This window comes from Pyrus communis, chromosome 6, assembly GCF_963583255.1.
Source record: "Pyrus communis chromosome 6, drPyrComm1.1, whole genome shotgun sequence".
Classification (NCBI taxonomy): domain Eukaryota; kingdom Viridiplantae; phylum Streptophyta; class Magnoliopsida; order Rosales; family Rosaceae; genus Pyrus; species Pyrus communis.
The window spans coordinates 21708278-21842810 of NC_084808.1; the positions used below are offsets into that span (position 1 = coordinate 21708278).

Sequence of the window (134533 nt, forward strand, 5' to 3'; positions counted from 1 at the left end):
TTGAAACCGATCTTTAGTAAAAATGCTAGCTAATCTTGAAAAAGTACTTAAAGTGTTTCCTACAAGGAGCACATAATTCTTGCAGGAAATACTTCAAGTGCTTTTTGAAACCAATCTTTAGTAAAAATGCTAGTTAATTTTGGAAAAACACTTGAGGTGTTTCCTGCAAGGAGCACATAATTCTTACAGGAAACACTTCAAGTATTTTTGAACCCAAATAATATTTTCTTTAAAAATACTTTCAATTATTCAAAAATCTTTTCCACACCAGCCCTTAGTGAGTTACAATCCTCCAGCAAATACCTAAGGAACTAAATAATTACACAGTGGAATGGAAAGGTGGATATAACTTAGCGTTTGAAGCCTTAAAGATGCGCATGGTAAAAAGGACCAGGGTAAAGGGATCCTCCTTCCAAATAGCTGCAGAAAAGAAACAGAACCCAAATGTGAGAGAGAGAGAGAGAGAGAGAGAGAGAGAGAGAGAGAGAGAGAGAGAGAGAGAGTTTACTTTTTAGTATTTTAGCATGGCATCTTGCCTAGCTTATCCTTGTGCAATTTAATTTTGAAAAAAACACTTTAAGTGTTTTATGCAAGGAACACATAATTCTTACAGAAAACACTTCAAGTGCTTTTGGACCCAAATAATATTTTCTCTAAAAAACACTTTCAATTGTTTAAAAGCACTTCTCAAACGAACCCTAAATCCACAAAAGAATCACTTGAGTGAATTGTCTTTCGGATATTTAATTTGCACCCTTTTAATATAGTTAGTGACAGTTAATCTCTATCTGTTAAAAATTAACATTCACAATTATAACTTCAAGTAGTACGTGTGCCTATTTTTTAACTTTGCGTTAATTAACACGAGACAACGATATATAAATCACAAGTTTGCTATATTAAGTTATATATAATAATACTATATGAATGGTTATGACTCAAGACCAAACAAGGTTAACATGCATAGAAAAGTTTTTTATTTATTTTAAATATCTACATTAAGGAATGGAGGAGTGGATTAAGTCTTACAATGGACTAAACATAATAATGTGGTTCAAATTCGCTTTTGGAGAGAATTAAACTGAAGATCTTTCACTTACAAGTGAAAATGAATACTATTAGACCGTTATACCATATAACAAACCCATAAAAAAGTTTTAGAACATATTTTTAACCAGAATTGGATTCCATTAGAGAACCTTAAACGAAAAAACATACAAAAAAAATAAAAATGTGAAGTGGTTGGGAAACATTATCACGTAGAACTCTGGCCAATGCATGGCCCAACCTGAACTCCAACCCTTTGGCAATCCAAACCAAAATTTAACCCACCAATTCCCAAGTGGGTGATTCCCCAATAGTAAGGCTAATGCTGAGTACAATGCATTGGGCCAAGGTCAACACAGCCTATAATAGGGCGAAAACCCTATAATAACTAGCTAGATTGTTTGCTTAATCCAAGAATCGCTTCTCCAGGAAATGAGGAGACTCGTTGTGACCAGGGGCCAATGACCCCCTAAAATTCCTTTGTATCTCTCAATTGTTTTTTGTTTTATATTATATAAGGTGGAGAAGAAAATCATTATATCAGATATCGGTGTAGAAGAAAAAAAAAAAAAAGAAAAAAAAGAGGGCTGATGTCTATTTGTGCCTCTTTCTCTAACAGCATCTCTCTCAATTGTTGTTTGAAGACTTTTTAATTTGTTTTAGATTTTGAATTTGTATGGTTAACTTACTAAGAGAATAGATTAGTAATAATCATGCACAATTATGTAATTTGATCAGTACTGGTCAGTTACTATATGAGTTTTGCAAGACTAAATAATATGTTTATTAGATTGAATTAAAATATAAATTAAAATCCTTCTAGTTGTTAGGTTTACGCATGCTCTTGTATTAAAACTGTTCTCTATATATATGCTATCATATGGAATCCTAAACTATGTTTTATATCCATAGGCCACTAGTTTATTCAATGAAATATGAACAATTTAATCAAACTCTTATTGCATGCATGAAGACCAACAAATTGGGAAGTTATTTTGGTGATAACACCGTCATAATTAAAGTGTTACTTTTTTTTTTTTTGGGGTCAACTTAATAATGTGTTACTAATTTACATATTATTATACAAATAAACGACAATATTAATATTTTATAAACCTAAAGTATAATAATACTAAACAAATACACATGTTATGATAAGAGTAGACTAGTAACACACCTTATCTTTATGTGCTAGTTAAATAATTGATTAAGCTTAATTAAGAGTAATACGCATGATTGTGTGGAGTAGCTAAAAGTCTCACAATCTGATAGCCTAAAACTTGAGGCAAATGAAACCAACCAAGACTTGTGTACTAGTACTGTGTTTACACGAACTTGGGTCGGTTTAGGCCAGATTAATTTTGTTTGTTTGAGTAGTTAGGTTTCTGTCCGTATAATCCTGCACTTTGCAAAATCTAAATCCCCACTCGATCAGATGCATCCCCGATCTCATTCACTTACAAAAACTTAGACCTCATCTCCTTTCCTTTGCACATCGCCCCCACCACCACTAATTGTCGCCATAATCTTTGTGTCGTTGTCTGTTCCCACTCAATTATTATGTGGGTCGTCTTGTTCTTCTTTAGAGACAAATCAGAGAAAAGGGCCAAGCAAAAAAAAAAAAAAAGAACATGCATCTTTAAAGGAAATGGCAGAGAACCCAAGAAGAGAAAATGACATGCCCATAAATTAACATCGTTCGGCTCGTTACATGTAAAAATTAAAAGGTTATTCATTATTCCGTGCATAAGAAAAACTTATTCTTGATAACATTACAATAATAAAAATTGCGAGGACATATAAACTATGATGTATCTACAAAAAAAAATCTCTACGTGCAAATAAACATGCTCGTATATAAAGTAGCAAACCAAAACCGAAAACCACTATTGAAAAGTTCTCGAAAAAAAAAAAAAACCAACCATCAATTAGTGCAGAAACATGCAGTCTGTTTACATGTGAAAACTGCCCCCCAAGCATCCATGGCAGTTATTATTTAATCAAAAGATCCACTTATATATAAACCACAATCATAAGTATATATTTTATCAAGGGTAAACTGTCATTGAGAGCATGTGGGATGCAATAAACAAGCTAAACAAATCAATAGACAATTAAAAAATAAAAAAGAATCCGAAGCTAGGGATATGATATCAAAGGGGGATGACTTTCAGACTGCATGATTTTTTTTACACCAGAATTAGTGTTCAGACATAACAGAGCATTCTAAGTTTCTATATCGATTAACCATTAGACTATTGATTAGTTTAAACTCTGGGGTTGTCGAGAGTCCAAGAAAGGCAAAACCCTCCTTAATTAAAATTAAGAATCCCTTTTCTTACTTACAATGTTAGCAACATGACCGTCTTGGTTTACTACAAAAACACATTATGCAAAAAAGATCATATGCCCGCTAATATGGCAAATATTGCTGCTGCCTTGAGACTGCAATTAGTCAAATTTGATAATGCAAGTAATTAATATAAAACTAATTACATTATATGTTCCCATATAGGAATTAGGAAGTGTGTGAATGCTTTTGTCAACTCATGATTAGAATCAAGGCATCACTAATGAGGTTTTAATATTAATCGAAGTACGGTTTGATGCCAGGATGGATCGATTTGATTATGTAAACTGGATTTGTGCATACATTAATGGGTTTAATTAGTTATAAGTAAACAGCATAGTTTTTTCTTTTTGTTGGAGCACACAACATGGTTGGGTATGTGAGTGCATGAGAAATGTTATGGAGATTTTCAGAGTGGGACTCTCTATGGACTTTCTGCTACACTCTAGTTTAACGTTAATTTCCATACTAAAATTTATAAAATATTACATCAAATATATGATGTGGCAGAGAGTACTTCTCCTTAGCATTTCTCATGAACGCATATATGAATATATAAAGACTGCAAATGGATTTGGCTGTCTTGGTCAGTCTGTGTGCCTACCATTGCATGTGGGAGTCACAAAAGTGGAAGATAATAATGGATAACTAGGCCTGTCCCATAGTCATGTATATTCCACATTACTAGGCCAAGAATTTGCAGCATTGGAGTCATCAGTCAGTCGCTCACAAATTTTACAGATTGGTTATACAGATGAATTGAAGCAACAAACCAATGGGAGAGTAGTCCACAGACTGAATATGCATGTGACAGACTGACATGAAAAAAAAAACGATTGAGATAGGAACTTAGGAACTTCTCCACAATGAGGCACGATGAATGCTGAATGATTCTGCAATTAAACATAACATCTATATTATATACAATAAAAGTTTGTAACACATATTATGTTTTAACGGGATAAATAATGCATGTGAATTATCCATGCATGTGCATGACAATTTTATATAAAAATTATTTGAACGTGAGTTTTTATGTCATGTGGGAGATAAGTGACAAACACTGTCCAATTAATCCATAACATGTACTAAAGAATTTGAATTTCTTAACAAAAACTTGTAACACGTGTTATGGTTTAATTAGATGGTATTGCCAAGTGATAAGAAAGTGCCAGAAAGAAGTCCCAGCCCAAACTTTCTCAATTACCAGGTAAAGAAAGGAGCAAGCAAATTGGTTAAGTTGCATACATTGTGGGAATCATATAGGCCACTTTATCAAACAAAAAGATTGTAATGCAATAAAAACTTATCACACACGTTAAGTTTTAACTAAATAATGTATGTCACTCATCATGTCGCGTGACGAGAAGTCTCTACTTAAATTTTTTCGTATAGATGATTGTATACATATCTAGGGGGACATAGACTATAAGCATGCAAATGATCAACATAAAGATTGTAATGCTATGTAATGTAATAGTAAAGTGACCAAAAGTCAATTAGGGCCATGAAAAGGCAATTTCATAACCTATATGGCAAACGAAGAGAGAAAGAGAAGAAGAAGAGGAAGAGTAAGATGGGAAAAGCAAATCCTATAATATACGTCACATTCAGAAAAGTAAAGGGATTCACGTGTAGAGAGTCTAAGGGGAAGAGAGGGAGGTCTGTTTGGGAGCGTGCGCCATGTGCTTTGGTGCAGTCGGCGACCTTGTTGAGATAATGAGATAAGAAACTATAAAAACCAAAAAACAAAAATATAAAAATAAAAGAGTGATGATCCTCTAATCTCCAAAAAGCCCATCTCACGGATCTTGCCCCTCTCCTTCTCTCCACTCCTACATATATATATATATATATATATATTATCTTATATAATTATTGTGCCATCCTCCTCACACAGCTCTTGCATAAAAAGCTAGCTAGGCTTGAGAGAGATTTCAGTCGTCATCGTCGTTCAGATTACTGTATTCTAAACGTAACATTTTCATTGGAGAACACCAAGTTTTGAAGGATAAATGGCTTCGTGGAAGAAAACCATTACAACTCCATTCAGGAAAGCTTGCACTTTCTTTAACCAGCAGCCAGGAGGGAGAGACCAGAAGAAGTCTAAGCTTCAAGGTATATACAAACATATATTGTTTCTCTCCTATGTACTTCTCTTGTCAGGCTCTCTTGTCAGACTGAGAATTTACGAAGTTTGAATTCGCAGTCTGATAACGTAAGTCTAGCAAGAGAACACTACTACTCTCTCTCTCATGTGTTAAACGATGTGAATTATCATTTATGGAACAGACTGAGTGATGTTTTGTTCCATAATTTACTTTGAACAGGGAGTGAAAGTAGTGTGATGGCTCTGCATGGAGAAGTGATGGCATGCGCATATGAAGATGTTCAGGTGATGTGGTCTATCCTGGACAAGTCCAAGGCCTCAGCCTGCAGCATCACTTCTTAACATGTATAGATGGCTATGGCTATCAGTAATTGATGCCAATATCTATGTCAAAAAACAGCCATAAAAAAAGGGAGAGAGACCCACGTCAGCAATTAGCAGATATGTGCATACAATTTGGGTCAAAGCTCGCTTGCAACATTTTGGTTCTCATTCTTCTGGATCTGGTGTGCAAGATATAATTACTTGTAGATAGGGAGGTGCTGGGAGGGATGGTGCTTTTGTACTCAAACTCTATGGTGGCTAGAAAAAGTCCCAACTCAAAAAAAGAGGAGAAGGAGGGGGGATTTGTGAGGCTTTTAATTGTAGAATTGGCCCCCATTATACGAAAGTTTTTTGTTTAGTTTGTAATCTGTTAAATTAATGAATAGGCAATCCATGTGATAAAACATCACATTGAGATTATTAATATTAAACTTTAGCAAAATATTTTCATTTTCTGCTTATCTTCTTCTTCTTGTTTCTCTTGTAACTACTACCTTTATCTCTCCTTAGTGGTCCTCAAGTAAGAAAGCTTGCACATTCTCAATTTTAAGATGAATTACATGAAATGAAGACACTAAGGTGGCAATATGTCAAACTAATCACGAGAGATTATATAAAAATTAAAATAAAATAATATATGTGATAGGTTGGCGATACCACCACTTTAACATCCTATTTTAGTAAGTCGACTTCTGATTCATCGATTATAACCCAAAAACAAAATCCGAATTTTGCATTGTCAACTGACTTGTTTTGCTCTATCGTCCATTTTATTGGTTGGAAAATTAATATAATATCTTAATTTGAAGATATTATAGATCTATTTTTTTTGTACGGGTAACTGAATACTAAATATCCTTTACTCCGTTTCTATAAAACCGTATAAATTAGTAGGAGAAATCTAACAAGGTGCATGGAATTCTAATGAAAATATCAAAAAGCTTCCAACTACTTTTTTCAGCGGTTTAATAGAATCCAACACATTGCTTTTGTAATAAATATGTACATGTTGTGCTTCTTTAGAGATTTTTCACTGTGCCGGACACATGGGTGGTGCAATAAATGTTATTATAAAAGTGGTGAAATACTTAGGGTTAAAAAATTAACAGCTTAAAAGATAAAACTTCTCTCTATCTATTTAATGACATGTGGTGTATCATTCGTGTTCCGCGCACAATAATTTTTTTTTCTAGCTTCTTGTACTTGCTTAAAAACAAGTTTTTATTTTGTCATTTTCACAAACAAGAAAAAGGAAAGTTGAAAACTAAAACGAAAGGATGATTGCCTAATATTGGTTTTGAACTTTTAATGCAGGGAGAATTCAAAGCTGAGATTATTTTTTGGTATACCAAAAGAAACCGAACTCTTGACCAATCTAACCCAAGAGCTTGAAGAAGCTTTAAGTTCTCCATGATTTAATGACATTGACGTTTTGGACGAGTAGTTTGATGGAGATGTAAAAGAGAAGACGAGAGTCATGACATATTTTTTCTTTATTACTCACAGTAATATTTGAAAATTCATACAGCCAACCTCATATAATGAGAAAATGATTTGTTGTTGTTCTACTCATTTCTCAAGCAATCAAGACTAAAATCCAAAAACGTGACGCATGCATTTGTTATCACAGATTGAAAAATAAAATGGTGTAAACAGGCCAACAGCACACGATATTAAATAAGTCTATACAATCTGTCCAAAACAAATAATGGAGGAGCTAACAGTGAAGCACAATTTGTGGAGGAAACTGGTGGAACAAAGAAAATGTACCAGTTGGAATGATCTGTCGATCAAAAGGACACATCCGGTACAACAATGCCGTCCTCCAAACTGTTTGTGTCAGGCAGTTAACAGTATTTGATCTCTTTTAGTCGGTGGCATTACAAAAAGGCCACACAAATCCACCTAAATTTTGATTTGATTGATTTCAGGAGTCAAAGCAAGGAAATTTGAGATATGGGTAGGCTCCATAAGCCATGATTGGTGCTTTGGATCGTCACTACTTTCACACCGGTGAACGTGACCGACATTGCAGGTACAAATTATGCTAATTGATCAAAGTAGTGTGTTTACTTTTATTTGCACTCGAGTTAGTATCATCTTTTTCGTATAATAATTTTAGAATATCAAATTGTCGGAATAAAAAAGTACCACCAACCTTCTTTTTCAATCATCACTAAAACTTGGATGGATCTGAATAATTAGTGGATCTGTCTTTTTCTTCCTTTAAAGATCAAATGGTCCTATTGTGGCAAATGGAGAAAAGAGGATCATATCCTAAAGTTTGTAATGAAGACTATAAGCGAAGAAAACATGCATTTTTAAGCATTTGAATGCACAATGTGAGTTTGGGAATGCCTACAACTGTTGTATACAACCGACATCTCACATCCAACTCTTAACGTGCAGATCACGTGACAAACGGATTTGAGAGGTTGGTTCTATACAAGGGTGTTGTAAGGAAGAATTCCACATATATGGAGTACACTACGCAGGGTATGAACAATGAACTTATTATAGAACCAGAATTAGAGTCAAAACGACGAATTTCTTTACTATGTAGAGAATTTAGACAGACATCTAGCTAGTCAACTACAGGTACCCTACTTCATATTACATCAGTCACAGATTTCTGACTCCTTGCTAGTCGCCTATAGGTGCCGGGCGCCCTCTACAACAAAAATTGAAACCCTCACAGCTGTTTAATTCACCGAGCAATCCTTTCTTCTTTCGCTTGAAGGGCCTCCACTTCCTCGGTTGATAGAAGATCAACGATGGGTTCGTATACATCCCACTCCTTTCTTTTCCTGATACATTTGGGAGCAAAGTGGCAAACCACTATCAGTATTTCAAGTTTCACTTTTTTTAACTCTAAGAATAAAAAAAATGTTAAACACAAGGTACTGAATTAAATCATATCAACCAGAGGGCTGTCATTAGATAAAATGATGTTCCAAAGCTGGAGGGTGAATAAACCCTTGATATTGAACATATAATATAGGGGAAGCTATCAGTGGACAAACTCTTAAGACTGATTGAGCAATTTGGTACAACCTTGCACCGTCTTCTTCACTTAAAAGGGTGAATTTGGAGACGTGTGTAGGAATTAATATCCATATGTATCTCGAAAGGTTAACATTCACATGCTGAAACAATGTATACAACGAAGAGTTTGGTTGATAGCCATTTCATTTTTAGTTTAGTTTTTCTTGATAGGGATAGAAGAAATGCATATATGGAGGAATGAGGAATGAAAAAGGGTGGAGGGAAGAGAGAGAGATGAAGGAGAATGTAAGAAAAGAAAACCTCCAAAAAATTGTTTTCAGTTTTTAGTTTTTAGTTTTCATTTTGAGTACTCTTCTATGCACATTTCTTCCAGTTCCAACCACCCTTCATCCTTTTTTTCCTCCCATATATTTCCCTCTGTTCCTAACAAAAAGGTGAAAACTGAAATGGTTACCAAACAGGCTTTAGTTTCATCTCCTGTTTCTATGGAGGATTTCAATACGTTAAACTTACAGAGTTGTTGATAGCAGATTTTAGTAAATAGCCATATGCAGACGACTAAATCCTTCATTTATTGAAATAAGTATGACAGTACTAATTTATAGGTACAGAATAGAGGCCATAGTCTTTGTGGTCAAGCATTTTCCTCCTCAAAGTAGATCAAGACAGGAGTGAACTGGTGATTTTTAGGTTGACAAGTAAGAAAATTACAGTTCGATAGTGTAGCTATTCCGGGAGTATTAAGGCAAAAGAAGCTATAGAAAGTATATGGTCTTGGTCTTTGGGAGGCCAGTAAAAGGATGGTGTAAAAGGGTGGCTGTACCCTCGTGAAGAAACTAACTACCAGGTTGAATGCTAAAAGAATCATGCCCCTAGAAACTATTGCCAAAACAAGAACAACTTATTGGGCACTACCAAAAAAATGGCCACAATTCATGCATAAAATCCAATGAACAGCAATTGCAGCATTTTAGTTTATTTAACATACACCATGAAACTTTCCAATTGCAGCAAAAAAAAAAAAAACAATTTCAAAAAGTTAGTGTGGTAAGAGACATACCGAACAACACTAGATCTGTGACCAAATAGCTTCACCAGGTCCAATCCAGTACTACCTACTTTACTGAGAGAGAGAGAGAGAGAGATAGGAGAATTAATCACACACAAATTATATAATAGCATGTAGGCTTTACCATTTATTTTCTTCCTATCTTACTTAATTACGTAAATTGTGCACAACAGCCAGGAAAGGGGAAAAAACTTTTATTTTGAAAAAACCACAAACCTGACTGGAGTATACTCAGCTCCACGGCGTCCCTTCTTGTTAATTCTGGTTTCTCTTACTGAAGCTACACTTTGAACTACAATCTAGAAGATGAAATACAAAAGGACCATAGTAAATGAGTACAGATTAAAGTGTTCATTCACATAACTTGCGATATTTAGCTCATAAGGTAGCATAAATGAAAAGAAAAATCAAAGAAGCAACAAAATCTAACCTCATACAGTTGTTCTCTAATTGAAAAGGCAATTGCAGGCTGCAAAAAGAGAATATCTTATTTTAGCAAACTGAAAAGACACTAACGTTCCAACTTGACACAAACTAAAGCCTTGACCAAAATTAATTGAACTTAAGTGTCAACCAAATTTGCAATCATTCAAAAGTTCTTAAATTTTTTATAGAGTACGATGTCTTACCCCAACTTCAGGGTCTTGAATACCTAAGTCCGCGCAAAAAGTTTTAGCAAACTCTTCAGGATCACTTTCAAAGTTGTTCAAGTCCTGAAATCCATTGAACATGTACAAACCCACATTGTAAGAGCAGGGCATTGAAATGATAAGATAACAGAAGAACTCTTTGAAGCTTACCCATAAAAACTGGTCCCTAATGACAGTGCGGTTCACTCGAAGATCAAGCTGAGAATAGAACAACATCAATAATATTTAAAAAATGGAAAGGTTGTTACTTTCCATTGTAGATAACCATGTCATAATATGATAAAAGTTAACCTTAATCGGAACAATCCTCTCGACGGTGTACATGTCTTGCCCCTCAAATGATCGAAATTCAACAATTTGTGACTGATATCAGACAACAAGGTAATAACTAATCAGTCCCATTACGTATATAATACAAAATCTGCTGGGGGAAATTAGACATGGTTGAAATGCCAACCTGAATGGCAGAAGCAATGACTGTGATGAAACCCGGAGGAAGCTTCAAGTCTTTCGCTGTCCTTTTCGCAAACACCACAATCTCCGAGTCAGGGTCTGTCACCAAATTCATCAAACATCAAACCCCAAGTTTCAAAATTCGAAAAAAAAACACACACAAATAAATAAGAAAAATCCAAAGAACTACCAGATGGGTTCCAAGTGAAACAGTCTTTGAACCTTTGGCCGTCGATGTCGAGGTCCAAGCGAATTGGTACCAAATTCTGAGCTGTTGGCCTGCCCCATTGTGAAATTTGTCAACATAATCGAAAATTTCCCGGAAAAATCTCATCTTTTCCACGAAAAATAAAAATTCCAGGAATTTGAAAAGGACAATCAAAATCTTCAGAAAATTCGAAAAAAATAGAACAATAAGAAGTAAGAAACTCACATTCTGAACTTGACAGGGCCTCTGGAGGAAGCCGACAGCTGGCCTTTCATGGCTTTCTCTTCTCTTTCTCCCTCCTTGCACCAATTTTTTGATTTCTTCAGTTTACTGGATTTCGGAGCGGCTGACATGCCCGACCCGACTCTTCGCTTTCTTCTTTTTGGCTCGAGTCTCTGAGGTTCCTTCTGCTCGTCTTTATTTGCCGAAAATACCCTTCCAATTGCGTTCTTCCGTATTTTGTTGACGGGCTCGCAAGTTGCGGGTACGTTTGAACCCGACGTCTTCTGATCAATTAGCCCAGCAATTAATTGGATTGGGCCGATGCCCGTCACACCCGCCAGTTGTGTATTAATTAGTCTTTTGAGTTTTAACAAAAAAAATCATCCTATAATTTTATTTAATAATAAAGACAAAAGAAAAAAAACAAAAACCAAAAAAAACCTAATTAAAGGCGCGTGCAAGGAGCATCTGACCAATCATTAGTTGCATAAGCCCTTGACATAATCCAAGCATATTTTATTCTTCTAAAATTAAAATTTCAAAATGAAGTGGGTTCCGTTCGATTCAGAACCACATCTAGGGCGAATATGTTTGGGAGGGAGTCGGTCAGGTGTGGGTTTGGATGGTTGGGCGTAGGGGTGGGGCAACTTCATTTACAACATCATTGGACTCATCACCCATTTTTCTAGTAATGATATTGAGCTATTAGCCATGGATGACTTTAACGGTGTGGATTTTGATCTCTATCATGTTTTTTTTTTTTTTTTTTTAATAATCTTTTTATTGCATTCTAGTGAAATAACTTGAAAATCTAGGACGATCATCTATCATTAAGTTTCATAAACAGTGTAGAATGTTTCATAAACAGTATCGTACCATCAAGTTTCATAAACAATGTAGCACAATTAAGTTTCCTAAACAATGTAGTACTAATAAGTTTTATAAACAGTGTAGTAAGTTTCATAAACAGTTTGTGTGAGGGGCGCGGGTCCACACGTCAAATTTTTTTTTTAATATTAAAATTATGTCTTTTTCATTAAAATTTAAGTTTTTTTGTTCTTTTTATTAAAATTTAAAAGTTTTTCATTAAAATTTAAGTCTTTTTCATTAAATAAAGTTATAGCATGATTTTTTATTAAGAAAAACTTAGTCTAAGCCTTTTTCATGAAAGTTCCTTTTTTTATTATCTACAAGCCAAATGTTAAAAGAACAAGGTAACTTTCATGAAAAGGATTTGGACTAAGTTTATTTTAACAAAAAAATCATTCTAAAACTTTATTTAATTGAAAAAAAAAAAAGGAATTGTTATTGGCACTCCAAAATTCTCATTTTGCACTCCAAACTTTCTATATTTAGAAAGAAAAAAACATTTTGGAGAGTGTATAATGAGATTTTTAGAGTGCTAATAACAGTTTCCAAAAAAAAAAAATAAATATTAATGAAAAACCTTTAAATTTTAATAAAAATGACAAAATAACTTAAATTTTAATGAAAATGACACAATTTTAATTATAAAAAAATAAAAAATAAATAAAAAAAACATCACATGTAAGATTCATGTGTTCATTACAGACGTTGTTTATAAAATTGAACACTATTTATGAAACCGAACAGTACTACACTATTTATTGGTCCAATTTAATAAATAGTGTCTATTTCTTGGTCCACTTTCATAAATAGTGTCTAATTCTTGATCGTGTTTCATAAATAGTGCTTAGTTATTAGGTCCAGTTTCATAAATAATGTATAGTGATTGGTACAATTTTATAAATAGTATCTCTTTCTTGGTCTAGTTTCATAAATAGATGTCTAGTTATTGGTCCACGTTCATAAAAAGTGTCTAGTTCTTGATCATGTTTCATAAAATATTGTCTAGTTCTTAGTCCAGTTTCATAAATATTATATAGTTCAGTTTTATAAATACTTTCCACCTATTGATTTAGTTTTGGAAATAATGACTAATTCTTGTTTTTGTTTCATAAATAGTGTCTACTTATTAGTTCAGTTTTATAAATAGTGTTTACTTATTGGTTCAATTTCATAATGTTTGAAACTTAGACCATTTTTGGTCTTGTAAAAGCATCCATTGCGCCGAAAATAATGAACCCATAAATGATCATTTAAATCAAAATCTTGAGAATATTATGTTCTCAATAATTATATTTAAAAAGCTGTTTTCAATTACCAAATTAAAATTTCCTTACTTTTTTGACATACCTACAGTAATAAATGTAGCTCTCCATCCAATTTCTTGAGCTTGGGTGTCATCTTGGAGAAAATTTTCCTTATGCCAGGAACACAAGTGGTACACCATGTGTTATTATGTAAGTGGTGGGAAATTTTATTTTTTATGTTATTAATTTTTTAACACATGAATCTCACAACTTGTATAGAGACATGTGGTATACCACCCCATGTTCCAAGCATATTGAAATTTTTTTTGTCATCTTAACTACTGTTGGGAAACAACACAACAAAAATTAAATTGGAGAATGTAATTCAATTTGAAGTCTTTTTCTTATTCTAAGAAAAATAATAATAATAATAATAATCTATTAACGTAGCTTACAATGGGAGAAAAAAGTGGAGAGTGGAGGGGGGTTGGGAGGGGGGATGCGCCCGGCGCAAGTTGGGTTTTCATGTGTTTTTTTTTTTTTTTAATAATTTTTTTGTCCTTATCATTAAATAAAGTAAGTGGATGTTTTTTTATTAAAATGTAAAGATTTGAAGTCATTTTCATTAATTTTCCTAAAGAAGAAATCATGTATTTTTTGTTGGTATGTTTTTTTAGGGACCTTTAATAAAAACAACTCTTAAGATAAAATAATAATAATAATAATAATAATAAACACTTAATAAAAATTTGTAGTAATAAGAACAAATAAATATATCATACACGACATGATTGGGATTGATCAAAGAAAACATTCAGGTGAAGTTTAGTGACAACTAGCAACGATGCCCGCGCGTTGTTGCGGGATTAGATATGTATTCAAAGTTATGCAAATTCATTCACTTCATAAGCAATGTTTGAGTGAAGAACCGAGCATTACAAATAAAAAGTATAATGAAAATTTAACTTGACAAAGAGACCTCAATGATCTAGCTCAATTCATCATTCAAGACTTGGTCAAACTATGATTCGCTCACTCTATCCCTAAACAAAAGAAAACCAAACCAAGTTGAGCAAGAATTATGCACGATCTTTGTGAAACTATATAATGAATGATACAACATTGTTAAACAAACATGGACTGGAGCTGATCTTAAACTTCACTTAAAAGAGAAGTGGCAAATACAGTTCACTTCAGATGCTAACTTAATGTTTCATCATTCAAATGATATTGCTTTTGAACCAAAGTATGTGGAAAAAATAGTGGAAACCTGATTAGCAATTACCACTTCCAGCAGTACCGCGCTGCTAAGTTTTACTCTTCAAATCTCCAACAAATAAGCTCCTCTGTAATTTCTACCAGAGCACTAAACTAAAAAAAAATTGGTACATAGACGAAGAGTTAAGACTACCTACCATAAATCAATTAAGAACTACAATGATGTGACAATCCGCATGTATAACCTATGCGTCCATCGTTATAGGTTTAATAAAAATACCATTATTTTAAAATAATGGATGATTCAATTTTAACCTTAAAATCAAGACCATCTCCAGTTCTTGGCAAATCAAATTTCAATAAATAGCCACATATGTGAAATAAACAAAAAGAAACAGATATCAGAGAATAATAGCTTACCATCAACAAAGATCTTGCTACTGTCTTTGGAGGTTTGGAGGCTTTTTTTTTATGTTCGTATACTATTAAAAACAAAAAACATATGTTAGTAAAAAGCAAATAGCATTGACAACTGATTTGAAAAACAAACAGAAACATGAAAAGAAAGAAAAAAAAAAAAAAAAAAAGGAGTGACTTCTAAAGCTTTTATTTCTCCTGTCAAATGAAATTGATAGTGTATCAGATCTTAGTGTTTTTCCCTGATATAGGATGTACTGTTATTCACTAAGACAAAGATCCAACCTTGACAACCATTAAATGACTCTGCCTGACCATTTTGTTATCATTGGGGGTAATCTCTATCAGAAACATTCTATTCATCTTTTTATTTCAACATAATTTTAACACGTATTGGTCTATAATGTGATTTGTCTTCTTTTCAGTGGACATCTGATTAGAGTTATAGAGTGTTCCTTCTTTTTTTATTTCACATATAATACAGGGATTGATCATGACATCTAGCAACTGATAATACATGCATGCTCTAAAATTATAAAAAGAAAATTTAAACACAAAATCCATCTGTAAATCGAAAACAACCTATTTACAACAACACTTACTTGATTTGTTGCGTGAGCGCTCTTAGGAGCTTTATCAGAGTGCTCCAACCCAAGGTGCTGCTCCCATGCACCATCAACATCTCTTCTCTGAGGAAAACAAAGGCCATAACAACGGAATTAAAAAATTCAGACACACTAAGAAAGACGAAAAACTCACCAGGAGACTCTAGGTTATGTGGGTAAGAAATGGATTTCGATCAAATTAAGAAAAAAGGCAAAAAACTTCTAACAGCTCAACGATTTCCAAGGAAAAGTAAATTAATTTCTGAAAGAAAATAGAAAAAATAAAGTACATGCAGAAAATCAAACATATCAACTTCCACACTAATCCAAAGCACAATTAATTGCATGAATATTAAATTAAACATGCAAATAATGAGATTGAATGTGCGAACCTGAACAAAACAACGAAATTGATGACGGCGCGAGCATGGCTGAGATGGCTGAGATCACAGCGCGGTAATTACATAAAAGTACATGCTGACCTCGCCGGGTTCCATCGGTCTGCCGATCTGGAGAAACATGGCAACGCTAAACAGCAAGTAAGACGGCGATGCGGGAGAGAAAAAAACCTAGGTTCCAAAATACCCAAAAGGTGAGAACGGCGAGAGAAGCGAAATTGGGAAGAAGTCGAACTGGAAGGGCCGTCGATGATGGACGCGTGGGCTAGAAGGGAAACGTCGTCCATTCGCTATGACGGAATCAAACCACACAGACAAAGGATGATCAACGCGTGGCAATCAGGGGCATAACAGATATTTAACTGTGCAAAGCGGCAGCAAAACGGCTAAGCAAGCTAAAAAATCAAGGGCATTTCCGCCCTTTTACTATTGCTGAACAGTGCTGGAACCCAACTGGGTTTTAGTATATATAATATCGTAAATAAGTTAAAGTTAAAAAGGATGGTGACATATTCATAAGTAAGTTGAAGTTTGGGAGGTGGTGGCATTTTTGTAAAAACAGTTGACCTATGTTAGAAATAGTGACATAAATTATGTAGAAACATGAGTGCCACCAAAGTTCAACTTTTTTACGAATAAACAGTTGACCTATCTAGCTAGAAACAGTGTCACTTAGTGTAACGACCCATCCCCAATTATTATGATTTTTATAATTTTAAAAAGTGAATTTACGAAAATGCCCTTCGAGACAAAGTGTTGACTTTTGTTGACTATCGTGTCGTGTCACGTAATGTTCATTTTTCTTGGTGTATTCCCATAGTACTCATCACTACAGACACGTGGGCGTAAATGAATCGTGATTTGGAGTTATAACGAAAGAGATATTAACGTTTAAAGTCGGGAGGCATTTTAGTAAATAAGTTATTTTCTGGAATGCTCCAGATTTTTGGAGCAAAATCTGATGGAGCTCAACCACGTGTGTGGCCTAGATTAAAAGGAAGAAAAGATAGGCGGTGGAGATGAAAGATAAATGAGAGAAATGAGGGGTGGGATGCCCATTCAGAAGAAGAGAGGGAAGAGGGTGACCAATGGGTGAGGAGAGAAAGGAAAGAAGGGAAGAATGAGGGGAACCGAACCGGTTCCCTTTTGACTCTACAACCCTGCTCAACCCAGTGGTGATTCCGGCAATTTCACGACGAATTGACTGTTACCACCACCTAGGATCAACCCCCCCCCCCCCCCCCCCGCGACATCCCTTCTTCACATTCTACCCAAAAATTGAAGGAATTGGGCTATAAATTATGAAGTTCGAAGCTGTCAGCTCCGACGGCAACCCATGAGTCTCTAGGCGGCGATCTGCCATTCCTGAATGCAATCTCATCGATTCCCACCATCAAACAACTCTGCTTGAGCTCAGGAACAATGCCCAATCATTTGTTGGAGTGTTGGAGTCGATATGAGCACGAATTAAGAAGCACCCTTTATAGGATTTCCAGCGGGTTTGGATGAAATTGGGACACTTCCCCGCCAAATTGGCCTTGGTCGCAGGTGTAAAAGTTGATCTACTCACTGAGATATTCATTTCTGTGAAGTTTGAGAATTTTTAGAAATAGTTGAATTTTTCCAGCAAGTTGGGGCGGCAGACCGCCACCTGCGGCGATGCGTGGGCCAAAACGTCCATTGACCTTCCTAGGCTAAATTTGAATACCCTAATTCCATTGGTGAAGTCTGATTGGCGAATTTCCGTCGTTTGAACTTAGTTCCATTAAGGTCGGCCACTTGATTATTATAGCAATCAACGATCCGACCATTGGATCGTCACCAAACTTTGATACGTTATAATAAGTAATATTTAAGGATATTAGAAACTTACGGATTGAGAATCCGACTTACGGATCTTCTCGAATAGGATATGTAATTTATATGTTCTATTGATAAGAATTCTAAGACATGATTTGATAATTGTCCTAGACACCGATCGTTCGTGACGCCTTGATGTTTGTGCTAGGGAGTTGTAGCGCGGACTCCAGGTGAATGGGCTTTTGGTTTTCTATATATACGTATATATGTTTTCCATTTTCCCAAAAATGGTTTTAAATGGAATTATGTTTTTAAATGCCATGTCAATTGCATTACATTTTAGTATATGCATTAGTATAGATATGTATATTATTGCATGACGCTGCAGACGCCCAGGTAAGTTTCAGATGAGTATTGTATGATGTTAGTGGTTGCATTGGTTATGGTTATACGTAGAGGCATGTAGAGCTTATTATCCTGCACCTCGGTGTTAGTGCTCCTGTTAGTGGCCAGGGCACAGTCCTTCACGTGATGTTCACTCTCCCGCACCGTATGCTCACTTTGGATCCAAGTTTGGTGCACAGCCTTGTCGTACAAACCACGATAGGTGGTTCCGACTCGTGGGTGACCCACGATTATTCGCACAACCTTCACGTGATCGTAGCACTTGAGCGTACTTATTTACACCCAGCCCTGTCGTACATACCACATTACGTGATTCTGACTCGTGTGCAGGAATTGGTTAATGAGCTATAGGTTTAGCCGTACAGGTCACGTTAGGTGACTCCGGCTAGCATATCATTTTACATTGATTTATTTCACCTGGCTTACTTATTTTATTGCTAAGAGCAGCTCCAGCGGAAGCTCCTGCTCGAGGGATGGACTCTGAAACAGGGCTGGATTGCCTGAGAGAGGAAGTCCAGTGTTGGCTGGCGAGGGAGCCAGAGCAGGCTCGAGCGCTAGGTCCGTCGATTCGTGCCGGCCCGAGGGCCCGAAGGTAATCTGACGTGGGCTGACGTTAGGACGACGTCTCCACGCTTTTTGAGGGCCACGGAGACGTGGGTTCCGATGAAATTGACTGTGTTGGTGACGAGAACGGATCTCAGCCGTTTCCTCCTCCTGCGACCACCGTTTCTTGCAAACTCCTCTGCAAACTCGTCTCTGTCACTTCCTCCCCTGCAAACTCATCTCCACCGCTTCCTCCTCCCGCGACCACCGTCTCCTACTGCTACTACAACTTCAAATTCTGGGTTTTCAACCAACCCCTCTTCTATTTCGGCAAGACACATTGCCGAATTCGCAGGGCTTGGTTCTCCGTCGGCGTCGGATTCGATTTAACCTTACTCTTCTCTGTCTCCCTCCTCCTCATATGGGAGCTCAGCAGAGCTCTCAATCTTTTCCATGGAAGCTTCTTCGTCCACGGTGAAGACAAGTTTTGTGAAAATAATACTATTATTTTATTGCCTATTGTCAAGACTATTCAAGTGCAACGGTGGAGATGTAAAAGGCAGTTACTGTTCATTAAAGGAAGTTACTGTTCACCATGTGGATTGAATAGTGAATAGCCTAGGGGGAGGGCTCCCACGCTGGAGTTACTCTAAGATACTTGACATGGCATATACTCGGTTTTCACTACTCTCGAGCATGATTTCTATATACGTATGTATTATTATTTTCTGGAAAATTATATAGGTTTTACAGCAAGGGTTTATAATGTTTTCAAAAGGTTTTTATCAAAACTTTATTTTCAGGCCCATTCACCTTTGTTTTTGCACCCCTCCAGGTTTTAGTTGCTGAAAGTTCGTATGGACGAGGATTCTTGGCAAATCTCAATATAGGTGGCTACCTCTGAAGGTATGATCCTCACCCACACTATTGTACTTTACTTATGCTCTGACGTCGCGTGTGAAATGGGTTCATCCCCGCTCACAGCACACTCTTGTCTTTAGGTACTTTTAGGTTTAAATTTATTCACATTTTCCACATCACTATACTTTATACTTTATGGCTTCGTCATCCAGGTGTCAGCCAGCACAGCTTGATTTGGAATCCTAGTGGACATTCCGGGTCGGTGTGTGTCACTTAATACTATAATCTAGTGGTATTTCATTTTACTTGTAAGTGAAAAGTATTAGGTTCAATTGTTGCTAAAGGCAAATTCGAACCAAATTATTATGGCTAGTCCACTGTCAGGCTTAGATCATCCCCCACGAATGTAAATAATATTGTGTGTATTAAAAAAAAAAAAAGAAGAAGAAATTAAGTAGAAATAGTGGGTGCCACCAAAGTTAAACTTATTTATAAAAATGTCACCGCCTCCATTTTTTTTTTTTTTTGAAAATTTTTTTTTGAGGGTTTTTTCATTACAACGGTGTATAGGGGATGGGTGAATAAATTGGTTCTGAACTCTTGAGATTTGAACCTAAAACACCTCACTTACAAGTAAAAAGAAATACCACTACATGATAGAGCTAAGTTTTTTTTTTTTTTTTTTTTCTTTCTAAAAAAGCGATACTCTAAATGAGAACTAGTCAAATCGTGTTGATCTCTCTCTCTCACTCTCTCATAAGTAGTCACAAGATAAGAGAGTAGTGACAAACGTATATCAAAATGGTACCATAGAAAGGGGACACCCAAGGCCCGATCAAAGAAATGGATATGAAATAAGGGACATATAAGTTTGGAAGTGATGATTTTAGCTGGTATGGTTTGGTTCGTACATTGTTGATTGGGGCTGAACCGGTAAGGATTACAGTACATTTCCAACATAACATCACTGATGTGGATGACTTGGTAGTTAAACCTTTCTAAGCTTGGTGGTCATACAATTATAGTCAATAAGGCCATTTCTAGCCGAAAAAGTTAAACATAAATACGTCCCGAATTATAGCATATGAAAATTATTTTTAAATAAACAGTATTAGGCCATACTCATATATCATCTTCAACCGAAGGACTTAACATAGCTCCCTCAATAATTTATTAGTTTTAAATTTATTGGTTAATTTTTCTGATCTAGCTGTTAAATTTAAATCAATTATTGCAACTGAGGAGTTGGGAAACAAAAAAAGGGGCTAAGAGGGAGGCTCCATTTGACCAACCTATGCCCTTATGGCCAAATAATGGCATGATAGGCTCCATAGAACTATAGTCCAACTATTGATTGGAGATGAGTTTCTGAACAAATCAGTTCATTTTTTGGCTTTTGGACCTTTAACTCGCTTCATTGGAGATAGCCAAAGAGAGTAGTGCCCCATTCTCCATATGCCAGTTTTCCCCTGATTACCAATTTAGGTTCCCTGAGTACTACTCATGATGTAAATGTAACCTGGTGGCTTCTGGACTAATTAAGTTGGCCTGCCAAGAATATAACAAGCACAAATACAATGATTTTGTGGACAACAAACTTTAAATAAGTTGCCGGAGAGAATCCAACTATTCCTAGTTGCATATACGTCGCAAAAGAAATAGATATACAAGCAATTACAATGTAGATTCTTTCTAACTGTCGCGGTTACGAGGAATAGGGTTTAGCATCCTATTGCTTTTTGAGACACCACCACGACGTTTCAAGAAATTGGGTGGTCAATGTTTGCACGTCTTAACATTATTAGGATCAAAATTATGATGCTCATAACTTTATCATCCATCTTTGAATTGATCCGAGTTTCTGCAATCAAAAGGATAGGAGTCAGAAGCATGATGGTGTGCACGTCTAAGCTCACGAACAAGCACGAACACGTGTAGCAAGTCATTTCTTCGATGAGGAACATAGTTGCTAATTACCATTCATCATCACAAGAACTAAAAGGCAACAATCTTGTTGTGACAACAAGGGACTTTGAAACCACATTAATTCCCACCTAACAATGTGAAAAGCACAGAAGAGGAAACAAAGGAAGTGCACAAGAAAAAATGGAGACCAACCATGGTCCCATTTTAACAAATTTCCCCCCACCCTCTTATCAATAAATTGTTCAAAAGCCCCAATTTTTCACTTCACTTTTACTTCAGGAATAATTGGGTTTGATGTGGATTTTGAAGAGACAGCAAAAAGGAGTGAAATACTAGAAGTATAAACATATACAACTTAACTGTTATGCGGACACATACAAGTATAGCTAAGTTAGCTAGAATAATGAGATCTTCCCTCACATTGAGTTCCAATCTCCCTATATCGCTTGAATAAAAGAAAATACAACTGTTATATATTTGATAATTTACACAAGATTGGATGTAGCCCAAAATATGTATATTAGTTCTGAATTTCTTTGAGTACGAAGTTATAAACCACCACGACAACAAAACTGTATCCGAGTCTCTGAGGATGACCAAAATATAATTCAACATCTGTCTGCTCTAGTGATCTTCAATCTTTTCACCGTGGTCAAGAATATCCTGTGTATCAAAGCCAAGATATGAGAAACACAATGTTAGGACACAAGTATATATTAAGAAAATTAAAACGGAGGAGAGGCAAAAGTTGGTAACAAAAATAGAGTTATTAAGCGCCGTTTAATAACCATTCGTTACCAAACTGGCCTCCCTAGGGTTATGCGTGCTTACTCCCAAGGCACATCTCCAACCAGCATCCAGTCCCCATCTTGATCTTGATAAGTCAGTACATGATATTTGTCTGAATGAACATGATTTTCCTCAGGACCTGCTTCCAAAATTGCAGCCAAATAAAAAATATGAACCCAAGGAAATCCTAAAATGTGTGTTAATAACTTACATAGAATGGTGGTCTTGAACATGAGGCAAAGAGTTGAAATCAAAGCAGAATAACCATCATGGTCAAACAAATTCAATTTTCTACCAATTGGAATGCCCTCCAAATAGACTTTCACAAATAGGGAGGGATGGCGCCTGTTGTCTGCTGCTCTCCCTGCAAGTGTGCTCCTCAAGATAGAATTGATTGGTGGCCAGTTTATCCATGCTTGCTCCCTGTAAAATATGTCTATCAACTTTCAGTCATAACATCTATATATCCATGCATACATAGATATATACACACATGTTTACAGAAAGATCAAGGACGTTTACCTTTTCAAAGGGCAATGGGAGTCTAAAATGAGTTACTCGTCGATACGATAGGTTGATATATATATATATATATATATATATATATATATATATATATGTATGCATATGTATGTATGTATGTATATGTATGTATGTATATGATGTATGTATATTATATGATATTGTATCACAACAAAAATCAATCAAGATGAGAACTTTTTTGGCTGCGAAGAATGAAGAATTAATTTTGGAAAAAAACCCATGAATTATTTTCCTTTAATTTCTTCTTGTTCTTCAGCAGGAAAAAAAAAAAAAAAAAAAAAAAAACAATCATGCATTGGGGTGGTTTTTTCCTATATACCTTGGGGTTGAAGTGGAAGGCAAGTCACTGTGATAAGAGGGAGAGATGCTCAGGCCAAGTCTCAGATCAGTGCTCAAATCTGCTCTGGTGCTGCTGAGGCTATTACAGTAATTTCCATTGCTTTTCCGAGAAAGAGAGGAAGAAGATGATGAGGCAGTAGTGCTAGGACGATGATGATCAGGATAGTTGCTGCTATCTATTGAAGAAGATGATGAATGAGCTGCAGCAGCTCTTCCCATTTTCTATCAGATGTGTTGAGAAACTTCAGAGAGAAAATACATAAAAAGCCGCTATATCAGGCCACGAACATGTGTGTATATGATATATATACACACACACAAACTACAGCAGAAAAGGAGAGGGAGCCAAATCCCAAACAAACTGAACAAAGTCATAAATTGAGCAGAAGAGTCTGGTCCCTTTGACATATTTGGCTACCACTGTGGCCCACCACATCTCCATGCATCATATATATCCCACTTGGATTGTTGTCTAATTAGGACGACTCTCGCACGATCACAACATATGAAACTAATGTCAGGTCAATAAATCTATAATATAAGACATTTATGTTTTTGTGAAAGATTTTTGCAAATAACGTAGACAGACAACCCCACCTAAACTTTTCTCCTAATATTACTTGATACTTGAAGTAAAATTTTAATTCAAACTGAACAACCTATCGAGGCTCCTAAAGGTGGACAAAGTTATCAGTATTCAATTAACTTAAAGGAATCAACTTTAATATAATCTTCTTTTACCTAATATAGAAAACTTGTCTACTTCTGTTCTTGGGTAATTTATTGACCAATGACCATCTTCCCGCCAAGTGAAGTATTTTTCTCATTTTTCTCTTTAATTTCTGGTTTTATGTCTGTGTAATTAATCATACATGCTTGCCAATCAAATTGCATGCAGGCCCTCCTTGATTATAAAGTTGGAGATTAGATAAATGTTAATTTAATCACATTAGATGTCCCACGTCCAGATTGTACAATTTTTTGAAAGCCCCCAATCAACATGATTATATACTGAGGCTTTTAATTAGTTCATGTGTGATACTCAGTTTGCAGGGCTCTTCTACTGTAGCTGTACGGTTGTGAGTCCATAAGTGGATGACCATAAATTTGGGGGGTTAATTTTTTCTGCAAAGTAGTCGGGTCATTTCACTGAAGGTATGTACTTATGTTGACATGAAATTAAGTTAGAGAGAAGAGAAGGTATTGAGAAATTATTGTTTAGTACTAGAATAGTAGTATACCTAATTCAAGGTAATACAAATTATCGTATGAAATATTTAAAAAATTATTATATAAAATTGTTGTATATCACATATTAACTGATTATATTACGTGATGGTATTTTAGCATCATTCAAAATATTTTTTTTGGTACTTAAACGATGGCATCCATATATAGGGCCATAGACCACTTAGACATACTTTGGATTGGATAATATGTCTCCCTTCTCAATAATAATTATGTATTAGATATTATGTTAAACAAATTTAAGAGCTTATATATTAATCTAGAGCTCTATCCAGACACAATGGACCAACCAAACCAAAGAACTTCATGGGCAGACAACTGTTTCTTTATTCTTAAGAATCCTAGCCCTTTATAATTAAGAAATAAGAATAAAAGAACATCAAGGAAAGAAGAGGAAGCAAAGGCAGTTTGCCTAGTCCCTTGTTGGAAACAAACTTAAAGTAGCAATCCCTTCTTCGGAGACCAGATGATCTGCCTTCTTGCCCTTTTTCTCCTTTTTTCTAAATTTAAAATTTAAATTATCTTTTAGGATGTGTTCTTAACTATATTATATTTTGTGATTAATTACACCTAATAAAAATATTATTTTGTTAATATGGGATAAACAGGTCTTTTGGGACAGCCTTCAGCGGCCATGCACAATCTTATTCCCTTCACATTGCTCCTCTCACGCATAGACTCATGGTGACGAGCCACCCAAAAAATCCTCTTAGATATTAGTAATGAGAGCGCCTCCAATGCAAAGACTCAAATTTTAGACTTATACTTTCATATTTGGATTTCAAAAAGGTGGTGGACTTGTGTATTTTGATTTTCTTCGCCAATGCAAAGACTTAAACTTTAAGGCTCATTTTGAGTTTTAAGATTTGAGGCTTTGCATTAGAGAAGAAAACATTGGACTCAAAACTCATATTTGTGTTTGGGAGCATTGTTGCTCACCATCATAACTATGGTGTATGCTGACCATACATCTAATTATTTGTCACGTGTCTTTTCACTTAACTTTGGTTAAATTTCATAATAAATGTTCATTTTTCAATTTTGAAAAAAATTAACCAAAGTTAAGTGAAATAACACGTGGAAGATGATTAAGTGTATGGTGAGCATACACCATAATTCATGGTGGTGAACAAAAATGCTCCCCTTGAATTTTAACAATTTATTTATGTACATTGGAGATGATTGGACTCAAAACTTAAATCTCATTTTTCTTGGTTAAATAATTTTTTTTTAGTTAGCATGGGCTTCACCTTGGACTTAAATCTCATATGGAAACATAAATTTGGATCTCACTTTACCTCAAAACTCTAATATGAATTTTAAATCTCATGTGCATTGAAGATATTTTACCTTATATTTAGACTCAAATATAAAATTTGAATCCTTGCATCGGAGATACTAACAAACGATTAGTTAATTAATATATAAATAAATACACACACACACACGCATATGTATAATAAAGTGAAGTGATTGCTTTCCTTCCACCCATCAGACAAAACATAAAATCATCATCTACTACCTTCAATATTTCTTCTTGGCATTGGCAACACCCTCTCCCTTAATTATATTTCTCACTTTGACATACAAATTAAACGTAAAATTGAACCTATTTCTCACTTGACATACAAATTTAACGTAAAATTTAACTTCAAATTTTATTGGTTCGTTGAACATTTTGATGTATCAAGCTTCTTAGATCTGAAAGACTCGCGCGTATTAGTATTAAAGTCACATGTACGTATGGTAATACTTAGATGTTTGATGCGCACTATTGTAATTAGCATTCCGTTTAGTTAGAGCAACACGTGTGCTATTTGGTATTGGTTGTTGTAATAATGCAAGAGGTAAAAGCTAGGGGTAAAGGGAGGTTAAAGCAAAAAGAGTGAACTGGAGGGACGAGGGGAGACATAGATGGAACATGAAGGTTTGAAAGTTATAAAAAGTGCCAAAGTCGTAGGAGTTTCGATTGAGGTGTTTGATAAATTGCTTCAATTCAAAGACTTAGTTTTGCAAACCAGTGAGACGGAGAAAGAGAAAGAGAGATAGAGAGTAGAGAGAAAGTGGTGGGTTTATTGGGCGGAATTTAGTTGATTGCATGTTTGATAAAGTTGGGTTCATGTCTTGGCCTTTGAGAGACGTAGTCATGGTCTACATGAGCATCTAATACACGTGCAGAATAATATAGGATTAGCTATGTGAACTGAAATGAGTTTTAAAGATCACTACGTGCTTCCACAAATCATTAGTTGTTTCAATTCTAGCCCTCACACATGCTTGACCAGTTATTATGTTTTTGTAATCATCCCATTAGTTTGAGAGGTGCCGGCCGTGACCTGCTAGTTCATACTCATGAACTTTGTTTAAGGTCGTACAATCTCGAAATAAAGGGGATGCATGCAAGTATCAATCACATGTTACACTATCACTTGAAGGCTCCACAGTTGCTACATACATCAGAGGCTGATAATGTCATGTGCGACTAACATTAGCACAATTCCTTTCAAACCTATCATATATGCAAATGTACACCTATGCCCTAACGATGACCTCATATGCATCATCATTATTAACGAGATAACATATTTACAACAATCGTTAGTTGTTTTGTTCCAACATTCGAACATTGTGATCTTTTTTTTATACAAGTCATTGGTTATCTATTGATGTGACCAAGGAAATCTTTCGCAAGTCATACTTGATCTAAATGTATTAAATTGTTTGCATCATACATGTCACAGACGTGAAGTGCAAGTCTGGATTTCAAAGACGAGTGGAGTTAGATTCAAGCCCCAAAACCCTCACCATTCAAATGTTGGGATGATTTTGGCAAGTAATTTTAAGGGCGCCTAAATTAAATTTGTTTATTTATTTTGGGGTGGGTGGGGGACAGGTAGGCAAGCTTGGTCTTGAAGAAAGGTTTAGGGTTCGAAGGGAGAGCGAATGAGGGATAGGAGATTTGGGTTTGTAACAACCAAGCAAGAAGGGTATAAGAAAAGGTTGTTCCCCCTATATGTTGCTTCGGTCTGGCACAGCGTGCCTCTGCCATACATATATCTTTCTCTTACTTCAATGACATTGATCTTCATGTTAATTACTTTGTGTACATCTCAAGCATACATACGGGTATATATTGTATATAACAATATATTTATATTTATACATACACACATAGTTTTATATCAATATTGCTCACCTTTTACATTTCTTCTTAATTGCCAATTACAATTTGATACATATAGACTACTAACTCACTAAAAATCGTACAAAAGAAAACACATTTTTAATTGTGATTTGACTCATTTATATAGACAAGGAGTTAAGTGCCTCTATATAAAAAAATGCTTTTAAATTCCATATACCATAGAAACTCATCATATATTAACGAAAACCAAATTTTCTATAACGAAAACCATAGAAACTCACCATGTTTCAAACTGTGATTCGTCAGTAACGACAAATTAATGATTCTTTTATATGTAAGGGGGTAAGTATTTTCGAATGCTCCCATATATAGAGATAGCTACTCTCTCACTTTCAAATTGTTCCAAGCTGGCCTTGGCCATAGCTCCCAACATCTAATTACCACTGCCCCCATAGTCACCTACAAAATGTCATTTTCTATCTTATCCAATTCTTTTCTTCTTAAGGCTCCCACAATTTATGAACCCAATAAAGGTCATGCATGGGCAATTGGGGCACCGAAGAACCTCTCTTTTCTTTGCAACTTTATTCTCTCTTCCAATTCCAAGCTGTATCATACTATCATGTGTGTTTGATGCCATTGCTAATTTTAATCATTTAATCACTCCAATTCCTACTAATCAAGATATATATATATAGACACACATAGAGCTTAATCTCACTTTCTTTTCTAGTCCCTTTCCTTCTCAGTCAAATATAGCAAGGTATTATTTGCGTTGAGTAGCCCCACCGACGCATTGTCTTCTTCCCGTGGCTGATTTATTTACTGCCTCGCTGGAGTGAGGGCACAACGCGATCAGTGCCGAATCTAGAATTCAGAGATTGGAGAGTCTCAGTATTAAAGGCTTTTTTTTCTTTTTTTTTTTAATTAAAATATAGCGGGGATCATGTTGCACATATATCAACAGATATTGATATATAGTAGGCTTGTTGTCGTCAACCGAGCTTGATTGCACATATGTCAACAAATATTGGCATCTGCAGAAGCATTATGATGAATATTATCGAGAAAATTGTTGGGTACTCTCGACGCAACCTGTTGAGTGTTGTCGAGATATGACTAGCAAACATCAAACACTTGGTGGGCATAAAAAGGAGTCATACCTTACTTTCGAAATGTCCTCATAAGACCTTCATATGTATATTTTCTGAACACCAAATAATCTTGAAACAACTTTGGTCCCAATGTGCATCCGCCACTAAACATGATCCCTTTTCTAGCCTTGCTTTGTGGTGTTTTCTTCATGCATATTTCTTTGTCAGGAGACCTTTTCCTAATTTATTCTACAATCACGACTATCATCAAAACTATTCCTCTCAGTTTTGATATGACATTATTTATTCTAAATTATTTTAATTTATAAGTTCAGAATTTAGACTTGAGTGTAAAGTAGCAAAAACATTAGCCGCTGCATATGTAATCCTTTAACTTTGAATTTAGTTTTCTTTTTGTCCATCTCCAGATGGGGTGGCGGCCCCTTTCTTAATTTCTTGAAACTCCTTGATCAATTTGTGTACAAGTCAAATGGGAAATGTGACTCTAAAGTCAGCCCAAGTAGAACTCATTTTAGGCTTTCAACCCAATTCCGAAAGCTCAATGTATTTTTGGACACGCCTGTAAATCCGCATGAAACAATTCGAGCTTGCATTGGATTTGGCTCGCCTTTTGCTCATCAAAGTTCGGCTTATGAAAAAAAAAAAGAAATAAGCTAAGCTTAGTTTGACTCAATAAGAAAGAAATCAAGCTTAAACTTTTATGTACTTAGTTCGTAAAATTTGTGAACAGCTTATGTTAGTGAAATACAATTTAGCTCAACACATTTACAACCCTATTCTTAGGATTACCTTCAATGTGGCCTGGTTAAGTAGTCGTTCAATATACATGTGATTAAAGCGAAAGGTTGTATATGTTTTAATAATGAGAGAATTAAGCTGCAATTTCGCAGGTGTAAGCCTAGAATCAAGATCCAATCTTTTGTAAATTTGGGCCGTAAAGCTCTGATATGAGAAGACTTATATGGTATGAACTTCACGATAGCGGTGTAGTCTTGTCATGTAAGTCGATCTCCCAATATGAGTCTATAGTACGTTAATTCAAAGAGAATAACAAGAAGAGTCAAATATGTTACTTTTCATAATAAACAGTTTTAAAGGCCAAGTTATATTGTCTATTGGTTTAAAACATTGAGTTTTGAGGGTTGTCTTTAAATATTCTGTTATTTTTCGTGTTTCCCTTAATTAGTGTTTTTAACCACACTTAGATTTGACGTAGTTTGTAAAGCCACTTTAGCTTTTACAGTTAAATATATTATTATTCAACGACTTGAGGTTTTTCTCGATGGATTATAAATTTAAATGTTTTAAGATTATCATTTCATTTCCTTTTCAATACAACATTATGTCACAATTTGTTCTCCCTCGTCACAAAAAGACTATAAAAATGTAACTTAATGTAAGCTACAACATTACAACTTAAGAAATTTAATAAACAAATCAATATAATGTTCAATTACATTTCACACAAAAGACTCACCATAACAAACACAACTAATAGCAATTGTGCCTACAATCAGAAGAACTGAGAAAAAAGAAAAAAAAAATCTTTGCAAATCCCACACAAAACAAAACGCATGGTCTCTGCCCTCATGAGGAAACACCAAAACAATCAGCTACACGGTGAATAAAATCCATAAAAACTATCTTTCACCTGACCAAAAGAACTACTTGACACTGACTTGTTCATCTTCTTTGGCTTCTGGTGCTGGTGAAAGCACTTTTGAGCTAGGAGATTTCCCAATAATCGCTTTTTTCACCTTCACAATGGACTGCTTCACCTTCGAAATGATCCCACCTGGCTGCCTTTGTGCTTTTACTGCAACCTCTTGCTTGGCCTCCTCTTTGGAGGCCTCAAGACTCTCGGCAGCGGGCTCATTTTTTGCTTCTTCTGTTTTCTCCAACTTGCTTTCCGGTTCAACAATGGCAGCAGAAGGCTCAACTACAACTTCATTCTCTTTAATGTCCTTGTACTCTTCTTTCTCCAATACTACCTCTTTTGCCGCGACTAAATCTCTATCAGCAACTTGTGCAACATTTTCACCAGTCTTCTCAACATTCCTTTCAGTTTCTTGTTCTGTTTTTGCAATCTTCTTCTCCTCATCCTTGTCTGCAGCATTTTTTCCTGCTTCTTTTTCGGTCTTCTCAGCAACTGGCTTTTCTACATTAGTAACTGCAGCGTCTTTCTCAGCGTCTTTCTCAGCTTCTTTCTCAATTGTCTGTGCTTCCTCAACGGTTGGCACAGAGCTATCAGTGGCAGCATTTTCTTCAGGCTTGAGTTCCTTCTCAACATTTCTTTCCATCTCTAATAAATCTTTCAACTGTTCATGTTGCTTGCCCTCCACTACTTCATTTACAGTTTCTGAATCTTTGACAAGAGAAGTTTTGACAGGCTCCTCCGCTGGCTGATCAGCTGCTTCTTCAGTTGATGCGTTAACCTCGAAAGCTTCAACATTTGGCTTCCCATCATCTATCTGTTTCTCAACTACTTCAATATCTGGTTTCTTCTCATCATCTACTTTGATTGCTTCCATCTTTTCGGGTTCTTTCTCAACTGTTTCAATAGTTTGATTCTTCTCTGCTTCTTTCTCAACTTCTTCAGTTGCTACAATCTCCACCGGTTTTTTCTCATCTGCTTCTTTCCCAACTTCTTCAGTTGCTGCTACGTTCTCCACTGGTTTTTTCTCATCTGCTTCTTCAATTACTTCCGTCTTTTCGGCTTCTTTCTCAACTGCTTCAATAGCTTGATCCTTCTCTGCTTCTTTCTCAACTTCTTCAATAGCTTGATCCTTCTCTGCTTCTTTCTCAACTTCTTCAATTGCTACATTCTCCACTGCCTTTTTCTCATCTACCTCTTTCTCAACTATTTCAGTTTTTTCGCTAGATGGCTTCTCATCGGCTTCTTTCTCAACTGCTTCAGCTGTTTCACTAGCTGGCTTCTCATCGGCTTCAATAGCTTCTGCCTTCTCTTCTTTTTTCTCCACTGGTTTATCTTCAACTGACTCAACTGCCGGTTTCTTCACTGGTACACTGTCAACTACTTCAACAGCTTCACTGGCTGAGTCTTTTGTGGATGATTGCTCTGGCTCCTTATCAGACCTTTCAATCTCTTTCGAGGCAGCTTCGACCGGAACATCATCATCAATCTTCTCAGCCTCAACAACGACAAGAGTCTCTGTCTGGTTATCGTTATCCACTGGTGTTTCTTCAACCTTGGTTGCAGAAACCTCTGAACGAACAGAGCTCCCTGCTACAAGATCTTCCTTTTCATCCTTCTTCTCATCAGGTTTGGGTGGAGGAGGACTATCACTCCCATTAACTGCATCTGTTTCTTCATGAACTTTTTCCACAATTGGCTGCCATAACACAATATGATATCAACAACTAATTTCAAATCATAATAACAGATTGGTAAAACGACATCAAGCATGTCTAAGAAAAACTGTTTCTGCAGCCTTAGTTAATGATGATTTTGATGTCAAAGATTTCAGAGAGACAAATCACTGGTTCACTACTAGTCATGCCGATATTGTTCCTAACTTGCATATTAAGTGATTGGTTTTAACTTAAAGGGTATCAATATAATTAGTAGTGGAACTACACTTATATATTGTACATGGCATTTATTTTTGCACCCTTTTTCTCCCCATGCCCTTAGCACTTCTCTCTATTTTATTACTAGCCATCAGATTGAATAAATCAAAAGAGAATCAAGAGACAAAAAAATGGTGCTCAAGGAGAAAACAAACGTGTGAAGAAAAACCGGTGTATTTTACATCAGTTGAAGATAGAGAGCTACAGACCTGCTAAAAATGATAAACCAAAGAAACAAAATTCCCTAGATATAAACACATATATATTACCCTAAGCATCAAAATATCACTATACAACCATAGATGTTTGTGTGTTGTGGACGAGTGCTCTTCATACAACTTTAAAGCAAATATTCAAGATGTTTTCACCAATAATTAACTACTGAAACCACAGAGAATCGCAAACAAAACTATTCAAATTTGGAACTCGATTTTACGAGAATTTTCATTTGAGGGATCCGAAGGACGGGCTAGCGACTGGAGTGAAGCCGTTGCAAGGTGTCCATACTGGGAGGTGACAGCATCTGATTAAAGAAAGAACTAACAATATAAGTTGTGAAATTTAAGCAGGTTTACCTGATCATCAGCGGCCACAGGTACAACACCAGTCTCAGTAGACATGGCTATGGGATGAGAATCGACAAGAAAAAGAGGAGAAGTGCTTTTCCTTTGCAATAAGTGCTTTTGCTTTGCAGTTTGAGTCTGAAGAAAAAGAGGCAAAGAGAAATGACTGAAGGAAGGATAAAGAGCATGTATAATATATGTTTAGAAAAGCACTTGACAGATTGGCGGCCACATGAGCTAGTCATGGCATGTATGATGTATGCATATAAATTAATATATTATTACTATAGTATTAGGATTGTATTACCACACTAATCCCAAAAGACAACTCATTCCTCCCACCCTTAATCTATTAAAATAAGCATATAAGCTTTCATAATCGAGATATTTTAAATATTGAATATCCTTTCTTCTATGTATACACGGTGGCACGAACAAATCCCCTTTAGATTTGGTATTTCAGGTGTATCAATAAAAAAATATTTGTCTCGTTATATATAACGCGTTATTTCTCCTAACAGATGAAGAATCATAATTTATAAGTTACTTTTACAAATATGATGGACTATACTATGCATATAAAGAAAAAAGACTTATAAGAAACCAAATAGTGTTTGTATTAATATCTAAAATAGCGGTTGGTACGTGCATACATGATAAAAGTTTACTATAAATGATGCACGAAGATTATCAACTAAAAATTTGGTATTTAGTACCAAACAATCCTTGCCCTAATATCTATATATGGATAAATAGTGAAGAAGATGCACCATTTCAGATGGGTTGTACAAACCATGTCTACCTGGCAACCATTCTACTTGACAGCTTGTAGCCTTGTTGTTTTTAAGTAGTGATAGACCATAAATTATAGATTTCAAAGTTTTATAGGTAATAGTCTTTGGCATGTTATCACAAAATGCGATCATGGCCTTCTACTTAATAATTTTTTCTCCCTCAAAGTACTATTTTCCCAACGTCTAAACTTTAATTAGTTGCTATCCGAGAGAATGGTCGACATCAAGTGTTTCAGATCGGATATAATATACAATAAAGTGTTAATTAACAACCATCTTTTGAGTTGAAAGCAACCAAATATTCTTATGCAACAGAGAATGTGAAGTTGTTGATTGGCTTGCCAGCCTAGCTATGAACAGATAGACAAATCAACCGATTTATTATATATGAATCTGGTTGTGTTCATGGATGGATGGATCAAGACTCAAGTTTCTGTATTCTAATTAAATATGAGGAAGATGAGTGGGTCAAGACTCAAGTTTTAGCATTCTAAATAAATATGAGGATTTGTAGAATATGGATTTATTACCAACTATGTTCGTATCTTTTTTATTCTGAAACTAATCATGTAATGAGAGAGATAAAAACAAAATGAGGCCAAGTGAAAAGTTCGGAAGCAAAGTGTATGCCCCAAGTACTAGTACTATAGTTCCATGCGTAGAGAAATATTGAGTTTTGAGTATTAAATGTTACGTGACATAAAAATGAAAATTCCCAAAAGCCAAAAGCCCTATAGATGGCAATCTCATGGTATGATGCATGGACCACAACATCTTGTTTCATTTGTAAGTGATCAAATTCTATACGATTTGGGTAAAAAGAAAAGAAAAGAAAAAGAGATAGATACATGATTATATTTAGTCGATATTTTGAAATTTCGAGAGAATTCGGCGTTTTGATAAGTATTTTATTATTAGTCTCACATGCTTAAGACAGAAAATCAAGAAGATCTGGACTTAATTAAATTAGTCAGATCAGTGCACTTAACTAAATTGGCCCACAAACACATGTAGGTTTCATCTATATTAGAATGATAATACAAATGATGGTAGAATAATAGTAAAAATATCATTTTTTATTAAATCCCCCTCCCCGTAACATATATGAATTAGGAATATTGCTTTTATAGTATATGAATCAATGCGACATATGAAAAGGAAACATGCAAAACACTAGTGCACACATTATTATTTGGGAGTGATGAATGAGATGAGAGGATGGATATAAAAGCAAATTCCAAAAGCTTGTGTGAGTGCGGAAGGGGGATTGATAGAAAGTCGGGTAGGGCAAAGAACCCCACGTTGAACTGACCCAAGGCATGTGGAGAGACACTGACCCTCCATGCACCTTTTGTTTTCTCAACAAATATTTGAAGAAGGCATGGACCAATAACCCCTCCTGGCCCTTAATTGCTTTATAGCTATCTTATATTGTAACCACATTATACAATTACCCCAAAGAAATGCAAGTGATTCAGCATTCCTTAATTAATATTGACCTACTTGTACATTAGGGTTTAGACTTTTAGAGTTGCTCTTGTGGGCTGTAGGGCAACACGTTAATCCCCCTTGCGATTGGAATTTGGAAAGGCTCTCGTCCAGTTGTCCTCGCGATTGGCAAACATGTTGTGTAAATGTCACGAGAAAATCGGGTGTGTTACTGATAATATATTTTTGTGTCTGCAACATTTTTTATGTGATGAAATACATCTCTGATTGTATGGTAGATTCTTTTTAACATCACACATTTTGACGAGGAAAACTTAAAGAGGCAACGGTTTTCAATACCCTTTGTATCTAACTACTCTCTATCTCATATCTGATCACGTGATAGGTAAGTATTTCTCCATCTTTGCATAATTCCAAGTCTAGTATAATGGAGGCACCAAGGGATCCAAGTCTAGTATAATGGAGGCACCAAGGGACCATGGTGATTCTGGGCATATTCTGATCTTGAAAAAATATATTTATATCTATATCTATATACATATGTATATTATAACTATTTCTCTTCCTCTAAAATCCTATTATTGTTCAACGCTTAAAATAAATTCAATCATTATCTTGCCTAACACTTTAATCTGATTTTTTTTTTCCGGTAGAATCCAGAGATTCGAGAACTATTCCCCATCTCATTCTCAAAATTTCATATTTATTTGCCATTCCAAATTCCAAATCCATTCAACTTATTGGCAAAAAAAATTACAAATCCACTCAATAAGCAACAATAAGATTTGTACATCTCTATCATTGCCTATAATTTTTTATTCGTTTGTACTCTATTCTACCAGCTCTTGCTTGAATGTTAGGGTTTGTAAATTTTTTCATTGATTCTAAGAATTCTTTCAATAGTAAACATGTTGAAATTATCATGCAATGGTTTCAAAATATGAAAACTCGACAAGAATAAATATGATTACTATCCTTTTGTTCTTTTACATTGAAAAGGCCTTTCCTTATAAGAAATTTTGACTCTGCCACTGTATGACGTGGCATTTGTATGCTCATGAATCATGTTGCCCTAGGTCTCAATTCAGCTCTTAAAGTAACCACATGGTTAAAACATACCTTCTCTGGCTGTCCATACATGGCCCATTGCAAATTAATTTTCAGTTTTTCCAAATAACCCAATCCCATTAGAGCATGGTCCGTCCAATAGATAATATTATTCATTATGGATCTCAATATAAGATTGAGGCCCAGAACCAGATACATGAAAATCCTCATTAGACCAATCCTGAAGTTGGAAATGTTATTATAAGTTAGTGATTTTTACATTCTCAGTTTCTTCTTTTACTTTCGTCCCTTTGTTTCCCTCAACTGTTTTTCTTTTGATTTATATTCAGTTCAAAGGCTAAAAGAGTGAAAAAAAAAGAAAAGTGCAGGAGGAGAAAAATAGAGTGCGACATCGTCTGTATTTTTTCGTGTGAACCGATACAGTGTAGAAGTAGGAAGGAAATGCCAGATGCGAGATCAGTTTTGGGAGCTGGTTGAATTTGCCGTCTGTATTACAAGCCGGTCTGTAAAGCAAGAAAGCAAGCATTCCAACTTTTTGACCTAGATGGATAAATGGATAAGTACGAGAAGATTGGCCCAACATGGTTGGCTGAAGCTTGAAAGGGAAAGATGTGATTATGGAATCTTAATTAGTTGAGTCTTTCTCATCTAATTAAGGATGCCTTTATTATAAGAAGAAAAAAACATGGTACACTTTTTTTCTAATTGCAAGCAATATTTTTTACTAATCCACACTGAGGAAGGGGAGAAAAATCATAACCACTAAAACAATCCACCACTTGTAATATGTACATATTTTTTTACTTAGGTTTATCTCACAATGTATTTCAATGACAAAAACGGTCTATATTTCTTCAAAAGTCATCTTTGTAAAAAATTGGCTAGATTCAAAGTTGTATGATCATTTAAGGCAAGGGGGGAGGAGTAAAAACTAATACACAAGTTAGGGGAGGGAGAGTTTCAAATCCATAATGCATAGGTAGAAACTCAACACTTTATTCACTCAAATATTGAATTACACGTGTATGATCATTTAAAATATATGAAGGAAAACAGTTTGTTGGATGCAGTTGAAATGGAAATGAGGATAATCAAATTGCTAAAAGAAATACTCCCGACTAATTCAACTTTTTTGGCATGAATAATTCTTGTAAGGAAAACTAAACTGTATGTTTACGAAAATGAATGAGAGATGATTTTCACACATCTATTTTGACCTTCTTTCGTACATCTTTATTTATTTTTTACTACTAAATTAAACTAAAAATAAAAAAAAGTGTGAGAAATGAAACAAAATATGTTTCCCTAATGAATTACAGCTCATAATATGATGTTCTTATTTTTCTCAAAGGGCATACAAATTGCAATGACAACATAGAAAGTTCTATTTGGATTTCTTTTGTTTGTTTTTAGTTTCTATAATATAATACCTTAACTTCATCAGTCGCGTTTCATCTCAAAATAATAACATACCATATACTATTTTGTTTACCAATTTTTTTAAATTATATTATTGAAGTAGTACATTAAGAACAGAAAAAGATAAAAGGGAAGAAGAAAGAATATCAAAGTTTGAAGAATGTAATTAAGCTAGAAAAATAAATAGATTTTTGTTGTGTTTGCTTTTAGGGTTTACGGACGTTGTAGGGAGGGAGGTGTAGGACAAATGAAAATGGGCCTAGGAAGAAGAGTGTCGTGCGGCTACCTTTACATCAACGTGTTCGCTCCTCAACCAAACCCCTTCCTTTTACTCACAACCCTGGCAACTAATCTAAACGCGCACATACACAACTACTTAAGGCGCATATATAATCAATATATATTCCTTAATATTGTGTATCATTTCATATATAAGCTCATCGTCCAGAGAGAGCGAGAGCTCATAAGCCAGCCATGTCAGTCCCAATCAGAGCAGGAGATGGTGAAGCCAAAAACCCCATGTTATCCATATCCTCCTCCTCCTCCAGTTTGGAGCAACTACAGCAAGTACAGCAGCCATCTGGTTCTTCTTCCTTGGGGCCTCCTCATCCTTCTCTTCTTCTTCATAGTAACACCAAGAACAGTAACAAACTAGGTTTGCTTATACTTTGTCAAACTAAATGTTGCACATTCTTTTCCTCCATATTAAATTATTAATGTTACATTAATTAAATTCATATAAAATATTCCAATGTACTAATCCACATGAGAATATATATAAGTTTGTTTGGGATTGTTTTTAGAATAGCTAACAATGCTTTCTTACATTTGGAACGCTGATAAATAATTGCGTTTGACCAAAAAAAACAAAAAAAAAAAAAAAAACTTTTTCTAAGTCCTAGAGCAAGTTTCTGGGGAAGCAGAAGCACCTATGAAATTAATAACAATTTCAATGTATTTACAGTTGAGAAGATAGATTAATCCGAGGGTTGGGGCTTTTTTGCTTTGCTTTATTTACATTTCCAGGCCTAATTATTTTGTTTTTGTTTTTTTATATATTTAATTTTGAATATTAATTGTGTCTTAATTAATAGACGTTCCTTGGTTTTGGTCATTGGATGATGATGATGATGGTGGTGATGATGTTCCAGAAGAGAGCGATGAAGATATGTTCACGGTTCCGGACGTGGAGGCGTTGCCCCCTCCTAATAATAATATTAATAATGCGGCCTCTACAATCGCAAATGCCACCAGTAACAACAACAACCTCGATGCCCAGTCTGGCTTTCCGGCCAAGCGCCGCCGAGGCCGAAATCCGGTCGATAAGGAGTACAGGCGACTGAAGAGGTACTATAAATAGTAAATGTAGGGGTTCGGAATTCCTATATTATCAATCAATGGCTTCTATATACAAACTCATCTATAGTTTGTCCAAGTTTCTTGGTTCTCAAGTCTGTTTAAAAGGCTAAAAGAAACCATTTGTAGTGACTTATCAGGTTGCAGCTAACATTTCCAAAATATATATCAATTCCAATTAAAACTGATCGAAACATGTCCACTCAAACTTACAGATTGCTAAGGAACAGGGTGTCTGCTCAACAAGCCCGGGAGAGGAAAAAGGTTTACGTCAACGATCTGGAATCAAGAGCCAAAGAATTGGATGATAGGAATTCAAAGTTGGAAGAAAAGATCTCTACGCTTGTCAATGAAAACACCATGCTTCGAAAGGTGAGGCTTCTGTTACTGTTAGTTGAGTAGTACTGCATCCTCATTGTGGTTTATAAATCGTAAAACTCTTTCTAGTAGCTGAATACTATGTTGAAATCCTTCCGTCTTAATTTCAGGTTCTTATGAACACAAGGCCAAAAGTGGACGAAAGTATTGAGCAAAAGCAAGGATCAGTTAAGTAAGAGCAGATAGGCAGTTTTAGGTGAATATAATTAGAAATTTTATCATATGGAACTTGTGCAGCACTTTAGTTTGATATGAACACTCAACTAGCTAGTATGTAAGTTGTAATGAACTTCTATCTTCTCCCTTTTGTTTCATGTATTTCTCATGACAAATATTTTGTTTGGATGAATTTTGTTTTGAGAAATTGCTACTCATCGCGTTTTCTTCAACTGGATGTCAAATTATAACTGGAATTTAATCAAGAGGATTACATTTATATATTGGATCATAAAAACGATACATGAACATGTTGATCGCTCTTCGAGCTTCATAGCAATGACTCGGTCTAGAAGGTAAAATGTTACATTACACGCCGTTGGCAATATAAATTGGGGAGAGAAGACAAATAGAGATGATACACAGAAATTTTCCCTTAAACACCAGATTATGGCAAGACATGATATACAGTAATTTTCACTTAAACACCAGATTATGGCAGGTCTTGTCACAAGGGTACGGACAATCTATAGCTTTGATACTATACCGATCGAAATACCAGTTTCCGACTGATTTTGCGATCCCCTGCAGATAATTGATTGCATATGAGTTCAAGACAGAATCTTAAGTGTAACCAAAAAAATGTGAAAAAGAAATGACAGCAAATCCATAGATAGTCTTTTCTTTAACCTAGTTTAAAGTGCACAATAGGGCATACCTTATTTCCAATAAGAGGAGAATTTTGAGAAAACCAGGTATCTTGTCTCTCAGTCTGGCAATGAGAAAAGCAAGAATTTATGAACAAACCATTTTTACCAGCCCTCGAGAATCCACTTACAGCTTTGAGCATTTGAATCCGGAAACCTGATAATTTGTTGAAGAAAGAAAAGAGAACCGAATTCAGTTCCGAAACACCAAGCATTCAGCATGTAACTAAATCATCATCTGGAACACAAAGCATAATTAACGTAATGGAATCACCTTGCAAAAAGTTCATCTGCCATGCAGCACAACGTCCATTATTTTTTGTGCACGCATGCCAATGGCCGTTAGGGTCTGCTGTTCGTGGAGCTAAACTGGCCTGGATCTGAGTAAAGGAGAAAGATTCAGGATGGTCGTTCATTCATCAGCGTATCACGATTCTACTGTAAGATAGGTATCCATCCACCACATGAATCAGAAAGGAATGCGAGGATAAGAAATTAAGAACGCACCTGCCATGTATCATAAGCTGCATTGACCAGAAAAAGGGGAGTCTTGACACTTGCAATTAGGTGCTGGGGGAAAAAGCACTGAAATTTGAACAACGAAGTAAATGATCAAGACTAAAAAGAGAAGGGAAACCTCACTCTAAAATTGGGTTCTTTGTATAATCTATATAGAAAAGAAAGTTTGTCTTAAGGATTAAATGCGAGAAAAGAAACTACCAAAGTTGGGTGGAGGCGATTGGTACAACTCCATGGGAGATTCTTTTGCACCCCCTGCAAAATAATTGCATGTCTATTAGTCATAGAAGTTTCAATCCACGAAGCACATTTGAAGGTGGATAGATTTCATTTTAAATGGATAATACCTGCAGACTAACCACTCTTCTAAACATACTTCTCAAAGTGCGACTACCAGATACATCAACTCTGCAATTTTAGATAACAAGATTATTATCTGAGTAAGAACCAAAAGGTATCAGGCATGCCAAAATTTGTTGAAAAATGGATTCTTACACGTCAAGAAACAGTCCAGCATCACTGAGGCACTTCACTCTAGTTGTTGCAGGGAACATTCCACGAAATTCATCACAGTGGAGTACAGTTGCAACCCCACCAGCAGAACATCCAGAAAGAAGAGCCTAGAAATCCCAAAGTGAAATGTATAACACTAGCAGAAGAGTGAAACATATCCTCTCCGAAAAATTAATGACAATAACCTGATTAGCATAGCGCATTCCCCTTGACATCAAGTCTTCCATAGCAGCTTTCCAGATACGTTGTCCTCGAAAATGCAATTGGGCAGCCTGAGCAACAGTTAAACCAGTAATTTCAGTCATAACTCATAAGATCTATAAGAATACTGCTTTGTTTGCAACAGTTAGACAATAAAAATCTTAAGAATATGATGCAACATAACGACCAGTGTAAATACAGCAACTATTAAACTTGAGTTCCTTACCTCTGGTAGAAATTAAGCAAAATAAGTGCTGGTTTTCAACAAGAATTTAAAAATAAATAAGCATATGATCATTTACTCCCACTAACCGCATTGTGACTGTCGCCGGCGAAAGATGCACCATCACAATATCGAACCTTAACTCTGTTCCAATTGTAAAAGTCTGCAATTGTTTGTGTCCCATCAAGAATATCAGATTACTAATGACGAAGAATCATGTAGGACATGTAGTGCTGCATGTGTAGAGAAATAAGGATGCAGAAAGATAGATAACCAGGGTTTTCTCCTGCTTTGTTGCTTAGTATCCCTGCAAATGGTATATACTTCTCCATATATGCTGATGAACCACGATGAGTTTTTTTACGGTAAACACAGTTTCTGATTGTATCACACCATCCTCCTCCCTATCAATAAAAGAAGTTAACCAAAGATGTTCATTAGCTCCCAGCATATATTACAGGCAAGCCACTCAAAGAAGTTACTTCATAATATCTATTTCCTATATAGCCTTTAGAAGCATACAAAAGGCAAAGAAGCACAAATCATCTTCGCTGAACGAGAAACTTTAGATGGTAAACTAATTTGATCAGAGTACTGATGAAATATCCATATAGAAGTACCAACAGTTAGTACCAAACAGAAGTATAACTCAATCAGATTCATCACAACTATTAATGGTGATGTGTTAAGAACAGACCTGCCATAATTCACTCTGTCAAGTTTGTATGACAGATCTTAGTTTTCGTCGGATATTACTTACCTCCAACTGAATGAGCCAACTGTTTGCTCCTGACCCGTATCCATGGTGGATGTGGTAAGCAGGTAATGTTCCATCCAGGCAGACTGCACATTGAGAAAACAAAAGTCATGAAACCACAAAGGAATAGAGGCATCAGTTCCTTTCCTTTGCAATTTCTGAAATTGGCCACATGAGCATCTAACTAAGAAACAGATGGAGTTTCAACTACCTATGAATCCATCGAATCGTTCGACAAAGAAACAAACTTTAAAAACACACTAATCTGTAAAATTCAAGTATCTTTATTAGCAGAAAAGGAGAAATGTCTTTCATTTTTTTTGGTGAAAAAAGAGAACCTGCTCCTTTGGCAGCAGCTCCATTGATGAGTGTGAGACCCACCATTAAGGGTCTGCTGGAAAACCCATAACCATAAGCTGCATAGCCATACACATTACTCTCAGTATAATGCAGGTCTTGTTCCTGTGCGACATTCACATCCCCAATAAAAGTTCTATCTGTTCTGCAAAACACAAACCCCATAAACCCCAAAACCCAGAAAAGCTTCATGTTGGCTGACCCCAGAAATCTCATTGCACAAACAAATGGTAAGAACTAGAGCTTAAACCACAGCTATTTTTTATTTACTTATCAATGTAATTCAGCTGAAGAAAAAGAAGGGGGATACAGAGAGACAGAGAAACACAGAGAATGTGGCTGAAGAACAACTTTGGTAATATGAAGAGGAATATTGTCGTAATTGAGGAAGTGAGCAACCCAACCACCAGTTGGCATTGGCTAAAAAATCAAATCTCTTTCTTTAGGACTTAGCATAACAAATAACCCTGTTTGGAACTTCTTGAACATCACCACGTACCCAATATGCTTCTACTAGAAGTGCTTTTAGTGAAAGTGCTTTCCTAAAAGTGCTTTTCAAAAAAGCAGTTCCAAACTAAATAAAGAAAATGGCGGAGAAGAAGTGGGAGAGAAATGGGGTATTTTGGTTCTGGTTTCTTTCATGAACTCAATTCCATCACTATTTGGTATTGGTAGTGGTCACTGTCCTCTTGGTAAATATGCTACATTTGGCCTTTTAGTTCATGCTTACCGCTAATAAAGTGGGCAACAACCATAATCGATACGCAATAATTGTGATTGCCTAATTGGAGGGTTATCGGTGCTCGCTCCTGCCAATTTACACATGCTTCATTATTTCTTAACTTTTTCATGAACTATTAAAACTATTATTAAATTGTAGTAATGATCATTCAACGTTAACTCAATTGAAGTTATGGTTCCTCAATCAAAAGTCCATTACTATTGGTCCCTCAACTCATCAAAACGTATAGCTATAATCATTTTCGTTAACTCTGTTAGAATTTCCGTCAAAATAAGTCACGTGTCATACACGTGAGGCTAAATAAGGGGCAAATAAGAAAAATTGTATTAATGGTTCCTCAACTTTAATCCAACTAAAGAAATGGTCCCTCAACTTTAATTCAATTAGAGCAATAATCCCTCCAAAGCTCCAACATAACTCATTGTACTATAGTTACACGTTTTGATGAGTTAAGGGACCAATAATAATTGATTTTTAGTTAAATGATCATTGCTCTAATTTAAATAAAATTGAATAACCATTACTACAGGTTACTCAAAAACTATATAATGTCAATATGTAAATTGATAGAATTAGAGCATTTAGGGACATTTTAACTTTACCTAATTAACTTCTCTTTTTTTTTTTAAGTAAATAATGTATGCCTCTAAATTTAGTGGGGTTTAATGATATTTGAGGCCAGCTCTAACTTAATCCAGACTGACCAGTGAGAATGGCAGCCGACACTTCATTTGATTACCAATCACATCTGATAGGGAGCTGTACCACACTCTAACTATGACTCCCTCTTTTTGGTGGGGATTCTCTCCTCTATCTTTTTCCCTCCCCTTCCTCCCCTCCTATCTTCAGTTTTTTTTTCCTTCTCTCTTTTTTACTTCTTATTAGTCTCTACAACAATGGAATCTTGAGCTTTCAAAGAGGAGGAGAGAGAAGGGGAGATAAAAATAAAAAATAAAATAAAAAGGGAAGAAAATCCTTGTCCATCTTTGCATAGCCATGATGTCCCCATACTTATCAAATATTGATCAAATATTGAGTAAATTGTCGTTTGACCCTCTAAATTATTATTTTAGTTGAAATTGACATTTTAAACTATTTTTTGGTAAAATTACCCCTTAAGCTTTTTGAAATTAGCCAATTAATCGCTGACCATCATATTCATGAAAATTCCATCCACTTTGCCATCAGCAAATACTGGCACACAATCAGCATATGAATCACTCTTGGTTATAAAGTCATGCCAGTATTTGATAACAAAGCAAATGAAATTTTATCAAATTTTACGGTAAGGAATTAATTGGCTAATTTCAAATAGTTTAAAAGAGTTAGTTTAACAAAAAGATAGTTCAGGAGGTTGATTGCAAATGAGTAACTATCTAGAGGGTCAAGCGTTTACCCTCAAATGTTCAACATTATCATCCTATTAATTCACATTTCAATGTCATGCAGACCATCATGAGTTCTAACCTAAAAGCCATACTAATGCTTATGCATGTCCCATGTTCTAAAATAATTTTTCACACTCTTTGGAATGCCATTGTGATGTTATCTTATGTCAATCATGCATTGATAAAAACGCATAATAGTGTGTAATTGGTTTCACAAACGATTGGCAAATCAAGCACATAATCTAAAATGCATAATAAATTGTTGATTATAATAACTTAAATTACAATCTCCTAGCTACTACTCATATGCAATTGGTCTTAAAGTATTGAGTCAATTGAGCACTGCAAGTTACAAGTTACAAATATTACAAGATGTTGTGGTCCATGCATCCACCTATATTTATACTTCTACTCTTATATAAAAAATAGACTTCCATGACATTTCCATCTAGAGGGCTTTTGGCTTTTGGCTTTTGGCTTTTGGGAATTTTCATTTTTATGTCATGTTGCATTTGGCACTCAAAACTCAAAATTTAATCTATGAATGGAACTTCTTGTACTAGTACTTGGGGCGTAGACTTTGCTTCCTATTTTTTTCACTTGGCCTCGTTTTGTTTTTCTTCCTTCTCACCTACCTTGGACACAAAGCTTACACTACTTGCAGAGAAAGACTGAGGTCCGCTGGCTTTGAGCAACATTTCCTCGTAGACCGTAACATCATTCTTATACTTATACCATTGGGCACACCATACATAAATTCCGAAATTAACCACGCTAAGGATCGCGAGGAACCAATAGAAATAGTCCGCGCGGCTTTTGTTCATATCGCGCCCTTCCAGCCACCCCATTTTGTTCTTAGTGAACTTGCTAGTGATGGTGTTAATGAGCTCGACGAAAACCGTGCTCAAGTAGTAGCCAATGGACAGAGAGAGCCAAGAGAAGGAAGTGGAAAGAGAGCGCATGCCGGCGGGTGCCTCCTTGTAGAAGAATTCCATCAGCCCTACGAGTGTAAACATGTCCGCGATTCCAAAGATCGCGTAATGGAAAGAGAGCCAGAAGAGGCTGATTTTGTGGTTGTGGTGAACCATCTCGTGTTTTCGTTTAACTTCTACGATTCCTGCTATGGCCATTGAGATGGCTGAGAGGACAAGCCCCACCCCAACTCTCTGGAGGTGGGTTATGCCATTGGGGTGACCCGTGATTTTGCGCAAGAGGGGAACGAAGGCAAATTCGTAGACTGGAATAAGGAGGGTCATGAATACTAGAGGAATCACTGGGATTGTGGTGGATGGGACATCAAAATCGCCAATGCGTGTGTTCATGAGGGTGCCTTGTTGGATTGAAAGGGTTTGCAATTGGGCTAAGCATGTGCTCATGAGGATTGTGCTTAGAAGAATAGGCATCATCCTTGCCAAAACCTTCACTTCTTCCACCTGTGTTACTGTGCAAACTTTCCATTTTCTTGCTGCGTTCGCGCCATTCGGGAGAACGGCTGCCTTGTCTAGTAATCTGCCCAAAGAAAAGTTGATAGTCTTGTTAATTGGTATTTTTTTTGCTTATTTTGCACGTTTTCTTGAACAGCAAGTAACTATCAAAGAGACTCCTAATACTAAGTTCCTAATGACCAAAAAAGTTCGTGTATTAGAAGTTACAACCGATGTCAGTCACGTGATCAATTATTATCAGAAACGTGTTATATTCAAGTTTTAAGCAAGAATTTCTTCTTAGACTGTCCAAAGTTATGTAAGCGAAAAGGTGGTGATAACAAATGAAGGCTTTGAGGAACCTGCCTGAATTGATTGCTGTGAGGGATGAGCTCTGCTTTAGAAGCAGAATCGCGGGCACGTATTTCATACAGTTTATCAGAATTCTGGGGTACCTCCACCTTCCAGTTCTTTACAGACACCACCAGTACCTGCACAAAAGGGTCATCTCAAATTAATCAGTCCACTGTTAGTGGCATTACTAATCACCCTATATTTTCCAAGTTAAACAACGGGAGAGGAAGGAAGAGAGACCTCTAAAACCCTAATCAAAGGGCTCTCTCCTGGAACTCGGACGCGATAATATGGCTTTCCCAATGCAACAAAGATAAGACCAACTGCAGCGCAGGACAAGGAGATGATAAATCCGATATCCCATCCAACATTTGAGCTCACATACACCACAAATGTGACACCAATCACAGCTCCAACTGTTATGCTAAGCAAAAACCAATTGAAGAAGCTGGCTATGTGCTTGTGCTCATTGGGATCTTTGGAGTCGAATTGATCAGCTCCTAAAGCTGGGATTGCTCCTCTGATTCCGCCTCCTCCAAGTGCCACAAGGGAAATCGAAGCGTAAAACAGTAGGGCTTTTGTGCCATGCACACAGGTTGATTCCAGACAAGGTAGAGGTTGCAGGTTTTTGTCACGGGCTTGAATAATCAGCAACATATATCCCTGCAAGTCAAAACACAACATATATATATATATATATATATATATATATATATATATATATATATGTATTGATTAGTGTAGTCCAGGTGTGAAACAGACAATCTGTTCTGTACTGAAGAACGAATTGTGATAAGTCATCAATAATGTGTCGATGTCCCTGTTACCAACAAACACGATGACGTTATCTATATTTGTTTTGCAATATCGATGCAAGTATGTTTTTAAACAGACTTCCTACACAGAGAATTTTTGTTGATTAAAGTAAGTTCTTTTTGTTTTTCCGTTTAAGATGAATCGGATTAAGTACGTTGGGAGGATGGAAAGAAACAAGATTTACCAGCAACTCGATGACGCCAAAGAGTAGAGTCGTGTTGAGGCGGTTCATGTAGGCATCAGAGATGAATCCTCCAACAATGGTGAGCAAGAATGTGGTGCCCAAGTAATTTGTTGTGGTTGTTGCAGAGCCAGAGAGGTCGAAGTGGATGACGAACATGAAGTATAAAACCAGGCTGGCCATGTTAGCCACAAAGCCTATGTTATCCAGGAACATCATTGCTGCACACAAAACACATTCAGCATGAGCTCAAATTAACGTGATTTCTCGTAAGAGTAACGCTATTTAGACACATAAATGACACTCCTTCTGATATAGGTGGTTCTCAAATATAATTGTACATACCACTAAAGAGTGTGTCAGTCTTAAGTGTCTAAATAACATTATAGTGTTCGTTAAGTTATCCGAAAGTTGTCACTTACCAAAGATAAAATAGTTGGCCTTGAATCCACCTTGTTTCCTCTTCGAGGGTTCATAGTCTAAGTCTTTAGCACCAACTTCATTGTCCTACAAATCAAAGCCAACTAATATTAGAAAATGACATACAACATGTTGTAGTTCTAACTTCTAACTAACAACCATGTATGTTCATATTTTTTTGGGTGTGGGCATGTGTAAAATGCTAAAGTTGAAGAAGCAAGGTAGGACACTTTAAATTTAGAGTCTATGTGCTTTTAGAATGGCTAAAGGAGCTACTAATAGCATTTGGAGAAAAAAGTTAAAATACAATTGGATTCAAAAGCACTTTTTAGTAGTTTGTTCACGAAATATTTTCACAAAATACTTGAAGTTTCTATAAAAACAATTTAATAAATTTCTACTAAAAGTGTTTGTGAGCAAAAGTGCTTCCGTCCTAGTAATTACCATGACGAAGGATGTTAGCGAGTTCCTTTGTCAAAGAGAAAGGATGGTAGAGACTTTGGAAGACGAAGAGTGAGTGCGGAGAGAGGAGAGAGGAACTCGTATATGTGTAAATGGTGAGGGAGGTTCCAAGTATGTGTGCGTGTGTGTGTGTGTGTGTATTATACTTAGGAGGAAGGGAATGTGTTTTTGTTTAGACTTTAAAGAGCAGAAAAATGTTACGCCATCATCTCCAATGCCGGTGGCATCCCAATTGTGGATGCATACAAAAACAGTGGCATTCCAACTCCCAAAATCCCGACGCCAAACAACACCATAAGCCGGCGGACCGGCCGTGAGAAATCCAACACTTACTTATCTCAATCATCGTTGCTTTTGACAGGGATCTAATCTAACCGATCTACCCCTAATCACTCTCCTAATATAAAATTTAGAAACACAAATATATAATTTAATTACAAATGTTGTTTTCTAACATATGATGTGCAAGCTATAAGGGCAGCATTAGATGACAAATTCCCAAACAACGTCAAAGGTAGAACGAAAGATACTTAGGCCATCTCCAATCAAAGGAGGGTTAAAGGGCTATGTTTAGCCCTATAGCGAAATTATATTTAAATGAACAGTGTCATGCCATATTTTATATCATCTTCAACCGAGGTGACCAAAGGGCCTAGGCCAAACATAGTCTTTTGACAAAAAATCATGTCCAACCGAGGGGGCATAGGCCAAACATAATTTATTATTTTAATTGAATTAATATAGTTAATTAAATTAAACTACCATATTAAAATAAAATTTTCAGACATATTGGAAGATTATTAAAAGAGGTGGCCATTTGAAATTAAAGGAAGAATTATTGGAAGAAAATAGAATGTGAAGAATTGAAATAAAATGAGATAATATAATATGGAATGGTAAAATGTATGTGAGAAATTGTGTAGGAAAAAAAATTCGTCCAAAAAAAAAAAAAAGAAGTGGGCTAGACTCATTAGGCTGGCTGGCTGAAAATGGCCAGCCTACTAGCCTAATTTGGTGGTTTTGGCCCAGTGAGACCCACAAGCCCTTTGGCCTAACCCTTGGTTGAGTTATTTTTAGTCCTATGACCCTTTGGTCAGGTTGATTGGAGATGGCCTTAGTTGGAGAGAAGTCCCCAAAGGTGACCAATGAGGGCCATTTGGAAATACATTTTCACTGAGTACTTCTCATAAGCACTTTTGTTGGATGCACTTTTTATTATGAGTCCAAAAAATATATTTTGGATTGCTTTCGAAATGGCTAAAAGCACGTTCTAACAATGTGTTTGGTAGAAAACTTAGAAGCGCATATGGCTCATAAAAGTGCTTTTTGGAGAAGCACTTTCCGATGTTTCTTCAAAAAACACTATCAAGTGCTATTTCAAGAAGCGCTCAAAATTTGATATAATTAATAATGAATCTGTAACGAACGCACTTTTGACATAAGTACTTTCTAAAAAAGCATCTCAGCGAGACCTGGAGGCGCTTTTGGTAACATGAAATTGTTTTGTCTTACTAGAGGCACTTCCAAAAAGAACCCGAGTCGGCTTTTCCCGGGGTGTGAGATTCTGGCTGCTAAGTTACGGCCAGAAGGGGCATTAGATGCTTTTGGCGACTTTTTACAATTGAAGACCAGAACCATCCAACAAAAACGTCGAAATCTAGTTCTCCTAGCACTCCACATGTCTGAGTTTACAAGCAGATCTTCCAATCTCTTGCCTCCAAACTTCTTACAAGCTCATTGCATCATTGATTTCACACCCAGTCATCACCTTTGTATTTTCCATCAATTTGTAGTGTACTGCACGGCAGCCATTGCGCACAGTCAAGGCCGGTCGTGTTTGAGCACAAAGAGCAGCAAATACAGCTCAACGAGCGGGTTAGAACATCACATTCATTAGCTTTTTCTGCAAGTATTCCTGTTTAAATCAACAGATACGACTAGGCATTTGGTATCGATGCAGGTTTCATCTTTATCTCGAATCAATTGCTACAACAATCAATCAATAAATAAATGTGGACAAAAATTTTCAGTTGATTACATGTATTGTTTCTATTTTTTGGTGAACAGATCTTGTAGGGCATTGTCTTTGGTGAACGGATCTTGTAGGGCATCGTCTTCTACTTGACTGAAGTAGTAATGTGAGGCCAAACAAACGAGTATGTCTGTAAGGATAAGACCCGCCACATCGAAAACAAACTTCGGGGCAAATAAACCCCATACCTGCAAGCAAAACATATGGTTATGGGTGTCCAATAATCGTTGAAAAATTAATATTTGTTGACTTACCATTAGATGCCGCCTGTGCATTGTAACACATATTATAGTTGCTGTGACCGAAGTAGCCATGATGAGCCCATAAATCATGTACACCTAAGACATCGATCACGACCAATTAACTGTCAAACTGGCTAGACAATCCACGAGCCCTATGATCTTACTGAGAGAATCCCTTTTACGAGGATAAAACTTATAAAGATAGCAAACACATGACCTATATGCAACACAATAAACTTACTAGAGATAGTCGTGTGAGCACAAATTTCTTCCCTTTCTCAGTCTGACCCAGGCGTGCAACAAGAAATGGAAGTCCAAATATTGGAAGGATGAGAGAAAAACCAAATGTATCCATTGTAAGGAGGATTGCTTGGGGAACTAGGATGAAATCATCGAACCTGAAAATAACACAGGGTTTTAATAATCTATCCACAGGGCACTATGAACACTCACAAGGGCAAAAGCAGAAGCCAATCACTACTGGATTCTTTCGTTTTCAAAAGATAAGTAGTCAAAAGTGACTACTTATCCAATACCTGTGACTCACCCAATAAATGCAGCACCATATCGGAGGCCGTCAAAAGCACACCTGAAGAAAAGTTTATCTTGGGTTATGAAACATAAGAGGGCGAAAAATGTTGAAAACAATGCAAATATAATATAGAAAAATCAACTCTTAATTAAATCATAAAAGTTATTTTTGTAGGGACCAAACCAAAATGATTCCAAAACTAACGCAAAGTGTGCTGATAAGAGAAATCAGAAAACAAGAAAGTCACAAAGTAGGAAGCAAGCAACAAACCAATGACCGGTGCAGAAAAACAGGCACACAGCAAAAAGGCTCCACTGCGTTACAGGAATAGGATCAAGCATCGTATTCCAACTGCCTCCATCTTTGGCATCCAGCTCTATGTTATCCAGCCTCATTATGCAATAACCTGTCAAAAGTAAAAAGAAAAATTATTACAGGTACCAAAACTTTAAGAAAAAGAGCAACAAACTGTTCCATAACAACATGCTTTATCCAATTAAACAACATCTACGACTGAACAAATATTGAAATAAAAAAGTGAAATATAACAAAGGCCAAAAGGTGGATGCAAAAGTACCAAGGGAACTTTTATTGGCCAAAACAAACCATTCAAGAGAAAATAAAGCACCGACACTATAAATAACTAAAGCACGCACCTCCAATAACGAATGCTAAAGCAATCCAAGGACCCTGCTTTCCCAACAGAAGAATGAGTGTTGAGCTCCAGGCAGAAAACATGGCCACTGTTTTAATATATAAGACTTTGCTGCAATCTGAGGATGTCCCTTTATTGAAAAGCTGATTAAATGCCAGTAATAACAATTGTCCAAATCCAATGGCATATATCAGACGAGGAATGTAATTTCTTCCTATGCCTTTAAGCACCTCGGCCAGATTGAATATGTTACTTTCTGAAGCCCAATGCACTGCTATTAGTATATAACTTATATTAGTTCCCATGATAATATACTTCCAAATCCCCTCGGAAGAGCTTCCAGTAATGGCCTTGCGCAGCAAAAATGCCAATAAAATCAGGGAAACTGCCGGTATAACTTCAGCAACAATATTCCAAACTGGAAACCCTGCGGTGATCCTGAGCATCCATGAAGGATATGCATTAATAATTTCAGAACTAGGAGCCTGCTTTGACAATCCAACTTCAATAGTAAATCTGCAAATGGTGATCAGAAGAAGGAAAACAAGTGCCTGCAATTACATCAGCGAAAAATGATCATTACAAGAAACTATATTTGAAATACTTCTATCAGAAATGAACAATAACAAATTTGTAACAGTACTTCCGCAATATCTGATTAAAAAGAATTGGGGCCTTGATGAGGGCACGGTAATAGAAACCTGAGGTAAACAACTACTCACTTCTAATATCATCTTCTTCTTCATGATTGAATATCGCATCTTAATTAGTCCAGTAGTGGCCAAAAGAAAGCATGCCACTTTTCCTTCTTCCACTGCTCACAAGGTTTTCATAAAGAAAAAAACAATGAGTAAAAGTTAGTTTGCCAACATGAGCATTAGCCATGGATTTTGTGCTGCCATCCATACATAAATAAACAGTATCTAATACTTACAGATAAAACTATTCGAGAGGAAGCTGCACGCACGCATCACCACCATAAAACAAGAAAAAATTAAACTGAAGGAAATCCCAGAATCTCCAGATGAAGAAAAAGAAAAACCATATTCCTCCTTCACCTTCTTAATTGCAAGGAAATGGACAAGAAGTGATATCAGCATAATGCCAAGTCCAGCACCCATCATCTTTAAATTAAACTCAGTCCATTTAGAGCGTGCAAGTTCAGCAACACTTGCTAGGAAATCAGAATACAAATTAATTTGCCTCTTAAGAGCAGGCAATAATTCATTGTGGCTTTCCTTTTCGTGTGACAGCACCTTCTTTGTAGTAAGTGACCATCTCTCCTCTGCTTTAGCATACATGTCTGCTATGTGCAACAAATCTTCATGGGAAAATCCAATAACTGATGAAGCAGAATATATATCTATATATCTTTTTACCTAAACAACAAGAATCCAACAATTATTTAATATAATGATGGACGGTTAAAGCTTTCATCTAAGAATTTATGAAGTCCATTGACATAAGATAAATTGCTAAAGTAATACCTGCCAAGAATTGGTGCAGAGTACATTGGCATAATTCAGCATCCATTGTTCCAACTTTGACTGATTTTGGGAATTGCCCACACTATCTTCAAAATTCCATGTTCCAACTCCTAAAGCATAAAGCTGAGGATTAACACGCCCAATACTGAAAAGAAAACCAATATATGTGAAACAGCTAGCATATAAATTCCTCAACAACAAAAAGCTAAAGTATGACACAGTGGTATAGAGGTGAACTTTCCAATGTACATTGATTATTGTGAGATCTACATAAATTAAATTGGAAATGCAGGAAGCTGTTCCACAATACGGGAAATGGGACTGAAACAGATATAAGACGACGTAGATATAAGAAATCAAGTTTTCAAGCAAGTTAAGCTTTGAGAAGGATCACCAGGCATTGTCAACTGCACACAAAGTGAATGCATTTTCAGTGTGCAATGCTGTTACAAACTGAGTACCAACTACCATGATAACAATGTATAACAAACCCAGATAATCCAACCACGTGATCATTTGACCTCACACAAAGATAAAAACAAAAAGCCCATTTTGCATGGCATTTTGCGCTACAGTGGCAGCTTCATCCAATAGATTACCTTAGGGTCTTTTATTTTTTATTTTTTGGTCTAGAAATGACCAAACTGGTCAAATGTTGTCCATATAAGAACTCACTCAAATAAAGGAAACAAATGTTGACTTCATGATCGCTGAATGTTTCATTTTATTTTCATCAAATACTGGCTTGCGGCTTGCCCATGGTATTATTGATTGTAGAAGAGAATAAGGAGCTGAGGTAGTCATGTCATGATCAATATAATCAATAAGCAATGGCATGCATAATGGCGTAAATTAAATTGACAGGATGCTTACACTACACCTTCCAAAAGGAAAGGGGATACCAAGCAGCGCTGATATTGTCACTGCAAAGTCAAGCTGCAGAGAGTGACTTGACTAAGGATGGGTGATTGGCAAGTAAGACAAAATCAAATATATTAACCCATTCTAACCTGCTGCATGGAACTTGTGCAAATATTCCTCCCATCCTGGAGCCAAACAATTAATAATTTATTCAGAACAAAAAATTAACTTATGAGTTATGACCCATAAAAACCTAATTAAAAATGCCATTAACAAAGAGATCTTCTTTAAAATTCTCTTAAGGCTTATAGGACTCCTCCATATGGAGAGTCTGAAAGACAAATTAGTTTTATGACTATCTAATCAAGTTTCATCAATCCCTGCAAGTAATAGGAAAAATTAGATTTTGCAAATTTAAACTTTTTTAATTGTCCAACCATTTTGAATGTTTCTCTTTTCATTTTCAAGGAATAACTTAAGCCTCCATAAAATATAAGAGAAGAGTGGCAAGGGAATCAACTCATTTGTAGGTGGAAGATTTCTACGTAATTTATAAGCCACAAGCATATATATGTGCTTAGGGAGAGAGGGGGTACCAAATCAAGTTCACAAGATGAAGTATCAAACTCTGATGGTATGGGAGATGGAGGATTCTTAAAGCTCACAGCAAATAATGATGTCTCAACCTGCGTTGTGTCTTATTAATTTAGCATGAGTAAAACAAAAAGACAAACAAAAACTAAAACAAAAACGTTTAAGAAAAACACATTTAATTTGTACCTCTTCAGAACTCCCCCCACCATGATCTCCATTCACAGTCTGTCCATGATCGCCCATCACAAGTAAAAGAGTATTCTCATGTAAGCCCCCTGGCGCAGACTGCCTCTCCAGTGCTTCAACTACTTTCTAAAGCAAACTGATCAGTTTGTGAGGAAATTAGGGAAGGATAGATAAAAGGCTAGACCTATTGCATTAGGTGAACAAGATGAAGGGCACCAAGCAAATGTATGTTCCTAAAAGGCTAAAACTATTCAAAAATTTGAAACAATGACCCAAAGGTTTCAGAAAGTTGAGGAAAGAAAATATTTTCAAAATATTTCCCACGTGTTCGGGGTTCAAAATTATACTTGTATTGCTTATCTTGGAAGAAAAGGGAAAAAACACGTAAAAAATATTAAAAACTGGGTAATTTATCACAGGGAGCCAAGTAACAGCCAACTAGTAAGTAACTAATAATTAAATATCCATAGAAGCAAAGCATCCAATGAAGAATACTTAGAGCAATTTCCATTTTTGAGTTTGAAGACTTACCAGCAAGACGTTGTTGTATTGCTCCAACTTTTCTATCATTTGCATAGAATCAACCCCAAATATGTGCCCAGCGTGATCCTGACAATTGAGATAGTTTTAAATAAATAAATAAATTATCTAGAGCCTGCACAGCTTTCAGTGGAAGATCATAATCTGCTTCTCATACGGAACCCTTGGTTACTTGAGTAGTTCTTCAGAGAGGAACAATAGACACAATATCCAAATCTATTTATCACTCAAAAAAATCAAGCAATCAAACCATACCACACCAAGAAAGTGTGCGATAAGAACATCCCAATCTTCTTGGTACAAGAATGGAAGAAGGTGCTCAATGCAGCCATTGTCCACCTGGAACAGAAAGACAAATTACTTCAATCCATGATCAAATTCAAAATATGACTGAATTCAAGAAAAAGGTTAAAAAGTGAAATGTTTTTGTTAGGCATACCGTATCAAGATCTCTAACATTGAAAGAGGGGTAAGGAAAAGATTTTTCAAAATGACGAGGAAACAACTGCGTCCATGTATCGTCCCCCATCATTACAACTCGCTTTCCATTTTTAGCCAACTGCAGGTTGGTCCACACTTCAGACATACGACAATAAGTTCTACAACTTGAAGGAAGGAATAACGATGCCAAGTAAATCATAGTGAGGAGAGAGAAAGAGAGAAGAGAGGGAGAGGGAGAGGGAGAGGGAGAGGGAGAGCAACCTGATGTATCAAGTTATCTTCCACTATTGCTGGAGCACCAAAGCTGTTCCCAACATCAATAAAAGTCGGCAATCCACCGGTTGTCAAGCCCTAAAAAATTTTGGAAGGGAAGCAACTGACACAGTTAAAATTCATCCTTGGCATGAGGCCAGCAAGCAGGCTCTAAATTCACCAAATTCCGAATATGGAAGCATGCATTGCTGCTAGACTAGAAAAGCAAACTCAAAAGCATGGAGCATCAAATCATAATCCATGAAAGACTAAACTTAAAAGGTGCATGAAGCATTGTGCAAAGCAACCCTCTTGAAGTTCTTGCAATTTCAAACAAGTGAAAAGGCTAACCTTCAAACGCTGCAAACTCGTTGTTGGCGGATCAGCAATGGCTTTAAAAATCCGAGCGGTCGACGCATTTCTGGCTGCCATGTCTTGAACAAGTTTTAATTTGTCCATCCATGGTTTTGATTCTGCAACAACATTTATCAAGCACTCGACTTTACAATCGCAATCGCATTGCAGGCAACAACTAATGAAGTGAGAATTGAAAATGCTAACCCTGAAAGAAAGTACTGGGAGCCACAAAATCAAACCTGAAAAAAGCAAAGAGATTAACAAAACTGAGATTGCCTACATTATTTTCTTGGATAAATTTGATAAATTTGAAATGGGGTTTACCTGAGGGCGTCGAAAACGATGATTACAAGGCGCCCAACAGCAGGCTTGCTCCAGCAACGCTGCTGATTCGGGTCAACGGTGTCGTTTCGGTTCTGGGTTTCTGGAACGGAGTAGGAGCAAGGCGACTGCGAACCGTCGGAGCAGTTGCTGTAAAATGGAAGTTCCGTCCGGGTGAGAAGAAAGCCTCTGGTGAATAAGAGAATGGCGACGACGTGGAGCGCCATGATCGCCCAGGGAATCCATATTCGTTTTCCCATCTTGCACGTAATTGCAGGAAAAAAGAAGAAGAAGAAGAAGAAAAGGGATGCTGGTTTCTGGGTTTCTTGTGGGATCTTGAATTTTAAGGGCAGTGATTGCCGCGCGTTGATGGCGTTTGATTCAGTGCATGACTTCCATCTTGCAACAGCACTGGCGTTTGCATTTTTTCTTGCTCCGGCTGCTTCTCGCACTCCCTTCTTTTGGCAATTTTTTTTTTTAAATTTATTTCCAAAAACGGACTCGTGGATAGTTCTATTAATTATGTCAATTATTTTGCCAAATTGAGATTTTTTTTTTCTTTTTAAAAAGTAGAACAACAGAAGTCACGGTTGTTTATCTCTTTTAGGAGTTGAGAACACTCACAGAGCATTTCAACCTTTCTCTCACTACAAGTCAGGCTGAGATTTATTTTTATTTAGTTTGTAATATATAAAGCCTCTGCATTTGGTGCAAATGGGTAAGGTTTTAATTCCGCTTAATATATTTCTCATACTCAAATTTACTTAATTCAAGTATTTACTAACTTTTATTGTGAATTCAAGTAGTCACTCTCCCTTGTGTTGTTTTGATAAAGTTTTCAACTTCATTACGGTAATCACCTTGTTTTGACTTATAATCATGTGTTAAAATATAAATCTCAATTTAATTTAATTATATAGTTTCAAAAGACATTGGTGCTATACACAGTTTTGTAGCATTACAGAATCAAAGCCAAAGCAGCTTCCTTTGGCAAATTTGATTTCATTCTTCCGGCAAGGCTTTTCTTGTCAGTTAGTCAGTTAGGCAGCTGAAAATCAACCGATTTTCGCGTCGGCATGCAACTTTACCGCGTTCAAAATGAAGATTCTTCTTCCATGGATGCACACCCTATCACCGTGCCACGAGCTGACCCAGTCATCGGTCTAGTTTCCCTCCATTTTAATGGCTTAACCGAGGGGTTGCAAACCCTCACCACACCCAACTTCACAATGTCAAACCTCCCGGCACCAGATTGTTCCCACTTGAGAGCCTTCCCTCCCAGAACATAAAGTTCGCGTCTTAAGGCAGCAAAACCGTAGCCAAAAGCCTCCAGCTGCCGAGGGTGATCACGAAAAATCACCGATGGAACTGAGCCTATGTTGTACCACTCTCCCCTTTCAGTATCCCTTGTTTTAATCAAGCTCTCGCCCCAGTCTACAACAGTATATATTTGATTATCTCCTATCACCTGAACTGCAAATTGCATTGCCCTAGAAAAAGGCCAGATGTCTTCCACGGTGCACCATGTTCCCTCGGATGGAGTAAAAACCTCGGAGGTATTTTGGTCCGGCAGGCCTACTTGGTCACTGAGAACATGAAATCTGCCTTTGTATGATAAACCTAAGCAGTCCATCTGAGGATTAAGCATTGGCGGCAGCTCCTCCCATCTGAAAATTTCATACAGTTATAACTCGAGTAAAGAATTACCAGATTAAGAAAGACAACAGAAGAAAGAAACACAATTGAATCAGTTCGCTATAATATTATCACAAACACGCATCCACACATAACACATTATGTTATCTGCTATTAATACCGTCGGGCCTCACTTCTAACAAGGGAGGTAGAGATAAATACAAGGAAAGTCAGTAATTTACCAAACCTCAAGGAAGACTGAAGTAGAATGAAAAACTTTTCCATATGTAAATATGAAAGAGGCAGTGATAGTAACATCAGTTCTCAGACATATTTGAAGTGCCAAATATAGGAACATACTTATTAGCCACTGGAACATAAACCTCGGCAAGAGCAAGCCCTCTGGTGCAAGATAAGTTGCGGCCCCCAGCAACGTAAATTTTACCAGAAACAACACTACATGCAAAATGAGTACGCGGTGTGATCATGTTTGCCACACTGGTCCATTGTTTCTTAAACGGATCAAACAGCATAACCTCATTTGTTACCAAAGGCTTTTTGTGGGGAACCGGTGGATCATTATGCTCATAGGACCCTCCAATAACGAAAAATCGGTTGCAGACACTAATACTCGAAAATCCAGTGTGTTTCCGGTCACCATGAACCGTGGGAATCTTTGGCAAAGGATGCCACCTATCAGCTTCAGAATCATAAGCAACCCACTCATTGTTAGATCCTTCTGTAAGTACAAACAGCCAGTTGCCGCACCATTCTTCTCTAGCTTTATAGTTGGCATAGTCCGAGCTGCGCAATAAATCTCTCCACGTCTTGGAGACAGTTTCGAGCAATCCATGGTACCCATGAGACACCATTGCCAAGCATCTCAATGCCAAATCATCAGGCAATCCAGGAATAACACATTGGTGCAGAGATTCCCTATATTCCAAAGGATTGACAAATTAAACCAACCAAATCCTTGAGAACGAAAAATGAAAAACCGAAAAACCAAAAATCTACATGCATATAGAGCTATAAAATAAAGGTCAGTTCTTTGCAAAACCAACAATTGCATTTACCAAGTAACAGTCGTATGAGAGTTCATCCATCAGCTAAAATTCAAAATTTCGGATTGACCCATACACCATTTCTACAAAATTTTAAGCATGGCATTCTTACTGAACAAAATTGATATGTTAGTTGGGAGCTGAGAGAAACAATTTCTTACATGAATCAATATATCCAGAAAACAAAATGGTTCCTTTTTCTTATGAATCTGAAATGGGCACCTGCAACTCCCCTACAGAAATAAAAAACCAACCTGAAAAATTAAAAGGAAATGGATTAGACCCAATACCCTCTGATGAATTCAAAAAAGTTGAGAAATACTAAAAAAAAATAAATAAATAAAGAAAATTCAATGGGTGAAAAGGCTTACAAAAATGGCAGGTAAATGCATTGTTTGGCCTTCTGGATTCTGGGTAGAAAATGGAATCCAAGCTAGCTTCTTTTGCAGTTTCAGCGGCTCCAATCCTCTGTGGCTCTCATCACTTACTTTCAGAACTTGATGGGGAAGAAGAAGACGACGACCAATATCCCACAGACGCAGATTCATTTTATGGGAGGATAAATTGGTTTTCTATTTTATTTTTAGAGACAACCTAAGTATTCATTGGTTGCTGTGAAACATAACATAATCATTAATCATGTAGTCCCATTCCTACCAACAAAAACACGTTTTAATATCTTTTTGCCTTTTTTTATTTGTTGTGGTCATATATGCCTGCCTAGTGCCTACTTTTCTTGAAAATTGAATTAAAAAAGTTAAATTTGTGGCGGGACGTTGGTTTATGTTTACCGGAAGAAGAACGTTGAGAAGACCGACTTTATCGATTGAAGTTATAATATAAATTTTAAGTACTATTACTTCAAGATTTACTAAATGGAAACTCATTTTTTCGATGATCTGATCAGAGTCTCTAGGATTGAAGTGTTTGTAATCTTTCTTTTTTTTTTGAAAGAAAAATAACAGTTTGTAATCTAAACTTCGTATTAATAGAACTCTATTTATCAACAAAAAAAAAATCAATGAAATTATTATTATACCCTATTATACATAACTAAGAGAAATATTAAAAAAAAGGAACATTATAATAATTTTGCACAAACAAATTTTTGTTTTTTTTCTCTGAACTTCACCATGTCATCATATCATTTACCTAAACTCACTGTCTCTCTCATTTGCACCCAGCCACGTCTTCTTTTTTTTTTTTTTTTTCCCACTTTTTCTAACTTCCCCACTCCATTAATTTTTTTACATAAATTTAATTTAATTCTTTTTAAAATATTAAATCACACATATTGTGTGTACTGCATCTAGTAATTTATTAAGTTAGTTTTGAGGTGATCTACTCCATTATATAAAAGAAAAAATAACCTGGCAAGGATGAGTTTCGATACTTTGCGACTAATTTACAAAACTTCGTGTTTACAATCAAAATTGTTCATATTAAAAAATTACTATGTAGAGATCAACTTGGCAAAAACATAATAAAATATGAACGTTTAGTCATTGTACAACATAAAACAGATGGTCAAGATACAGTAATAACATTACAAACTGTCTATCTATTTGTTATAGTTGATTGATTAAACAACCTTATCTTTTAATTAATTTTTTTCAAAAATTCTTTACAAAGTGGTTGATAATATAAATCGTTGTCATAAGTATAAAGTTTTGTAAATCAGTTACAAAATATTTTGAGGAAGAATTCTTACTCAATCTTAAAGAGCCAAACATTTCTCTTAAAAAAAAATAGTAAGAAAGTTGATGATCAAATTGAAAGTCAAGCAAATAAATCAAACGAAGGTTATAAGTTCATGTGACATTACTAAATTTGATTGACCAACATAAAATTATCCTTTTAATAGCAGTCGAACTGGCAGTGCATGCCACGAGGCACAAGCCTTGCATCACGAGTTAATGGGCTATCTTGTGGGTCAGCCCATTTCTTAATATATACTAGTATGTGCTCAAACATAAAGGGTGTGAAATTTTTTACCTTTGTTTTTAAAATTGAAAGAGAGATCAAGGAAGAGAGTAAGAGGGAACGTGGGAATTAGGAGAAAGGTTTATTTATTTGTTTTTTTTTTAATTTTTAATTTTTTAAATTAAAGATGATAAAATTACATGTAGGTGAGGCTTAAACAAAACACAACAAAAATTTGTTTTATGAAATTATATTGTTGTTCATAACTTTTTTATTGTGATAGAAGAAAACAAAAAGTTTTTTCATCATCTTTTGGTTGACAAAGAGGGTTTGAGCTCGTTTGGATGTGTTTTTAAAATGATTGAAAGCGTTTTTAGAGAAAATATTTTTAGGCTTCAAAAACACTTAAAGTGCTTTCTGCAAGAAATACCAGTTATGTGCTTCTTTCAGGAAACACTTTAAGTGATTTTCCAGGATTTAGTTGCATCTTTACTAATAATTGGTTCTAAAAACATTTTCACCAAAAACGTTTTTAGTCATTTCAAAAGCACATCCAAATGAGCTTTTCATTAATGTGTAGTTTAGATATAGAGTAAATTATAGCAATGATCGATTAACTAAAAATTTATTATCATTGGTCCCTCAACTCATCAAAATATGTAGCTATGATCATTTTCATCAACTTTGTCAAAATTTTGTCAAAATGAGTTAGGTTGAAATGATCATTGCTACAATTAGGGCCCCTCAACTCATCAAAACGTGTAGCTATGGTTTTTTTTCGTAAACTTCGTCAGAATTTTGTCAAAACGTGTTATGTTGGAAGGACCATTGCTACAATTGGGTTAGAGTTGAGGGACCATTGCTCGAATTGGGTTAAAGTTAAAGAACATTTTCTCCAGTTTGATTAAAGTTGAAAGATCAATGATAATGAATTTTTAGTTGAGAGACCATAATTGCACGTTTTGATGAGTTAAGGGCTCAATGGTAATAAAATTTTAGTTAAAAGATCATTGTTCTAATTAAATTAAAATTAACGGACCATTACTACAGTTTACTCGTATATAAACCACGAAACTTACGTAACCGATGCCTTTCATGCACGCGCAAGTCACGTGCTCAGAGTCGTACAAAAGAAAATCACAGAACAGATAAAATTGTAACCGCGAAGCCGAAGCATCTTGGACTTTGGAAGGTGCTTTTCGTACTAACCAAGAAGCCAAATCGATTCGACAGAGAAGGCCGTTGCGCTCGAAGATCAACCAATCCAACGCAGTTCGAAGCTCAAAAATGGTGAGAGGAATTCGAAGGCCGCGATCGAACGGAATGTTGCCGCTGCTGGCACTTCACACCTTCAGTGAGTATTACAGGCTCGACCGGAAACCACCCATCACCGCCGGACTTATTGCCGCCAACTCTCTTATCTACTTACGCCCGGATTTTATTGACCCCATTCTTCCTTCCATTGAAGAAGTCAGGTTCAATCCCCACCTCATCCTTAAGGTAATTTCTCGTTTCTTACTCAAAAACCCCAAGTTATTGTAAAGTTTTAATTTTACCCCTTTTTGTAATTCCATGTATGCAATAATCTTGTGAATTTTATTTTATTATTTTTATTTTTGGGGTTATATTTTGCTACAACTGATTTTTTTTTTTAATTTATTTTTACTTTTTTATGAACAATGGAAATAATAACCCATATTTGTTGCTTTTTCCAGTTTATTGTTCCAATTTCTAAGTTATGAAAAACCCCAAATTTTTTGTAATGTGCTAATTTCGGTCCCTTCCATGTAAATTTTTTTTTTTTTCTGTTAGAATTTATCGCAAGCTACAACCTTTTTCTTGTTTTGGTTTCATATGTCAATTGGGTTTTAATGGGTTCATTATCTATATAATGTGGTGAGCGTTTTTTTCTGAATTTGGTTTGAACAGTATGGGGACTTGAAGCGGTTCTTCTTGTCGCCGTTCTTCCACGCCGGAGAGTCTCACTTGGTTTACAACATGCTCTCCCTGTTATGGAAGGGGATTCCGTTAGAATCTTCAATGGATAGTGCTGAATTTGCATCCATGGTTGCTGTCCTGCTGGGTATGTCCCAAGGAATGTCACTGCTGATTTCCAAGTCCCTACTATTGTTCTTTGACTATGACTGGTCTTTCTACTCTGAATACTCTGTTGGGTTTTCTGGGGTTCTCTTTGCCATGAAGGTCGTGCTCAACTCACAGACTGAGAACAGTTATGTGTATGGAATTCCAATACCGTCTCATTATGCTGCGTGGGCAGAATTGGCTCTTGCCCAAATGCTGGTACCTGGTGTCTCTTTTGTTGGCCATTTGAGTGGAATACTTGCCGGTCTTGTGTATGTCTGGCTGAGGGGTTCGTATAATGGTTCAGACCCACTTACTGCTATCTTCAGAGGTGTTTTTGGTGTGCTGAAATGGCCTCTGAGGTTTTTACAGCGCTTGTTTCCGCGGAGGCAAGTATCCGGTAGAGGACCTGTTGGTTGGAGTCAGAGAGGAATGTCTGTATCTGGTTTCTGGAGGTGCCATGCTTGTACGCATGAGAATTCTGCTTGGCTAGATGTATGTGAACTGTGTTCGACAAATAGGAGAGGGGATGGCTATGGCAGTGGCATGGGTTCACCTCAGTCACCACATTATTCTGGTCACCTTACTTTGGAAGAGTTAAGACGGCGGAGGTTGGAAAGATTTAGTAGATGATAGGGGACTCATGAGGCTTGTTACAGATGGTGTTGGCAATGCAGGGCATGTAAATTAAAGTACCTCTTCTGCCCCTCTTCCTGAGTTGGCGAGTGCTCGAGTGGGGCGCGTGGTGCGCGATTGGTTGATTGGGGCACGTGGATTGCAGAAAAAGGTGTTCTTATTGTTGGAGGAAAGGTATTCTTATTGTTGCCGCATTATTAGTTTCACTTTTGATCAATTTTTTTTCCCTAACTTCACATCAAATTCTTTTTATTAGAACTGAAGAGCTTTACCTTACTCCAAAATGATGGATTTTGATAATCACAATTAATGTCCGGTGCTTGTAGATTGCAGTGGAGATGATGGAAGTGAAAGATCTCCAAAGAAGGCATTCTCAAATAAGAAATCTGCTCTTCTGCAGCTTGTGGAGGGAAGTCTAGTTCCCAAATCGATTATTTTCTGTAACAAGGTAAGGTTGAACCTTTCCCTTTTGACTTTCGAGTGGCTTACCACTGACTTTTTCCTTTCTTTGAATATGGAATTAAATTTCTTCTCAAGTCACTTCATAAAGTTCAACTCAAGTTAGCTTTTCCTTTCCAATATGCAGATTGAGACATGCAGAAAAGTTGAGAATATGTTAATGCGTTTTGACAGAAGTGGAACTCGAGTTCGAGTTCTACCATTCCACTCTGCGTTGGCTCAAGGATCAAGGCTCGCAAATATGGAGGAGTTCACCAACTCTAATTCAGAGGGAAGTCTCACAGTTTTTGGTTTGCACTGATAGGTAGTACTTCTATTGCTTTCTGCATCATTTCCTGTACTGAACTTTGCTTACTTATAGTAATCAGCAAGTTGACGTTTATGAAATATCTGGCAGAGCATCGCGTGGAATTGACTTTTCAGTGTGGATCATGTTATACTCTTCAACTTCCCTCGCGATACAAGTATGTGCGACGTGTAGGAAGAACAGCCAGAGGTGCTGTTGGAATAGGGAAGGCAGTCATCTTTGTGATGGGGAAACAAGTCTCCCTTGCCGGAAAGATAATGGAAAGAAACCGAAAAGGTCACCCGGTGCATGATGTACCAGCTGCGTATGAGCTTCTGTATTAAGGGGTTTTTGCCTGCTTGTAAAACCTGAGTTAGAATTGCCACAAGAACTAACACCTTATATTTTTCTCACAAAAGTTCTTCAACATCAAGTGAAGTACAACGCTGGCCTGGGGAAAAATGACTGGTAATTTTCTTAATATACGCTTTTGCAATCTTTATATGATGATTAAGAAAACAGACTGTACTAATTATGAAATATGAACCGAGAAAATTCGTTAATCACAACTGGATGGACAAGGCAGGTGCCTTGTAGCAGGACACAATGCTATAAGCAAGTCGTTTTATAATTTAAGCCAAGCTTTGCCTCTTATTGTTGGTAAACAATAAACACATTGTTTCTTTGATACAAGCAAATATTGGGGTCGAATCATTCTGATATGGCCACGAGTGTATGAGTAAATGCTCTTTGAAATTTAAATTGAATTATAGTATCTTTTAACGAAAAAAATACATTGATATACATCTATAATCAATAATTACTTAAATTGAGGGAATTACCTGACAAACAAACAAAAAAAAAATGAAATTACACTTCCTTAAAAGATTATTATTTTTAATTATAAATTAAAATCACACCTTCAAAGCATAATTTAAGAAATTTTGTTGATGGGAATAAAACCCCTTTGGTAAATTTTTATTTGAAATAAAATAGAAAAAAAAAAAAAAAAAAGGTGATGCTATCTAGACACCCAATTTTACCTCTACACATTTTTCTATAATTTTATTTTTTTATCTTCTTTAATTCATTCAACTCGATTGCCGAAAATTGAGAATGTGTTAAATTTCATCTTTTGATCTTAAATTCATTCGATTCGAAGGGCTCAAATTGAGAATAATATGTAGAAAGTAAAAAAGGTGTGATAAGTAAAATGTGTCAACCAACTCAAAAGAAAAACAGTGGGTAATTTTGGGGAACAATACTTGGTTACTCACAATGAGTGGCAACTCCTACTCAAAATTCTTAGTATTTTGATCGTAGAGCTTTGTGCTTATAATCAGAATCGTTCATACTATAAATCATATTGTAAAAATCATCTCTGCAAAAAATTAAATTAAAACTAAGGTCGTTTAGTCAATCTATTGTAGCAAATACATAGACGGTTCATAATACTTTTACCAATACCATTCATTTGTTTTTAAATAGTTTGATGACTAAATAATCTTAGTTTTAATTGATTTTTTGCAGAAAAGATTTTTATATGGTGATTTATAATATGAACGGTTCTGATTATAAACACGAAATTCTATAAATTGACAACAAATAATTATGAAATTTTTTTTGAACGAGTTCCGGCTCTGAGTAGGCAAGCATTCAATGCTGGGCGGGGGATGGATAAGATTCCAAATAGCAGAGTGGGGCTTTAGAAATACACAGAGTGAGAGAGAGAGAGAGAGAGAGAGAGACTGAGAGACGAAGATAGAGAGACGGAAAGATACAATGTCATCTTCGCTATCGTTCCTAGCGTCTTCTCAGCAGCTATGGCTGCGTCCTAAACTCGTGGGAGTGGCGGCGACTCCGTTCCCAAGGACTCAGTCTCGGTCTCTCGTCGTGGAAGCCAAAGCCACCACCAAAAGAGTAGACAGGACCGCCCGCCATACCCGTATCAGAAAGAAGGTACCATTACCAATCCTCTGTATAACCCACATAATATAAGATGAACTTTACCGCACAATTGTTTCTCCCTTGAGATTATATGCTCTGAATTGCCCCTTATCTTCTTCCCTTGCAATCCAGAAGCTGTTTCTTGTCAGTTTCTGAGTAATGTGTAAACCTCCTTCTTCGCCATTAGACCAAATAAGTATTGCTGGAGTTTAGCTTCTCAAGAACCGGAAGATGGGTGTCTTCAATTTCATGTGTTAGACACTCTCATTCTACATATAGTTGAACTGGTTAGCCTGTTCTAGTTTCAAGTTAACGAATTTCGAAGCCTTTTTCTTTTCGGCACAAGAATTCTGAAGCTTTATTTGGATTGTTATAGTACATTGGTGAAGTAGAAGAATTGGACAAGTTTCCCAAATCCTCTTGAGCCTATGGTCTTCGGTTGACACTTGAAAATTTGAAGCTTTAATTGGGTTCTTATTAGTGACATTGATGCGTTCTCAACGGACCCTTAATTCTATGAGTTTATTATCTGCACTCACCAAATTATGATTGTGAATTTTACGAAATGAGTTATATTGCGGACATTTGTTTGCTTTACTGGTTGTGGTTATGGATGGCGCATCTGTTTTGTTCTCAGGTTGAAGGGACTCCCGAAAGGCCAAGATTAGCTGTCTTCCGCTCCCACAAGCATATCTATGTCCAAGTGATTGATGACACCAAGATGCACACACTTGCTTCGGCTTCAACAATGCAGAAACCCATCTCCGAAGAATTTGACTACACTTCTGGTCCTACCGTTGTAAGTTCACACATATCGCTTAAACATGTTAAATATTGCTCATGAGGCTTGTTACAGATGGTGTTGGCAATGCAGGGCATGTAAATTAAAGTACCTCTTCTGCCCCTCTTCCTGAGTTGGCGAGTGCTCGAGTGGGGCGCGTGGTGCGCGATTGGTTGATTGGGGCACGTGGATTGCAGAAAAAGGTGTTCTTATTGTTGGAGGAAAGGTATTCTTATTGTTGCCGCATTATTAGTTTCACTTTTGATCAATTTTTTTTTTCCTAACTTCACATCAAATTTTTTTTATTAGAACTGAAGAGCTTTACCTTACTCCAAAATGATGGATTTTGATAATCACAATTAATGTCCGGTGCTTGTAGATTGCAGTGGAGATGATGGAAGTGAAAGATCTCCAAAGAAGGCATTCTCAAATAAGAAATCTGCTCTTCTGCAGCTTGTGGAGGGAAGTCTAGTTCCCAAATCGATTATTTTCTGTAACAAGGTAAGGTGGAACCTTTCCCTTTTGACCTTCGAGTGGCTTACCACTGACTTTTTCCTTTCTCTGAATATGGAACTTAATTTCTTCTCAAGTCACTTCATAAAGTTCAACTCAAGTTAGCTTTTCCTTTCCAATATGCAGATTGAGACATGCAGAAAAGTTGAGAATATGTTAATGCGTTTTGACAGAAGTGGAACTCGCGTTCGAGTTCTACCATTCCACTCTGCGTTGGCTCAAGGATCAAGGCTCGCAAATATGGAGGAGTTCACCAACTCTAATTCAGAGGAAGTCTCACAGTTTTTGGTTTGCACTGATAGGTAGTACTTCTATTGCTTTCTGCATCATTTCCTGTACTGAACTTTGCTTACTTATAGTAATCAGCAAGTTGACGTTTATGAAATATCTGGCAGAGCATCGCGTGGAATTGATTTTTCGGTGTGGATCATGTTGTACTCTTCAACTTCCCTCGCGATACAAGTATGTGCGACGTGTAGGAAGAACAACCAGAGGTGCTGTAGGAATAGGGAAGGCATTCATCTTTGTGATGGGGAAACAAGTCTCCCTTGCCGGAAAGATAATGGAAAGAAACCGAAAAGGTCACCCGGTGCATGATGTACCAGCTGCGTATGAGCTTCTGTATTAAGGGGGTTTTGCCTGCTTGTCAAATCTGAGTTAGAATTGCCACAAGAACTAACACCTTATATTTTTCTCTCACAAAAGTTCTTCAACATCAAGTGAAGTACAACGCTGGCCTGGGGAAAAATGACCGGCAATTTTCTTAACATACGCTTTTGCAATCGTTAAATGATGATTAAGAAAACAGACTCTACTAATTATGAAATATGAACCGAGAAGATTCGTTAATCACAACTGGATGGACAAGGCAGGTGCCTTGTAGCAGGACACAATGCTATAAGCAAGTTGTTTTATAATTTAAGCCAAGCTTTGCCTCTTATTGTTGGTAAACAATAAACACATTGTTTCTTTGATATGGCCACGAGTGTACGAGTAAATGCTCTTTGAAATTTAAGTTGAATTATAGTGTCTTTTAACGAAAAAAAATACATTGATATACATCTATAATCAATAATTACTTAAATTGAGGGAATTACCTGACAAACAAACAAAAAAAAAAGAAATTACACTTCCTTAAAAGATTATTATTTTTAATTATAAATTAAAATCACACCTTCAAAGCATAATTTAAGAAATTTGGTTGATGGGAATAAAACCCCTTAGGCAAATTTTTATTTGAAATAAAATAGAAAAAAAAAGGTGGTGCTATCTACACATCCAATTTTACCTCCACACATTTTTCGGTAATTTTAATTTTTATCTTCTTTAATTCATTCGATTCGACGGTCGAAATTTGAGAAAGTGTTAAATTCCATCTTTTTGATCTCCAATTCATTCGATTCGACAGACGTAAATTAAGAATAATATGTGGAAAGTAAAAAAAAATGTGTGAGAAGTAAAAAGCGTCAACCAACTCAAAAGAAAAACAGTGGGTAATTTTGGGGAACAATACTTGGCTACTCAAAATGAGTAGCAACTCCTACTCAAAATTCTTAGTACTTTGATTGCAGAACTTTGTGTTTATGGTTAGAACCGTTCATACTATGAATCACATTGTAAAAATCATCTCTGCAAAAAATTAAATTAAAATTAAGGTTGTTTAGTCAATTTATTGTATCAAATACATAGACGGTTCATAATACTTCTACAATACTGTTCATTTATTTATAAATAGTTTGATGACTAAATGACATTAGTTTTAATTAATTATTTGCAGAAGCGATTTTTATATGGTGATTTATAATATAAACGATTCTGATTATAAACACGAAATTCTATAAATTCACAACAAATAATTTTGAAATTTTTTTAGAGCGAGTTCCTACACTGAGTAGGCAGGCAAGTATAGTTCAATGCTCGGCGGGGGATGGATAAGGTTCCAAAAAGCAGAGTGGGGCTTTAGAAATACAGAGAGAGAGTCTGAGAGACGAAGATAGAGAGACGGAAAGATACAATGCCAGCTTCGCTATCGTTCCTAGCGTCTTCTCAGCAGCTATGGCTGCGTCCTAAGCTCGTGGGAGTGGCGGCGACTCCGTTCCCAAGGACTCAGTCTCGGTCTCTTGTCGTGGAAGCCAAAGCCACCACCAAAAGAGAAGACAGGACCGCCCGCCATACCCGTATCAGAAAGAAGGTACCATTACGAATCCTCTCTCTATATATGCATATACAATTCTGCAATTTGATTTCTTTGCTTTCAACCCAATTGTTTCTCCCTTGAGATTATATGCTCTGAATTGCCCCTTATCTTCTTCCCTTGCAACCCAGAAGCCGTTTCTTGTCAGCTTCTGATTAATGTGTTCTTCGCCTTTAGACCAAATAAGTATTGCTGGAGTTTAGCTTCTCAAGAACCGGAAGATGGGTGTCTTCAATTTCATGTGTTAGACACTCTCATTCTACATATAGTTGAACTGGTTAGCCTGTTCTAGTTTCAAGATAACGAATTTCGAAGCCTTTTTCTTTTCGGCACAAGAATTCTGAAGCTTTATTTGGATTGTTATGGTACATTGGTGAAGTAGAAGAATTGGACAAGTTTCCCAAATCCTCTTGAGCCTATGGTCTTCGGTTGACACTTGAAATTTTGAAGCTTTAATTGCGTTCTTATTAGTGACATTGATGCGTTCTCAACGGACCCTACGAGTTTATTATCTGCACTCACCAAATTATGATTGTGAATTTTACGAAATGAGTTATCTTGCGGACATTTGTTTGCTTTTCTGGTTGTGGTTATGGATGGCGCATCTGTTTTGTTCTCAGGTTGAAGGGACTCCCGAAAGGCCAAGATTAGCTGTCTTCCGCTCCCACAAGCATATCTATGTCCAAGTGATTGATGACACCAAGATGCATACACTTGCTTCGGCTTCAACAATGCAGAAACCCATCTCCGAAGAATTTGACTACACTTCTGGTCCTACCGTTGTAAGTTCACACATATCGCTTAAACATGTTAAATATTGCTCCGGGCCATGTGTTTCATTAATCTGAAAACTGCGGAAATGAACAATATATATGTTTTCTATTCTATGTTTTCATCAATCTGCAAGCTCCTTCTGTCGCGCGTGTTTTAATGAACTTACAGTAGATGAATTCATTACGGATAATAGTAATAAACTTAGCAGTTGGAAAAAAACTCTTATTGTTCAGGGTAGATTTTGATCGCTCGGTTTCTCAACCTTGTTGCCTTAGCTTTGATGTGTGTTAAATAAAAATTCTGATCGATTCAAGCTTTGTGGCATCAGGAAGTAGCAAAGAAGGTAGGAGAAGTCATTGCAAAGTCTTGTTTGGAGAAAGGGATCTCAAAGGTGGCCTTTGACCGCGGTGGATACCCATATCATGGACGTGTGCAAGCCCTTGCTGATGCAGCCAGAGAACACGGCCTTCAGTTCTAAGATCACGAAAGACTTAATTCTATACTGGATCGTCGTACCCCCTTTTGTAGTTTTTGTAAGAGATTTGGATGGAAGGATGTATCAATGTGTAAGCAGAGTTGCTTTTTCCTAGTTAATTAAACAGTTGACATGGATATGCTGTCAATTTTCTTTCCAATGGAGTTCGTCTCTCCGAAAATTATACGCGTCGGAGATGAAATTCTGATATGTGGTGATCAGTTTATATCTCGATTATTGGCTTGTTAGGGCATTGCATTCAAATTTGAGGTTTATTTGGTCATTTGAGACCGGAGTCGTCATAAATTCAGGTTGAAATTATTTTTCTAACCAACCATAACCACATGTAGGAGGGGAAGGAGGAATCATCAGGCACTTAACTCCCAAGCAAAGAAAGCGTTCAACGTGTTTCATTTGCTATAATTAGTATGTTGGTTTCATTTGTATCGGTTTTCTCTTCCCTTTGCTGTGCTAGCTTCTTTTGTTCCCTCTCCAGAGTCCGTTCCGAATCAAACCATATTGCAGTTGCACACACGCAGAGATCAACCGACGGAGATCATTAGCCTCCTGAGATTCTCTTCATCGTGTCAAAAGAAAAGGAGAATTGAGTTGGTTCATTTCTTCGTCAATTGGTTTTTGCACATTGATGTGTTGGGGTAGCTGGCGTATCCATGGTGTGTGTAGTGATCTATTGAATCTCTGATCAATTCAATCGATCTGAAGATGGCTCCGCCGCCACCGCTGGTTGCCCCCATGAAGGCAACATCCAATGGATCCTTTCAAGGCGAAAATCCCCTAGATTTTGCTCTTCCCTTACTCATTCTCCAGATTGTCTTGGTCGTTGTTTTCACCAGAACACTTGCATTCCTTCTTAGACCTCTCCGGCAACCTCGAGTCATAGCCGAAGTCATTGTAAGTCCTTTCGTTAACCTGATCAACGATTCAAATTCATGATTTAGCGACATTATTATTTTACGTTTCAGATTGTTTGATAAGAGAACATTTCTGTTTCGCTTTGGTAACACAAAATATATTAATTCTGCATGCATGCACATATAATTGTAGGGAGGGATATTGCTTGGACCGTCGGCATTGGGGAGAAGCCAGAAGTTTCTACACACCGTGTTCCCGGCAAAAGCCATGACCGTTCTGGACACCGTGGCAAACATTGGACTCCTCTTCTTCTTGTTCCTTGTCGGCCTTGAACTCGACATCCGCGCCATTCGACGCACCGGCAAGAAATCCCTAGGCATCGCCGTCGCAGGAATCACTCTCCCTTTCGTCCTTGGCGTCTTTACCTCCTTCGCCCTCCGCGCCACTGTCTCCAAAGGCGTCAGCCAAGGCCCCTTCCTCGTTTTCATCGGCGTCGCCCTCTCCATCACCGCCTTCCCCGTCCTCGCCCGCATCCTCGCCGAGCTGAAGCTCCTCACCACCGACGTCGGCCGCATTGCCATGTCGGCCGCCGCTGTGAACGACGTCGCCGCCTGGATCCTCCTCGCCCTCGCTATCGCCCTCACCGGCACAAACACCTCCCCTCTCGTCTCCGTGTGGGTCCTACTCTCCGGGGCCGGCTTCGTCGGCTTCTGCATCTTCGCCCTAAGACCGCTCCTTGCCATGATGGCGAGGCGGTCACCCGACGGCGAGCCGGTGAAGGAGCTCTACATATGCATCACGTTGTCCCTCGTCCTGGCGGCGAGCTTCGTGACGGACGTGATTGGGATCCACGCACTGTTCGGCGCGTTCGTGGTGGGGATAATAGTGCCGAAGGACGGGCCGTTCGCCGGGGTGCTGATAGAGAAGCTAGAGGATCTAGTGTCGGGGCTTTTCTTGCCGCTGTATTTCGTGTCGAGCGGGCTGAAGACCAACGTGGCGACCATCAGCGGCGGGCAGTCGTGGGCGCTGCTGCTGCTGGTTATATTCACCGCGACTTTCGGGAAGATAGTGGGGACGGTGAGTTTGTCGATGGCGTGTAAGGTGCCGTTCAGGGAGGCGTTGGCGCTTGGGTTTCTGATGAACACCAAGGGGTTGGTGGAGCTCATCGTCCTCAACATTGGCAAGGATAGAAAGGTTAATTTCTTGTGACCTCCATATGTCACTCTAAATTGCTCTCAAAAGTTTGGTTTTTAGTACACATTCACCCCTAATTAAGCAACAAAATAAATGATTCGTTCACGATGCTAATGATTTTGATCAAGTATTGAGAAACAAAATGTGAAGGTTTCCTTAAATATTAATAAATTGTTTTTATTTTTTTGTGTCTAATATGATTTTAATATAAGTAATGTTACACATATCGAGTTTGTTCATCAATGACGTATTAGTATACTTACAACACACATGTTTTTTGATTTTACTCCCGTTTCACAAATATTGTTACTTGAAGAAGGAGACTAAGTAGACTTTCATGTTTTTTGATTTACAAAATTTAAACTGCCTAATATTACCGTTAACTTCACGTTACGGTGGTCATCAGTAATGTCACACACACATCCTAGTCACTAGATAGAAAATGTACAATTGACTATTCGAGTTTGAATTTTCAACCATGTCAGGTGCTGAACGACCAAACCTTCGCCATATTCGTCCTAATGGCATTATTCACCACCTTCATCACCACCCCACTAGTGGTGGCCATCTACAAGCCAGCCCGCCGAGGCGCCCCCTACAAGCACCGCAGCGTCTTCCGCAAGAACCCCGACACGGAGCTCCGAATGCTGGCCTGCTTCCACAGCACCCGCAACATCCCCACCATGATCAACCTCATCGAGTCCTCCCGGGGGACCCGCAAGCGCGGCCGCCTCACCGTCTACGCCATGCACCTCATGGAGCTTTCGGAGCGCTCCTCCGCCATCTCCATGGTCCACAAGGCCCGCCACAACGGCCTCCCCTTCTGGAACAAAAAAACCAACGAAAACAACAAGGACCAAATGGTCATTGCATTCGAGGCCTACGAGCAGCTCAGCTCCGTCAAGGTCCGCCCCATGACCGCCATCTCCTCCCTCAACGACATTCACGAGGACATCTGCGCCAGCGCCCACCAAAAGAACGCCGCCATGATTTTACTCCCGTTTCACAAACACCAGAGGCTCGACGGCACCATGGAGTCTTTAGGAAACGCACTTCGCTCGGTCAACGAGCGGGTGCTCAAACACGCTCCCTGTTCGGTTGGGATTTTGGTGGACAGGGGTCTTGGCGGGACAGCCCAGGTCTCGGCCAGCGATGTATCGTATAATATTGTGGTTGCGTTTTTCGGAGGGCGGGACGACAGGGAGGCGTTGGCTTACGGAATGAGGCTGGTGGAGCATCCGGGGATTGTGATGACATTGATTCGGTTTGTGGCCCCAGAAGGGAAGACATTGAGATTTGGCGCGAAATTGGTCGGGATTACTTCCGACAACAACAAGAAGATTTTGGAAGAGGAAGACTGCGGCCGGGGCGACGACAAGGAGGACGACGAGTCGCTTTTGGCGGAGTATATGAATGTGAGGAAGAATAGTGGGAATAAGGAGGGCGGGGGGGAGCCGTCGATGTTGTACGAGGAGAAGGTGGTGGACAGCAAGGCGGAGATCTGTGTCGTGTTGAAATCGATGGCTAAAAATGTCAATTTGTTTATCGTGGGGAGAATGCCTCCGACGGCGCCGTTGGTGGACAGTTCGAGCGACTGCGCGGAGTTGGGGCCGGTGGGGAGCTTCTTGGCATCGTCGGACTTTTCATCTACGGCATCGGTAATGGTGCTTCAACAGTACAATCCCACGGCGTCGCAGCCGCTTGTGGTGGAGGAAGCTGATTGTGAGGCGCCGGATACACCAATAACTTGATCGTTTGCTTTTAATTGTGCGAGAGATGAATAATTAATTAATTAATCCATCTATAAAGGTATAGAAATATATAATTTGGTGATACTAATTAGGATACTGCAGGAATAAGAACCTTATTAGCCTTTCTAATCCTTGATTATATATTCAATTAGGAAATAATCTATATTCTGTAGCATCTACACTAGTCAAAGCTTAATTACTTGTATTTGTTATCAAATTATTTACTTCCTTAATTGATTCATTCATTTCAAAAAACAGTTGATTTGTTCTATACATATATATATGAACGATTAAACGATGTCTAATTTAATTTGTTCTTCAAGATTCGATTGAACCATCATAATGTTTGGACAATCATCTAGGCAATATTAACAATCTCTACAAAAAGAGATATAGATTATCTATATCTGCTGAACAATCAAGTTCAGTGTATAGGAAAAAGGTTTGGTGCGATCTCCAACGACTATGAACCTGACCTACACCATGTTCAGTTGATAGTCGTTGGAGATGCCAATAAAAAAATCTGCTACAGATGATTGAAGAGTGCCCTGCAAATTCAACAAGAGACAACACAACCAACCAAGTATGGCAAACAGAACTTTTAACATAAACAGCATTATGCTTGTATGAAATTTAATTAGTTTTACCTAAAACTTGATGCTTGAATACAAAAGCATGCATGTCCCAAAACAAATTAAGCAGAAGAAAACCCCATCCTTTCAAAATCCTGTAGTTAAAGAGCTGCTCGAAATTCGCAGCAAATTTGAACTGAACTGGTAAACAAAAGCAACAAAATTTTAACATGTCATGCAGTAAATCCGCAGAAACTCACCGTGCCAATGTTACACTAGCAATAAATTTCCTTGAAAGCTCCTCGACATAATCAGCAGCAAGCGAAGCACTAGATACAGATTCAGAAAAAAGCTTCTTTTCAATCAGTTGAGTTGCATAAACCACCAGCAAGCAATGTTTCACAATCTCCACCACCTTATTTTCACTACTTGGATGCAGGTAATGCGAAACCCTCTCCCTCTCCCTTCTCATGCATTCCTCCGCCTTCAACATGTAATCGCTATAAGAATCCTCCATGATCCAACTTGATGCTTTATGCGAATAGTATACACCGGTTTCTCTCAGCATGTGTGCTTCAAAGTTCACTTCATAAGCAGTCTTCACTCCCTCCACCTTGATTTCAACCAATATATTCATCACATTCTTCAGCAGCGCTCTGTCAATTTGCGCTCCCTCGCGTTCTCTATGAATAAAACCTATTACAGCTGCTGTCACGCGCGCATTCACCTGGAGGTAAACCAAGTCGCGGAAACAGTTAAGTGCAACTTCTTTCAGCCCAGGAAGTGATCTCCGCTCAATGTAGTAACGATCAAGATAGATAAACAAGTGCGACAGCCACCTAACGATGACTTTGTGGTTTTCCCAACGTTTGACAAACTCATGCAGCAAAAACTCATCTGGCCTCTCTCTTAGAACTGGCAGCACCATTGAAGTAAGGTATTCCTCGAATGTCTCCCGATATTTTTCGTAAAGATTAGGAGAATAGTCATAAGGAGGTTTCTGAACACACAAGTTATAGATCATGGTATAAGCAGCCATGCATTCTTCCGCATCGATATGATTCTCCGGTAACCCTTCTGTAATTACCCTAATTAGTTTCGTAATCCTCCCCTGGATGTAGTTCCATCCTTGGCCCCAATTAATAACTGGTATTCTGCCTTCCATTGTTGTAAATGGAGATACCCAATATCCTCCAAACTGTAATGAAAACACATATCAACCACACAATAATTAACACATTAAACTAGTTAACTTTGTCGAAGAATACAACATAATTAGAAGAATTCTACAATGTATGGATACAAATACAGAGATATGACGCAACACGTCAAATTAACAAGAAGAATTGTTGTATGACCGCAAGGGAATACAATAAGACACCAGGATGCGACACGACACCACAGAGGATACGAGGGGATACCACTGTGTCTATGCACCGTAGGAATAGTTCTACTTCAAATTACATCGAGACCTTTTTGTGAGGTGATAGAGATTCAAATTGGGAGACACTACAAGTGTAATTAGTAGTGAATTATTCTATACAAAAGTAAGAGTAGACGTGAATTTAGTCAAGTTAGATGTGAATCTCCAAATCCAATAGATTAGATGAATTTATTATAATCCTCTTGCACCCAAGTTTGAAACCCCAATCAAATCGAAGACTACCTCCGATTTCTAATAATTCTCAACATGCCGTTTGGAATATGAACAAATACCAGCATTCAATCGAAATGTTAAACTATTTGATGGTTGATTTATAACGAATAAATTATTCAAAAAAAGAAAAAGTAAATAAAAATAGAAGAAGAAGAAGATGGAATTTACCTTTTAAACTTGTGGCCCTAGTGAAGGTGAAAACCTCCTTTGCTTTGTTTCTGTGTTTCTGGCTCTGATACGATCGTATGCCCAGTTAGTCCCAATGGGAAAGCTACATATAATATAATATATATATATATATATATATATATATTATATTATACTCCCAAGGAATTCTGCGAAAGATCTGGTGAAGAAAATCACTATAGGCACGTATATCGCTCTGCTTTTTCCGATTTTTTTTTTCTGAAAAAGGGCAACAACTTTATTGGGATAAATGTTGGAGGTAAATTGGTTTTGGTGCAAAATTGGAAATTTGAAAAATACAGATTTTAAAGATTTCAAGGCCCACCCACTTACATTTGTCATTTAATATTATAATTTAGTGATATTTTTGTTATTTATAATAAGTGACAGCTCATTATGCAATCGAACATGTAATCATAGAAAATGATAATTGTTTTCCGATATGATTTCCTCGATGGGTCTTAACTTTTAACTCGTGCTAATGAGTATGTAGACAATTTTGTTAAGGAAAATGATATTCATACACTTATATTTTATCTTTCATGCACTCTTGTTAAATTTTAGCTTTGATCTTCTTTAATTAATTCATCCAACGATTGAAATTTGAAAAGAATGTATGAAAAGTAAAAGTGAGTATGCGAATAACACTACTCATTTGTTAATCATACAATCATCTTTACCTCTCATGCACTTTTGTTAAATTTTAACATTGATGTTTTTCAAATTATTCATCTGACGATATTTTGTACCAATATGGGGACTGTGACATAAATTAAAAGTTTAAGAAAAAAATTTTAAAAAATGAGAGGGGTCAAAATCAATAAGATCTATAATTCAAGGACGTGTGCTGAAATTCCCGAAAATGTAAAAGTAAAGGTTGGTGTGGATGGAGTGTGATCTCCGGGTTGTTTGCCCATGTCTCATGGCAATCCCTTTGGGTTATGATTTGGGGCCCTGGGTTCAAGATCATCCAAAATTTCGAATCAAATTCCAAATTTGGTGGATCTCACCTCACCACTTGCTTGGTGCTTCCTTTGCACTTCTCCCCGGTCAAAGACAACTATATGTTGTCATCCCTACAAGGGTCTAGTATCTATTCAGAATGGTGTTTACACCACCTAACCTTTTTTATTACAGCGTGGTTCTGGGCATTTAGATGCCCTTTGTGTGCTTGGTATCGACTGAGGACTAGAAACGTGGCGTTCAATATTTGGTGTGGTTTCATTAGATCTGAAGATTTGGCACTTTTTCCCCGACATAATGACTACGATGGGTTCGAGTCATGCATCTTACGGTGGTGTCTTCATCGATTCGGCCGCATACGCAGCCGGCGAAGATCTGTTTAGGATTTTTAGGTTTTCTAGTGTGGTTACTTTTGGGCCTCTACAATTGGGCCTTAGCTTTTGAACTCATATATAATTCTTTATTTTTGATATAGATAGGAACATTTACTCATGCATTATGTGCATATGTAGCGTTCTATCTGTATTATCTTTTATTTATTTTTACTGTTTTATTTCTCGCTATTACCGGAGTCTTTGTAATTTGTCCATCTGGACTTTGTTATAAAAATTCCCTTCGACCAAAAAAAAATAAAAAAAGGGTTGCGGAAAGCGGGTGGGTGCTGGAGAGCGTGTCCGATTCGGTAAATTCCCGCACCGTAGGAAGCCAGAGCGACGCGGTTAAATTGATCCATCCCTCTGTGGCGGTACACCGGAGGAGGCAGAGAAAGAAGAAGAAAGAAACCGAGAAATCTAGAGAGAGAGAAACAGAGATGGCTGTGAATCCTCAACTGTTCCCGAACGGCATGCCGGTTCCTTTTGTGAACGAGATGTTCGTCTTGGCCAGAGACGGCGTCGAGTTCGAGGTCGATAAGATTCCCGGGTTCGTATTCTCTTTCAATTCTGATTGAATTTGATTCTGTTAATATTGATCGGTTAATTCTTTCTGCCCATTAAATCATTCAATCTTCATCGTTCTCGATTGGGTTTTGATTGGAATTTTGATTTGATGAATTGATGGCTGATTGAGTATTTTTTTCGATTTCATGGAGTTGTTGGAGAAAGATTGCAGCATTGTATAAACTGCTGAGTGAAAATTTTATTCTAATTCGAAATGTGGTTGAAGAAATTGGAATTGGGTTCTGAATTGAGCATTTGGCTTTTAACTTGCAGATCTGATGGTGGTCGTCTGAAAGCAAAAGGAACAATCTACTTGTCGAATATAAGGATGGTCTTTGTTTCCAACAAGCCTGGTGGGAGCTTTACTGCTTTTGATATGCCCATGGTATGTTATACTTGCTCTTACTTCTAAATTGCTTTCCTTTCGTCGTTCTTTTGCGGTTTTCTTGCACAAGTTCACTTTGTTAGTGTGTATCAAATTTGTGAAGCCTTGAATTTTTATTTGTTAATATTCCGTAGCAAGAAGTAGGATTTGGAACTGCCAGACTAATACTAACATGGAACTATAGAGTGTACACAGAAATATAATCAGGTACATAAGAATAGGAATTCTTTCAACGGTCTACCTGTCTCAAACGGAGGTTATAGCACTTTATATTTGTTGATTATAACCGTGTAAGCCTCTTTTCATGTTTATATCAAGTCCGAAACAACGAGTGACCAAACAAATATATTGCTTTTTGCATGTTTAGCTTGCTGAGTTCTTAGTCTGTTTCCCTTTTTTGAGCTACATTGAGAGTCTGAGACTTTGTTGGAAGAATAAAAAACGTTCCACAAAAGGGTAAAACCCACTGAAAAAGAAAACCCCACCGCCTAGCTGAGAAGCACTCTCCATCCATTCCCCCTTTTCCGTGTGCCCAAAAGCTCACCGCGCCATTTGTGAGCCTCTTTCTAATTCACTCACCCAATTTCAAATACTTGATTTGATGTCAATCAGGAGCTCATCTTAAGTTGTTTCTAAATCCTTGATATGATCTTATGATTGATCCGAGGGCCCTCTACTGGATCTTAGGTAGGACAGTAGAATCCTGATTTTAAATTCTTGCATCTCTCATTGCCATTTTCTAACCAAGACTATGAACTAATAAATTTGAAATTATAACATATTTAATCAACCTTTTATGTCACAAATTCGTCATAAACCTACAGTTAGACATGATTGCCCCCCCTAATATTCAATGTCAACCGTCATAGTCCCACATCAGTAATAACCTAATATCCAACAGTAGCTGGATTTCAGTCGCTCACTGGTGTATATTTCTAGGGACTTAGGTTGTGCTACTGTTATCATGTGTGTAAGGCTTAAAAGCATTTTTTACGTGACGATCGGCCTTTTGTCTTCATGCAGTTTTCACGCATAGTTTATGTCTCTTTCTGTGTTTCTTTTGTGTCTATTATTTGCATCTTGCTGACCTTTGGATTCATCCATTTTTCAGCTTTATGTCCATGGTGAAAAGTTTAATCAACCAATTTTCTTCTGCAACAACATTGCTGGTCAGGTGGAGCCTGTAAGTATATGGGTTAGAGGATTTCAATTATTGTCCATCCTATATCCCCTTTTCTGATTTTGGAGATCTTATCGGTCTTGATGACTAATTTCAGGTGGTTCCAGAAGGTCATCATGGGGCTCTTTATTCGACTCACTCATTCAAGATTTTGTTCAAGGAAGGGGGTTGTGGGACGTTCATTCCACTCTTTTTCAACTTGATCTCCTCAGTGAGACAATGTAATCAGTATCAACACCCCAATGCTGAGTCACAGCCTCGTGTGGATCCTTTGCAAGCAGCACAAACTCCTGTTGATGAGATGATGAGACATGCGTAAGTGAACATATTTCGCTGTTTTATGCTTGTAGTCAAGTGGCTGAATAGAAGGATCACAGGTTTAACTATGATTTCCAAATTTTGCAGGTATGTTGATCCCAACGATCCAACGAGGATCTTCTTGCAGCAGCCCACTCCAGAGTCTCAGCTGAGGCGCCGTACATACCAGGCACAGCCCGCCGCACATTAAATGTAGTATGATATATTTGAATAAAATTACATGTTTTAAGAACCCATAAAAGTGTGCTGTTTTAAGAAGACTGTTTCTACCTGTATATTACTGAGATATCTATTGTGAGTAAAGAATCCGTTGAATCTTCGCTATGGATGGATTACATTTTTCTGGAGCTCGTAATTCCTGAAATTCTGTGATGTTGTTGTGTTCATTTTTTCTATAACTGTTGTACTGGAGTCGTTCAGTTTCGAAGACGTACATCATGTTTCCAATGTTTTTAAAAGGTAACGGCGAAGCCAAAGGCGTTTTATGAATAATCTCGCCTAGGCAATAGCCTCGAGGCGTGACGCGGTAACTTTATGATTTCTTATCATATTATTTAATATATATATATATATATATATATATATATATATAAAATATAGTACTTGTACAACAAATATCCACTTTCATTCAAACAATTAAGCAAACAAGAAGCATATAATTCAAATAATAGTCAAGACCATTACAAATCAAATTAAAATCCAATGCCTGGCAGAAGCGGCTATGACTGCTGAGATTTGCAGGCTGTCGTTGGTTTGCCGCTCTTGCTCTCTCTGTTCTTTTCGCGACCGTGAAGTGAGAGAGACGCTGTTTTATTTTTATAAAAACCTTGCCTAAACAACGTTGTTTTGGGTTTGGGCTTTTAAAAAGAAATCAAACACCCAGATTGTGCCTTTGTCGCCTGGGCGTGCCTCCCCGGCACCTAGACGAAAATATAGCTTACTCCCGCTGAACAAAGGCGTTTCCTTGATAGCTCCGCCAAAAAAACCACCTAGGCTAGTCTCAAGACTAGTTTTTTAAACATTCTGTTTCACAAACTACGGTGCAAATCATACATGTGGTGCAAGTGCGAATTTCAGCTTCGGAAGTGTAAAGACCCAATTTTCACAGCCTCAGCCACAAAGCTGGAATTTTGATTAGGCCGACAGACGCAGCGAGCTCCTTTTCAGCCACAGCTGGTAAGCAGTCATGTGGAAGGAGTCGTAACCTTGGGGAGTCTCGTGCCAAACAAAATGCCTACGAACCTTGATCAAGTTCCGGTACAATCTCACATAGGATTGTCTTGTTATCGACAACAATGTCTTCTTCAACAAGGCAACATCGCCATGGTTGACAATAACCGAGAACTTGCTCCAGTCCAGCACATTAGCGAACGGAAGCTCATAGTGGTTGGAAATTATAACAGGAATGCAGCCGTAGTGTATGGCATCACTCACTCTCGCAGTGTTGACCTCATTGCCTTTGACATGGAGGCAAAACTTGCTCCTCCTAAACCCTTCTTCATAAGGGTAAGACGGGTTGCCGGGAAATATGTCCATGCGAGTGTCGTTGCCCCATAAATCGATCAGCTGTTCGCGAATATTCGAGTTTTGGATTCGTCCGGAGAAGTAAACGAGCTTATCTCTGCATCGAGCACAACATCACTATGTTATATTGTCAAACTGTCAACCAACGATTAATATGGTAACATAGTCAAAGTCGACAAAGCTAGTGAACATTACTCAACACTGGGATGCGTACACTAAAATGGTGAGTTGGAAATATAAATCCCAATCGAGAATTGGACAAGCATAACATCATCGTATTTTACGTTGTCAGACTATCAATCTATCTGAATCTTGAGCAAACAAAGAAAGTGAACATTACCCAAAAACGAAATAAACAAATTAAAATGTTGGGTAAAATATACAAATTCCAATTAAAGAAATTGAGTGATAAAAATGGTACCTGGCATGTGGAGGGTTGAGGGATTGCAGAGAAGGCCGCGGCCAAACCTGCGGCAAGGCGACATCTTTATGCGTAACATACAATCTCTGAAAGTAGCTGGAGGAGCAAGTGAGTTGGATCGCATTGTTGTGCAGCCCGGCATGTTTAGCGGCGGCCTCTCTGCAAACAGAGTGACAGCAGGCGTAGAAGTGGTCGGATCCAGAGGAGGCGTTCCAGAACTTGAAGTCTCGGCCGACGGCGGCAGTGTATTTGGCGACAAACTCGGCGATGGAGGAGTCGGAGTGCACTCGGGGATCGTTGCGGAGGAGATTGACGGAGAACGGGAGGAAGAAGAGGTGGGCTTTTTGTGGGTCGGTGGTGACGAGGGAGCTGGAGAGGAGAGAGATCTTGAACATGTGCTCGCTGAAGTAGTTTCCGAGCTTCGGGTTGAAGGGGTTGGGGTGGGGGAGGAAGACGGCGGCGAAGGAAGCGAAGGAGGCGGAGGAGGATGGAGGATCGGACTTGTTGGAATTGGTGGGATAGACGTAAATCCTGAAGGTTTGGAGCATTTCTCGGAAATCGGCGGCGAAGAGACGCCAGTCGTGGTAAGGTCCTGAATCTGGAGGAAGAGGAGCTGACAGACCCAAATTATGGCCCTTTTGTTCGGACAACTGGAGGAGGAAGATGGAGAACCATGAGGCGGAGGAGACGGCCAGCGCCAGCAGCGCCGCCAGCAGCAGCCGGCGTTTGAATTTGGGCATTTTCTTCAGTGATAAGTACAGAGGACGCATCTTGGTATCTTGTTCCAAACTTGTGAAGGCAAACTGTTTTTTCATACAGAGAGACAAGGCTGTCTTCTTTAAGTCCTAAAACTTCGTTGTTTGTTGGAAGACATTTTTCGATGTAATCGGCACACAAGATGATACATTATATGTTATTATATCAATGATGTGATATGTGTGTTAAAATATTAATAATTTAAAAAATAAAAATTTTCACCACTCACATAAAAACATATGATGTAACATCTGTGTTTCCGTTACAATAAAATATTTCTCTTTCGTTGGACTTTATAAAGAACTGAAGGAAACGGTGACGTTTAGAGGGTGTGGGCTTCAGGTTGGGCCACATCATCAATTTCAATTTTTGTACTAATTGAAATTCTGAAGAAAGAAGATGATGGCAGGCAGCTGACCAATTGAACATGAGCGACATAAATAGAGTGGGATTTGAAGCAAAAGATCGAAGCTTTTGATTTGGGTCGGAAAAATTTGAAGTCTTTGAGCAGAAAAAGCATGGCCAGTTGCTGGGTGAGGAGTCCGCAGCCCCATCCCAACCTCCACCCCCATCAATCTTTCAGTAAGCGGCTGCTGATTCGGCCGCAGAGCCGCTTCCTCAGCCTCTCGAATTCTCAGCGCCGTCGTCGGAGTGGGATTTGCTGCAACTACGACGACGAAACCACCAGGAGACAATCACAACCACCAAGTCCACAGGGTCCACAACCTACTGGGATTCAGCTCTATTCTGAGATTGAGAGGTGAGTTGTTCGGGGCAGTGTGTGCGACTGCCCCTTTGCATCCCGGGTTTGAATTCCGCTGAATTAGAGTAGTTTAGAATATCGCTTTCTCGAGTGTTATCTTTATTTTTATGTACTTGTAGGTTACTTACAGAGACTGTGAGGCAATCCCAAGGCCGTTCGGATGGTACAGGAGACTGGAATCAAGTTGAGGTATCATTTCATGCTCTTTTTGTTTTTTTTCTTCAGATTTGTCGGCTTAGCACATCGATTTTAGCTTCATTCTTGTATGCACAAGCTTTTTGGAATCTGGACAGGTTAACCGGCACAGGATTTCAAATTTTCTTCAGCTATGTTTATATTCCGAGATTAATTCTGTATTCGGAACCACTTCCGGGTGTTTATTTAGTTAAAAGTCTATTGTGCAAGTGATTTCTGGATAGATATAGCTTTGAGATGAAACTAGATCAAATTTGCCTAGTGGATCGAAAACTTGATCGAATTTGCATAGTAAGTTTTGTTCTTTGTTTCCAGTTACAAAAGCAAGATTTCGAATGTTAAAACCGTGCAAGGAAACAATGTATGTCAAACACCCTGAACAAATTATGCTCTCATTAGTAAGGACTTAAGCAGCCTGAGAGTTTCTTCTTTACTTGGTCATCCTTTCTTAGTGATTTCTGCTTCCTTATTCGCCTCGAAATGAGAGTTTCTTCTTTACTTGGTCATCCTTTCTTAGTGATTTCTGCTTCCTTATTTGCCTCGAAATGCAACGTATACAAGTTCGCACCCATCATGACCATTCAAAATGAATGATGAGTAAAACAGGTAGTGGCTGCAATTGTTAATCCTAGAAACTTTCTTGACTCTCGAGCATTTCATAAGGCTCTAATTTGGTAGCCTACAAACCTTTTTCAAGGAATAAAGATTATATGTTAGACACGGGTTGAAAAGCAGCCAAATATGTTTGTACTCTATCTATTGTAGGTTTCTTTTCTGGGGTAAGGATATTCATTATAACCTTACTAAACTTATCTATCATTCTCTATTTCAGGGAGCATGGGTTCTCAAACCGAGAAACTCAGAACCCAAGGCCGTTGTACATTTTATCGGTGGTATTTTTGTTGGAGCTGCCCCTCAGCTTACCTACCGTTTGTTTCTTGAGCGCCTCTCAGAAAAGTGAGATTCAGTTAAAACTTTGGTTGCCTGGTAATTAACTTTTATAGTTTGTATCGTGCTAATACAGCTCATATGCAGTCCTCATTTCTTTTAATAGAAAGTTGTATTTGGTCGTTGTCTATCTACTATTGGTCTTGATGGAGTTTTCTGCTTTTGAGAAAGAAGAAAATATGATTCCGCCATTTTTGTGTTGTAGGGGTATTTTGGTGATTGCAACACCATATGCTAGTGGATTTGATCACTTCTTCATTGCAGATGAAACCCAATTCAAATTTGATAGGTGCTATCGGTTTCTTAAAGAGACGGTGTGTTTTTTTTTTCTTGTCTTCAGAATCTGTATGTTTCTAGTTCTGCTTAATTTTCTTCCTCCACTAAAAACCTGAGATGATTTTTTTTTGGTCAATAAAAACCTGAGGTGCTTGATTGTACAGGTTCAAGATCTTCCTACTTTCGGCATTGGCCATTCTTTGGGATCTGTCATCCACCTTTTAATCGGTATTGCCATTTTTTAGTTTTCCCCTAATAAACCGCTCTTAAGAGTGCAAATCTTTGGGGTTTTAGAAATTCATTACGTTGGTGGCTGAATGGTTGGTCAGGTTCAAGATATGCTGTTCAAAGAAATGGGAATGTGCTGATGGCATTCAATAACAAGGTATTTAACTTCCTGAATTCGTTAGTATACATGTCAGTACTTGGTGGGAAGAGAAGAAACTGAGATAAGTAGTGAACTCTCTCTTCGTTGAGAAAATTTGGAGATCCAACATTTCAGCTCATAAATTCTATAGAAAGCCACATCCATTATATGCCCCCTTCTTTTTGCCTACATTATCTGCCGTGACGAAGTTGAATGGTACGCCATCTCTTAACATCCCATGGCCACCTCAGGTGCACCATATTTACTTGTAAAACAAGACAAAAAGATAACAGTTCTAAACACATGCTTAATAACACGGTATATGGTTTCTTAAACTGTTGCTGTATAAAATTTGAGATTGATTCCTTAATTTGACAGGAGGCAAGCTCAGCTATTCCTCTGTTCTCACCTGTTCTCGTTCCAGTTGCTCAAGGCCTTGGACCAATTTTATCACAGATTGCATCATCACCGACAGTCCGCCGAGGGGTGAGACTTCTAAATTTAATGTGTTGTAAATTTGTACATACATGATTATTTTAGTTTTAAACCATGATGCATAAGCTTGATTATATAATCATCTCATTGAAGAATTCCATTATTCATATCTAGCGATTAATATGATTAGTAACAAAGAAACTCCGACATTGAAATGCTTGCAGGCAGAAATGACTTTGAAGCAATTTGAAAACCTTAGCCCTCCCATCATGAAGCAAGTTCTTCCGTTAGTTGAGCAGCTCCCTCCACTGTATATGGACTTAGTCAAAGGAAGAGAAGATTTTGCTCCAAAACCCGAAGAAACTCGGCGACTTGTAAGCAAACCTATCAATTGTTTACAAATTGCTTCTGTGCTTCTTAATTACATGATTATATGATATTTAGTCAAATGTATTAACTTTCCCTTTGTAGTTAAGGTATACCACTTAAATTTCGCTCTATTGATGCTTTTTTCAGGTAAAATCATACTACGGTATTTCCAGGAATCTACTGGTGAAGTTCAAGGATGATATGATTGATGAGACTTCAACATTGGCAGAATTGTTAAGTTCAGATTCAGCCATCAGTACTATGCTAGACATGTCGATTCGCTTGTTACCTGGAGATCACGGACTTCCTTTGCAACAGGTGAATTTTGTGCCAACCATTTAGTGGGGAATAAACCTCCGTAGCTTTTATTTTTGACATTTGTTGTTCGCATGTATGCTTAGATTCCCCGAGTGCAGCCCCAGTTTGATCCATCTCTAAAAGAGAACCAATTTAGATAAATAATCTTTCTATCATGTAGGCGCTCCCGGATGTGCCTCCAGCAATGGCAGACGCAGTAAATCGCGGGAGTGAGATGTTGGCCAATCTCACTGTCGGGACACCATGGGAGACAGTTGCTAAAGAAGTAGGCAGCACATGGGGTGTAGACTCGAAGGTACTTCGTGCAGAAGCATCTAAAGACATAGGCCTGCTTGTGGATGTGGTTGCGGCATGGATAACTTCGAATACAGGGCCGAAGCTCTTGAAGCCGTGATGAGTTGACAAATAATAGCATACAAATCAGACACAACAGTCTGTATATCATCGAGACGACGACATGGTATTTCGATAGGACGATGAATCGAAATGATATGAGAATAAGTCTTGTACATAAACAAGCATCAGAAACAAGGATAATGATAGTTTACTGTTTCTATTGATTCATAAATACACGATTGCAATATCCGAATTTGTATCTATTATCTGCAGCGTTTTCACGATTATTTTTTCCCAACAACCTAAACCATATGTATATGAATCTGCAGCATATATGATAGCTCATCCGTTAGATATATACATCAACAGGCATAAAGCGCAATCTGACTTAACAAATCTAACAAAAAGATGACAAGATGTGCAGCTATATCCTCCCCGTCTCTTTGCATCTAATCTTCATGATACAGATACAGGCCAAGGCCAAACCGAGAACATGCTCTGACGAAAGCAAGTTGCTCAGCTGCAGCAACTGGATCAACAATGTCTACATCACTGGGTGTTACTGTTCCAGTTGATTCACGGTGTGCCTGCATCGGTGTGTCAGATCAAATATTAGAACTGCAGGTATTTAAGTCTAGCAACGTTAAGGGCATGACACAAAACACGACTGGAAAAAAAAAAAAAAAAAAAAAAAACCAAAAGTAAGACATTGACCAATTTGTTATCAATATGTTCCTCGCGGCACTAATTTGAAACAGAAAGAGTGAACTTACAGCACCTAATTGGCTAAGTCTCACGTATAACATCGGGAATACACCACTTCCCGAAAACAAGGCATCCAGCCAATAATTATACATAGTTACCTCACTGCCTTTGATTTGAACTAGAAGAGAGAAAGACATTCTTCTAGTTATTTAACACTGTCCAATTGGTTGCCTCATTTCAATAGGCATATTGTTGCATAAAAGGCTTGTGCCCCTTTTCGGGCACTCAATTATGTCATTTAACATAGTTCAATTTCACATTCCCGTTCAAACTTAAACTCAGTAAGTATTAAGTGCTCGTTAACAAACCATTTTCTCTTCCACCCAAGTCTCCATCTTAAAAGTAATCAGCCACCAAAATGATAAGATGAACAATACATGAAAGACTCACTTCCTAATGCTTGACAGTATTTTTTCTTTCTTTCTTTAGGACCAGTGTTCCATAAATTCAAAGCAATCAGACAGAAATAATTTATTTTTGCATACCCTCAGCTGAAACTCAAAATTAGGATCTAACGATAGGCTAAATCAGTACTCCAATTGACACCCGAACCTGTTCTATTGAACTCAATGTAACATCTGACGGTGCTGCATTCTTTCTTAAACATGCAAAAATATGCATACAGAAGTTTTTCTTCTTCTTTTAAAGTTGAAATGAGACAGAGGCTCAAGGCAAAAGGGGTAGAGGAAAACCTAGGAAGACTTGGAAAGAGACTTTAAGAAAAGAGATGGAGTGCTTCAAGCTAACAGAAGACTTGGCGCAAAACTGAGCGCAGTGACATTCTAGGATTCAAACAGCCGACCCCACTTAGTGGGATAAGGCTTTGTTGTTGTTGTTGTAAAGTTGAATATGCAACTGTAGTGATTTCTAATGGCATGTATAATACAATAAGCGATAGCAAAGAATGATCCTAGTCCAGAGGTATGAATATAATTGTTATATGGTAACTAGTTATCAAACATGATATATTAATAATGTATAAATGAACCACAGTACAAAGAAGAAGAACCAGACCTCTCCATCAGATCCACGTACAGTGACACGGTATACCACAGTCACACTTCCATTGTCAGAAAATATAACATCACGGATTTCCCCACACCATCCTGTCAAAACGAGTGTTAAAAACTGATAACATACGGAGATTCACTAGAAACTAGATAAAGTGTAGCGTCACTAGACAAAGCAAGAGAGTAGCAGTCGGCAAACTACCAGAAGCTCATAAATTTGAATTGGGTTGCTGATCTTAATACTCTGCCTAAAATTCATACCGCATGCATCAAGGTTTCGTAAACTAACTTGGACCAATTCGGAATTAAGGACAATGGTGAACACCAATCTATAATTACTCACTCGTCACCAATCACTGAGTCACTCCAACGTGTTGAAATTTTGCGAGGAAAATGCAGACTTATTATTCGTATATCTCAAGTTGTGTACTTGCACAAGTATCGAAGAATGGTTGAAATGAAAAATGCAGATAGCTAATTGTCTACTGAAATCAGATTAACAGTTAAAAATACACCAATTACCAAGCAATGATTACAAAAGGGAGAAACAGATTGCAAAATATTTCTGAAAAACAAAAAGGTGGGGTTTTGAGAGCAATTAAAAATTGAGATAAAGAGCATGATTAAAGCTTATGAATTTGCAAATTGAGAAGATAAGGATAAGAAGGGACACACCAGGACCGTAGAAGCTCAGCATCCGGTTCGCATGGTACCTACCCAATACACAAAAATACACAAATTTTCCATGAGATTTGTTTGGTCAACAAGAAAATCAAATGGAAAGTGAAAAGAGAGAAGAGAAAATTACCAGGGGATGAAGGTGGAGGAGGGATTTTCAGGTGGCGTCTGGATGATGTTGTCAGGGATTCTCTTATTGAGGTCTCTGAGGATTTCAGCGAGAGGGCGAGTGATGCAGGACGAGTTGGTATACGAAAACGATTTGTCTAGGGGCATCACGTAATTCGAACTGGGCACTCCCTTCTTTCCGCCGCCATCGCCGCCGATGCTGCTCTTGCATGCGATCATACAAACCCTTCCTCCCCCTCCGGTTTTCCTCCGACCCCAGATTCCAGCTCCGACCATTCGGGCTCGGAGTCGCGCGGAAGCGGCCCCAGACGGAACCGACGGAGATGTCGAGAGCAGGGCATTGCTGCTGGTACTGGTCTGCAAAGCCATTGTTTTTCAGTCCACGATCCTCCACACCCCAAGTCTCTCTCTCTCTCTCTCCTCTGAAACTCTCTCGCTCTAGAATCCAGAAGTCGTGGGGATGGGGACTGGTTGATGGGAAGACGATTGATTGCTTGTCCAAATTGAAAGAAAATGGCGAGACGTGTATTTTGCTTGGTAGTTTACAGAGTCTAGTTGTCCGGAACCTCTGAGAGTGACAGGCCTACCTACGACTACCCACCTACTTGCAAGTTGTCAGCTGGGGAAGGTCGTACACCAACCCTTAAGAGGTTGAGGCTTCTACTAAATAAACTAGTAATTGGTTGGACATTAAATTAACGTTAATCTTTTTTGTCAATATTTGTTGATCCAAGGAGGACGTTCACCTACCACTTCAACCATCAAGTTTCTACTCTTTTTTTGTCAAAATATTTAGAAAAATTAGTTACATTATTTAAATTTCAATTTTTGAATACCAACGACATAACGACAAAAAATTGACGACAGTGATCAGATATCAACATGTGAACCTTCTTTGCATATGAAATTACATTTTTTTTTCCTCTTTCGGTACAAGTCATATGATGGGAAATGAATTTGATACTGCCCTTCTCTTAAATTATTGTAACATTATCAAAAAGGAATTAGTATTAACACTCCAAAAATCTCATTATACACTTCTCACAATGTATTTTTCTTCCTAATTATAGAAACTTTGAAGTGCTGATTGTGATTTTTAAAGTACCAATAATAATTCCCATTCAAAATCTCTCATTTTCCCTTAACAATAGTAAAGGTATTTTTGTTTTTTAGTTAAAAACAGTCCCCCTACTTCATTAAATGATGAATAAGAAAAGTCACTCAAAATGATTGTTTTCTTGACAACTAGAAGTTGACGCGGGCTCGATCGCACACGTCAGCATCCTCCATAACAAGTCGATTAAGTCAAAAGAACTTGCGAGCAAGTCCACAGCGGAGAGGAATTTTATCCTTGTGAGAAAACTTGGAAAATGATATAGAAAAACATAGTACGCTGGTCCAAATCACCGGGACTTTCTTGAGTGCTTCGGTCTAAAAACAGTTACATCTTTGTTTAAAAAAAAATAATAATAATAATTAAGATTTAACGATTAAAACATTCAAAATACCGGGTAAAATGGACCACCCAAAGTGCCGGTCTTTTTAGGTCAAATGCTTTTAGGTACCTACGAGAAAAATTGCTATTTAACAGTTTAGCTATGGACTAGCCACCTACTTCATTCCTAGAAGAGTCCTACCATTACATCAAAGTGTAAGACTATCACTTCAAAACTCTGTGAAAATGTGTAGAATTTTGTACATCAAAAAGTTAAAGAACCTTGCACAAGCTTCCGAGGAGTTGATCTACTCCCCATGAGAGATAGCCAAGGGGTTACCAAGTGAAACTTTAACTTCCATCACGCTATCAAAGCACTGTGTGAAAAGGAACATGAATATGGCAGCATATATATGCATGTATGCATTTTTCGTAAAGATCATAACCTTAACACATAACATTTCTGCCCCTGAAGTTTTCATCTACCAATCTACGACTACAAGTTACAACCAAAGCCTTACCCTTGTTTCTTCTAGGGAAAGATACCATACTTCGAAATTTTTGCTATGTACGGATCCAGGATCAAGAGCATTACATAAGTTTCAAGTGCACCAGACGTCTCCAAGTATGTAATGTTGTTTAAGGATTGCATTCGCATCATGTAGGAACTCGCGTTACCTGTCGTTCATAAGATGCTAAGTTAAAGAAAATGATACGATGCTATTTAAGACCAAAAGTAAATTACTCAACAGATTACCGCCAAAGACAACAAGTCTAGTAGCTACCTTTTCCAACTTTCTATCGAAAATCTGCTGCACTTCACTGCGGATGCTTTCCACATCCACCGCATAATCTCTGTGGTCTTCGTCTACCATTAAACCCTGCAGTCGCTGCCTCAATCTCTCCAAGGCACCATCCAACCCACAAAAGTTCTTAAAAACCAGAGCTTCGGTTGTCCTCAGTTGCAGAAGATTCTTAAGCGCGATAAGGGCCTGCATACCATTGCAAATGAAGAAAAACTGGTTATCATAAATGCCATTATAAAGTCACCAACTTCCTAATCTACCAATCAGCAAATCGTGTAAGTGCAGTAAGCACATAGGAATACAACTCATAATCCTAGACCGATTAAGGCGTGTCCTAAAGAAGACAACTTAAAATTCAGTAAAGATAACAAAATGCAATTACACTAATTCTTGAAAAAAGCACCTTCTCCTGCAAATCAAGGTCAGCAGATGATGTTAGATCAACCACAGACTTCAAGAAAACCCGATTACTGAAAAAGGGCAGCTCATCCTTATCCATGTTTTCCAATTGACACTCAGCAAGATCACCAAGAAGAAACACCGCTTTCCTTCGCAGTCTGATATCAATGCTTGCATCACTCATAATGTCCTAAAAGCAGAAATTTTTATTTCAGTTGCAATAATCTGTGCCACATAAATTACTCATTAACATGCTTTGATTTACTCATTCTAAAGCAGTCACCTCACCTGAAGGACTAAATGCCCATCTTCCACATAGAACAACTCTTGCCCAGCTACATTATTTCGGATCAACGCCGAAACGGCAAACAATGCCTTAGTAGCTTCTTCTACAAAGCTAGATTTCACCATCTTTACTAGCTTGGGCAATGCCCCATGTTCCAGAACCTGAGGTGCTTACAATTTAGTCAATCGAATCGAGCATACCTAACACTTAATTACACAAATTTAACGACTATTATTGCATATCGTTATCGTACCTGCTTCTGAACAACTGGGTTGTTCTGACTGGCCGTCCCAAGCACCCAAGCAGCCAATTTTCTTGTATCTGCATCACCATGATTAAGCTCTCGTATAACCGCAGCAACCCCCCCAAGCTTGTTCAAATCTGAGAGCCACCAAGTTAATCACTTCAATTTGCTCATTACGTAAACCCTAATCACCCAAAACACAAAAAAATCCCAAATCAGACTTACCATTTGCGTTATCAATCGGCTCCACCAGCACCAGCAGTTCCTCCAGAGCACGGTGCCGATCTTCCAACGACAGCGACGAGTTACTCAAGTCGTCAATCGCAATCTGCATCAGCTGCGCGTCCGACGGCGTCTTCAGCTCGTCCATGAGCTGCTTTATCTCTAGCCGGCGGTCGTTTAGGTCTGCGGGAGACAATCGCTCGACATCTCGCGCCTTTTCTTTCAATTGGACGGGATCGGAGTGGCCTATAGCCCACTGTAACATTCCCTCCAGAGAAGAGAAGCCGCCGTCGGCGTCAAGGTCAGCGACGGCGGTATCGTCGTCCCGAGGCTGAGTCCGAGTCTGAGCCTGCGCCTCGTCTTCTGCGCTGGACCAATATACCTTTCCCGTATTGTTAATATTTCGCTCCGCCCTCACGGCCATCGCCACCACCATCAGCACTAAGATCCATGAACTCACGCGCGCCATCTTCTTCTTCCTCTTCAGTGAACTGCGAACATGCCTCACTTCCGTCTCCCCGTTTTGTGCAAGTAATTAGACACGTCATATTGTGCAACGTACGTCGTTGATCTTGGATCGGACGGTTTGTAGATGTTTGATTGCGTGGCAATTCTCCTGGGCCTCCTTCTTCGATTCGATTAAAACTGCACTAGTGGTCTTGTATTTGTTCTTAAATTCAATTTTCATTAATATTGGCTTTTTTCTTACATTTTCGTCCATTGTACGGTTTTCACCATAATTCAATCTGTCATATAACGTTGATTTTTCATTCATTTTGTGCACCAGTTCACGCTTGAAAATTAGAATTTTGATTTGTGAATTAAATTTTCTAAAGGATCATTTTTTAGAAAATAATAAATTTATCTCAATTTTGATTTTATGTTCATACAATATCATGTTTAGCCTTGAAATTTCTTCATAATTTAATGTTGAAAGATTGACAATTATTATATTCAAAGTTTAACATCAAATTATTTTGATCCTGAACCTTGAATTGATTTAAAGAACTTTGAGCTTAAATGACACATATTTACGTGTTAAAGTATAATCATATGAGACATCATTGACGGAAATGCTAATAGAATCAAACCATAAACAAAGGGAAAAGATAACAAAAATATTAATTTACAAAGACAAAGATACAGAAGTAACTAAAACACTTATAGGCTCATTTATGAAGTGTTTTTAAATTACTGAAAGTTCTTTTAAAGAAAATGTTTCTAAAATCTATCTTAGTAAAAATGTAAATTAATCATGAAAAAGTACTTGAAGTGCTTTCTGTAAAAAGCACATAATTGAATTGATAATTCCGCATAAAGCATTTTAAATATTTTTGAAACCCATAATTTATTTTGTCTAAAAGTGCTTTCATTAATTTAAAAGTACTTGTCAAACAAGTCGGATATGTATCAGTCAAGTCCTGAAGGGAAATTACAATTTGCAATTTATATTGACGGAAGTGAAAATTTGCGAGAATTACCGTCACCGCTAGTGCAGGCTAACCTAGTTTTGCGGCTAAATAAAAAGGGCGTGCACAAAAGGCTGAAACGACACCGTAGCTGGTGAACTCCGATCTCCGACTCCAGATGCTTGCAGAGTAGAGGTTTAGGGTTTTGGTCAGGCAAATTGCGAAGTAGCAGAACAGAGAAACAAGGAGAGAGAGCGAGAGATGGTGAGGCTGACGGCCGACTTGGTGTGGAAGAGCCCTCACTTCTTCAATGCGCTCAAGGAGCGAGAGTTGGATCTCCGAGGTAATTTCCTTTCCCAATTCTCAATTCCCAAATTCCGATTCGAAACCCTACATTGACGCCATTAGGGTTTTGATAATTGAAACTGTTTGCCCCCTTTTCGTTTTCAGGAAATAAGATTGCTGTAATCGAAAACTTGGGAGCTACAGAGGTTAGTAGTTTACTTAACTCAGACTATTATCATGACAAGCCATCGTTTTTGGCTTTTATCTGCTGCAAATTACTGAATTTAGTTGAATGAAATATGTTTTTCGGTTTAATTTGGACAGGACCAATTTGACACCATTGATTTGTCTGACAATGAAATCGTCAAGCTCGAAAACATGCCCTATCTTAATCGTTTGGGTACTTTGATTATCAATAACAACCGAATCACCCGTATCAATCCCAACATTGGAGGTAACTAACTTTAATCCTTCGGTCCCTCTAATCACATACTAGTCTGTTATCTTGTATCTACCGACTACTGGGTTGTATGTAATTGCAGAGTTTTTGCCAAAGTTGCACACGTTGGTACTTACCAACAACAGGCTAGTCAACCTGGTAGAGATCGACCCTCTTGCATCCCTCCCAAAGTTGCAGTATCTTAGCCTTTTGGATAACAACATCACAAAGAAACCCAACTATAGGCTGTACTTGATTCACAAGTTAAAATCGCTTCGGGTTCTGGATTTTAAGAAGGTGAAAAACAAGGTGAGTTAATTTCAAATTGACAACTCATGTTTGTCGTTGTGTTGTGGGTGCGACTTTTTTATGGTACCAATTATGAGTTCGTCTTGGAGTGCCTAGGAATAACATACTAATGGAACACTACTACTTAGTATTGGAATGCCGTGAGTTGCGTAGCTGAGAGCCATACTAACATGACAGAAGCACAAATCTTGTGAGCAAAACTGGGTTTAGCTAGGGTGTAATGTGACATATATTTTGTATTATAATTCTCACGCTTTTTCTTCCGGGGATTTTAGATTTTAACTCATAGGCTACTGAAAGTTAGTTTCTACAGTGTCTGATTCCCAGACGTTACACAATATTATTTTGGTTTTATAGCTTTAAAAGATTTGTTTTGTCCAAATGCTTCACTTTTGTTAACTTGTATCATGGCTTCTGCTTATTTCTTTCTAGTTTCACCAAAAAAGTGGAAATATGAAATAGAATGCTATTTTTCATAGAAGATTAGCTTGTTCCTTTTGTACCTATCACCTGGATTAATTACTCTTTGGTCTTGTTCCATCAATCATAGGAGACACTGGAAGCACAAACCTTGTTTTCATCAAAAGAGGTTGAAGAAGAGACTAGAAAGGTATCCCCCCAAAAATTCGTGCCTGCAGAAGTTCCAGAAGTTTCCCAGGAACAACAGGCTCCAAAAGTTGTTGCCCCCACACCTGAACAAATTATGAAAATCAAGGTAATCATAGCAATTAAGTTTTTACATAGTTGCATCAATCATTATATTCTGTGATCATGTGCATGGGACTTCTTTCTCACCTTGGAGCTGTTAGTAAAATGAATGTAAATATTATTTAAATGTACACAGGAGAGACAAAGTTCACCATTTTACGTTTAAAATCAATGCAGTTTTACTCAAGAAATATCAATTTTGATTTTTCGTAGTCTTTTCAAGTCCATGTTCTAACTGTTTTGTAGTCTTTTCAAGTCCGCGTTCTAACTGTGAAGGGGGTGACAGTTTATTAGGGTTACTTCTTTTTTCCTCTACTGATGAATTAACGGTAGTATGAAATTATGAAATATTTTTCAACCTATATGATTGGATTTGTTAACAAGTATTAACTGATTGAGCAATTATGATACATTGTCTGTTATCCATGTTAAATTATCTTCTCTTTACTTTTAGGTTCAAATCATAGTAATAATTCTTAGTATATTTGAGTGGTATCTCGTACTGTCATAAACACTACACCATTAGTTGTCCCAACTGAAAGTTATTCTGATATTTCAAGATATCCAGTTGTGGCAATTGATAGAGAATTTGGTCTTTTGTGATAGATTATTGCTTTGTGTTGGTGGTTTTTTCTCCTACTTTGCAGCTATGTGTGGAGTCATCTTAGGTTTTTAATTATTTTATACGTTGTTTGTCCATGTGCAGGCTGCCATAGTGAATTCCCAGACTCTTGAAGAGGTTGCTAGACTTGAAAAGGTTATTTGCTCAAGCTGAGAAACTACTTCACGATTTTCTCAATGTCTTATCTCGTAATATTTTTACTTTAACATTCTACTTGTTTTGCAAGAGCAGGCACTGAAGTCGGGTCAGCTTCCTGCAGATTTTGAAATTTTTGATGATGATGCTGAGCCCAATAGTGTTCAAGAAAAGGATGATAAAATGGACACAAATAATGAAAATGAGGCTATTACTGAACCTAAAGATGTGAAGGAGCAGAAGAACGATGAAGCTGAACCGATGGAACAGGTATCCATGTTCTTCCTATAGTTTTAAAGTATTTTCTGTTATTTTTGTTCTTCATCTCTGCGAACTGTTGTAGAATGGTTGAAGATGCATACAACTTTGATGGCCTCAAGAATTATCTTATAAATCAAGATAGTGGTGTTATTGTTTTCAAATAATGCAATGTACAAACAGGGCCATGCTTCAGTTATCTTAGTCCTCATTATGCTTAATTAATGCTGTTCAAGATTCTGGACAGTTACTATCGTTTAGCTGTACTGAGGGAGAATCCTTGGTTAAAGCAGAAAAATTATTTGGTGGATTTCCTGTTCTGTGTCTAATTTGAGTCTATTGTTAGCTGCTGTTCCTTTTTCCTCAGGGTTGAGCCTATTTTTAAGCTGCTCTTCCTTTTTCCCACTGCTTCTCGCATTCCGGGTTAGGCATTATTTAGTTTCTATAGGAACTGGAAGATCCTGTGACCCTATAGTTCTGTTGACCAATGTCAGAAGGCATTCATAATGTAATAAAACATATGCAGCCCTATATTTTAGTAGTCTTGTGAAAGTCAGTTATGTTGCCTAGGCCACCGGACAAGTTAACTGAAGATCAGCTGCTATGTCGTCTGTAGTGTTTATATTGAAGATCAGCTGCATTAGCATGTGTTATGATTCTGTGGTCTGTTTGTGGTTAGGTTAACTTAGTTGATATTCTCTGGTTCTAGTATTAATGTACTTTTTCCCCTTGCAGGAGTAGGAGACTCCGTATGTATCCTGGCATCGTAAAGCCTGTCCGAAGTGAACTCCTTGGCTGCGCCTGGAAAAGTTTTTGATTCGGAAATTCCGCTGTTCCCTTAAGGCTTGAACTATGTTCAATGTATGAGGGGTTTCTGCCTGTGTTATATTAGACCTGAGAACAACTCTTCTTCCCTAATTAATTAATGCTAATCTTTCCCTTTCTAGCATCTCTTTTGGGAGAGCTGGAATGGTGTCTGGGTGTTCTATTCATCTCTGTATGATGTTTATACAGGATTCTGTCTAATTTCATATTTTCGTGTTCTTTGAGTTATAAAAGAACGAAAGCCATTAACTGCTGCGCAATTTTTTTCTCACTGGTGTTACGTTAGCCATCCAACTTTACTTGGACCCATGTTACATTTTACTACTGATGTTTTAACTTTTAATCGGTTTGGCAAAATACTACAAAACTATCGTATACCAAATTTCATGTCATTTTCTTGCACTATAAGCTCTAAATAAAACGATGACATTAGCGAGGTGGAGTCATGTGAGATGAAAGTCTCATGCACGTTTTGAATGAGAGCAGAAGTGGGGAATTCTCTTTTTGACTGACTCTCCCACTTCAGTTACCTCTTTGATAGAAGTATGTTGGGACTTATTGACCTTGCCACTATTTTTTAGGGTTTTAGGCTGTAATGATCAACTTTTGATATTTGGTTGCTGAAATATTCTATTTTTAGCATGTTAATCATTGAGTCGTTGATATTTGATTGATATGTCGTCGATATTTAATTTTGATCATTTCAACAATCAAATGTCAAAAATTGATCACTTTAGCTAATTGCCCAATAACGAGGACCCGGGCTTTCGAAATTGAACTAGTCCTTGACTGACTTCACATTTGTAACTCTAGTAATGAGTTGTTTCTTGGACAAGCTGCTTTGGAAGGAAAAAAGTGAAAGTGGGAAATTCTTTGCTCCAATGCAGAGGAGATCCTGTTTGTCCATGTTCTTCTTGCCTTTGGGAAGACAAGATGCAAACAAAGCCAAACAGAACACATTTTTATGTATCATCATTCAACACTTACCGTAATTACTATGATATCCCAATTGGCGCTGGCAGCGGTCTCTCTTGTTTTTGCAGCATTGATACCACTTTTTATGGCCTTGATTCTAATCAAGGGATGGTCTTGGTCTTGGCATTGGTCATGGTCATGGCGGATTTCGTGGCAACCAAGAATTGTGTATTGCTTCCGCGGCCACGAACATGGAGCTGCATCCTCCGAGTATGCAAGCCACCGTCCAAGGCTCACAGCCACCTCCGGCGGCCAGTCTTGTAGTCAGCCTCTTGATCACGAACAAGAATGCTGCAAATTGGATGAGGATGATCTGAAAGTGTTGGTTTTCCACATAAACGAGACCAACGGCTGTCCACCGTGGAAGCTCATGATGGAGCATTCTACCCCTTCTCTGACATACCAAGCTTGGTACAGGGATCCGCGGGTAATTTACGTAACCAAGCTTGTTTATTAGTACTTTTAAAATGACTAAAAGGCTTTTGGATTATACTTGGTTATTTCAATTGTATTACGTTTTTCAACAAGCAGCACTTATGAGCAGAACTACTCCTTACATAAGCGTCCTCTAATGGTGTAGTGACATTGTTATCAAATTTCAGTTAGGTCCTACGCAGTACCGTACGAGAACAGTGTTTGAAAACGCGTCGCCTGAGTTGCTGAAAGACTTCTTCTGGGATGATGAGTTCAGACGCAGCTGGGATAACACGTTGAAATTCTTCCAGATTTTGAGTGTTTGCTCCCAAACTGGTACCATGACTGTTCATTGGATAAGAAAGGTAACATATATGGTTTCTTACAGCTGCTACAATTATTTGTTTAATTGTCTTCTCCTTCCTAACTATAACCTCAATTGAACATCCTTTTCTGTAACATCCACAGTTGCCACTCCTCTGCAGTGATAGAGAATACGTTATAGTCCGTCGTATTTGGGAATCTCCGTCTGGATATTATTGTACAACAAAGGTACCGTCCTTGCCCCGTATCATGTTCTAACACTCGTATATGTTTACTGATACCAGACACGACGCTAGTACATCGTCACTCAAAAAATCTCCATCTATTAGTTCTTTGTCAAAATATATTCTGCATTATCATCAGTGATGTCTCACGCATCATGTGTTATTCACGTATACACGTACGCCCGGTGAAATCCAAGATGTTTCCTTCTGTGAGATGCATGAATTCCAATAGACTGCCATCTTTCTGTTTATTTTCTGATATATCAGGGGACACGATATCCATCCTTACCAACGTCTAAAACAGCAATAAGGGTAGATAATTACTATTCCAGTTGGCGTATAAGCTCAGGTACGTGTATAAGTTTTGGTACAGTTTTGTTCATAGCTTCTCCGCTGGTGGAAGAAGTGCTTTTGACTGATACCAAACAACTACCTAGCAGTGAAAGTTAGGAATGCAGGAGAGCAGCAAATGGCATCGGAAGTGCTTCTGTTTCACCATGAAGATATAAGGCTTCCAAGGGAGATTGTGAAGATGGGTGTTAGGGCAGGAATGTGGGCCATGGTCAAGAGATTGCATGCAGGAGTGCAGATGTACAGCGTCGCAAGGGCAAACGGGTCTCCTTCCAGTTTTGCAGTCATGGCAAATGTAACCACAAGGGTTTCACCATCCACAGTAGAACTTCCCAGTTCACAAGTTACTGCAGATGACCATTTATCCAAGGATAAATAGTAAGAGATTCCTAATTGTTTGATTGGCAAAAATGATACCCTTAATAGAAAATTAGGGGTGTATTCATTTGAGATTTTGAGGGATTTTAATATTTAAAGAGTGTATTTATTTGGGATTTTGAGGGATTTTAATTCTTTTAATGAATCTATGAGTATTCAATTAAGATTTTAAATGATTCTCTGAAATTCAAGATGTATTCAATTAAAATTTTAAGATAGTTTATTAAAATCCATTTTAAGATAGTTTATTAAAATCCATTTTAAGATAGTTTATTAAAATCCTTAGAAATCTGAGTGTGTTCAATAAGGATTTTAAAGAAGTTTATAACATTCTAGGTGTATTCAATTAGAAATTGATTTTAAATAATTTGAGAAAGTTGAGGAATTAGAGGGAAATTGAGAGATTTTGTAGGTATTTTAAGCATCCACAAATCTCATCTCTCCCCATAAGATTTCAAGAAAATTGAATCAAAATTTTATATGGAATCTCTACAAATCAATTAAATTCCATAAAAATTCATAGATTTATAAATTTATTAAAATTTATCTGATCCGATAGCTGAAAATTAAAAAAAATATAAAAAGTAAAAAAAATGGTATGGACATCACACTTCTAAGAAAATATTGATTTTCCAAATCTTCCATAGAAGAAAGTCAAACAAAAAAAATGTAAAAAATCTTCCATAGAAAGTCAAAAAAAAAAAAAAAAAAAAAAAAAAAAAAAAAAAAAAAAAAAAAAAAGGAGGTAAAAGTGAAGTGGGGCAGCTCCCTCAGAACGTAAAAACTTATCAACACAGAATTGATTCAGACAAGGCTGAAACTTTTATATATAAATGGAGTTCAATCATCGGGACCTGCTGCTGCTGCTTCACATCACATCAAATCAAAAGCCTCACTTCTTAACTCAAATTTATTAACATATATATTCTTTGATTAATGGCTTAATCAGGCGCTTAATCAAAGTCTGAGAAAGCAATTAAAAAAAACACACACACACCAGGAATCGCGATATTTTCAAGTTCGAACACACCACGCAAATGCGAATAAGAAAAAGTAACTAGCAGAGAGAAAGAATGGCTGAAAAGCAAAGCAGAATATCAATCAACAAACAGAGAAACAATTCTGCAGAATTTTGTGGCCTTGGCTTTGACGGCGGCCGCGGGATGCGCATTCCAATTTCCCCCGAATGAATACGAAGGCCGCCTTTTTATAGGACCTCGGCACTGGAGGGCTAGCTTCTGTGGGCCGAGCTTCGCTCTGTTGGATGTTTTGGGTTTGTTTTCTTGTTTCGGCCTCTCTTTTGTTCTAGTTTAATATATTTTTGAAAGATGATTATTACTCATCTTTTACAAAGAAATTATGATCAATCACGAGCTGATGGTCCAGTAATAAAGTGCAGATTACGAGACTTCTTTAAAATTAAAAATTGGAAATCTCAGGTTTGAAACTCATTGCTGGTGTGGAAGCCAGACTTGTAGTCAGGTGGAGGCTGAAATGCCTCTATAAATATTCTCAGTCCCCAAAAAGAATGAATAACCGTGGTTTGCCACTGATTATCTTTTTTTTTTCCTTTTAAATAAAATAAATGATAATCACACGTTTTTTATTTAGTCCCACACTTCTATATTTAATCATACGCTTTGCTTTTATTTAAATTATTTAATTTGATATCAAATAATACAAAAAAAGCTTATAAGATGAGAGAAATGAGTCTATAACATTTTTGAATCAAAAAAAATGTTATCATGCATTTTTTTTTCTTCTCAAGTTTTTACACTCATTAGTGTAAAGTGATTTTTTACGAGTGCAAAAGGTATATCCCATTGTGAATTTCAAAAAGAAAAAAGAAATCACACATCATATTTATTTTTCAATTAATTCTCATGTGCTTTAGAAACAAATAAATATGCATGAGAACCAAAAATGAGTGCAGAGATCTTTTCCCTATATTCTAAATCATATCACATGTTTTCAAAATGAGTTCTCTACTTAGGCACGAACTTGTTTACACCAATTTTTGAAGAGTTGTGCCATTGTTTTATAAATTCTTGACTTTTTATTCAAAATAGTCAATTATTTTGATCTTTGACATTGAAATTGATAAATGTAGTCCCTAAGTAAATTATCTTGGTCTTTTCTTAAAAAATTTGTTAATATTCTTATTAAGTTGTTACGTGAAGAGAACGACTATCTGAGCACATTTTTAAGAGATTCTTGTCAAATTAGTACCTCCACTTAATGAGTATGGACATTTTTAATTTTTTGAATGACCAAAATAACTTACAATAGACATAGACCATTTCTTAAATGCTATATATCAAGAACCATTTTTGCTAAAAATCCCAAATTCTTCATATAATGTTTCATGAAAGAACTTTGTTTCAAATTTACTTTGCATTTTTTATTAGGAGGTGAAAAATGCAGATTAAAACGGAGGATAGAAGAGAACCATTTTCATATAAGAAAACTAGAACTTGAATGCAAACCGGTAAACAGAGCAACCAATCACGTCCATTGATCTTGCAAAAAGGTGCCGTTCTTTGCTAGATCTACGAATTTAACGACAAATCCACATATCGCAGGACGAGCACCAAAAGGATTCAAAAGCACCAAATAAAGAGGAATATTAGCCAGAAGAAGCATAGATTACTTCTGCAGAGTCATCACACGCACATAAGAGAGAGAGAACTACTAGTTCAAACATGATTATTCAGCCCGGCTTCATCTCAAAGACGAGCCGCCGCGACGACGCTAGGAAATTGTTCCACAAGACAGTAACGGCTTAAGTCACAAGTACACCACCAAATACAACAACTTAACCGAAAGCACTACCCCAAGGACCACAATCCAGCATCATAAAGGGGTTCTCGATACACGGGTGCATATGTTCGGAAGGTCCTGATCCACAGGGAGCAGCAGCTCTCGGCATTGTGTCCTCGTTCCAGACGATCGGTTTTCCTTGCCTCTTCTGCGATCCAGATGATATCACCAGATCAAGGTTTTTGGGATCAGATAACAATGTATTTGTAATGTCCTTCAAGAAATAAAAACATGATAAAGAGACTGATCGCTGTAAAAGAGAATAATATTATAAATATTAAAGCGAGAAGAAATAGATACCTCAATCAAGCCTGAGAATGTTTCTGAGAATAGCTCAGGAGCAGCAGCAGCAGAAACCACAACTCCGAGCGCACTGGTGCAGGCATTTTGCACCCCACCTTGCTGCACCAGTTTTGGGGAAGAGTTGATTGATTGCTATTCAGAATCATCATAAGCTTCTCCATCGTCAGAAAACTCATCAAACGACCTCATATCAAGCTGGTAGCGAAGAATTCCTCCAATGCCACCAAAACCACGGCAGAACTGTGACCCCTCCTGTGACTTGTTGGTGACAAACTCAAGACTACAACCAAACCGCCTGTACTCATTAGCAAACCACTCCAGCAGTGACGTCTTCTCCTGAACCTCTAGCTCCGCATTGTTAGCATCCCGGAAGTTGCTCTGATTGTTCTCCTGCTCCTTGTTGAAATGCTTCACTATAATCTCACCAGTAGTTGTATTTTTCAGCACATACCGATTGATGTCCAAACTTTCCCACACAATAAGAATCTCGACAGCACCCATCTCTAGAGCTTTTAGTGTGTCCTCCACACCAAAAACATACTTTCCTGTATCCTGGCTAATCTCCTCAAAGTATTTTCCTATCAACTTCTTCTCCTGAATGAATTTCACATTGGACAGGATCTCCGCTGACAGCTCAATAGCCTGGTTGAAACCGTTCTCTCCTCCATAAGAAACATCCACCACGTTCAGTATTTTGGCTTGCAGACGAGGATCAAACATATCTGACTGACTAAGCTCTGTTTTGAAGTCAGCTGACCCAGCCAGTATTAATCCTGAAACATTGGGCTGACTGGTGGCAGGATTAATAAAAAACTGTGTGGCAAGCTCTGCTGTCTTTCTAACATAGTTGTGGCGCTTCTCCATTCGAAGACGAGCAAAACGTAGAGCTGACTGCCCTCCTCTTCCGTGTTTCTTTGGAAGGTCGACACTAAATTTATGAAGCACCTCCCTAGTGTTTCCGCTTAGTGTCCCAAAAAGTGTCCCATTTCCGTCCATGACAATGAAACCAAACTTGTCATCAGATTCTAAGAGTTCATTCAGAGCTTCAATATGAAACTTGTTGTCACAGAGGTAAAGAGATGCGTTGATTGGCCTGAAAGGCTCAAAATCAATGGTGACCTTTTTTTCCTTCCCATCGTCAGTAACAATGGTCCCTGTGTACAGCACAAGCCCATTCGGAGGAACTTTGTTGTAAAGCTTGAGCCTCTGCTGAGCGGATGTAATAGCCCCAAGAACAGACTGTCGATTCACCCTGCTCTTAATGTTTGATGCAGTTCCAAATTCATCACCAAGCATCTTGGTAACACGAGAAATCTGATCCCGGGGAGGCATGATGAGAGAAATCATGCTGGTTCCATTACCCCTTGCAGCTTCAAGTGCCTTGATCAGTTTCTTAATCTTCCAAATCTCAATGTTCTTATCAGTCTCATGACCATCTGCCATTCTGAAGAATTACAGCAACAGCTGAAACAACTATTGATGGCCTGCAAAATAACATACATGAGTTTCAAATGAACAAAACCAGATAAAATAAAGCCACCAGTTACAAGACAGTGAAAAACTCAACAAATAAAGGCAATATATGAAACAAAGTAATAAAGTGAAAAGTACCGGGATACAGAAATTTTAGCAATAAATACTGAAATCGAAGAACACGACAAATATCCACACATTTCATTTTGGAAGGATTAACCAGCCGTCAACAAAAAGGAAAATGAAGAAATATATAAGGTAAGAGCTAAAATAAAAGAGTTATACCTACAAACACTAAATTCAAAGAACACAACAAGAAGTCACAATCTTGTTGGAAGAACTAAGCAGACGGCAAACCAAAATGAAAATAAAGAAGCATAAAAGGAAAGAAGTTCTAACCATAAAAAATGAATTCGAAGAACACGATATGAAGTCACGCATTTCAGGTTGAAAGAATTAAGCAGACAACAACCCAAAATGCTTATGAAGAAGCATAAAAGGTAAGAGAATCTAACTTTTAATACTGAACTCGTAGCACACGAAAAGGAGCACATTTCACATTGAAATAGTTGAGCAGCCTACAACCCAAAATGCAGAACAAGCAGCAATACAAGGTAATAGCATGAATGCATCTAACTACAAATACTGAATCCGGAGAACACGAGAGAAAGGCATTGAATCCACATTAAAATGAAATAAGCAGCATACAAACATACATAAGCAGCATACAAACATACACATGTTGCCGTTGCTTTATAACATACCAGAAGGCCTCCACACTACATATTTCATGCAATCTATTCAATTCAGGCCATAGCACGTAACAAGGGATGAGACGAATGCATATGCCGAAACACACACATCCGGCAATTAATTGATGAAATCAAGCTAAAAATGATAAATATACAATATCAAGCATAAAACAAAACAACAATTATTCACAATGGAAGCTAATAAGCACAGGACATACCAATAAAACTACAAATTAAGCAGAAAACCTGATGATTTCGACGCAAAAATAAATCAATAAATAACGCAAAAGTCATAAAACACAATTATATATGAATTGATTGCACACCTTCAGAAAAAAAAAAATATATATATATATACCAATCACAGCATCCATATACTAACAGGAAATATAAAATAAACCAATTCGTTAATTCAACCCAAAAAAAAATAATAATAATAAATAAATAAAACAGATCCAAGCAATTGAGCGAACAAAATCGAATAAGAACCCTAGATAAATTAGAAAAGGAAATAAGAATAATAATAATAAAAGGGGAAAAGGGGAGGACCTGTTAGAAAGCGCGCAGCCGAGAGCTCCTGGAGAGTCGAGAGACGAAATGAGCGGAGGATATTTCTATATAATAGCAGGTGCCGCCGGGCCTAACCCTAACACACCTTTTAACCGTGGTTAGGTTAGATTAACTCATCGTCCCACCATCCCTTTGCACTTTTGGAATTTTTTGGAACCGACCTTGCTTCCTCCCAAAAGACAAGACTAGCGATTAGAATTTAGTCCTATAATTTTCAACCTCAATACTCTCTTGAGGTGGGCCTATAAACCCAATGGGTTAACAAGGTGCTTTGGGTTTTATATGGGCTTGGAGGAATTACAGCCCATGAGCCCAATTGGTTTACTCTATTATTTACCATTCTTGGTGTTCTAAAGGATTATTATCCCTTTCGAAACCTCAAGCTAAGGAGATGATTACTAACAATTTTCATAACTCTGGATTGGATTGGTTCTTAGGGATATGATTGGATTAGCTCTTAGGAATACGATTAGATTAGCAAAGACTTGTAAGACAAGATTTGTAATCATGTATATAGATAGGTTAGATAATCACTCTAGTCGGAATTCATAACTCTATCCAGTACTGTTCATTTCACATTTTGGCATAACAAATAACAGACTGAACACAAGTCCATTTTCATTCCACCTCACCTTTCCATTAGTCAATAATATTAAATACAACAGTTAGATGATGAACCTACTAAACACGACTTGATATCTAAAATCTTCAAGTGAGTACTGCTTTTATAGAGGGTATCCACACTGCTTTTACAACATCTTGTTATTTATTAAACAAAAAATTATTTGTAACTAAAGTCGCGAGTAATCAAGCATTACAGTCTACTAGTGTTAAGTTCCACACCAATTGAAAAACGAAGGGGTTTAGGGTTCGAGACACAACTGACCTAAAACCGCAGGAAGCAAATGGAAATGACGAAGGAATTATTGACGGTAACGGAGATAGAAGGGAGAGGACGGGCGTTAGTGGCGGCTCAGCCACTCAGGGGTGGCGAAATCGTTCTCAGAGACTCTCCCATCCTCCTCTACTCTGCTCTTCCTCTCATCACTCCTTCTCCCCACCCTTACTGCCACCGCTGCTTCAAAACCCTACAAAAACCCCAACCTCAAGCTCAGCCTCAAGTATGTCCATGGTGTTCCCACCACGTCTTCTGCGGCCCCAATTGCCTCTCTGCCGCTCTCTCCTCCTCCCACTCTCCTTGGGCCTGCCAAGCCCTGCGCCGTCTCCGAGACCCTTCTTCGCCTCTCTCCGCCCAGCCGCTCGATCGCCAGGTCCAGGCCAGTTTCTTGGTCGCCGCCTACAACCTCGCGGTCGTTTCCCCTTCCAATTTCCAGATTCTATTGTCTCTCCAGGGCCAGCCGCACGACTTCGCCGTTGCCGACACCACCGCAGCTGCCCAGTTTCTTCACTCTCTCATCTCGACACTCTGTGCTCCTCCTCCATTTCTCCTAGAGAAGCAGATGTTTTCGGCAGAGCTCTCAGCGGCTCTACTGGCCAAGGACAAGCTCAACGCCTTCGGATTGATGGAACCCTTCACGGAATTGTCGCAGAGGTCGAGCAGGGCGTACGCCATTTATCCCAAAGCTTCGTTCTTCAACCACGACTGCCTCCCTAATGCCTGCCGGTTTGATTATATCGACACAGACAGCGAACACAACACGGACATGGTGATCAGGATGATACATGATGTTCCGGCAGGGAGGGAGATCTGCCTGAGCTATTTCCCGGTGAATCAGAGTTATTCGAACCGGCAGAGGACTCTGGCGGAGGACTATGGTTTTGCTTGTCAATGTGATCGCTGCAAGGTGGAAGCTAGTTGGTCTGACAACGAGGAGGCTGAGGAAGAAGCAGAGGGTATGGATGAGGACCAAGACCAGGAAATGGAGGCATCCTCGGAATCAGAACCCGAATCCGGGATTGACATTGAAGAAGCCAAAGCCGAAGCCCAAGGGGAAGCCGATTTCCCACACGCCTATTTCTTTGTCAGGTTCATGTGCAACAGAACGAATTGCTGGGGCACCCTGGCCCCTTTGCCCCCGAAAGATGACGGAAGTCCTTCGAATGTCATGGAGTGCAATGTCTGTGGCAGCCTTAAGAAAGACGAGCATAGCTAACTAACTGCTTCCTTTGCTTGCTGGCCTTGTGTGAGTGCCACTGTCTTCTTTCTACGTTGAATTCACTTCTTGTTTTAGTTACTTAATGAGTTAATGTTGACTCCAGCTAGAAACTGAATCATTTGTAGTTTTGAATCCCGTCCCTAAATATGCATTTGCACGTTTTGATCGAGCCTCTCACCAGTTGAATTGTTGTGTGATGATTGCTTCTAAACTTATTTATTAACGAAATAGTTTAATAGGTTGTGATTAGGAAATGAAAGTAAGGTGATGACACTCATCGAGATGAAATAGATGCATTTTCAAGAAAGCATGTTTCAATTCGACGTCCTTCTGTTACATCCTTGATAGGCAATTCGAATATGTATTACCTAATAGTCTAAATAATGTGTCATCAGTCAGAATACTTAGCAAACTGTACGTAGTTCGTTGCTAACTCATTTATTTATCGGCAATTCAGACCGAAGTTTAACTATGTTTATGAACATTAAAAAAAAAAAAAATGGTTTAAAACTTCTGTGTTATCAAACTTGTAGAACCGGCTAAGAGGCATTGGTAACCTGTGTGGATTTTGGTTCTCTTGAGGTTGTTACTTCTTTAGTTGCTTTACTTTCAGGATTGTGAAGGGAAAGACAAAAAAAAAAACGAAAACAATGCAACACATCCAATTGCCGCTTGGTAAAGCTTCCTAATGATAAATAAAGCAATTGCAATTGACAAATAGAAGGCGTAAACGTCCTGTATCTTGATTCATGTGCGTAAGTACCTACAAATATATAGTGGAATAAGTTTGAGTGAAGAGTACATACTTGAAATGAGTAGCAAAAGCCTATACTTTTAATGGGGAAATGAATATGAACATGCATATCAGTCAAGGGTTATCTAAATTTTTTGTATTAAGCTAAATACAAAACTAATGGATCAGATAGGGATAAATGGCAAGATTTTGATTCCAAGCCACGATTCTGTAGATAATTAAAGTAGATTATCCGTATAGTTAGGTATACGTAGAAAATACTCATTGAATGTTCTGATCGCAGGCTTAAAGAGATGAAAATTGGTACGTCATGTCTTCCCAATTAAAGAAAGCAAAAGCATATACTGGTTATGCGTCTTTGCAATGGGTAAGCTGGCATTTTCTGGTTCTTGTTTTCAGGAGTATCATGACCTAATAATTTCTGTGGGTGGATTGCTGGGGCGTGTGCCGTGGTCCTTTAATATGCAGAAGCATTTTTTCTTTTCCTTTGTAAGTTAGAGCCAACAGGTGCTTAATGGGAATTCTTTACTTTGATATCTAGTTGGGTTAGGAGAGCTTAATTTCATGTTACGTTTGATGACAAAGGGGGGATTAGGCAGCTGACTTTTCGTCGAAGCAGCTTTTCTCAAAAGGATCAGTAGTTTTCATGTTTATTGAGTGTATAGGCTATAAGCATTTGCTAGCTGTTTGGATTGTATTACCATGTGGCATGCGTTACCCTTTAAATGGGGGCTCCTTTCCTTCTTTGGTTCGAAGCCATGCTTGGTCTATCAGCCAACAGTGTAGTAATGTGTACCCTTCATGTTTCTGCATAGAAAATATTGCACGTAGGGCGATCCAACATAATTTTCAGTTTCAAGTCAGCGTCTGCACTCCTGCACAGGCGTGCAAATGCGCTCTCTTTCCCTCCCCTGAGAGCTATATGCTTGAAACAATCTTCCCGAAAGAAATACCAACCACTGTCTTATTTCATTCAATAGAGCCTACTCTTAGTAGAAGTTAGTTAATCCTTACAGAAACATTGGCACATAAGTATTCGGTCGCCATCGCCCCGTTTACGGGGCGGTACTGACATGCTTTAGGCGGTAAGATTTTTGCTTTGCTGAAAAGAAAACTCCATATTGAAGAAGGGAGGGAGGGTGGGTGGGCAAAGCACTACCAATTATGTGAAGGTAATGACACCCAATTGATTGCAAATGGGTCGTATATTGTTTGGTTTTGGTAACTGAATAGCTCCCCTTTAACTGCTTCTCTACCTTCTTATCGAATATAATACGTCGACGCTTTCCTAATCACATGATATGATGGTGGTGGTGGTGGTGACCTTGTGAATCACCCCACTTGTTTTTTCGGACCACCATATGCTTGTAGTTGCATGCCCAACCAACCACCATATTCTCGGCATGTATTTTTTATGACCGCCTTGTACGACTCCACCACTCATGTTTGGAATGGTTCCAACTTGTTTAGGCACCAAAGGTAAACCTTTATTTTGTGTTTGTCACTCGGTGCGTAATGCCCGTGCTAAAGTTATTAGGGTGATTGTGTTTTAGGTCTACGACGTCATGGACGGCGTCGTCCCTGGCAATGGCATGTAATCGTGTTTACCTAATTTATGTTACTTTGCTTAACGATGTGTTTGGACGAGAGACTTATGGCTATTAAAAATTTGAGGTTAAATTTTTTTTTTGTTTTAAATAAATTTTGTACAAACATTAGACGACGGAAATGAAATGTACCAAATGAGCATTACACTGTCACTTTCAAATGAATAATTTCAAGTAGTCAATTGCAAACTACTCTAATTAGCCAACGGCTCGTTTGACAAATGATTTTAAATTATTGAAAGTGTTTTTTGAGAAAATATTTTTAGGTTCCAAAAGTACTTAAGGTGTTTTCTACTAAAGCACTTCAAGTGTTATTTCATAATTAATTTGCATTTTTACTAAGGTTTGGTTCCAAAAATATTTTATTTAAAAGTGTTTTCAATCGTTTAAAAACACTTACAAACGGGTCATAAATTCCTTCTTACTCGTTTTTAAAATGGTGACAAGTTGGTATTTTCGTCACAATAGTCCATCCTTCTAGGGGAAAGACTCACAGAGGCAAATCAGGCAATGCCTCTCTTTAGCCACCATCATGTGATTCATTAGCGTTAGAAATTGAACTCGTGTAGAATACGGGCTTGAAATCTGTTTGGATCGAATTGTACTATAATATATGGACTAAGATTCTCTTCCCTTCTTTTTCCATCATTTTTCATTGCCTCCTCTCACATTCTCTATTTTGTCTTTCTCTTTCTATAAACAATTAATATAAGATGTTGACATAGTTTTATCGTGACTGTTCAAATAGGAGATGAGAGAAGGAAAGGCAAAAAAAAAAAAGAACAGAGAATCGTACTCCATAATATATGGGCATAATTTCTTTTTGTCACTACGAAAAAAGCTGTCTACAAAATCAAACGAAAATAGGTATACGGTGCCTACGATGTCGTGTGATACACCTGTGCTTTTGCTGATATTTCTGCGATTATTTTAACCCCTGTCCGTCCCATCTAAAGGAATTTACGAATATTCGAATTTCAATCTCTCTTTTTTCCTCTTTCCGTCTGTTTATCTCGCAACCTCATCACCATGTGCAAGCAATGGAAGCTTATCACTGAATGTGAACGCTGAATTTACCATAAAACAAATCAACTGCAAAAATGCAGGTGCAGCCATTCCTCTTCTTCTTTATTATTTTTGCTTTTATTTTTCTGTTTCGAGAGTTTCGAATTCTAAATCTAAGCTTATTCCTTTTTATTCGTCATCTTATTATTATTATTATTATTATTTTTTTTTTTTTTTAGTCATACGTTTGTACTTTGCAATATTCGGAGTTAACGTTGTAAGAAATGATATTCGCGCATTATTTTTCTTTCCTTGCACATTATATTTATTTATTTTGCTAGCAACCTTTTTTGTTAAGTCAAATATTCGTAATTAGTGAACCATATCCCTTGCTGATATTCATCGATCAATCTTTTTTATAGTGTGTACCACATGTCGATTTTCTACTCAGTGGGAAAACCATTTACTTTTGGAAGGAATTTTGAAAGTCAAATAGTAGCTTTTCCCCTTTTTACTGTATATATAGTCTATTGCTGTACTAAATAGATACATACGAGCGTAACGTATACGTACACAGAATAAATGGAAAATAAAATTTGGAAAATGAGTCTCAAGCATGAATTTACATCTTTTTAGCAAGACAGACAACCCATGCTTTTGCTTCCGTTATTCAAAATCCAGGCCGAAAAAGCAAAAAACTGAGCTGCTGAAAAACTGTTCCATCCCAGCAATCAACAGCTTCAGCTGTTCGCGTCACGTTTCTGGGAAGCCAGGAATTTGTGTTTGCGGCTCATCAGAAAAAAAGGGAGTGAGGATTCGGGAAACCGATGCCAAGAATAGATTGACAAGATCTAAAGTTGGCAGTCAAGATATTTTCAGATGTTTTGTTTCTGATGTTAGAAATATCTTACTTAGTTTATTTGTTAAAACTTAATATAATATACTTTCGTTAACGTATACGTACTTATTATAATATAAATAAACTATTAATTTAATAATACTATATGCTATTGTGATATCGAAAAATTTTAGAATGTTGAGCGCCAGTGTCATAGGAAGGAGTTTATGGCCACTAAATTCTAGATCAAATACATAATGATGAAGATTTACGTCTAAATATATATATATATATATATATATATATATATAATACTTGTCATAGCTAGAGGTGATTTTCTACCATACTCTCGCATATCTTATTCTTTGAAGTTCTTGGCTGATAAATTCTTGATCTAATGTGTGTGTGTATATATATTTATATTTATACGATGATATATAGTCATATTAAGGAGGAGGAAATAACTTAATTGTGAATATGCTATTTTAATATTCGAATTTAAGATAAATATCGCTACATTGTAACACTAGCTTGATCCAATATTAATTGATCATAACTTAACGACAAATAATCTCAAAGGGTTAGAGTTAGAGTCACACATCAGTTGGTAATTAGAATTGGAGATTAGGTCGATTAGTCGAAGTGGTATACTAAAACACTATAGTTCAGTTGGCTGTAGCTTTAGGAATCGTTTGGATGTACTTTCAAAATGGCTGAAAGCGCTTTTAGATAAAGTGTTTTTGGGTTTTAAAAGCACTTTAAATGGTTTCTACAAGAAGCACCAGTTATGTGTTTATTTCAAGAAGCACTTTAAGTGGTTTTTTTCAAGATTTACTTGCATTTCTACTGAGAATTGGTTCCAGAAATATTTTCATAAAAAACGCTTTAAATTATTTTAAAAACATATCTAAACGAACTCTTACTCTCGAGTCCTAATACAAAGGAGGTTCTTATTTACCAATTCTTAGGCGGTTAGGCGGGCGGAGGACACTTTGGGGAATTTACAGCGTAAATACACGGACCGAAACAAATCTGTTTCCTACTTAAATCATTGAACCCCAAAATAATATATATCTGTTTTTTGTTGCCTACTATAATATACCTGAACCAACAAAACCATATCTCTTGCAAGTTGCATTTACTATAAATATAAAAATACCTTTTCGTTTTAGGTTTTATATTTATTATATATATATATATATATGTTTATATATAACCAGGGTCAGGGGAGAGAGAAAATTAGAGCATAAGAGGAGAAGGAGAAACCAGAAAACTTGGGGAGCATTTCAAAACGCAGGACTGCAAGGTGGTGTGCCTCTTCCCCTTGCGGCTCTCCTCCCCCTCCCTAAACCAAAGCAAAATATTCAGAGTTATATTTTGTTTTGTTTTCCAGAGGAGGGACAAGAAGATAAGGCTCTGCTGCCCTCCCCTCCGATATCAGGTTTCTGTTGCCATTGGTCGTGATTCATGTTTCCATATATTTGTTTTCTTTTTCTTCTTATTACGAGCGATATTATTACTCTACGATTCTAGTATTTTCTGTTTGATTCTGCATATAATGCACATTTACATGCTGATATATAAGATGGAAGATTCATGATTTTTTTTTTGGTTATAGGGTAGGGAGATATGGCGATGTACGAGCCTATTAGAGGGTGCTCCGACGACGATGAACGTCGTATGGCAGATCCTATCATGAAGGAGAACATTAATATCGGTGGCGGTGATGATCGTATGAACGACGACGTTGAGATGGCCATCCAGCCGTATCAGTCTCCCGCCGGCGGTGGCGCCGCTTATATGAATAGTAGTAACGAAGAAGCGGCGGTGGCGTCATTGCCTTCGAAGTCGCGGCAACAGCAGCAACGCCTTGGTTCCCTCGACGTCTTTCGCGGACTCACGGTTGTGGTAACGTCTACTTTCCCTGGTTTTTCAGTGTTTTTTTACTTCTATTTTTGGTGATGGAAAAAGATGAAAATTAATTTAAATTGATGAAATAAATTTTAATGGTTAATATTGAAAACATTTGGCGGATTTAGTTCTGCCTTTTGCTGAAAGGCGCAACAAACTTTATCGGATGCGACGCTTTTCGACGCAGTAAACGGAAACGAAACGAATATGATTCGTCTGGTGATACGGCACCTTCTTGTCTTTCTTTTTCGTTTTAGGTTTTTGCCCTTTTTCTAAGCATGGGTTTAAGGTTGCTTTGTTTGTTTGTTTGTGTGTAACCGTCAACAAAAAAAATATCATTGATAACTAATCAAGTGTTGTTAAGTGGCTCATATCACCCAAAATAGCTAAACCCCAAACTAGCCCCCCTTAACAAATATAACGAATAGCTCAGTGGTTGAGAATAAATTTCAAATCTGTATTTTATATCACACGTATATAAATTTGATTTTTAACGCTTATGGATAATACAATAGTAACCAAGAAAAACTGAGGCCCTTAAAAAAAAATGAACCACCAACTGATTCCTTGGCCACCACAATTTTCTTAGAGAGTAGAATGTTGGATTTGTGTAATCCGACTCGATTCAGATCTAAAAACCAAATGCAACTGGACACGACACCCTCCTTTCTCTCTCCTTTTGCAAACGCTTTAATATAAAGAAATCATGATGTACCACACCGACCTCCTCAATCTCAATGCCCATTTGTCAGCATTTGCTTTCTGTATTAAGTGAGTAGGAGCTCCACCACCATTCGCCTAAATCTTACCTGCACTGTTACATATTCTTGTATACAATTGCTGATATATTTTTCTTATCGTTAAAAATAAGAAAACTTAAATGTGGACGTTTGGTATACGTGGTCCATCCATCCTCACATACAAATAACCAAACTCTATTTATTCTCGCCCCTCACAAGGTCTCAAATTCATTTTGGTCCACTGCAGTCTTGTTGAATATTTTTTTCTTAAACACGGTTAGATGTAATTATTTGGCCTTTTATTTAATGTGTAATTATTTGGCCTTTTATTTAATGTGATATGATGGGCTGATGGAGCTATCTCAAGTTTTTCTCTGCGTAGTTATTTGACCTTTTATTTAATCTGATATGATGGGCTGATGGAGTAAATCTATCTCGTCTGACGTACTGATGGGTCCTTTAAATTGGCCATACTTCCCAAGTACGTCGGCTAAGCCGACACTCACTTCAACTCCAGCTGGTTGGTCCAACCATTAGGAGGATAAGCCAAAACTTTTAAGTTGAATGACATCAATTTATGACTTCATCAATTATCTTTCCTGTTGCAGGCCTTACTTGCTGTGAATTTTGTCCAACTGTTCTGATTGTCATTTAACTCCTCACTTCGAAACCAGTGCTATTACGCGTTTTCTCCTTTAAATATTTCACTATAATATTCTTTAATTTCAGACATACGGTTGTTACAAATGATGTTAATGATGTATAACACGATTAAAACGGAACTCTCTTTAACTAATATCATACAAATAAAACAATTACATCTCTTGTTCTGATGAATAATATGAGTGAATGTATTTTTATTTTTTTATATAATTGTACGTGTTGATTAAATCGTAAGTTCACATGAACATTCGTGCCCCTAATTGTTATTTCAATTATTTTCATTTTTTAATCTCTCGCCATTGTTTGATGCAGCTGATGATAATAGTGGACGACATGGGTGGAATCCTGCCCGCAATTAACCATTCGCCCTGGAATGGTTTAACCCTTGCAGATTTAGTCATGCCATTTTTCCTGTTTATGGTTGGTGTTTCCCTTGCACTTACTTACAAGGTACAAATTTATATCCCTTGCTCCTTCAATTCGTTCTTTTCTTCATGATCAAGTAATCTGTCGCTGTTTTCGGAAGAACCTAGCTAACAGAAAATGTTTGTGCACACAGAAACCATCGTGCGGAGTTGCTTCCACGAGAAAAGCAGTTTTACGAACGCTGAAGCTTCTAGCATTGGGCCTTTTTCTTCAAGGTACACTAATATAGCATGTCAAGCTATGAGCATTTGATTGATATGTTCATATGGCAATAGTGAACTAGTAATTTTATGTATTGTACAAACGAATTTTACCGCTAAGTTTGATATGCAAACTATAAGGTTCTGTATACTGAGCAATGTCCGACATGTCTTTGTCCAGGCGGATTTTTCCATCGTGTCAAGGATCTTACTTTTGGGGTTGATATCACAAAGATGAGATGGATGGGCATTCTACAGGTATATGCTACATATCGCTAGGGTTATTTCTTAAGTTGGAAACTTGAGGCAAAAGTTAACCAATTCTCTATGGTTTTCTATTTCCTTTTTATTCCCAGAGAATTGCAATTGGATATTTTGTAGCAGCATTGTGCGAGATTTGGCTAAAGCGTGATAGTAATGTCAACTCGGGAAGATCGCTGCTCAGGAAATATCGGTCTCAATTGTAAGTAATATTTATCTGCATTAGGAGTCCTACTTTTTTCTTTTTCTGCATCACTCAAAATAGTAATGTGAATATTGCTCAATTTCGACTAATGTATGCCCTGTTTCTCAGGACGGTGGCTTTGATAATCACCACGCTATATCTATCATTGTTATACGGATTACATGTTCCTGATTGGGAGTACCAGATTCCTGTCGATTCCTCCTCTGCACCAAAAACATTTTCAGTAAGTTTCCATCATGTTTCTTAGTTCTTTCCTTAATTTTTCATGAAGTCTTTGAGAATTAGGCGTATGTTTTTGCTTTATCCTGCTTTTCTAACTCATCTCTTTTTTGTAGGTAAAATGTGGAGTACGGGGTGACACAGGACCGGCTTGCAATGCCGTTGGGATGATTGATCGCAAGATATTGGGGATTGAGCATTTATATAAAAGACCAATCTACGTACGAACGGAGGTAAGAATCCATTTCTTTTACTTTATTTCATTTAATTTTAATGTGCCTCACTGTCATTCCTAATGATTAACCTTTATTTGCTGTTTTTTACAGGAATGCAGTCTTAACTCCCCCGATTATGGCCCGTTGCCTGCCGATGCTCCTTCTTGGTGCCAAGCCCCTTTTGATCCTGAAGGACTTCTGAGGTGTGTGTTTTTACTTCTTTACAGAATCCCATTACATCAGTATTTAGATAGACATGTATTTTAGTTATTTGTTTCTAATCTTTTCGTGTATTAAAATTTTAATTTATTCGCTTGCCCTTCGTCGTTGCAGCTCAATGATGGCTATTGTTACCTGCTTGGTTGGTTTGCACTACGGGCACATCATTGTCCATTTTAAGGTGAGAAAACTTGATATCAGATGCTTCTTTTCTTCCTCGGAGGATTCGTATCTGTAACCATTACTCCCTCCAAATGCAGGATCACCGGGAAAGAATCCTACACTGGTCTATCTCATCCTCCTCTCTTGTAGTCTTAGGCCTCGTCCTCGACTTATTTGGTACGCACTTCCCGTACAATTTTGTTATATATATAATCGAACTTGCTGCATTTTTCTATCGCTAAACCGTCTCCTTTATGCTTCTTTTTTTTCAGGCCTGCATATAAACAAGGCACTTTACACATTCAGTTACATGTGCGTCACAGCTGGTGCTGCTGGCATTCTATTTGCTTCCATTTACTTGATGGTACGGTTTCTAGCCAACGAATTCGAGAGAAACCTTTTCGCATTTTCTTTCACTCTTCTCTTCAACTTGACAGTCTTAGCATAAATACTTTAGTGTTCGGCTTGCTTAGTTTTCTCACTGCGCGGTTTCTTCTTCTTCCCTCAGGTTGATGTGTGTGGCTACAGGCGCCCGACTATTGTAATGGAATGGATGGGAATGCATGCACTGATGATTTTCGTGCTCATAGCCTGCAATATCTTGCCAGTTATCCTCTTTGGATTATATTGGGGGAAGCCTGAAAACAACATTGTAATTCCTCTTTTCCCTTTCTCGTGTTAGATCATTCCGTTATCTACTGGTATTGTAGTCTGATAATCTGTCATCTCTTGCAGCTTAGCTTCGTTGGAATCGGAAAATGAAGTGATAAGGGACAGCTCTCGAGTTATATGACTGAAGTGTAGTGCGAGTGCAAGTACAGTCACTTTTTTCTTGGACTGAACCCAAAATTGGTCGACTGATTTTGGTTCGTTTCATTTCGAGATATGTGAGAGAGTGCGGAGTTTGGACTTTCGTAGAGACCCCGGCAGGCATGCCAGCCTTTCTCCCCCACTCTCCTCCGCTCTTTCCATGTATATAGTGGGAGAGCTTCTGTACAGAAGATGATGATGCAGCCCCAAGTTTTCTTTGTGAGGCCTGAAAATTTTATGGAATGATATAAAATCGGGGTATTTTGTATCTGTCGGTACTTTTAAGAAATCAATCATTTTTAATGATCCTTGAAATTAAAAATTAATTAATGGAAGTCCTTATCAATGTGATCATTTAGTCATAATTTCATTAAAATTTCTGGTAAGCATTGATGTGTTAAGTAATTGGGTCTAATTAAATATTATTATATAAATGAAAAATATTTAAATAATAAAAAATAATTATTATTTCTATATAATTATAAACTTGAAAAAAACAAAAGAAGATTACTGTTATATCTTCTTCCCCACCCCATCCGAGCAACACCCAGCTCCCACCCCACCCTTCGCCTACAATAGAAGCTATAAGCTTAAATAGACTTCAACTTAACCCATGGGAATGTAGGGGAGTCTTACGGAATGCAAAAACTTAACGATTGGGGAGGTAGGGGACTCGTAGGAAATATAAAGACTTGACTTAACCTTTGGAAATGTAGGGGAGTCCGAGTGAATGTAAAGGAACTAAATTGGACGTAAATGCGATTTTGGGATTTAGTCCTCAAATGGCTAAAATTTATCTTATGTCACAGCAAAGCAGTGTGTTTAAATCTGGACGTTGCGCTCTTTTTAGACAATCTCCAATGGTGACCTAAAACCTAAATTTTCCCTTTCCCCCCCCCCACCCCTCCCAAATCCATTCCAACCCAAAACCTAAACTAAACCTAAAACCTAAAACCCAAAAGGAAGGCAAATACCAGCCACAATTTAGCCCACACCCCAAAACCGACTCGCCCAACGCACTGCACGCGCCAAGGACCTTTCCAGCCGAGGCCCACCCACATGGGGCTGTCCTCCTTGCGTGTCAACATCACTGTAGCCCGACGGCTACTTTTCTTCATCCAACGGCCAGTTTAATTGGACCGTTGGTTAATCCAATGGTCCACATTCAAATTTTTTTTATATTTATATATTTATTGAATCCAACGGCTTGGATCGAATATAATCAAATCTAACGGTAAAAAAAAAGATCTAACGGTCAAAATTTAAATCCAACGGCTAAATTAATTAAAAAAAATTATTTAACTTAAAATTCAACCAAAAACTCTATAAATACCTATGTATTTGTTCAAACATCCACACAAAACTCACTTTTCCCCTACAATTCTTCCAATTTTTCTTTCTACCATTTCTTCTCATTTCCAAAATTTTCAAGATGGCAAAAGAGCATGTTAGAGGTCGTAATTTTAAGTTTATGTGGTTTATCTTAATTTTCATGTATTGATTTAGTGATTTTTCAAAATTTATCGGAATTTAAATATTTTTAGGTTAAAATGTTCATAAAATTAATTTAGGATAGTCTATATAATTTTTTTTTTTAAAAGTTAATTTAAAAAAAAAATAGCCTTAATTCATTCTTTGATAATCTGGGGCTAAAATTTTAAGCCATAAGGGTTGGAGTAGAAAAGCTGTTTCTGGGCTAAAACCTAAATTTTCTGGGCTAAAACCTAAATTTTCTGGGCTAAATATTTTTAGGTTTTAGGTTACCATTGGAGATGGTCTTAGAAATGTATCATGGGCTCAAAATGGAGCTCGACCGACAAATTTGTAATTTCTCGCTACATCCTTTTGTCTTCCTTCAGTACATTTTTTCTTTTATCCACTCAACCATATGTTCTACATCACTATCTCAAAAAATCATTATCATGGAACATGCATTTTCCCTCACTTATAACTTATTTATGGATAGAAAATAAACGATTCTGGTTCTTCAATCTTCGCATGCTGGTGTTTCTTGGACATCAAGCAAATAAGAGGAAATCATTCAAACAAATAAGGAGAAGAATTATGGAGAAGAAACCTCCAAAACCCACAGATGATTGTTAGAAATGACTAAAACAATCATCAATCCATAAGCATCCATACAACGGACATAAGAACGAAATAAATTATAAATCTTGAGGTGGAGTATGCAGCGTTTGGTGGAGTCACAGGGGTAGTAGAATTGTTAAGATAACATATACAGGTGGGAGGATCATCATTTGGAAAGTAGTAGGGATTTATGGAGTATTCAGTCTGAGCTATAGTGAGCACGAAGAGGAAGACACCAGCAATGAGGGAAATAATAGCCCATGGATTCCTGAAATAAGTGTGAACGAGAATGGCGCACCGCACGTTCCAAGGCTTCTTGCAGTAGTGAATCGTGATACACCTTCTTATGCACCGCGTTAAAGCTGCTGTCTGGATCAAGCGTTATGTCCTTAGAGAGCGAGTTGAAAAGATTCGCAACTGCCTCGTCTCTTCCCAGGGCGTTTTGGATGATACCTTTTGCGTGTAGGAGGGCAACGTCTCTGGCATTGTGTCCATGAAAAACATGTAGGATGTGACCTTGTTGCCTGCCCCAACATGGAAGCGCTCAAACGCTATCAGATTCAAGAACATGGACTCAGTGGTGTCATCCACAACGACGGCTGGGAGCCTGGGGACTCCACTGGAGAATGAGATGTCTTTGAGGCTAGTGGTTTTGCTTTTCTTGATTCTGATCCCGGCTTCATTAAGCTATGTTGCTTACCGGATGATTTCATCGTGACGATTCAGTCTGTAGTGAACTGTTTTGCAATATGGCATTAACCCCCAACTAGCGTATGTAAACCAAGAGCTACTTGGTATGTGGCTTCTTCTTGTTCTTGTTTTTTGTGGATTGAATTCATCTGAACATTGACTTATGAACTTCAAACCTTAATTTATGAATACGACCTGTCACACGTATTATAATTTGAGTGAACCATTGTTAAAAAAAAAATATATATTATTAGACAACGAGCTAATTGATACGTAACATGTTGATATCAAATTCCCCAAACATTGAATTTCAACTATAGTTTAAATATGGAAGCATAATAACTAACACAAGTGTTATAATTTGAGGAAGTGCCTTGTGGGATGACCCCATTTTTTTGTCATAGATTGTAGTTGTCATTCACATGTAAAAACATCGACATTATAGATCATCTAACATCTTTGTGCCTAAACAATGACTTGTTTGCTTTTCCCCACTCCCCCATTTAAATTACCAAATTGATTGTTTGATGGTGCCTCGGCAGAGTTTCTCTGTCACTGCTTCCAACTCCCATTGCTGCCCCTTCAAATCTCATTTACTGTGCTTCCCATCTTAATCAGTACCCGGAAAATCTGCTTAACTTTGCATTATATAAGTGGGACAAGATGACTCCATGTCACTTTCTATGGGATGCATCACTCCCCTCCTTTCCCTTCTATTTTTGTTAGAAACAGTTAGATACCCAACACATTGGACACCAAGGTTTGAATTTTGAAGGCGGATGTAACCACCCCCTTCTCCTCCGTAGTTTCTTCCATTTCGAGCAATTTGAAAAGATAAAAATTTAGCAGATGTGAGCTCGACCAATTAGTGAGGACATTGTTCTATTCGTAGATTAGATTAGTTTAGAGTAACCCAAAGTACAAAACAAAATTGTTCTATTCGGATACAACTAACCGCATATGATCACATAGTAAGTAGTTTTGTGTTGAATACTCTCGCAACTTCAAAAGGGAGAACATCAAATGTAATGTAACGACTAATTTTGTGTTATACTCTCGCATAAGCGAGAACATCTCTTTACAAATTTTATGATAATAAAAGTCATACAAATTTTATGATAATAAAAGTCATCACATAATATGTACTATAAGCAAATTTCTTGCCCTTAGATATAATATTTATATTCCTTCCAAATCTCGAGCTGTCTTACTATTTGTACTCCTTTTTAATTTGCTATAGTCTTGGGAGATCACTTGAAGGCATCAAATAATTTTGAACCAGCAGAGACCACCTTATCCAACAATTTCTATTGATGTCTAAAGAAAATACTTTCCAGACATTTCAAAGTACGAGCAATTCCTCGTGGCCTCATGCTTGTGGACGAAAACACACCGACCCATCTATCTCTTGCCACACAGACCAATAATTTTGAAACGAGATTCATTTCGAATCTCGGAGTCCGGAGTCAGTGTACCCATAGATCTGGGCGTTCCTAGAAGAGAGAGATCTAAACTTTCCATTTGTATAAGATGGTCAGTGAGATAAATCGCAAAATTTAAATTAAGTGGTTCGAATTTCTGAGTCTCCCGACAATAGACACAAATCCGAAAAGGATTTGAATTCAATAATTCTACCTTTTACTAAAATCTTGTTGCTGGGGAATCAGTCAAGGCAACTGTAAAATATTCTAATACAACCATCGAAAGAAACTAAATTGGAAATATAAAGATTTAACTCAACCTTTGGAAATGGAGGGGAGTCCGAGGGAATGTAAAGGAACTAAATTGGATGTAAATCGAAAGGTTCGATTCTTACTACAGAATGTTTTTGGGATTTAGGCTTCGAATGATTAAAATCTATCGTATGTCACAACAAAGTAGTGTGTTTAAACCTGGACGCTGTGCTTTTTTTGGTAAGGTATCATGGGCCCAAAACGGAACTTGGATGTCAAGTCTGTAATTTCTTGTTGCGTCCTTTTCTCTTCCTTCAATACATTTTTTCTTCTATTCATTCGACCATCTGTTCTATGTCACTATTTCAAAAAATCATTATGTGCAACATGCATTTTCCCTCACATATTTATGGATAGAAAATAAACGATTCTGGTTCTCCAATCTTCGAATGCTGGTGTTTCTTGGACATCATGCAAATAAGAGGAAATCTTTCAAACAAATAAGGAGAAGAATTATGGAGAAGAAACCTCCAAAACCCACAGACGATTGTTAGAAATGATTAAACCAATCATCAATCCATAAGCATCCGTACAACGTAGTGGGGAAGCTACATGAGGGCGAGGAGTGGCGGCCGCCCCTCCCCTCCCCTCGTCGGAAGTGATGAAATTTCGTGTGGTTTTCTGGCCTTTTGGGTTTCCCTATTCTTTCGCAGCACAAGCTGATCGTGAGCTGTCTTTTTTGCCAATAAAAAAATAAAAAAACTAGGCCAAAGAAAGGAGAAATGAAAATGTGCATTTTGCAGCCTCTGGAAATGGAGAGGTTCTGACGAAGAAGAAAAGAAAGGAAGAAGAGAGACTTTCTCTCTCTCCCATCCCACCCCACATGCCCTTTCAAAATTATAATTTGCTTTTTTTTTTTTTTCAACTATTGGTTAATCAATTTCCACCACCTAACTTACTATTAATGATTTATATTGGAATTTTTTTTGTTTTTTAATTATTATCCAATTAATTTGCCACTCTTTCAATATTTTTTAAACCACTTGTTTGACATTGTTATTTATCTTAAAATTCACTATAAATTTATACGAGCTTCAAAAAATAATTTGTAAAATACTACGAACTCGTAATTATTTGTTTGTTTTTTTTTCTCTTACCATCAAATTCAACAAAGTAGTAAAGAAACTTTGTCAATTTTTTTATATTATATGTTTTATAATCAATGTTTTTCAGATATTATATGGTATATAATAAATAGACAATTATTTATATAGTATATAATAAATTTATTCAAATTTTCCTAGGTCCTCGCCTAAGTGTAAAGTCATGTCCACCGTCCGGCTAGAACTTAGCATCTTTTAAAACTTTGCTAATTATATAGTTAAGTAATGGGACGATACAACAAGAAATGGTGCTAAGTCATCCTTCAAATAATGTTGTTGTTCAAAACCCTCCTTCGGCTATTTTGAGTAGTCCAAATCCTCTTTTGAATATTTCGGTTAGTGCAAATTCTCCTATGAATATTACGGATAGTTCAAATAATCTTCTTGCAAATCCTGGATTTAGACCTCAAATGAATGTTCACGTTTTTTCGGGACCCTAAACTTTTTAAATTTCTCCCCTCTCCCAAGAATTTCTGGCTTCGCCACTGATACAACGGACATAAGAACGAAGTAAATTATAAATCTTGATGGTGAGGTGGAGTATGCAGCGTTTGGTGGAGTCGCAGGGGTAGTAGAATTGTTAAGATAACATACACAGGTGGGGGGATCATCATTTGGAAAGTAGTAGGGATTTATGGAGTATCCGGTCTGAGCTATAGCGAGCACGAAGAGGAAGACACCAGCAATGAGGGAAATAAAAGCCCATGGATTCCTGAAATAAGTGTGAAACGAGAATGGCGCGCCACACGTTCCAAGGCTTCTTGCAGTAGTGAATCGTGATACACTTTCTTATGCACCGCATTAAAGCTACTGTCTGGATCAAGCGTTATGTCCTTAGAGAGCTAGTTGAAAAGATTCGCAACTGCTTTGTCACTTCCCAAGGCGTTTTGGAGCATGTAGGAGGGCAGCATCTCTGGCATTGTCTATGATGTTGTCCATGAAAAATATATAGGATGTGACCTCGTTGCCTTCCCCAACATGGAAGCTCTCAAGCGCTATCAGATTCAAGAACATGGACGCAGTGGTGTCATCCACAACAATGGCTGGGAGCCTGAGGACTCCCTGGCGAATGAGATGTCTTTGAGGCTGGTGGTTTTGCTTTTCTTGAATCTGATCCCGGCTTCATTGAGCTCTGTTACTGACCAGAAGATTTCATCGTGACGGTTCAGTCTGTAATCTGCGGTGACCTTTCTTGCAATAGGGCTCTCGCTGAAGCTGGCTCTTCCTATACACATCCAATGAATGCTTGCATTGTCCCATCCTTGAGGCTGCTGCACTGGGGGAGTAGAACTCGATTAGGAGTTTGATCACAAACCCTTCATCTTGTCGAAAACAAATGGAGATTATTGCGCAACGAAAAACATCAACAGAGGATGCAGAGTAGTACCTGTTAGAACTTGAGCATCTGACATAGTATACAGACTCGTGTGTTAAAACGTTAGCATCTAACGCAAAATCAATTGGCAGGTTCAAGATTATATTAAATTATTATGCAACACTTAATTTCCTGACATGAGATTGAAACTCTCAACATTAAGGACTCTTACGCCTTAGTGTAATTGCTCTCAACTGCAACCAGCTTGTCAAGAACCAGCATGGGCAGGGCAACTGATTCTCAAGCATTTACATGTCACACTTGATGTACGGCATGATATGGAGCTTCCCCTGATTGCTGAAAATGTGATCATTGGGAGCATAATCATCCATTAAATGAGAAGCAACCTGCACGACTTCCAGCATGAAACAGCCATCCAGAAAAGTTAGCTGCAATAATCTATCCGTTTCATCTCTCCACTCAGGATCAAGCTGATTGTACGAGTACTTCAAATCCTGCACCACCTCAGCCAGCACGTTGATGAACAGCTCAACAGGTTTCTCACATCTTTTCAGAAAATGAAGAAGCACGCGGTGCTTGTGCTCCTCCATTGGATTCGAATAAAATGGTAAGGCCCGAAGGAGACCACCTGGGGCTTGTAGGCCTTCATGCTAATATCCGTGATGCAGGCTGGCAGTCTGTATATCAACCCCTGCTCCAATGCTCCTCCTCCTCTATCAAAACATCCTGCATCTGATGGAGCTCTTTGTTAGCTTGAATAATCCACTTCTTGTCTGCCATCGCGATTGGCTGTTCCGCAGGCTGCAGACAACCGAATTTGTTCCCTTATATATGCAGTCTCGAAAATCAGAATCAATATCTCAGGTGTTAATGTGTACAATGTTTCCAATCTTTTGATTCTTGCTTTACAAGCAAGATATTCACTCCGACAAGCTAAAGCAGAAAAGAACAATAATTCGGTCACTACGACAAGCTAGAGTGATTAGGATGAAAGTGAGAGATTTATCGGTCTTAAAACATACCAGGCAACTGCAGTGTGATTCGTTTCCTCCCCAGAAGACGGTTTCTATTCGGTTTAATTACAGATTCACACACTTTTCCTTCTTAGGCTGCTGGCTTGCTATTTGCTCTAAAAGCCTGAGTCTCATGATCTGGTTCTATACACTCAAATACTAGCTTAGATTGAACAACTTACAATCTTCAAAGTATGTTGAAGGCTTGAAGGAAGAAATGAAGAGATTTTGTCGAGCAGAAGGTAGAAGATGGATTACTAAGGAATAAAATCTCTCTTCTACAAAATGGTGATTAGAAAGGATAATTGTCCTTAATGTCCGATCGCTTGTGATACACTCAAAACGAAAAATCATTACCTTCACAACCATGAGGTACTTAATCCAATCTAGTCCTAAACACCAAACGAGTGATTAACCTTAAGGCATTAACCCCCAACAAGTTCATGTAACTAAGAGCTACTTGGTCTGTGGCTTCTCGTTAGCATTGAGCTCTAAACTTCCAACCTTGAATATATGACCTATCGCACGTGTTATAATTTGAGTGAACCATCGTTGAGAAAAAATAGTATTACTTGACGAAGAGCTAGTTGGTACGTAATATGTTGATAATATATCAAATTTCCCCGAACATTAAATTTCAACTATGAATTTCAAAATGGAAGCATAATATCTAGCACAAGTGTTATAATTTGAGGAAGTATCTTATGGAATGAACCCATTTATTGTCATAGATTATAGTTGTCAATTCACATGTAACATTGTAAACATCGACATTTACAGATCATCTACATCTGTGCCTAAACAATGACTTGTTTGCTTTTCCCCACTCCCCCATTTAAATTACCAAATTGATTGTTTGATGGTGCCTCGGCAGAGTTTCTCTGTTACTGCTTCCAACTTCCATTGATGCCCCTTCAAATCTCATTTGCTGTGCTTCCCATCTTAATCAGTACCCGGAAAATCTGCTTAATTTTGCATTATATAAGTGGGACAAGATGACTCCATGTCACTTTCTATGGGATGCACCCCTCCCCTCCTTTCCCTTCTCTTTTTGTTAGAAACAGTTAGATACCCAACACATTGGACACCAAGGTTTGAATTTTGAAAGCGGATATAACCACCCCCTTCTCCTCCGTAGTTTCTTCCATTTCGAGCAATTTGAAAAGATAAAAATTTAGCAGATGTGAGCACGACCAGTTGGTGAGGTTGTCTTCATTTTTTTATAGTCAAGTTCGAACTCTTCTCCTCCTAGATTATATTAGTTTAGAGTAACCCAAAGTACATAACAAAATTGTTCTATTCGGATGCAACTAACCGCATATGATCACATAGTAAGTAGTTTTGTGTTGAATACTCTCGCAACTTCGAAAGGGAGAACATCAAATGTAATGTAACGACTAATTTTGTGTTATATTCTCGCATGAGCATCTCTTTACTAATCTTACAATACTAAAAACCATCACGTAATATGTAAGTTAAACAAATTTCTCGCCCTTAAACAGAATATTTATATTCCTTCCAAATCTCGAGCTGTCTTGCTATTTGTACTCCTTTTTTATTTACTAGAGTCGTAAGAGATCATCTTGAAGGCATCAAATAATTTTGAAACAGCAGAGACCACCTTATCCAACAATTTCTATTTATGTCTAAAGAAAATACCTTCCAGACATTTCAAAGTACGAGCAATTCCTCGTGGCCTCATGCTTGTGGACGAAAACACACCGACCCATCTGTCTCTTGCCACACGGACCAATAATTTTGAAACGAGATTCATTTCGAATCTCGGAGTCCGGATTCAGTGAACCCGTAGATCTGGGCGTTCCTGGAAGAAAGAGATCTCCAACTTTCGATGTGTATAAGATGGTCAGTGAGATAAAACTATGATGGCCGAAAATTTTAAAATAATTGATCCGAATTTCTGAGTCTCCCGACATTAGACACAGATCTGGAAGGGATTTGAATTCAATAATTTTACCTTTTACTCAAATCTTGCTGCTGGGGAATCAATCAAGGCCACTGTAACCATCGAAAGAAAGAAAAAAACCATGTGCTCACATGAATCCACGCTACGTGGATCAACTTAATTAGATCTTATAATTATTTAATAATCCGCCCATATTAAAGAGAACACAGAAACAATATATTATTATAAAGATTTATTATAATAATTTAATAGAACTTTATAATAACAACTGAATTAACGATAATAACACTCATACGGATACTCAGTCCACATGCTAATGGACAATACAATCAACACGCGTGAATCGATATTAAAAACAATGGAATACGCAATAACACTGAGTACGTGTCATCTCCTTCCCCAATCGATCGGTGCACTCTGTTTAACGAGACAAAGCGGTTATAATCTTAATGCGACCGTCACAACGTCACGAGATGCGCGGTAGCTACATAACATTATCATAGTTCGGTCGGTTTGTAACCTTATACGTCTCTGTCCCTCTGGCACTCTGGTGGCATAGTAGGGTATCGGACTCGGTCAGTGCAGTAGTTGTAGATGGTGTATTTCTGGCGGACCCACCGCAGCCTCCTCCATTGCTGAGCATCAAGGTCTTGGAACTCCCTCTGGTCCCACCATCTCTTACCCTGTGTGTCACAGAACCTGGCGTTGACGGAGGCCTCGCAGCCGTCGATGTGGAAGCTCCGGTACGTGGCGATGAACGGGGCCTTGGACCAATCGGTCTTTTCCAGCCCACCCCTGGTGGCCCAGTCGTCTGCGTTCCACAAGCTGGAGTAGAGCTTCATGGGCTGGTTAAATGGGAATTTCACACCCAAATCTTTGCAGTTTTTGAACACCCTGATTGGTACGTCGTCCACGAGGAATCTGATTTTGCATGACATGGCGGGACACGTCAGCCACATACGAATTTTGCTCAAAATGGCCAAACACGATAAAATCATTGAATTTATATCAAAAAATTGTTTCGACCAAAAACAAAAAATGTATGAAAAAAGTAAAAGAAAAGGCAAGAAAAAAGTGGAGATTCCCCCTCAATAATTTGGTGACCAAAGTTCAATGTTTGTCTGTTGAAAAATTGCACGAGTTTTGGACTTTTTGGTCAACATAATACTGAAAACCGGAATAAGATCCTCTCTTGGTCGCCTTTGTGGGAGCCAGAAAATCAATAAAACGTGTCCGTTCATCGTACAATTAGAAATTATTTTGAATTTAAAATTTAAAATAAATAGTATGTAACGAAAACTGATTACACAATATACGATAAATAAACACAATTAATTGAATTTCTCAATCCCCATAAACAAATCCGGAGAGTACCCTTATCCCTAAAAATCCACATTTGGTCAAATTTTGTCGGAAACCAAATTTAAAATTGAAAAGCTTTGATTTACTAGGGTTTGCTGGACTTTGTTTTTTCTTTTCACGGTTGGAAATTTTGAACTCTATGAGTTTGGTGCAAATGTAATGATGGTGGAAGGAGTCTATAATTTATTATCTTTACGGTACCCGTCACGTGATCGTAATTACACAACGAATAATGCAAGAGATGTAATGATTTCTGTTAACTTTTTTTCAAACTGCACTATTCACTCGGGTTTAAATTGAAAAAATTAAAAGATAAAAAAAAGATAAAAAGAGAAAACTAGAGGGTTAAAATCATTGCACTTGTTATTTTCCACACAAAACAACTTTGTTCTAATGTTTTGAGGGTCACTTGGATTAGAAATAGCATAAATTAAAAGAAAAACTAATAAAAAATGTTTAAAAAATTTTAACAATAAGGATTAAATAAAAAATAAAATAAATAGTATCAAAATTGATTTTTGACTTTTTAATGTAAAAATATAACTTTTCGTTAAAGTTTTTCGTTAAATTTACCTGATTTCAACATCGTTTTTTTCCTCTTCGTCACGGTACATGAAAATATCGAAGGAAAATCAAGAGAAAAAATGTTCATACAAACAGAGGAGTTTAGAAACAGGGTTGAAGAAGGGAGAAAGAACTTACACAATCTGGTAGAGATTCCAGAGGACAGCGTAGGAGTGGTAAGCTGCAGTGGGGTCGAACCAGAGGAAAATCCTCTGCTCTCTATCCCCCTTTCCTCCTGTGAACACATTGGTCTGCAGAATGTAGGGCTGCCCTGTCCTGTTCCCCAAGAACTCGAAATCGATCTCATCGTGCTCGCTGTTTTGCGAAGACAGCTGAATAGCAAGCGTAGATCATTTGAGCTCAATGCCCATTTCAAAAGTATTTGGGAAACAAAAATAATATTATTAAGCAAAAAATGAAAAAAATCGAGAAAAATGCTCACATAGAAAGCAGTAACAGTTCCAGCAGAGTCCCCAGGAACCATCTTAATTTGCATATGGAAGTGGCCGAACAGGTAATTTCCTTTCGATTGGAAGCCAGTACCTTCACAAAATTAAAACCAATTTTTAGTAAGCCTCCATAACATTAACTGTCAAGCGAGTGTTTACCGCTGTATTAAGTTACTAACTGGTTAACGCTTAAGCGCTACTAATAATATAAGTGCTTTTACTTGTTCCTTTTTGTACCTGTGTACTTGTCGAGATGCAACTGGATCTCATTGCCTCCATTGAAGTACTTGATGTGATCAAATGCCCAAGTGGGCATGTAGTTTCTGCCGAACGGCACCGCAACCGGCGTTTTCAGGGGAGCTGCCATTGTTGCAGAGGCCAAACACAGCAAACTCAAAAACACAATCCATTGTTTGCAAGAAGCCATTTTCTCTGCACAAAAAAAATAAAAACAAACAAATGTTACCAGAACACCAAACCAAATTAGTAAAAGCTTGAACCTTGAAAGGATTGAAAGGAGTGTTCTTCAAGATTCTAGAGCATTACCTCCAGCACAGAGAGAAAGAGAGAGACTTTGAGGTGTGATGAGGAAAAATGAGAGGGGGGCAGCCCTATTTGTAGCGTGGGGATTTTATCTGCATTTCATAATTCAAGAGTGTTCTGTTCAAAATTTTTAACCTGTGGAAAATTTAATTAATTAATTATTAATGAGATTATTATATATTGCTCGTAGCAGTACAGCTGTTCAATTATTTTTCCTTTGGCAGAGCGGATTGGACTTCAGGCGAAAGATAAAAGGATGCGTTTGAAATTAATTTTTAGGCCTAATTGCATTAAGGATGATAAGGTGATTTCCAACTGAAGGTCGGTCATATAATTCGTTTTCGTCATCTGGTACTCTAAAATATTAATATTTTAATAAAAGTATAAGTTCATATTTGCATCTGTCTCCAACCAAGGTCCCAAGGCCCATATGACTCGTTTTAGCCTTATAACAAAAAACCATATCCAACCGAGCGTCAAATGGTCAAGCATAATTTATTATTTAAATTTAAAAACTACAACAACTTAAATTCAAATCTAACAACAACTTAAATTTAAAAACTAAAACTTATATTTAAAAACGATGAATTAAATTTTAAAAAATACAAATTAAATATAAAAACTACAAATTAAATTTAAAGGAATGGTGAATGAATGATTTAGGTATTTATGGAAAAAAAATTAGAATTTTTAAGAATTAAAAAAAATTACCCCAAAAAACCTATTAAAAAAAATTTCAAATGCAACGGCTATTTGAATTTTAGTTTAAGCATTCCTATCGGTTATAACTGACAGGAATAAAAAAATTTCTCGCCAACCCTCCAACCCTTTCAGATTATGTGGGGGCCTCTCAAATTCCACGAGCCATCTGGCCTAGCCTTCTGTTGGAGATGGCTTTCGGGCTATTTTCGGCCCTCTGGACCCTTCGGTTGGAGATGGCCTAAGATAATGGCAAAGATAGTACATGTAGTAAAATTAGGATTAAACCCATCTTTTAAGATTAGGCCTAAAATTGAAAATTCTCTCAACTCTTATTATATGTGAGCCTTGATCAAATTTTTAATTTTAGGCTTAAATTCTAATAAACTTCA

General features: G+C 37.5%; 25 protein-coding genes, 1 long non-coding RNA gene and 1 pseudogene across 33 annotated transcripts; 13 read left to right on the plus strand and 14 right to left on the minus strand.

Annotated features, from left to right (window-relative positions):
* Window positions 1–5264: 5264 nt before the first annotated feature.
* On the plus strand, window positions 5265–6126 carry LOC137738405 (uncharacterized). Its single transcript, XM_068478044.1, has 2 exons — window positions 5265–5515; window positions 5728–6126. The coding sequence occupies exons 1-2, from the start codon at window positions 5413–5415 to the stop codon at window positions 5847–5849; spliced, it is 225 nt and encodes a 74-aa protein (XP_068334145.1). The 5' UTR covers window positions 5265–5412; the 3' UTR covers window positions 5850–6126.
* Window positions 6127–8328: 2202 nt separating this feature from the next.
* Window positions 8329–11629, minus strand: LOC137737928 (chromatin structure-remodeling complex protein BSH). 2 transcript variants are annotated; one of them, XM_068477516.1, is made up of 10 exons: window positions 11443–11629; window positions 11200–11288; window positions 11014–11108; window positions 10848–10919; window positions 10707–10754; window positions 10536–10619; window positions 10337–10375; window positions 10123–10205; window positions 9898–9960; window positions 8329–8638 (listed from the first exon to the last, which is right to left on the minus strand). In XM_068477516.1, the coding sequence occupies exons 1-10, from the start codon at window positions 11568–11570 to the stop codon at window positions 8539–8541; spliced, it is 801 nt and encodes a 266-aa protein (XP_068333617.1). In that variant the 5' UTR covers window positions 11571–11629; the 3' UTR covers window positions 8329–8538. The 2 variants fall into 2 exon arrangements, with proteins under 2 accessions (XP_068333617.1, XP_068333616.1); XM_068477515.1 differs by having other exon boundaries at window positions 10536–10754.
* Window positions 11630–22334: 10705 nt separating this feature from the next.
* Window positions 22335–23616, minus strand: LOC137736667 (auxin-responsive protein IAA31-like). Its single transcript, XM_068475903.1, has 4 exons — window positions 23378–23616; window positions 22727–22938; window positions 22558–22654; window positions 22335–22389 (listed from the first exon to the last, which is right to left on the minus strand). The coding sequence occupies exons 1-4, from the start codon at window positions 23614–23616 to the stop codon at window positions 22335–22337; spliced, it is 603 nt and encodes a 200-aa protein (XP_068332004.1).
* Window positions 23617–30267: 6651 nt separating this feature from the next.
* Window positions 30268–33376, minus strand: LOC137737860 (uncharacterized). The gene is made up of 2 exons (XM_068477428.1): window positions 33072–33376; window positions 30268–32258 (listed from the first exon to the last, which is right to left on the minus strand). The coding sequence occupies exons 1-2, from the start codon at window positions 33114–33116 to the stop codon at window positions 30570–30572; spliced, it is 1734 nt and encodes a 577-aa protein (XP_068333529.1). The 5' UTR covers window positions 33117–33376; the 3' UTR covers window positions 30268–30569.
* Window positions 33377–38200: 4824 nt separating this feature from the next.
* On the plus strand, window positions 38201–39897 carry LOC137737180 (transcription factor HY5-like). 2 transcript variants are annotated; one of them, XM_068476581.1, is made up of 4 exons: window positions 38201–38444; window positions 38884–39136; window positions 39361–39517; window positions 39634–39897. In XM_068476581.1, the coding sequence occupies exons 1-4, from the start codon at window positions 38264–38266 to the stop codon at window positions 39697–39699; spliced, it is 657 nt and encodes a 218-aa protein (XP_068332682.1). In that variant the 5' UTR covers window positions 38201–38263; the 3' UTR covers window positions 39700–39897. The 2 variants fall into 2 exon arrangements, with proteins under 2 accessions (XP_068332682.1, XP_068332683.1); XM_068476582.1 differs by having other exon boundaries at window positions 38941–39136.
* A 16-nt stretch (window positions 39898–39913) lies between these two features.
* On the minus strand, window positions 39914–43598 carry LOC137737179 (pectin acetylesterase 10-like). Its single transcript, XM_068476580.1, has 12 exons — window positions 42938–43598; window positions 42603–42685; window positions 42117–42246; window positions 41932–42005; window positions 41604–41690; window positions 41401–41525; window positions 41253–41313; window positions 41107–41160; window positions 40894–40971; window positions 40661–40766; window positions 40398–40543; window positions 39914–40264 (listed from the first exon to the last, which is right to left on the minus strand). Exons 1-12 carry the CDS (start codon window positions 43170–43172, stop codon window positions 40157–40159), a joined length of 1287 nt encoding a protein of 428 aa, XP_068332681.1. The 5' UTR covers window positions 43173–43598; the 3' UTR covers window positions 39914–40156.
* A 2084-nt stretch (window positions 43599–45682) lies between these two features.
* On the minus strand, window positions 45683–49039 carry LOC137736233 (protein NRT1/ PTR FAMILY 4.5-like). Its single transcript, XM_068475543.1, has 6 exons — window positions 48947–49039; window positions 48284–48368; window positions 47865–48082; window positions 47105–47527; window positions 46877–47001; window positions 45683–46595 (listed from the first exon to the last, which is right to left on the minus strand). The coding sequence occupies exons 1-6, from the start codon at window positions 49037–49039 to the stop codon at window positions 45683–45685; spliced, it is 1857 nt and encodes a 618-aa protein (XP_068331644.1).
* Window positions 49040–50265: 1226 nt separating this feature from the next.
* LOC137737624 (uncharacterized) lies at window positions 50266–57702 on the minus strand. Its single transcript, XM_068477160.1, has 20 exons — window positions 57247–57702; window positions 57127–57161; window positions 56917–57038; window positions 56575–56664; window positions 56312–56431; window positions 56128–56211; window positions 55864–55941; window positions 55333–55458; window positions 55149–55238; window positions 54702–54737; window positions 54572–54627; window positions 53692–53836; window positions 53139–53583; window positions 52927–53018; window positions 52206–52755; window positions 51820–51955; window positions 51565–51606; window positions 51259–51415; window positions 51030–51113; window positions 50266–50963 (listed from the first exon to the last, which is right to left on the minus strand). Exons 1-20 carry the CDS (start codon window positions 57501–57503, stop codon window positions 50793–50795), a joined length of 2916 nt encoding a protein of 971 aa, XP_068333261.1. The 5' UTR covers window positions 57504–57702; the 3' UTR covers window positions 50266–50792.
* A 462-nt stretch (window positions 57703–58164) lies between these two features.
* Window positions 58165–60541, minus strand: LOC137738272 (F-box/kelch-repeat protein At1g16250-like). The gene is made up of 4 exons (XM_068477900.1): window positions 60314–60541; window positions 60104–60196; window positions 59239–59814; window positions 58165–58910 (listed from the first exon to the last, which is right to left on the minus strand). Coding segments are annotated over exons 2-4 (1152 nt in total). The 5' UTR covers window positions 60106–60196; window positions 60314–60541; the 3' UTR covers window positions 58165–58336.
* Window positions 60542–63024: 2483 nt separating this feature from the next.
* Window positions 63025–66020, plus strand: LOC137738201 (rhomboid-like protein 14, mitochondrial). Of its 2 annotated transcripts, none has more exons than XM_068477832.1 (5): window positions 63025–63365; window positions 63795–64757; window positions 64910–65031; window positions 65170–65346; window positions 65440–66020. In XM_068477832.1, exons 1-2 carry the CDS (start codon window positions 63153–63155, stop codon window positions 64578–64580), a joined length of 999 nt encoding a protein of 332 aa, XP_068333933.1. In that variant the 5' UTR covers window positions 63025–63152; the 3' UTR covers window positions 64581–64757; window positions 64910–65031; window positions 65170–65346; window positions 65440–66020. The 2 variants fall into 2 exon arrangements, with proteins under 2 accessions (XP_068333933.1, XP_068333935.1); XM_068477834.1 differs by having other exon boundaries at window positions 63795–64734; window positions 65440–65969.
* LOC137736235 (DEAD-box ATP-dependent RNA helicase 50-like) lies at window positions 64591–65672 on the plus strand. Its single transcript, XM_068475544.1, has 4 exons — window positions 64591–64625; window positions 64917–65031; window positions 65170–65332; window positions 65440–65672. The coding sequence occupies exons 1-4, from the start codon at window positions 64591–64593 to the stop codon at window positions 65670–65672; spliced, it is 546 nt and encodes a 181-aa protein (XP_068331645.1).
* A 1036-nt stretch (window positions 66021–67056) lies between the features above and the next one.
* On the plus strand, window positions 67057–72290 carry LOC137737532 (large ribosomal subunit protein uL18c-like). 2 transcript variants are annotated; one of them, XM_068477046.1, is made up of 3 exons: window positions 67057–67287; window positions 67913–68074; window positions 71866–72290. In XM_068477046.1, the coding sequence occupies exons 1-3, from the start codon at window positions 67111–67113 to the stop codon at window positions 72013–72015; spliced, it is 489 nt and encodes a 162-aa protein (XP_068333147.1). In that variant the 5' UTR covers window positions 67057–67110; the 3' UTR covers window positions 72016–72290. The 2 variants fall into 2 exon arrangements, with proteins under 2 accessions (XP_068333147.1, XP_068333146.1); XM_068477045.1 differs by lacking the exons at window positions 67057–67287; window positions 67913–68074 and adding exons at window positions 70515–70760; window positions 71384–71545.
* Window positions 68121–69359, plus strand: LOC137737533 (uncharacterized). 2 transcript variants are annotated; one of them, XR_011068830.1, is made up of 4 exons: window positions 68121–68259; window positions 68436–68557; window positions 68696–68871; window positions 68965–69359. It is a non-coding gene; the product is annotated as an uncharacterized lncRNA (long non-coding RNA). The 2 variants fall into 2 exon arrangements; XR_011068831.1 differs by having other exon boundaries at window positions 68135–68282.
* A 404-nt stretch (window positions 72291–72694) lies between the features above and the next one.
* Window positions 72695–75848, plus strand: LOC137736431 (cation/H(+) antiporter 19-like). The gene is made up of 3 exons (XM_068475698.1): window positions 72695–72924; window positions 73078–74079; window positions 74565–75848. The coding sequence occupies exons 1-3, from the start codon at window positions 72736–72738 to the stop codon at window positions 75828–75830; spliced, it is 2457 nt and encodes an 818-aa protein (XP_068331799.1). The 5' UTR covers window positions 72695–72735; the 3' UTR covers window positions 75831–75848.
* Window positions 75849–76455: 607 nt separating this feature from the next.
* LOC137736501 (cullin-1-like) lies at window positions 76456–78329 on the minus strand. The gene is made up of 2 exons (XM_068475764.1): window positions 78228–78329; window positions 76456–77600 (listed from the first exon to the last, which is right to left on the minus strand). Exon 2 carries the CDS (start codon window positions 77565–77567, stop codon window positions 76659–76661), a length of 909 nt encoding a protein of 302 aa, XP_068331865.1. The 5' UTR covers window positions 77568–77600; window positions 78228–78329; the 3' UTR covers window positions 76456–76658.
* A 1556-nt stretch (window positions 78330–79885) lies between these two features.
* On the plus strand, window positions 79886–82353 carry LOC137737051 (UPF0664 stress-induced protein C29B12.11c-like). Its single transcript, XM_068476402.1, has 5 exons — window positions 79886–80129; window positions 80420–80531; window positions 81643–81714; window positions 81809–82026; window positions 82117–82353. Exons 1-5 carry the CDS (start codon window positions 80020–80022, stop codon window positions 82217–82219), a joined length of 615 nt encoding a protein of 204 aa, XP_068332503.1. The 5' UTR covers window positions 79886–80019; the 3' UTR covers window positions 82220–82353.
* Window positions 82354–82665: 312 nt separating this feature from the next.
* On the minus strand, window positions 82666–84772 carry LOC137737050 (probable glycosyltransferase At5g03795). Its single transcript, XM_068476401.1, has 2 exons — window positions 83975–84772; window positions 82666–83650 (listed from the first exon to the last, which is right to left on the minus strand). The coding sequence occupies exons 1-2, from the start codon at window positions 84742–84744 to the stop codon at window positions 83164–83166; spliced, it is 1257 nt and encodes a 418-aa protein (XP_068332502.1). The 5' UTR covers window positions 84745–84772; the 3' UTR covers window positions 82666–83163.
* A 362-nt stretch (window positions 84773–85134) lies between these two features.
* On the plus strand, window positions 85135–88984 carry LOC137737626 (uncharacterized). Its single transcript, XM_068477162.1, has 10 exons — window positions 85135–85490; window positions 85613–85682; window positions 86521–86645; window positions 86842–86950; window positions 87077–87140; window positions 87242–87297; window positions 87658–87765; window positions 87939–88088; window positions 88231–88401; window positions 88562–88984. The coding sequence occupies exons 1-10, from the start codon at window positions 85249–85251 to the stop codon at window positions 88793–88795; spliced, it is 1329 nt and encodes a 442-aa protein (XP_068333263.1). The 5' UTR covers window positions 85135–85248; the 3' UTR covers window positions 88796–88984.
* On the minus strand, window positions 88926–91941 carry LOC137737628 (DNA repair RAD52-like protein 2, chloroplastic). Its single transcript, XM_068477163.1, has 4 exons — window positions 91321–91941; window positions 91188–91225; window positions 90517–90608; window positions 88926–89324 (listed from the first exon to the last, which is right to left on the minus strand). The coding sequence occupies exons 1-4, from the start codon at window positions 91686–91688 to the stop codon at window positions 89187–89189; spliced, it is 636 nt and encodes a 211-aa protein (XP_068333264.1). The 5' UTR covers window positions 91689–91941; the 3' UTR covers window positions 88926–89186.
* A 1149-nt stretch (window positions 91942–93090) lies between these two features.
* LOC137737600 (hsp70 nucleotide exchange factor FES1) lies at window positions 93091–95218 on the minus strand. The gene is made up of 6 exons (XM_068477135.1): window positions 94715–95218; window positions 94499–94626; window positions 94248–94406; window positions 93964–94149; window positions 93540–93746; window positions 93091–93432 (listed from the first exon to the last, which is right to left on the minus strand). The coding sequence occupies exons 1-6, from the start codon at window positions 95178–95180 to the stop codon at window positions 93412–93414; spliced, it is 1167 nt and encodes a 388-aa protein (XP_068333236.1). The 5' UTR covers window positions 95181–95218; the 3' UTR covers window positions 93091–93411.
* Window positions 95219–96160: 942 nt separating this feature from the next.
* Window positions 96161–99956, plus strand: LOC137737037 (U2 small nuclear ribonucleoprotein A'-like). Its single transcript, XM_068476386.1, has 8 exons — window positions 96161–96463; window positions 96571–96611; window positions 96730–96859; window positions 96948–97153; window positions 97704–97868; window positions 98568–98618; window positions 98715–98888; window positions 99612–99956. The coding sequence occupies exons 1-8, from the start codon at window positions 96382–96384 to the stop codon at window positions 99615–99617; spliced, it is 855 nt and encodes a 284-aa protein (XP_068332487.1). The 5' UTR covers window positions 96161–96381; the 3' UTR covers window positions 99618–99956.
* A 742-nt stretch (window positions 99957–100698) lies between these two features.
* Window positions 100699–102368, plus strand: LOC137736236 (uncharacterized). The gene is made up of 5 exons (XM_068475545.1): window positions 100699–101103; window positions 101279–101455; window positions 101559–101642; window positions 101906–101987; window positions 102079–102368. Exons 1-5 carry the CDS (start codon window positions 100699–100701, stop codon window positions 102366–102368), a joined length of 1038 nt encoding a protein of 345 aa, XP_068331646.1.
* A 2432-nt stretch (window positions 102369–104800) lies between these two features.
* Window positions 104801–108421, minus strand: LOC137736889 (eukaryotic peptide chain release factor subunit 1-3). Of its 2 annotated transcripts, none has more exons than XM_068476200.1 (3): window positions 108265–108421; window positions 105488–106974; window positions 104801–105335 (listed from the first exon to the last, which is right to left on the minus strand). In XM_068476200.1, exon 2 carries the CDS (start codon window positions 106931–106933, stop codon window positions 105623–105625), a length of 1311 nt encoding a protein of 436 aa, XP_068332301.1. In that variant the 5' UTR covers window positions 106934–106974; window positions 108265–108421; the 3' UTR covers window positions 104801–105335; window positions 105488–105622. The 2 variants fall into 2 exon arrangements, with proteins under 2 accessions (XP_068332301.1, XP_068332300.1); XM_068476199.1 differs by having other exon boundaries at window positions 104801–105401.
* A 678-nt stretch (window positions 108422–109099) lies between these two features.
* Window positions 109100–111689, plus strand: LOC137737758 (histone-lysine N-methyltransferase ASHR2). Its single transcript, XM_068477312.1, has 2 exons — window positions 109100–110429; window positions 111440–111689. The coding sequence occupies exon 1, from the start codon at window positions 109191–109193 to the stop codon at window positions 110397–110399; it is 1209 nt and encodes a 402-aa protein (XP_068333413.1). The 5' UTR covers window positions 109100–109190; the 3' UTR covers window positions 110400–110429; window positions 111440–111689.
* Window positions 111690–115803: 4114 nt separating this feature from the next.
* Window positions 115804–120987, plus strand: LOC137737720 (uncharacterized). The gene is made up of 14 exons (XM_068477268.1): window positions 115804–116047; window positions 116225–116514; window positions 118233–118370; window positions 118480–118561; window positions 118728–118804; window positions 118903–119009; window positions 119121–119235; window positions 119348–119464; window positions 119558–119649; window positions 119780–119846; window positions 119926–120004; window positions 120100–120191; window positions 120336–120479; window positions 120563–120987. Exons 2-14 carry the CDS (start codon window positions 116236–116238, stop codon window positions 120587–120589), a joined length of 1416 nt encoding a protein of 471 aa, XP_068333369.1. The 5' UTR covers window positions 115804–116047; window positions 116225–116235; the 3' UTR covers window positions 120590–120987.
* A 5663-nt stretch (window positions 120988–126650) lies between these two features.
* On the minus strand, window positions 126651–128367 carry LOC137736237 (UPF0481 protein At3g47200-like; annotated as a pseudogene).
* A 2365-nt stretch (window positions 128368–130732) lies between these two features.
* Window positions 130733–133533, minus strand: LOC137736725 (xyloglucan endotransglucosylase protein 34-like). 2 transcript variants are annotated; one of them, XM_068475965.1, is made up of 5 exons: window positions 133446–133533; window positions 133137–133331; window positions 132893–132993; window positions 132589–132782; window positions 130733–131445 (listed from the first exon to the last, which is right to left on the minus strand). In XM_068475965.1, the coding sequence occupies exons 2-5, from the start codon at window positions 133324–133326 to the stop codon at window positions 131046–131048; spliced, it is 885 nt and encodes a 294-aa protein (XP_068332066.1). In that variant the 5' UTR covers window positions 133327–133331; window positions 133446–133533; the 3' UTR covers window positions 130733–131045. The 2 variants fall into 2 exon arrangements, with proteins under 2 accessions (XP_068332066.1, XP_068332064.1); XM_068475963.1 differs by having other exon boundaries at window positions 133137–133363; window positions 133445–133491.
* Window positions 133534–134533: the final 1000 nt, after the last annotated feature.

Bases quoted from the DNA above. Each gene is read 5' to 3' on its own strand.
- LOC137736233 (XM_068475543.1), bottom strand. From the start codon at position 49,039: ATGGTGTTGTTTGGCGTCGGGATTTTGGGAGTTGGAATGCCACTGTTT. The intron at 47,002-47,104 runs GTCTCTCTTCCT...CCTTTTGTGCAG, and splicing joins CTTTGATTAGGGTTTTAGAG to GTACTGGTGGTGTCTGTAAA. The intron at 46,596-46,876 runs GCAGGTTCCTCA...TTCTTTGGGCAG, and splicing joins CCTCACAGCAATCAATTCAG to ATTACTAGACAAGGCAGCCG.
- LOC137736725 (XM_068475965.1), bottom strand. From the start codon at position 133,326: ATGGCTTCTTGCAAACAATGGATTGTGTTTTTGAGTTTGCTGTGTTTG. The intron at 132,783-132,892 runs GTGAGCATTTTT...CTTGCTATTCAG, and splicing joins GAACTGTTACTGCTTTCTAT to CTGTCTTCGCAAAACAGCGA. The intron at 131,446-132,588 runs GTAAGTTCTTTC...ATGCAAAATCAG, and splicing joins TGGAATCTCTACCAGATTGT to ATTCCTCGTGGACGACGTAC.
- LOC137737051 (XM_068476402.1), top strand. From the start codon at position 80,020: ATGGCTGTGAATCCTCAACTGTTCCCGAACGGCATGCCGGTTCCTTTT. The intron at 80,130-80,419 runs GTTCGTATTCTC...TTTAACTTGCAG, and splicing joins GAGGTCGATAAGATTCCCGG to ATCTGATGGTGGTCGTCTGA. The intron at 80,532-81,642 runs GTATGTTATACT...TCCATTTTTCAG, and splicing joins CTGCTTTTGATATGCCCATG to CTTTATGTCCATGGTGAAAA.
- LOC137737037 (XM_068476386.1), top strand. From the start codon at position 96,382: ATGGTGAGGCTGACGGCCGACTTGGTGTGGAAGAGCCCTCACTTCTTC. The intron at 96,464-96,570 runs GTAATTTCCTTT...TTTCGTTTTCAG, and splicing joins GCGAGAGTTGGATCTCCGAG to GAAATAAGATTGCTGTAATC. The intron at 97,869-98,567 runs GTAATCATAGCA...GTCCATGTGCAG, and splicing joins AACAAATTATGAAAATCAAG to GCTGCCATAGTGAATTCCCA.
- LOC137737179 (XM_068476580.1), bottom strand. From the start codon at position 43,172: ATGAGATTTCTGGGGTCAGCCAACATGAAGCTTTTCTGGGTTTTGGGG. The intron at 41,314-41,400 runs GTAAGAATCCAT...CTAAAATTGCAG, and splicing joins GCTGGACTGTTTCTTGACGT to AGTTGATGTATCTGGTAGTC. The intron at 40,544-40,660 runs GTGATTCCATTA...ACAAATTATCAG, and splicing joins GCAGATGAACTTTTTGCAAG to GTTTCCGGATTCAAATGCTC.
- LOC137737050 (XM_068476401.1), bottom strand. From the start codon at position 84,744: ATGCGTCCTCTGTACTTATCACTGAAGAAAATGCCCAAATTCAAACGC. The intron at 83,651-83,974 runs GTACCATTTTTA...TGCTCGATGCAG, and splicing joins CTCAACCCTCCACATGCCAG to AGATAAGCTCGTTTACTTCT.
- LOC137736501 (XM_068475764.1), bottom strand. From the start codon at position 77,567: ATGGAAGGCAGAATACCAGTTATTAATTGGGGCCAAGGATGGAACTAC.
- LOC137737600 (XM_068477135.1), bottom strand. From the start codon at position 95,180: ATGGCGCGCGTGAGTTCATGGATCTTAGTGCTGATGGTGGTGGCGATG. The intron at 94,407-94,498 runs GTACGATAACGA...TAAGCACCTCAG, and splicing joins ACCCAGTTGTTCAGAAGCAG to GTTCTGGAACATGGGGCATT. The intron at 93,747-93,963 runs GTGCTTTTTTCA...AATGGTATGCAG, and splicing joins ACCTTGATTTGCAGGAGAAG to GCCCTTATCGCGCTTAAGAA.
- LOC137737624 (XM_068477160.1), bottom strand. From the start codon at position 57,503: ATGGGAAAACGAATATGGATTCCCTGGGCGATCATGGCGCTCCACGTC. The intron at 57,039-57,126 runs GTTAGCATTTTC...ATGTTGTTGCAG, and splicing joins TCCCAGTACTTTCTTTCAGG to AATCAAAACCATGGATGGAC. The intron at 51,114-51,258 runs GTAAGTTTATTG...TCGATGTCTTAG, and splicing joins TGCTCACACGACTATCTCTA to GTGTACATGATTTATGGGCT.
- LOC137738201 (XM_068477832.1), top strand. From the start codon at position 63,153: ATGGTGAGAGGAATTCGAAGGCCGCGATCGAACGGAATGTTGCCGCTG. The intron at 63,366-63,794 runs GTAATTTCTCGT...TGGTTTGAACAG, and splicing joins ATCCCCACCTCATCCTTAAG to TATGGGGACTTGAAGCGGTT.
- LOC137737180 (XM_068476581.1), top strand. From the start codon at position 38,264: ATGTCAGTCCCAATCAGAGCAGGAGATGGTGAAGCCAAAAACCCCATG. The intron at 38,445-38,883 runs GTTTGCTTATAC...CTTAATTAATAG, and splicing joins CAAGAACAGTAACAAACTAG to ACGTTCCTTGGTTTTGGTCA. The intron at 39,518-39,633 runs GTGAGGCTTCTG...TCTTAATTTCAG, and splicing joins AAAACACCATGCTTCGAAAG to GTTCTTATGAACACAAGGCC.
- LOC137736236 (XM_068475545.1), top strand. From the start codon at position 100,699: ATGATATCCCAATTGGCGCTGGCAGCGGTCTCTCTTGTTTTTGCAGCA. The intron at 101,456-101,558 runs GTAACATATATG...TAACATCCACAG, and splicing joins CTGTTCATTGGATAAGAAAG to TTGCCACTCCTCTGCAGTGA. The intron at 101,988-102,078 runs GTACGTGTATAA...ACTACCTAGCAG, and splicing joins CAGTTGGCGTATAAGCTCAG to TGAAAGTTAGGAATGCAGGA.
- LOC137737860 (XM_068477428.1), bottom strand. From the start codon at position 33,116: ATGTCTACTGAGACTGGTGTTGTACCTGTGGCCGCTGATGATCAG. The intron at 32,259-33,071 runs GTAAACCTGCTT...GTGTTATGGCAG, and splicing joins CTGTGGCCGCTGATGATCAG to CCAATTGTGGAAAAAGTTCA.
- LOC137737928 (XM_068477515.1), bottom strand. From the start codon at position 11,570: ATGTCAGCCGCTCCGAAATCCAGTAAACTGAAGAAATCAAAAAATTGG. The intron at 11,109-11,199 runs GTAGTTCTTTGG...ATTTGGTGACAG, and splicing joins TTTCACTTGGAACCCATCTG to ACCCTGACTCGGAGATTGTG. The intron at 10,920-11,013 runs GTTGGCATTTCA...GTCTGATATCAG, and splicing joins TCATTGCTTCTGCCATTCAG to TCACAAATTGTTGAATTTCG.
- LOC137736889 (XM_068476200.1), bottom strand. From the start codon at position 106,933: ATGGCAGATGGTCATGAGACTGATAAGAACATTGAGATTTGGAAGATT.
- LOC137738405 (XM_068478044.1), top strand. From the start codon at position 5,413: ATGGCTTCGTGGAAGAAAACCATTACAACTCCATTCAGGAAAGCTTGC. The intron at 5,516-5,727 runs GTATATACAAAC...TACTTTGAACAG, and splicing joins GAAGAAGTCTAAGCTTCAAG to GGAGTGAAAGTAGTGTGATG.
- LOC137736667 (XM_068475903.1), bottom strand. From the start codon at position 23,616: ATGGGAAGAGCTGCTGCAGCTCATTCATCATCTTCTTCAATAGATAGC. The intron at 22,939-23,377 runs GTATATAGGAAA...CATATTTTACAG, and splicing joins CCTTCCACTTCAACCCCAAG to GGAGCAAGCATGGATAAACT. The intron at 22,390-22,557 runs GTAAGCACGCAT...TTTGATACACAG, and splicing joins GTTGGAGATGTGCCTTGGGA to GATATTCTTGACCACGGTGA.
- LOC137736431 (XM_068475698.1), top strand. From the start codon at position 72,736: ATGGCTCCGCCGCCACCGCTGGTTGCCCCCATGAAGGCAACATCCAAT. The intron at 72,925-73,077 runs GTAAGTCCTTTC...ATATAATTGTAG, and splicing joins GAGTCATAGCCGAAGTCATT to GGAGGGATATTGCTTGGACC. The intron at 74,080-74,564 runs GTTAATTTCTTG...CAACCATGTCAG, and splicing joins ACATTGGCAAGGATAGAAAG to GTGCTGAACGACCAAACCTT.
- LOC137737532 (XM_068477046.1), top strand. From the start codon at position 67,111: ATGTCATCTTCGCTATCGTTCCTAGCGTCTTCTCAGCAGCTATGGCTG. The intron at 67,288-67,912 runs GTACCATTACCA...TTTTGTTCTCAG, and splicing joins ATACCCGTATCAGAAAGAAG to GTTGAAGGGACTCCCGAAAG. The intron at 68,075-71,865 runs GTAAGTTCACAC...TTGTGGCATCAG, and splicing joins ACACTTCTGGTCCTACCGTT to GAAGTAGCAAAGAAGGTAGG.
- LOC137737626 (XM_068477162.1), top strand. From the start codon at position 85,249: ATGGCCAGTTGCTGGGTGAGGAGTCCGCAGCCCCATCCCAACCTCCAC. The intron at 85,491-85,612 runs GTGAGTTGTTCG...ATGTACTTGTAG, and splicing joins CTCTATTCTGAGATTGAGAG to GTTACTTACAGAGACTGTGA. The intron at 88,089-88,230 runs GTAAGCAAACCT...TGCTTTTTTCAG, and splicing joins CCGAAGAAACTCGGCGACTT to GTAAAATCATACTACGGTAT.
- LOC137736235 (XM_068475544.1), top strand. From the start codon at position 64,591: ATGAGGCTTGTTACAGATGGTGTTGGCAATGCAGG. The intron at 64,626-64,916 runs GCATGTAAATTA...TGTAGATTGCAG, and splicing joins GATGGTGTTGGCAATGCAGG to TGGAGATGATGGAAGTGAAA. The intron at 65,032-65,169 runs GTAAGGTTGAAC...TCCAATATGCAG, and splicing joins CGATTATTTTCTGTAACAAG to ATTGAGACATGCAGAAAAGT.
- LOC137737628 (XM_068477163.1), bottom strand. From the start codon at position 91,688: ATGGCTTTGCAGACCAGTACCAGCAGCAATGCCCTGCTCTCGACATCT. The intron at 91,226-91,320 runs GTAATTTTCTCT...TGTATTGGGTAG, and splicing joins TCCTCCACCTTCATCCCCTG to GTACCATGCGAACCGGATGC. The intron at 90,609-91,187 runs GTGTGTCCCTTC...TCGTTTTGACAG, and splicing joins GCTGAGCTTCTACGGTCCTG to GATGGTGTGGGGAAATCCGT.
- LOC137738272 (XM_068477900.1), bottom strand. The intron at 58,911-59,238 runs GTATGTTCCTAT...TGAAATTTTCAG, and splicing joins TATGTTCCAGTGGCTAATAA to ATGGGAGGAGCTGCCGCCAA.
- LOC137737720 (XM_068477268.1), top strand. From the start codon at position 116,236: ATGGCGATGTACGAGCCTATTAGAGGGTGCTCCGACGACGATGAACGT. The intron at 118,805-118,902 runs GTATATGCTACA...TTTTATTCCCAG, and splicing joins GATGGATGGGCATTCTACAG to AGAATTGCAATTGGATATTT. The intron at 120,192-120,335 runs GTACGGTTTCTA...TTCTTCCCTCAG, and splicing joins TTGCTTCCATTTACTTGATG to GTTGATGTGTGTGGCTACAG.
- LOC137737758 (XM_068477312.1), top strand. From the start codon at position 109,191: ATGGAAATGACGAAGGAATTATTGACGGTAACGGAGATAGAAGGGAGA.